General features: G+C 41.0%; 7 protein-coding genes across 11 annotated transcripts; 2 read left to right on the plus strand and 5 right to left on the minus strand.

Annotated features, from left to right (window-relative positions):
* The first annotated feature begins 14992 nt into the window (after positions 1–14992).
* CHRNB4 (cholinergic receptor nicotinic beta 4 subunit) lies at positions 14993–28444 on the plus strand. 2 transcript variants are annotated; one of them, XM_042021818.1, is made up of 7 exons: positions 14993–15160; positions 15262–15314; positions 19941–20086; positions 21848–21892; positions 22018–22127; positions 24621–25593; positions 27632–28444. In XM_042021818.1, the coding sequence occupies exons 2-7, from the start codon at positions 15269–15271 to the stop codon at positions 27770–27772; spliced, it is 1461 nt and encodes a 486-aa protein (XP_041877752.1). In that variant the 5' UTR covers positions 14993–15160; positions 15262–15268; the 3' UTR covers positions 27773–28444. The 2 variants fall into 2 exon arrangements, with proteins under 2 accessions (XP_041877752.1, XP_041877753.1); XM_042021819.1 differs by lacking the exon at positions 19941–20086 and having other exon boundaries at positions 14994–15314.
* Positions 28445–32905: 4461 nt separating this feature from the next.
* CHRNA3 (cholinergic receptor nicotinic alpha 3 subunit) lies at positions 32906–41456 on the plus strand. The gene is made up of 6 exons (XM_042021820.1): positions 32906–33318; positions 35204–35343; positions 35411–35455; positions 36610–36719; positions 37790–38801; positions 40271–41456. Exons 1-6 carry the CDS (start codon positions 33264–33266, stop codon positions 40397–40399), a joined length of 1491 nt encoding a protein of 496 aa, XP_041877754.1. The 5' UTR covers positions 32906–33263; the 3' UTR covers positions 40400–41456.
* Positions 38897–58149, minus strand: CHRNA5 (cholinergic receptor nicotinic alpha 5 subunit). Of its 3 annotated transcripts, XM_042021822.1 has the most exons (7): positions 57971–58148; positions 49399–49550; positions 49068–49112; positions 47712–47821; positions 45928–46759; positions 43908–43937; positions 38897–39319 (listed from the first exon to the last, which is right to left on the minus strand). In XM_042021822.1, exons 1-7 carry the CDS (start codon positions 58074–58076, stop codon positions 39266–39268), a joined length of 1329 nt encoding a protein of 442 aa, XP_041877756.1. In that variant the 5' UTR covers positions 58077–58148; the 3' UTR covers positions 38897–39265. The 3 variants fall into 3 exon arrangements, with proteins under 3 accessions (XP_041877756.1, XP_041877755.1, XP_041877757.1); XM_042021821.1 differs by lacking the exon at positions 38897–39319 and having other exon boundaries at positions 41457–43937; positions 57971–58147; XM_042021823.1 differs by lacking the exons at positions 38897–39319; positions 43908–43937 and having other exon boundaries at positions 45977–46086; positions 46466–46759; positions 57971–58149.
* Positions 58150–63868: 5719 nt separating this feature from the next.
* PSMA4 (proteasome 20S subunit alpha 4) lies at positions 63869–69230 on the minus strand. The gene is made up of 8 exons (XM_042021826.1): positions 69154–69230; positions 68897–68939; positions 67976–68138; positions 66581–66658; positions 66263–66351; positions 65286–65416; positions 64947–65070; positions 63869–64514 (listed from the first exon to the last, which is right to left on the minus strand). The coding sequence occupies exons 1-8, from the start codon at positions 69154–69156 to the stop codon at positions 64360–64362; spliced, it is 786 nt and encodes a 261-aa protein (XP_041877760.1). The 5' UTR covers positions 69157–69230; the 3' UTR covers positions 63869–64359.
* Positions 69154–75406, minus strand: HYKK (hydroxylysine kinase). 2 transcript variants are annotated; one of them, XM_042021825.1, is made up of 7 exons: positions 75063–75406; positions 74875–74954; positions 74240–74577; positions 73329–73471; positions 71285–71468; positions 70162–70625; positions 69154–69236 (listed from the first exon to the last, which is right to left on the minus strand). In XM_042021825.1, the coding sequence occupies exons 3-6, from the start codon at positions 74568–74570 to the stop codon at positions 70162–70164; spliced, it is 1122 nt and encodes a 373-aa protein (XP_041877759.1). In that variant the 5' UTR covers positions 74571–74577; positions 74875–74954; positions 75063–75406; the 3' UTR covers positions 69154–69236. The 2 variants fall into 2 exon arrangements, with proteins under 2 accessions (XP_041877759.1, XP_041877758.1); XM_042021824.1 differs by lacking the exon at positions 69154–69236 and having other exon boundaries at positions 70087–70625.
* A 1508-nt stretch (positions 75407–76914) lies between these two features.
* On the minus strand, positions 76915–100268 carry IREB2 (iron responsive element binding protein 2). Its single transcript, XM_042021827.1, has 22 exons — positions 100162–100268; positions 99467–99556; positions 96140–96305; positions 94879–95016; positions 92656–92877; positions 90995–91064; positions 89783–89966; positions 89068–89207; positions 88511–88682; positions 87307–87407; positions 86761–86877; positions 85897–86056; positions 84918–85053; positions 84250–84334; positions 83498–83654; positions 83096–83220; positions 82688–82792; positions 82266–82408; positions 81658–81805; positions 81446–81568; positions 80741–80926; positions 76915–80130 (listed from the first exon to the last, which is right to left on the minus strand). The coding sequence occupies exons 1-22, from the start codon at positions 100178–100180 to the stop codon at positions 80020–80022; spliced, it is 2898 nt and encodes a 965-aa protein (XP_041877761.1). The 5' UTR covers positions 100181–100268; the 3' UTR covers positions 76915–80019.
* Positions 100269–120234: 19966 nt separating this feature from the next.
* Positions 120235–133468, minus strand: CRABP1 (cellular retinoic acid binding protein 1). The gene is made up of 4 exons (XM_042021828.1): positions 133233–133468; positions 132583–132761; positions 129782–129895; positions 120235–120565 (listed from the first exon to the last, which is right to left on the minus strand). The coding sequence occupies exons 1-4, from the start codon at positions 133300–133302 to the stop codon at positions 120515–120517; spliced, it is 414 nt and encodes a 137-aa protein (XP_041877762.1). The 5' UTR covers positions 133303–133468; the 3' UTR covers positions 120235–120514.
* Positions 133469–143727: the final 10259 nt, after the last annotated feature.

The raw sequence follows: 143727 nt of genomic DNA on the forward strand, positions 1-143727 counted from the left end.
GGGTGTGATGACAAACCCAGCAAGGGAGGCTTCAAAACATCATTCCAGTGACCTGGATAAACCAAATGATGGTCTTGTCCAGACTTCCTACGCAGCTCTACCTCCAAAGGAGACAGCCTGGGACTTAAGGCACTGAATGCTCCTCCTCAGACTTTGAGGAGGTCTCAGTAGGAGCCGTCCTTGCTGTACCCACCTACACAAGGCTTTCAAGCATCAAAGAAAGGAGTGGAGTCTAAAATGTCCTCTTTTCCTAAGTCTGAAATCAATAACTATTTGCCAAAATGTTTGTGTCAAGTACTACTCAGAGGTCATGATGTTCAGTGTGAGCTCTACTGCCTTATTACGCGCTGGTAATGAACTCATAAATGTCTGAAGGGGACATGAAGTGAATGTCACCTTGAATTTCTGTAGAGGCCAGTTGATTATTATGGCCCACATAGAGTAAGGTGCTACTTGATCTACTAAGAGGCTGACTGCATGAAGATTCAGGCTCAGGAGCTTCTATGCCTAGATGCACTTTTCATGCTCTGTATACTGTAATTTACTGGGTATTTTTGCCTTACTAGAATTAATTATCTCTCTTTTCTGTCAGTTTAGTTCAATCTCATAGAGCAAAATAATTGGCCTTTCCCAAAGCAGGCATCCAAAAATACAATTGAAAGGCATACAGTCCAGCGTTCAGACTTTAGACTTTTTTTTCCATTCCTCTGCCTTTATTTGTGAATTTTTCTGTTAAAAAACAATCACACTCCGACAGAACAGTTTGAAAAAGGATGGCAAAACCTGTCAATAAACGCAGTGGGACTGGGAGCTGGAATGCTTGCTCTACTCAAATACAAAACATCTTAGTTTTTACCCCATTGGTTTGATATTCAAGCTGCTGCAAACAGCTCTTTTTGGTCTTAAGAAAGTGTTCTTTGCATAAACCTAGCCTATGGCAGACACCATAAAGCAATTTTTAGAAACACTTCTAAAGCAACTGAATATCCTGGATGAAGTGAAGCTCGACTGGCACATGAATCAAGCTGAATAGGTAAAATTCACATGAACACATTGTATAGTGCACAGATGTGATCCCTGTTAACATAGGATTTAACAGCCTCCAGCTTTGTAAGTCGGTTATCCTCTCAGCTTCCCAGTGAGGAAGCAGAGAGAAGCTAAGGGACTTGTTCAAGCGCACAGAGAAATCGTGGAGAATGAGGAAAAGATCCGACCTAGACAAACCAGGTACAGAGCTCTGTGTGCAGAGCCTGCTCTGCTTGTGCCACAGAGCCAATCCACCTGCTGAACCCCCAATACAGAAAGACAAGTCATGAGGGGAATCATAGGAAACATCACACAAGAACCTACATCTTGGGCAGAAGCAAGATTTCTTTCCACGGCTCTCCTCCCTGACTGCTGGTTGCCTGCTAACAAGCTCCAGTGGTTTCAGCAAGGCTCAGGCTTACTCCAAATGCTCTTAATTAAAGACCAAGGAACCAGCTGAACTCTATTCTCTGTTGTCTTCAGTTATAAAGAATTTTCCTGCTTCTAGGACAAAACTCCTGGATATAGAGGAAAATAATTAAGAACTGTCTCACATTTTGGTTGCTACCATCTTTCTGCTAATTAGATGACTTATTAAGTAAATTATCAGAAATAAAACCCAGCCAATTAATCATCCTTTATAATGGCAGATTACTTTGATTTTTTAATTGCTGCAAGATTTAAAAAAATCCCCAAATTAATGTGCACACTCACGAGCCAAACAGGAGAAGCTCATGATACGACTGCCCCAGAAGCACATAACCCAAGGAGTCAGTTGTGATGCAAATACCAGAAACCAGCACAATGTTGTGTCCCCTGTGAGCTGCACAGTAACAGCAATCTCTCTAGAAGAATACACAGCTGGCCTGGGCTCAGGAACTGGGCTATTTGTCATTTGCCTGACAAAAGTAATCAACTATTGCTATGCTGCAGTCATCAGAAAATTCCCGCTGCAGCAACCTGGTGCTGGACCCAAATGGTTTTCCAAGTGGTGAGAGAAGTAAAAATAAAACACATGACTTTTCTTAATTATTTAAACCAATAATCCTTGCAATAAATACTGAGCCAGTAACCAGGAGTTCTAATATTTTATTGCCAGACTTAGAGCACACATTTTTCATCCCACCTGATTAAGGTGACACTGATTGTACACAGGGTAGGATCTGGGTCTGCAGAAATGGCATAACTGACCTCAGAGGGGGAAGAAATCACTGACAGCTAAGCAAAAGTAAAATTCAGCCTTCCTCGTGTGGAAAGCTACCAGTTTCTGCACCTGCTACTTTCTGAACCCAGCCTGTCTCCTCCTTTACAAGAGCACTTGTAAATCTACAGGTGAGTAATAAAAGAGGAAAGCTCCCACAGAGCATTTCCCTTTAATTCTGCACCAGCAGAATATGATATCTGATCACCCTTAACTCCCCTACCCCTCTTGTCTACCCAGTGTGCACAAAACCAACTCAAGTGCTGCTCTCAAAGTCATAACAGAAACGAACCAGCTGATGCACAGAAAGCAGTGGGTGGTTTGGATCTCATAGTAATATGAAGTTCAATGAAACTAGACTGTATCTGGATTACCAGCATTTAGTTCTCCAGCTGGGTACTGGCAAACATAGCAAGAACCATCAGTGAAGTGGTTTCATGCATTTGCCAACTTCCTGGTCCCCCAGTGGTGTAATAAAATTGGAAGAAGAACCAGCTGAGGTGTTAAGCAAAAGAGGAGGAGGTGGGTAAAGGCAAGGAAGGAGTAAGGGGGTGCAAAGAGTAAAGTTAGAGAAGGGAAAGATGTCTCTAGAAACTCAACAGTAAAAGGGGTCTTGTGCATAGTTAATTCACAAAAACATTGGGATTAACAAACTGTGAGAGATTTAAAGGAGCAAAACCAGAGGGGTTGGGAAAATAAGGTTCAATGTAAGCACCATTTTAATATTAAAAACCATACCGTATGAGCAAAAAGCAAATAAAACAAGGAAAAGCTCATCTCCATAACTCCTGTGGGTAGTGACTTTATGCTTTATATTCCTAGCCTTGTTTCCTGGTAAAACAGGAGTTCTTATTTATGTCACATTCCTGCCCAGTTGGCCCCCAGTCGCTTTGGAATTTCACAGCTGATTGAAGCTGTGCTCACCAGAAGGGCAAGGCTTCGAACCACTTCAATACCTCTGCAGACAGGCAACCAGCAGCAGAGAGAAATCCCAATATGCTCATCTTGATTAATCAGGGGACCTGTACTAGAAACAGCCTTGCAAACCAGACTCCATTTTCAGCCAGTTCTGAAATTCCTGGGTCTGAGCTACTCATAACCTACTCTTGAATGACCCAAGCAACTACAGAGAATAAGACTGGGTACCAGAGTTTCTGGGGTTTTTTGGTGTTTTTTAGGCAGCAGAAGCTGCTTAAATTATGGCACAACATAACATTGTATGTAGTTGGGTACTAGCCCCAAATAAAATACTTTGGCTTACTCTGTATTAAAAAAACCCCACCACCTACCATGGGGGATGAGAGCCTTAATTCATTGCATGGTCTCAGGCAAAGCAGTGTGTAAGTTTTCAGATACTTTGAAGAGTTGACAGACAGTAGACAAAAGATTCTCCCATCGGTACACACAGACATCCCCCCAGGCATTCTGGTATTCAGTTCAGTGCTTCCAGCTCTCACCTACAGAAGTGTCCTTCTTGTCTTGGCAAGCTGGCTGCCTGCAGTTTTGTGGAACCTGTCTCCTTAGACACCTCTCTGACTGGTGGCATTGAAGGGCTGAAAAGCACAAGCTCCAGATCATCTGTACTTCTGGTTTAGATCCCCATCTCTCAAACTGCTCCTGATGGCAGCATGGCCACGAGCAGGCGGCCCTTCAGATGCATTTAAAAGCACTGCATCGTTTCCAGCACTTATCGAACATTCACACAGATTCACTCCAGAGTATTTCTAGTTTTAGGTTGTGGTTCCTAATTAGTTCAAAGCTTTTTTTTGTGAAGACTGCAATACAAAGTGAAGTATCGGGCATACCCTTTCCAGCTGGGAGTGGTTTATCCTCTGTACTGCCTTCTACAAGATTCCATCTCTTTTTATTGTAGCTGCCTGAAAACAGCCTGGACACAAATCATATTAATAAAATACTAATCTGCTTTAATTGAAGTATTTTCCAAGTGTACACAATAAGGTAGTATGAAATACCCTGAAGATAATTGCTTTAAAAAGCACTGAAGCCAACATAAACCTCAATAATTGCTTGGCAAAGCATAAGGAAGAAAAAGACCTGTGGGATCTGCAGTTTCCTACAGGCTCACATCCATGCTACCCTCTGCTCAAATACAATAAAAGGGCCAGGACAAATGGGTTACACAGACATTTCCAGTTCAGCTGTGCTCTGGAGAGTACAACTGGAATATAAACAGCATGGATCTTGGTTTAAAGGAAACAGCACTTCATGCTAATGGTGTGCGTGCTCAGATCAATTCTGTTGCTGGAGCTTTGGAGGTGTCCCTGGCAAGTGAACCCATGCAGACATGGAATGGGTAGTGGGAAGTAAGACATCAGGCAGGAGAGTCCTTTGAGCACAAGCTGGCAGAGGCAGAACTTGTGAAAGCTGGGGGATGTGATATTTCCTCCTACCCACCACACAGCAGTTGACTTCAGTCAGAGAGAGAGGAATGTAAGGGGGAAAAAAAAGCTAATGCATGACATGCAAATATTCTGTGCTCCCTCGTGACCACCTTTCTCTGAAACTTTTTACCAAGAGACCCAGCTGGTCACAGAAAGTCTGGAACAATTCCTCTGATTCCTCTGTTAGAAGAGAGCTGTTCCATACAACATGAGTTTCCCAAAGCCACCTCTTGAAAGCCTTGTGCATTAATGAACAGTGCCTCTCTCTCTCCTCCTTCTCTCTCTCCTCCTCAGGTCCGGCTAATAAGCCCCTACAGATCTGCTTTGAGAGCAGTGGGGAAATTCTGTTAGCTTGAAAATCCAATTTCATTCCCAGCACAGATATTTGTATCTTCACAATCCACTCATTTCTGCTCTCCTGTGACAGTCACTCACTTTCTGCAGTCTCCCTGATCCCAGTGGCCCAAAGCCAGAAAGAACCACTAGGCTCAGAGAAACACAAGACAGTTTGATGATAAGTGGATTCTTGTGAGAATTAGGCAAAACCCAAGGGATTCATCTGAAAGAGAAGTTTTTGAATCGTGGAGTGATACACTTTATCAAGGTTAGCTTGCCTTGAGGTTGCTAAAGACACTATGAAAGGCCTTTGGCCTCTTTATTAGCCATTCCCATATACTAAGGGATGATGATAAATCTTTAACAAACAGCACTTTAAAATTCTTTGTTCCAACACATTTAGCCTTTATAAAGAAATCAAGCATTATAAGCTCTCTGAGCAGTTTGTCCCCCTTTCTCAGCCAGTGTAACTGATCTCTGAAGAAGCTGTTTTCCAACACCTTGATTTCCAACCCCGTTCATGTCACAGTCTAAGACTGCTTTATCTCTGTCTTTCAATGACAGCAGCATCAGGGACATCATCTTCTCAAAGTGCAGGGTTAAAGGAACTCAGGTCACCAGGAAGGCTGGGAAGAGGAGTATCCTCCTTTGGACAAATCTCACAGCTCCAATGACAAAGGATTCACCTTTCTCTCAGATGCTCACATTCAGCAGTTCTCTTCAAGTGAAAAATAACTCCTCACTGACAGCTGTTACAAAAATTAATTGCTCTTAGAACTAATTGGAACCTCAACAAAATAGTATTTAGGCAGAAAAGAGTGAGATAAATCATAAGAAGTCAAGACACATCTGTCAGAGACAAGGTAGGGACAGGCAGAAATATCCAGCCTAGCTCTGAGTTTCAAATGAGGGCACATGCTTCAAACCAAGCATCTTCCTGCTCCACTGGTAAGTGGCCACTTAAACCAAAAGAATTTTAAAAAGAGGAATGTGATTATTTTTAAAACTCTGGGAAAGGAAATCAGTGGCAATCAGAGACTAGAAGCAGTTCACCTCAGGGTATCTCCAGTTCAGTGCCTGTAATATTTACAACTTACTCAAAATCAGGCATTTTGATTGGAATTATGACAACACAAAATATTTATTAAAACATCTTCAGCAAGAAAAATCCTTACACAATTAGTTTAGTGTTTATCTGACCTGATCTGTCTGGTTTTGTGCCAGTCCCACTAAATCAATTACTCCTACTGCCTCAAATGGGACTGTAACAAGAATATCACAGACACAGTTCTTAGCCTAGTCAAAACAGGATGGCTTTTGTTCCCTTGCATGCTGGCATGCTTCAGACTGCCATAAATAAGGAGCAGATGGAGTACAGATTGCACTGGGTAGAACTCAAAATAGGTTTTTGGCTATGGAAGACACAGTAGTCTCTGAAGCTTCTCAATAACATATAAGAAATTGTAAGGTTCCAGTTGAATTCTAAAAATACACCACCTTTACTGACAAGCAAATGTATCCCATGTTTATATTTAGCTCATGGCCACATTCAGAGTGACTGCTGTTGAGTTTTATGTGACAACAAGGCCATTATTGTTTTTGACCACACACTGGCATAAACATATCACAAACCCAGTTTGACAGAGATTTTATGGACTGCTAGAGAGGAATCACACAGACATACATAAGTTAATTATACAGGATAAAAAAAAAAAAGCAAACCAGAACATGTAGTAAGCCAGATGCTTTGTTAATCACTTTATGTGTACTACTTAGGAAACAAATAAACGACCCTGTGAGTCAGATCTATTACCTGCTGAATCAAATATTTTGCTACTCAATCAGATACCTCATCTCTTAAAACAGAAACATAGTTTCTTAAACTATAGGCAATATACTGCCTTGTATGTCATATAACATGGTGTCCATCCACTGGGAAAAAACACAGAAGCAATGAGGTGCACATGGAGGGTAAAGATCAGGTCACAGATGCTGCTGGGTAGAGCTCCCCCGGTGAGCTCTGGGTGGCTCAGGGGCACCACGGGCTGGAAATAGAGAGTAGGTGTGCCCCCTTTGGGCACTGCAGCTGCCTGCATGGCATGTTGTGTGCTGAAGGCAGGGCCATGAGCTCAGCCCTGGCAGGTTAAGAACTACAAATAACCACCAAATGTCCATCCATCAGTCTGGGCTGTCACAGGAGTTTGCTGCTGGGGAGGAGGACCCAGCCTGTTATTCAGCATCAGCACCTCACTACCACCAACCCCCAAAATATCAAGCATTTGTGGGGGTTTCCTTGCTTGGAAAAATAAACATTTCCTGAGTTCTCATAAGCACAACTGCCACAAAGGATAATAAACCCCATAAGTGGTTAGAAAACTGAGGCCCTATTAATGATTTCCTTTCAGTCATAACTGATTAAATCCACACAACAGAATCCCAAGACGTTGCTAATGATAGTAGAATCTGTCAGTGTGTGAGACACTATAAGACTTTGTGAATTAAAACCCATTATTGCCCTAAATTATATATAAATTTCTCCCTTTCCTTGGTGATATGCAACATATTTTTTCTTCAGGGCAGTTAGATGATGTCAGCACAAATTACTGCTTTCACACAGTGCAGATGATAGAACCAGAGGCATTAGAGAAACTTACAAAAGCCAAATCTGAGGAGACAGAAAGAAGTGCTTCCTTTGACTTGGAAATAACAAATTCTGCTGTGGTATGATGGGCAAGGCAAAAAAAAAAACAACTTAATTTGGGACATTGATGGAGCTTCAAAAGTTTCACATACTTAAAAATCTAAATTCAATTTGGATTCTTGCTCTAAGTTACCAAAACCCCTCATCAAATAGAAGTGCCTGTCTTTAGATACTCATATCTCTCCATTAAATGTATATTGATGTGTAATTGGATTGTTATCTAGCAAACTAAGGAACTCTATTTTCAGCTTGGAAAAACAATGAATATACAATTAGAGTGTTTTTCTAAATGGTTTCCTATTCCTTTAATTTTTCTTAGTATATCAAAGTTGAAGGAAGGGCAGAGGAAATGCTAGAGGTTACATGACAGGTTCACAAGTTCTATACATGGCAAAGTTTGCAGGCAGTAAAACCCCAACAGGTTGTCAGACATATGACTCTATAAAATTTTTTTGTTACTTGAGATAGAAATACTGAACTTTCAAATTCAAGACCTGGGAATTGCTTTATTACCCTGCATAATATCCCTTTATTACGCTTCCATTACTGCCGTGTGTGCACCAGCAGCCAAGCTCTTGGTTGCCATCTGCTGTTCCTGCTTCTACACGTCTAGCACGGCCAGGCCATGACAAGGAGACTCCCAAGCATTGTTAGGAACAGGCACAGCTGCTGCTTTCACACACAGCCTGGGGCCCGGCTGGTCACATGGAGAGTAATCAATGCCCTCTCAAACCCAAATGCTGAGCACGAGTAGAGAGCCCAGGTTCAGTAGCAGCAGATCCAGTAGACTGGCTATGGATCATTTGGTGACCATGCATTGGTACGAAAGCCTTCCTTCCCAGGGCTGCCGTCCTTTTGCCAGCTCTGTGCTCGCCATCAAGGTGACTGGCAGCACTCCCTGCTGCCATTCGCCCCCGTCCTGTACCTGGCTGTGGACAGAACTAAGAAAGATCCCGCTTAGACTTCCACTTCAGCCCTGCCCCCTGCATCCAACCTGGAGCTCCGTCTCCCAGCTATCTGCTCTGGTATCAGACCTCTGGGTTCCAAGACTCCCAGTGCCTGCTACTTCCCAAGCTAAGACGGTATAAAAGCCCTAAATTTAAAGTATTAATTTTGGAGCCTCTCTCTAGGCAAGAATTAAGGCTGTACCTGCCCCTCCACCTGTGAGACCTTTTCCACCTGTGTTTTCAGTTCCATCCCTCTCTGCAGTGCAGCAGGAACAATCTGACTTGTACCCAAACACTTGTAAATGACCTTGAGGAAAGTCCCTCATATTGAAGATTTTATGCATAGTGCCTTCCCATATTTACAGAATCACATGCCCTGCTAATCTGTCCTGGCCACATTTCTTTACATTTAACATGTTTAATTAATCAGTTTAGAGAGATCAAATTCACTTCATGACAGACAAGCCCAGGATCCATTTCATTTGCTTGTTAAGGAAGCAAAAGCCTCTTTGGTAGTAGAAGTGTGAAAGCCAAAATACTAAATGGCTTCCTTGTGTTTTCATGATTCTTTTTCATTCCCTGCCATCCAAGCCCTCTACAAACATTAGTTAATTCTTTGCAAATCCTTATCTTTGTTTTACACCTGGGGAAAATGAGCAAGGATGGTACTTATCTAAATACAGCCCCAGAGATTCACCGGTAGAGCTGAGAACAAAGCCCATGTATTTGGGCTCTCAGTCTTGTATCCTAAAGCCCTCTTTTTTCAGTGCACTTTTTCATTTTTCTCATTTTGAAAAGTAGCAGTTCCAAATAAAAAGGTTAACCTCAAACAGTACAGTTGTCCTTCACTCTTCTCCTGCTTCTCCATTTGAAGGGATGTGCAGATACAGAAGTTACAATTCCCTCCATCTTGGGTGCAAGAGAAAAACCTTTGGACTGTGCCACAAACAGTTGTGAGTTTATTTATTTTTCTGGCACACAAGTGATCTTAGTAACAGGAGATTAATCCACAAATGCCAATGTCTCATCCTAAAAGCCCAGTGTACAAAAGAACCATTACTACCCTGGCATGGGCCCAACACAGTGAAAGCAAGGAAGGAGGTAGCAGTGGCCAGGTCGGTCTCACTGAAGAGCAATGGTTAGAATTCAAGTAAAACTTTTCACAATTTTGCAGTGAATGTGTTCTGCACCACAGCACTGCTGGGTTTTCCAGATGACCAGGTATGTACTTATCTATTGCTATTAGCATCCTGTAGTATAGAGAGGCATCTTGAGAAGCAAAATCATTTTACTGCCAAAAAAGTGACCCTTCTAATACCAGTCTGTCCAGTACAAAGTTTGCCAACCTCATGGATAAAACTCACATCACCCTACAGTCTGAGCAGGATCTGCAGGTCTGGCCCTGCAACATTAAATTCCAAAAAAGCTTGAAAAGATCACGTTTGATTTATTCATAGCATCTACTTTTGGTAGACAGTAGAGCTTTTCTCATTAGCTTACCAATTACTGCAGAAAACACGGTAGTAAATGGTATTAAAATTTCAATCTGCATAGTTGACTGTGCATTTGCCTTAGCACAGGCTGCTTATTCTTTACTCTTGGGATAATGATGTTTTATTTCACAGCAACGTTATTATATACATTAAAATTTTTGACACCCATGGTAAAAAGCTTTTTGCTGTAGGTTTTCACTACAGGACTTTTCACGTATTTCAGTAGAAAGGTGTAAATACTGAAAAATGCTGGAAATAAATCCTTAGTAACTGACTCTTAGGCTCTGTTTGATAATAAAGAAAGTGATGAGGATTAAAAGGGGAAATTCTACTGGATCTAGAAAACACTGTGAATACTAAAAATTTACAAATAGACCTTTACTTTCCACCAAAACTGGAAACTGCACAACAATTACAGCGATTCGGCAAGTAAAGAAGCACAGTTTCTTAGTCAGAATAATGTAGCAAGACACATAAACTTAAGAAATTGTTTCCTACTCCTGGAATCTACATTTAGAGTTTTTACTTCAGAAAGTAAGAGCACACAAAAATGCTTATGCTGCATATAGAACACACTGGTATTGCCAAGGATGTGCATATACTTAGCCCCTTATTATTAACTTCATACAAAATACAGGCATTGCAAGAAAGGCTACAGCTTCATTTACAATGTTTTCAAAGAATGCATGACTGTTTGCCAGTCATATATTGGGCACTCAACAGGTTTTTGTGCAACAAATCTCAAAGCACATAAGAGGAAGCAAAAGAGACTAATAAAAATATCAGCTCCAAAACAGCATCAGCATGTCCAGCTGCTGCTTCTGCACTGCTTTAGAGAGCTCTCTGGACTCATTACACTTGTGCACTTTGAAGGTTAAAGATGTTGAAGGTAATCACTGACTGTTAGAGGCTTTAATATTATTGTGTAAGTACTCTACAAACACAACACACCTGTAACTCACAAAGCACATGGTGACAACTTCCAAAATTAACCAGAAAACAAAAGCACTGTTTTTCCAGGAGTGATTTGGTCTGCCATCAGGCATATTCCAGAGCAGAAAGGTGGCTTTTCATTTATCCATAGTAATTCATATTTTAACAATGAAAGCTCTCATCCATTGCTACAGAGTCATTACTGTTATTAACATTGTCCCAGTGCTATGAGTGGCAATTCTCTGGAACATTTTGGGGGTTTGGAGCAGATTCTGATGGGATAACATACAGTATCATCATTTGAAACCCTAAAGGAGTGTTATTTACCTGATTTGGTAGCATCCACAGCTGTTTTGCACTGCCATTTGCAAAAGCTTGATGGTGTTTTGCCTTGCCTGAAGACTTATTACAAATTACTTATTACAAAGCTTATTACAAATACCTGTACAAATTGGTTAGAACCCATCTGGGAAGGCGAATCATCTACAGAAATGCTGGAGGAAACAGACTTTATGATATGATTACCCACATAGACACAGTCCATCCCTGTAGAGTAAGCCTCTGGATGAAAACTAGTTCTCCTGTATAAAGCATCTACTAATCCAAAAAAAGCTTACTAAATTCCAAAGCTTTAGATTACAACAGACTAGATGTTCCACATACCCCTGCCCTTCCCATTAATTTCTACTAACAGTTGTGAGCTCATCCAGCTGACAGTTATTGGAACTACAGTGCCACAGTTTTGTTTTGCCTTGCAGATTTTAAATCGGGCTACACTACAGCACTGTAGTGTGAAATGTGAAACTGTGAAATGAAGCTGCAGCAATACAATTTAACCCAGAAACATTAGCACCAGAATGACTGAGGCATCACATGTCTCTAATAGGACTGTTAGTGCACTTGTAAGAAAAAAAATTCCAAGAATGCAAGACGTTAGCTCCAGCACTGCTGTTCTAATGAGCTCATCTAGGTAGTGGTCAGTAGGGAAAACCAGGATTTTACCTGCAGGGCCCTCTGGGTATTTGCAGAAGTTACCTGTAAGAAGTTCCATTTTCAACCAATCAGAAAGCAATGTAAGCCTTGCTGCTGATGACACGAGCCAGGACTTTGGTAGATGTCATTAACTTCATGTCTATAAGGGGCTAGGAAAAAGAAATTGCCATTAGTTGACATTTTCTGTAGCAATTTTCAATCAGAAAGGGACAGCTGTTCTGTTAGTGCAACAGTAAGTCAGTCCTATGTGTTCAGAAACATCATTTCAGCATCACAACTACTGGAAACTAACTGTGCCCTTCCACCCAGAAGCGTTTACTTTTGCAGCAAACTCCCTGTACCAGTACTTGTGTCATTAAGGAAGCTGGCTATACCCCAGGTTACTTCCACTTTGAAAGCTCCAGCATTTCTGACTGGTTCTTTCCTAATGCAGACAGGAGATGGAAATCACCATAATAAATCCACAGAAGGGGACTGCCAGTTTCCCTGGACACTTGAACATCTTGCATTCCTCATGCATCTGAGAGCTCTAATACCCTAAGGCATGCAAAGCATGATAGTACCAGTAACAACCCCCAGCCAGTTCAGTGAATGGCTCTCTGCCATGACATTCCCACGCTTTCACAGTGCATTAACATGCAAATCCACAATATCACATATGCTAATGTCTGCTAAAAAGGCTTTTCATTTCGGGACCTCAGCTTAAAGAACAAATGAAATCCTGCAGCATCACTGTGGGGAAAACAGTTGCAGTGCACAAGTGATGAAGGAAGACCTTGAGTGCTGTGTCACAATGAATGAACACAAGTGGATAGCAAAGGAAGGAATATGAAAACCAGCTGTGGTAATTCCTCCCTCCCACCTCAGCTTCAGCAGGATAACCAGAGCAATCAGTGCATGGTCTGTGACCCTTTGGCTCTGTGAGGGGCCACTGCTTTGATGAAGCAATCCCAGCCTGTTTTGTTATACCCTGAGCTGCTACTCAGCTCTCAAGCACCAAGTAGCACAGATGATACAAGCACAGTGACTTCAGGGGCCATACATCTGTTCCTTCTACAACCACCACAAAAGCACAGAGCCTGAGTTGGCAGATGGAAGATTTGCCTTTGGGGAGAAATAGGTCACATATCAGAAAGTATCAACTGAGAAACAGATGCAGTCTTTCTTCCCCAGCACACTGGTACTTTGCTCAAACACATCCTTATTAACTGAAGGCTCAGCTCTGCGAGAGCAATTCCTTGTACATTATGAGAGACAATCTTGCCCAGCAGGCTCAAGAGTGTAGCAAGGTCTCTGATGTACAAGCCTCTGACAAGGTACACGACAAGCACACTGTCGTGAGAAGCACAAAGTGGAAGGCTCGGAATAAAGACTTTACTTGGGACACACCACCTAGGATTTCTGACCGTTGCAAGGGAACAATTTTCCAAGGTCTCTTTTCTACATGCTGTCGATTAAACATGAGAAAACCAGAGAAATGGTGTTATGTTTTCATGCAGTTGGGCTATTTACAGGTATTCACTAGGACTGCACTGGTATTTTAAGTCAAGTAGATTTCCCCACCGTGACCGGTCTGTTTGTCTTACTGAAACCATTCACAATGCCCCTCAGGTCCCACACTATTTAGAATCATAGAATAATTTCAGTTGGAAGGGACCTTTAAAGGTCATCTAGTCCAACTCAACCCTGCAATGAGCAGGGACATCTTCAACTAGACCAAGTTGCTCAGAGCCCCATCCAATCTGACTGTTTCCTTGGATGGGGCCTCTACCATCTACCACTTCTCTGGGCAACCAGTGTTTCAACATCCTCATTATAAAAATGTTATTCCTTATATCTAGACTGAATCCACCTCTTTTAGTTTGAAAACATTTCCCCTTGTCCTATTAAAACAGCTGTCCTTATCTTTCTTATAAGCCCCTTTAAGTACTCAAAGGCCACAGTAAGGTCTCCCCAGAGCCTTCTCCAGGCTAAACAGTCCCAATTTAAACCAATTCTAGCTAATGGATAGTGAATAAGGGAGAAAAAGGAGTGATGAAAGTGGAAAAAAAGACTGAAAATAACAGGCAGTAACTTGCACAGGTGACCTCTGATACCAGGCTCAACTTACCAATTACAATCTGCAGCAAACCCAGCACATTCATGTTGGTATGTTTAACAGTAAGGCAACAGTGTGCTGCAAAATTTTTTTGAGTACACAGAAGTCATCAACTATCAATTCCACTACACAGTCCACAGAACTTTTTATCATCTGAGACATTTGCATAGCACTAAATACAATAAATGCAGCTCTAAACAAAATTGATTACATGCATATGTAGAAAAGTTTAGAAGTTACAGGGGATCAAAGTTGGTTTGGTTTTTTTTCTATCCATGGACTTCAGCCTGTCCTACAGTGCTTGCAAAGGGCACATAAGATCTTCCCCCTTCCTTCTACACAAATCTTCCCATGGCAAGTCCCAAAACACACGACACTCCACACTCTGCTAAACCCTTCAGCACTAAAAGATGAATTCCATAGAATTTCTCTAATGCTCCTCTGGAGTGTCTTTATCCATCTGCTACTTCACCACAGATTGCTTTAGCTTTCTTTAAAAAATCCTGTCAGATGCTAATGACAACAAATTTTCTGTTCCTCTCTTGGTGCTCCCAAAAATTTTTTGGAGCTCTAGTTTAAAGAGATCACATGTGTGGGCCTTGGAGTGCAAAAGGGTTGGCAGTAGGTAATAAACTTTCTCTCTTGACACAGAAAATAACCCTCTGCTGGGGCTATAATTTACTGACACTAAGAGGTTTTATGGCACAAAGTTATAACCAGCTCTTCCCACACAGCTATTCCCACCCATTGCACTCATTAATCAGAAAGCTTTTTAAATGTTATCTAGTAGCAAGAATTAAGCAGTTGTCTCTCGCACATCATGTCCCTTAGCTTGCTCTTTCATTTCCTCTTTTTCAACATTATCACATTATGTTCCCTCTTCTTATTTGCTTTTCCTCTTTGCAAAGCTCTTTAAACAGCTGCAAAGGGGGAGGGACCACTATGCTCACGAAAATTCCACTTTGCAGAACGCTTCTGTCAGGTCCTACTGTCTGTCTCTTTCCAGGCATTTCATACCTCCAAGATTCAGGTTTGCTTTTACATCTCTTCCCTGTGCATCCCTGAAAACAGAGCCTATTGCCAGCTGTCTAAGCTGAAGAACAGTAATCCACCTCTCCTTGTTACTGCCAGGAGGAAAATGTACTCCCTCGTTCTCTTTGTAGTGGGCTCCTTTTGTCTGAACGGTAAGTGACCTTTTCTTTCACATACAGTTTCAGAACAGTGAGAGCTTTTGGGGGTAGGAGGTAGGACAGTGACATGAGCTCGCAGACAATTTGTAACCATCACCTCAGGAGGTTGCTGACTTTAAGAGGATGTATAAAATTGATTATTTTAGTGTTGTTTTGAGCTTGTTTGATATCAGCAAATGCACTACGATGGATAGGGACAGACAGTTAAGTTGGATATAAAATTACATAACTGTAGGAGATGACAGTGATAATCACTAAATAATATCCCTTTAGATGCTCCCAGGATCATCTGTGATAGGAAAAGCGGATATTGTGCTGAAGGTGAAAAAATGAACCATGACGTGATCCATAAAATAAGACAGATCTCATCCCTCCACCATTATTTGCTCAAGTTCCTATATTTTGCAAAGTTCATACTTCCCAATTTTTTAAATTAGAATGTAAACAGTTTAAATTAAGTTGTCATATGTAAATATATGCTACAAAAAGCAAACGTACTTCAGGAACATTTCCTTCAGTCTGTCAGGATTTCTTGGATATGTTTTAGCCAACATGAACAGCCTGACAGCAGCATGAAATAGTGCATTTACCATGGGAGCTTCTTCCCATGGAGAGGCTCCACTGAAGTGTTCTGAGAGAAACTGGCTGAAATTGAACCAAGACAAGATCACACATTTCCCATTATCACATATTTCCCATTATTATCTCACATTTGTTTTGTTTCTTCAGTCTCTGAAAGGGAACTTTAAAAAACATCTGCTTTGTATCAAAAGAAGAGTGAAGGCCCACTTTAGATTTTTAAATTATACACTTCTAAACTCCTGAGTATTTCCTTTTTTATTTGCATTAATTGCAATGTAAAAATTAAAAGTCTTTAAAATACAATAAATTCACTGCTAGTTCCATTGGAAAAATAAGCATTCCAAATCAGCATGTGTTGTTCTAAAAGGTTATGAAAATCTTTTTGCTTGAGAGTATGTTGAGAATTAACAACATCATGAAGTAAATTCAGAGAAGATAACGGGACTGTTTCATTGCTGCTTCTCATTTGCTCTTTACTAATTACAGATGGGAATTTGGTATGTCACTTATTTGTGAGAGAGTAAAGAACTAAAATGATAACACATGCTCCAATGTTACTTCTAAACAAATACTATTTCAATGCTTATCACAATAACTAAATTAAGGGAAACACAGAAAATATGCCTTATGTTAAATTTTGAAATGTAGACAGTGATAACAGTGGACTTGCCTGTATCTCTCAGCATTGCTCCTTATTCTTTTCTGTGGAAATCACTCTTAACAAATTTGTCATTACACTGAAAACAAACAGCATAAGGCAGCATGTCTAGTTATTTCATTTTATGTATTTAAATTAGACTATGTAAAAAGGAAAGTCTCCACAGGGGAGTGAATGAAATCTGTGGTTTAGTTTCTTCTGCTGTGGAATTGGAAGCATCTTGGTGCAATTTTTTTTTAATGCTTATACTCCCACAGAGAAAACAAACTTACTGAGGAATGTGTACTGCAAGTTATGTGGCAATTGCTCTCTTTTTCAAGGAGCAGATGTGTAGCATGTTCAGTGAAGCTAAAATAATTCCCCCAGCTCAGGATCCACCCCGATGGGCTTTATTTATTACTGCTTTCCATACACAAAAATACTCCACCCCCAAATTAGGACTGCTTGATCATTGTTGTAAAAATCATTTGTCTAAAAGCATCAGTCTACCCTCTGCAACATCTCTGCTATTACTGATTACTGCTATTTGATAAAAAAACAGTTTGTGGGGGAAACTGCTCTTCATTTCTTCCAACTCTGAGAGGAAAAAGAGAAGTTTCAAAGGCCTGGCAACTGACACACAGTGCATGTAAAGATGAAACTGGATGCCTGGTAATTTTGTTCTCATTAGGTGCCATCTGATTTATATGCAGATTGTTAATGGAAAGTAGACTATAAAAATCATACAAGAATCACTCATTTTTCCCCAGTATTTACAGAGATTGGTTTTAACAAGTTTTAAGGCAGTGCAGGGCTGACATCTAGTGGTGTAAGATACAGGCTTCTGAGTGAGGTGACAGAGTGGCCCCTTTGAGCTTTATTTCTGATTATTAAGTTACGAAGGCTGGGATGGAATGGCAGTTTTTTAAAGGATCATCCCTAGTGAAGGAATGCCTTCACTAAGAACAGGTAATAATTTCTCAAAGCGATTCATTGTTGAATAAATACTTTTTATAATTAAAGTCATGGCTTGTCATTAATCTGCATAAAGTTTATAAAAGCACTTGGAACTCTGAGCTGTTCTCATCAGACATGCAGACCCCACAGTATGTTTCGATTTGCAGACCAGACGACTGTGATTGCTAAACATGGGTTTCAGAGTAAAAACTAATTACAAATCCAGAATTAGCTTTCTGCAAATATTCTGCAGTTCCAACTTCTTACTCCCTGTTTAGCAAATACTCTCTGTGCTGGAATATTCACAGACAAAGGTAGCAGCGCAGTGAAAATATAGTTAACAATTCAAACAAGAACTTACCATCTTTGCTAACAGCATTCAGTGACCACTAAATGAAACAAACCAACTGACAATTTATTTATATTAGAATTATAGCCATCTTATATATGCAACAGTGGGAATGTCTACTAAAAAAATACTACAAACAAACCCAACAGAAAACTCCACCAAACCACATAATAAAATAACTTCAACCAGGGTTCTCTCTTTAACTACCACAGGACTTCTAACCTATCCTTATAACCACAAAAAGATTCATTCCTAGAATGTGGCCCACTTCACAGTATCAAATTTAGCTTTTCCTTGATTGCTATACACAAAAAACCACCCCAGAATCTGAAGCTTAGCAAGACTCAGCACAGCTCTGGCTTGATAAGCTTTTGATTAGGCACCTTGCATTGAGAACAATAAATATCACACGGTATAGGGCTTTTATAATGACTTGCAGGGAGGTATAAAGCAAGTGTGAATCTAAAAACACACTGACCCAACAAACACAGATACATTCATCCTAATTTGTTTTCCCAAATGCCTTGGAAAGTATTTGAAAAGCCTATTCTGAAGAACAATGTTATATTCAGTAATTGTGAAAAAAATTGGGCTACCAGGCCACAGCACATCCTGGTCTTACAAGAATTAAATCAGGCCTGGTGTTTACCTCAACCTTTCCACAGAGCTTGAGTAAAAGTTGTTCTTAGATGTGAAATCTCTGTTTGATAATCTTTCCTCTTACCTCACTCCACTTTCTCACTGGATCAGAAACAAGAAGGTCTTAGGGTAATTTTTTAACCTGAGCTGGATTCAGAAGAATTTCAGGTTTCAAGAGAGACTTGTTCAGCCTAGCAGCTTACAGCCCAGTTCACAAGGAAACTTGGCACCTTCCACAAACTTTGGCTGCTTATTTGATCCTGGCCTTTTGATGTCTGCCTTTCCCCAGATTTCATACATATGCTACAACATAAAAAAACCCCAGAATAAATTAATGCACCACAAATTTAAAATACTTGCATGGCCAATGTTTTTTTACTGTGTGGAACTGCTCTGGGAAGTAATGAAGCAAGTATGCTGTAAGGACACTACCCTCATTTCTGCAATATCTAGAGTTGAATTAGGTGAGCTGAATTAGGTGACCTTTTCTACAGAAGAATCATTCTATCAATTGCATTGGAACCTGCTTTCACTAACACTGTAATTTCATCAGCATCACAACACAGAACTGCCCGACACACAGCACAATGTCTCTGGGTCAGTTCTGTTGGCAGGATGTTACCGGGACCTTGCTCATCAGTATTATCAGGTGGTCAATAGTGGTTTGAAAAGTCCACTGGGATGACTTTAAAAAGCACACAAAGAACATGAGAACAGAATGAACTACCCTGGGGTTGTGCCAGAAGCTGTTCTGCTCCATGGGGAACGATCAGGCTTGTTTGATAGTAACCTGTAGATACTATATTTTGTAGTCACTGGACTCCAGCTTTGGCAATCAAAGATTTACAGTATTTGTGCTAGGCCACAAATCAGGTTTTACTTCCACATAAAATAAGGCTAACATACTGCCTTAGGTTTTCAAATTTTGAAACAGAAACATCACTAGCTACCAGAGAGTCCTCAGTCATTAAAAAATCCTTTATGACTCCTACAGCTTATCCCCTGGTTTTCTCTACGTAAATCAGAGTCTTTAAAGTTGTATGTGTACCTGCAACTCTTTCTCCTACGGCACTAAAGAGAGAAGTCACAGCTGGACCCCCTGCCTTTGGATCATAGAATAATTCTTCGCTTGCTATTAAGAGGGTGGTTTGCTCCCATTTTCTGAGTGTAATCCCAAAAGTATCTATAAATTTTAGTTTCACATTTTATTGCAAAAAACCCCCAAAGGGTTCTGATTGATCTGCTTTCATCTGTGCTCTGTGAAAGACAGTCAACTTCAGCAGAGCAGATATTGGTGCAAGCAGCATATCCTCCTGTTCACACAAGCCTACAGTCTTTAGAAAATCAAAAGCTGTCATTATTTCCCAAAGATGATCTGATGCACAGATATTCTGTGATCCCTACACCATGTCACTTTAGTCTCCCTTCCATAATCCTGTTTTGTGATGCTTTACAGGAAGCATGGCAGCAGATGCTGAAGAAAAACTAATGAACCACCTACTGAGTCCTGACAGATATAATAAGTTAATTCGACCAGCTGTCAACTCCTCCCAGCTGGTATCTATAGAACTGCAGGTTTCCCTGGCACAGCTCATCAGTGTGGTAAGTTAAAATTAGGCTATGCCTTTAAATTCAATACTACCTGCACAGCACTCTAAGTAAAAGTGATATTAGTATTGCTACATCTCTGTTCGTTTCTCATTTGTGTAATACTATTAATAGGCAGAGCCCATACATGCAATTTACTGGTTTTATACCTCACAATGGAGCTACAACAGGGAAATCAGTCTATGCCTAAGCATTGAAGGACAGGACCATATCTTCATCCGTTAAAATTCCATCTAGCTAAAATTCAAAATCATTCCACTGATTTCAGTACAGCTACTCTAACTTACCCCAGGTCAGGACCTATCCTGGACTGTGCAGACCAGCAATGTGCACTCCATCCACCATCAGTGGAATGCTAATCCATTTTCTTCTGACGTGGTTCAATGGCCTGAAAATAAGCTACAAAGCCAGATTCAAATCACATGAAATATCAGGCATATCAACAAAGAACAGTGGAATGTTGTAAATTAGTTCTGGCTGGAATAGGTTAACATGGTTAAAACAATCCTCATGTAAGCAACTCCTCATATTCAATAAAATTATTTCAATGGGTCTGAAAGACATTTTCACCCACAAGATTAGCATATGTTTGACAGTTATTCCAAGGTATAAACACATCATTGCTAGGAGAGGTTAACAACGGCAATGGGAACGAGAGCCAGCACGTAAGCAGGAATAATTTTCTCCACTGGGGCTTTCAAGTCTCTCCCTGGATGACAAAGAAGATACAGATGACTGCCTCCCTGTCAGATTTTGTGTAAGGGCTAGTGACTGGACTGCTGCAAACTTTTAGAGACATAAAGAATTTATGTTCTGAAATTCAAGAGGAAATGAGAGAGACTCTGATGGAATGAAAGGGAAACTGTACAAACAGTTGAGGTTTCATACACACATGCAGACTGGATATAATATATATAGATACACATGGATGTATATACATATACATACAGGATTTAATGCCATGTATACCAGATGACTCGAGTTCAAGTGCTCTCTCTCTCCTGGGGAACTCCACCTGGACACAGACATGCCTCCCTACGTCCTGCACTACCACCACGAGCACAGTGTCCCCCCCAGACTGCAGATTCTGGGCATAAAAAGGGAGACGTCTTGCCCTAGAGGCCCCAGTGATCAACAACCTAGAAAAGGTAGATGAATGGGCAGGGATTGAGAATAGCACAGCTCAGCCCCTATCCCTCTATAGCCTCACTCTTCAAGCAGAACACAAAATTAGGCCTCTTGTAGGCTCTAACAATCTTAAGCATCTTCAGGATCAGAGAATTAACTCATTTTCCCGCAGAAATAATACTGACAGATCTTCTGCAGGGAGGTTTCTCTTCTGGACTGCTGTCCAGAGACAGTAGTTCATGAAGCAGAGCCTGCCAGCTGAAAGATTACATGGCAAACCTTACACCAACCTGACACAACCTCCTCTAGGCCTCCTTAATGGTCAAATGTCCCTTCTGTTTCAAATCAAAGGTGGAGAAGTGGGGTGGGGGGAGGAAATCAAGCTTGGCAAGAATCATACTCACTCTTCCCATAACTGTTCTTATTAAAAGGCATTAGGAATTCTACATTTATGGGATTACTATTTATCATCAGTATGTGTACAAGACTGGCCATCTTCCTCAGAGAAATGTCTGTCTTGAACTACACTAGACAAAATCATGTTCAAAAACCCACTGAATAAGTCTTATTACTGCAATAAAGTAAAACATTTTAGAGGCCAATTTTTGTCTCTGTTTTTCCCTGCAGAATGAACGGGAGCAGATCATGACTACAAACGTCTGGCTGAACCAGGTAACAAACCCACAGAGAAACGGCTCTCGCAAACCACAAATGCGACTGCTTTCACTCCATCAAATGATTGTTTTGTTAGTGCTGGTCAGGACACTCCCATCACTACTGTACAATTCTTCTCTTAGGAGTGGATTGATTATCGGCTGGCTTGGAAGCCCTCTGACTATGAAGGAATAAATAAGCTGAGAATACCTGCAAAACACATCTGGTTGCCAGACATTGTGCTTTACAATAAGTAAGTAAAATGGGTATAGTTTATGCAGACAATGAACAAAATTTTAACCAAGGTACAAGCATCAGAAACAATGAAGTAGGTCTGGTAAAATTTTAAAACTGAATTTTGTATCTTTTAGATAGTTTCAAGTGTATCTGACTGGGCTACTGGGCTCAAAGATAGTTTTAGTAAAATCAGTGCTCTGGTTAAAGAAATTCTGGTAGAGCTGGAAGATGTCTGCAGTGTGAATGGTTACAGCAGAGGATCCATGACAAGGCTCACAACTGAGACAGATTTATATGAAAATAGACTGTATGGAAAGAATGGATTGTAGGTATAACTGCAGTTGCAAGAAGACATCTGGAATCCTATCAGACATCTTAGGGTCTGAGATAAGAGTTTTGTCTCCTTCTTTCCCCACTCCTTTTTCTACCACAGACCCCAGGACATAAATCTGTTACAAAGTTCACACATACCATAACTCCAAGAGTTCATGTTCATGCAGAAAGCCAAATTATATTCTATTTTCATAAAGCATTGAAAAAATCCATTATATGAATACATAATAAATCTGTCAACACTTGACCACGTTGCTTTATAGTACTGAGAAAAATAAACTTGACGACAGATCACACCTCAGTTCCTCTTTCAAACAAATAAATGCTAACTGACAATTTTGTTTCGCTTTGGTTTAAGTCTCTGGCAAAACCTTGAAGTGGATGATAAACAGGGTTCTTTTGAAAAATTATCAAAATTTATACTTTTATGATACTTTGAAAACCAATGAATTCATGAACACATGATGATTTATGAACATACACAGATGGGAAGCTCAGGAAGTTTATATATAACTGAGTTAAGTCCTTGGAATCATACTACTGGAAATCAGATTTGATGCACCTTTAAAACTAGTGTATTAGTCACAAAATAATTCAGTCAGTGGATTAGGATGTACTCTGCCTGCTCTAAGCTTGTTCTGGTAAATTGTGCCTCTGCCCTCTGCTTCTTTTTGCTACTGGCCAAGTAATACCATTTAATGGTTTGTAAGAACAGAAATAGTTTCAAAAGGTTTCTTAAATGCACAGGAACAAGCCCCACTGTGTTGATTTCTATGTTAGTACAAAGCTTCAATTAAATTTTAGCTAAAGGACAGCTCCATGTAATTTACTGCTGCTGGAGCAGAGTTTCACAGGCATCAGTCAGTTCAAGCTGCTCAGGAAAACACAAAGCAGATCCCCACGTGCACAGCTCTGTCTGTGGTCTGTGCAGAGGGCTCTGAGACTGCAGCCCAGCCTTTTCCCACAACTGAGACAGGGCAGCCAGCACTAGAACCCACATATTCCCAGCCCAGGAGTCTGCCCAGCACATGGTATTGCACGATGGCAAAGCTAACTCAGGGAGCACAGATATGTGAGAACTAAGATACAATTAATTTCTAAAAAAAATAGCTGTTTTATTGACAATGAACTAACAACCCCTATTAGTGGATGTAGCCACTCACTTCTCCATCTGGTTGTTTCACTGTCTGCATGAATTAGCTCCAAAGATCTCATCTCAGTGCCAGGGACTCATTGCTTCACCCAGGTGAGCCCTTTCTAGAGCCAAACCTAACTGATTCAGGCACATGTGCCAAGCTTTAGATATTTGTAGCATTTCCCTGCTTAGAAAACAAAAATCACCCTTAGCACTGAAATAACTATTTTCCACTACGTCTTGTCAACAAACAAGAATACTACCTCAGGATACTTACTGGCTTAAACAGCCCCACCTTGTTTGACCAGAATATTGAGCAGGAGAAGATACTATTGACTGATAATGATCTTCTCCCTGAGTTAAAGGGCCCATCACAATGTAGAAGACTCTCTTGGTGGAAGCTCAGCAGTTGGAAGAGATACAAAGCCAAGATTATTTGTGGGCACTAAGAATGCTGTGGCTTGTCTGTTCTGGTTTTGTAATAAGTAAACATTAACTGGAGTGATGCAATAAATTATAACCAATATAATTACATTTCCTCTGCCTACACTCTCCCTGCATTTCTAACTAATGCTGCTCATCCTTATTTCCTTGTCCAAGTCATCTAGGAGTGTTGCTCTGTGCTCTTAGCAGTGGCTGTGTTCCAGATCAAAGGTACCTCCATTTTCACATGGGATGATCTCACTCTTGCTCAGCCTTCAGAGATGTAGTAAGCTTTAATTACTTGAGCAAACAGTTACAAAACACATTGATGAAACAGAGGTGTGTATTTGGTTTTTAATAATAATTTTATAAATTTTTTTCTCTAAGTATTGGACCAAAAATCAACTCTCTGACTGGGAGAAATGCATACATTGATCTCCCTATCAAGTCATAGTTCTCTACAACATGGATTTCAAAACAAAAATATTACTAAACTTTGATTCTTGGACCAACTGAGGCCCACAAGACCAAGAATATCAAACCTTTTCTGTTTTCAACTGTATTTTTCCTCCTAATATTTTATCACCTTCTCTCCCTTCTCTTCTCTCCTCTCCTTAGTGCGGATGGCACATACGAAGTCTCACTGTACACAAATGCCATTGTAAAGAACAATGGAAGCATTCGCTGGTTGCCACCAGCCATTTACAAGAGTGCCTGCAAGATTGAGGTGAAGCATTTCCCATTTGACCAACAAAACTGCACACTGAAGTTCCGATCCTGGACATATGACCACACAGAAATTGATATGGTGCTTAAGACTTCCATGGCAAGCATGGACGACTTCACGCCAAGTGGAGAGTGGGACATTGTAGCACTCCCAGGAAGAAGGACTGTAAATCCTCTGGACCCCAATTATGTTGATGTGACATACGATTTCATTATTAAAAGGAAACCACTTTTTTATACCATTAATCTTATCATTCCCTGTGTGCTAATTACATCCTTAGCCATCCTGGTATTCTACTTGCCTTCAGACTGTGGTGAAAAAATGACCTTATGCATATCTGTGTTGCTTGCCTTGACTGTGTTCTTGCTGCTGATCTCCAAAATTGTCCCTCCAACATCTCTAGATGTTCCACTGATTGGGAAGTATCTCATGTTTACAATGGTGCTGGTGACCTTCTCAATAGTTACCAGTGTCTGTGTGCTCAATGTCCACCACAGATCTCCAAGTACTCACACTATGCCCCCCTGGGTAAAGCTGGTTTTCCTTGAAAGACTCCCAGCCTATCTGTTCATGAAGCGCCCAGAAAATAATTCTCCCCGGCAGAAGCCGTGCAACTGCAAAAAGACAAAAGCAGAGAATCCTTGTATGGAGCCCTCTGACTTCTACAAGAACTCTACCTATTTTTTGAATACAGCCTCTGCCAAAAGATATGATATGAAAGTCTCTGAGACACTTGACAATGTCAGCAGTCATCGAGATTTTAGGTTAAGAACAGGTGCGAAATTTTCTCCGGAAGTGCAAGAAGCAATTGATGGAGTCAGTTTTATAGCAGAGCACATGAAAAGCGATGACAACGACCAGAGTGTAAGTAAAACTGAGAAATCCCTGTCCTTCCAAACTTCATCTCCTGCCCTCCTCTGTAACATGCTATTCCTCAGAAAGCATATTTGACCTATTGTCAAATTTTAGAGAGATTCTAGGTATAGCTCATAAGAGGAAATAATTTATGCCATTAAAAGAACTTAATGAACAGCAATTTGGTAACTGCAAACACTCACCTGATAAATAACATGGCTATTTCTACAAAAGGAGTTTGCTGATTGTCCAGTAAGTCATGAAACACTCTAAAAAGCTTTGTTGTCACATTCAAGTGGTGATTGCCAGGGGAAGAAAACAATATTCAGTTCCAGGTTAGAAATAGAATATTTTTCACCACTGTGAATCAGTAAGACTGTGATTCGACCCATGGCCAGGCCAAGTTAACCAGAAACAATGTACCTGCAGCTCAAGCATTTATTTACCTAACTGAGCACAACAGAAGAATTTAGTAAAATTGGTAGAAGGCCTTTGCAGACAGCCTTTCTGGGCTAAGACAACTGTCTGTATATGGCAAACACGATGGGTAGGATTAAAAACCTCAGCAGAGCTGACACTTCTTTCATTTGAGTTAAACCAGATTAATTACTGGTTAGGAGAAGTACTTTATTTAAGCAGTGCTGCTGCTGCTCTATTCCCCCACCCTACTCACAGGCCACTAGCTAGCACAATTGAGCTGATATAAACACTCTGTGAATAATGCTTGGAAAACTCAGGGGTTTTTTTTAGACAAGCACTCACGGTTGGGAAAAATCATCCTCATACCTACCATTGTCCCCTCTCTAACCCACACCCCAGTGAGACTCCAGGTTCTCAATTCCTGTTGTGCTTCCCCTCCCTCAGCCAAGCAGATTAAATAAAGTCTGGTTTCTGATCTTGCAGAAGTCCCTAGAGGAGCATGCTGCTGAGTAGTTCATGTTTTCTATTAACTGAAATTACTGTCAATATAAATAAAGAAGTTCAGCTATTAACATTAGACATGAGCTTGTAAACACTGAAGCTGACTGAACAGAAGCCGACTTCATAGTGTAGGAAAAGGTCTTCTAATAGCTCAGAAATTCTTGCAGGAATGTGTTGCACACTAAATGATCTACAAAGCTTTAACTTGATAGTAAGAACAACTTTCAAGAGCATTTTATATATTTAAAATCCACTTAATGCTTTTCACATAGGGTCCTCTGATATTTTACATAATTTTTCTAGATTCATAACTTTATTCTCTGCTTCCTTCCCTCATCACAATGGTCTGATAACAACTGCTCATGTACATTTATATGGTCTGGCTGCAGAAGTATTCAATTCCCATTAGCAGTGGTGGGAATTAAAAGTGTGCACTGAAGGAAAAATATGTAATATTCTAATATCAGACATGATTCAACTGACAAGGATGATAAAGTCACTGATGTGAGGACATCCCATCTGTAACTAGAATCAATGAGAGAGGAAAAATTATTCCTGAGATGCAAATGAAAATTGATATATTTCCCCTTTACAATAATAGCCCAATTAGTCACTTCAGTCTGAGACAGAATCTAAGGCCATGACTTTTACAGACAACATATGCAAGGCAAAAAGGGATTTTAATAAAAGCAATAGTATTAATATGCATTAAACCCCATGAATAAGATGACTGCTGATAAGAAAAGAACTCTGAAGATAACCTTAACAGCAGTAAACACCATCTATTTTTGCTCACTGAGATTAATAGCATTTACAAACTAAAATTAAAGAAAAATAATTCCCTAATTGGATTATACTGTGGGTCCTTTGGGGCTGGCACCACACCAGGCAGCCACACTCAGTATCTGATGTATCCAAGAATGCTAAAAAAGATTTACTGTATTTTTCTCCACTGCTCAGAAGGGTTGTAGGAAAAAAATCCCTTACCAAGCCTAAAGTCAGTTTATTCCCTGAACCTTGAGATTTGTTTCCTTTTATTTCCATAAACAGAAACTCAGCACTAGCATGAGGAAGACCAAAAGAATATGACAAATTGCTAATATCTTTAATTGGCTTTTTCTTCCAGGTCATTGAAGATTGGAAGTATGTTGCCATGGTAGTGGACAGGCTGTTTCTCTGGATATTTGTCCTTGTTTGTGTCCTGGGGACTGTTGGATTATTTCTGCAACCACTTTTTCAAAACCATACTGCTGCCATAAACCCTTAGTTGTTATTTAAAACTGTCAATACTTACACAGATATTTGGTCTCATTCTGCTCTCAGTTCCCCTCTGTTAAATCCACAGAGGTGCCAAGTGAGTTGCACTTACATCCCTTAGAGTACAGAAAAGGAAAATAGAACTTGACCTACTGGGATAGGAAAAAAAAGCAAAACAAACACAAAACTATTTTTTTTCCAGTGAGTCTAGTACTTCTGGTGATATCTTGCCCTTTTTTCAATTATTTGAAGTCTGAACACTACAGTGAAAGATTTTTACTGTACAAGGTGTCATCCTGGCATAATCATCATCCTATTATTATTATTATTATTATTATTATTATTATTAATTTTACATATATTGCCTTAGGAAGAATATTTTCTTTCCTTAGAATACTACAATTTCCCTATTACACAGTAAGTACTGCTGTGAAATTTATTTCCTTCAAATGCATCAAAACTATTTGTGTCTGATTTATAAAGAGCTTTGCAAGTGGGTTTGATACTTAAATCCAAACTGAGAAACAGAAACACTTCTGAGGTAACCTCTGAAAGGTTTGTCACCTCACCATCTCTGGTAGCTGATGGATCAACAAAGGCCAAATTAATGTATGATAACCAAACATGTATATAATACTCTGTTTGATGATGAAATATAAATAAAACATTAAATTTTCCTTTATATAGATTTAGTCCTCACATTTCCTGCAAGTTTAACAGCTCATGTAGTTGGGGCACAAACACACTTTAATGAGTCTAAGGCTAAGAGTACAGGAAAGCAGTGGGAGAAGACAACGGTGAAAGGCAGCAAGAATGAGAAGACACCTGAGAACACACAGATCTGCATGTTTTTCTGGGGAGATTTTAATGTGGATTTAAGTATAACCCACAACAAATCAGCTAGGGAAGCACTTAGAGTCTTAAAGTCTTTGGCAAAGGACAGATTGAGGCCCTAGACCTCTGTCACAGGACAATCCCACCACAGTTTGTTCCACATAACCTGCAAAAAGAGAAGTGGGCCCCTGGCACTTTTCGAGTTAAACCAGTCTCAGTTTTTCCTTAGGGTGCTGTCAGGACATACAACAATTGTACCACCATTAGTAAGTACAACTAATGTTGGTGAACAAACTGTTAAAATCCACTGCTACTTGCGAAAGGGATTTGAGGCTCACCTGTCCCTGGGGGATTAGTTGACACCTAAATCTGTGTTCTTCAACAAGCCACAGCTGAAGACAGTTCCAGCTCTAGTTACCTTCATCAAGACCAAGCTACATTTCCACCTAGATTGCCATTCCCCAGGCAGGCCCAGGTAAATACATAGATTTAGATGTGCCAAAACATCTGCATCCACACCTTTTCAGTTGTTCAGAGTAGCTACAGGACTGCATTCACTCCCTCCCAGCCTGTGGCTGAACTCCCCTGCACCAGTGGCACACACACCCATCCCTGAGTCATGGGAGGGCTCCCTGAGGGCCTGAGCACTTCAGCAGGGCCTGGTGCCCAGCAGTGTGGGAAGGAGATGGGGGAAAAGTATCACAAATGGGGTAGGTGAGGCTGTCTTCAGCCCCATGTTAGAAGAAGGAAGGGTTGCGACACTGTCATCCCCCCTTCCATTCCCCTTCCTCTAAGCACTGTAACTGTGTCCCTCAGAAAGGGCAGGGAGGTGATGGATACCTGTAGGACTGGTCCACTGATGCAGGTACACCCTGGGATCACCATATCCTCCTTTCACAGAGAGGGCAGCCCCCTGGCCATCTCCCCAAATATTAACTACTCTGGACACTCCCATAGTGACCAGTGGGTGGTGTAAAGTTTAGGTGGGTCAAACGGGCTTTCCCCACCTTAAATGTTTCCTTCTCCCTTTCAGACCCAGAGAGCAGAGCTACTCTGCAGGCAACTGAAACAACAGCTGTGAGGTGAGATGGGGGCACAGACAGGCCCTGGCAGCAGAGGAGTGCCTTCCCCATGCAGGGAGATGCTGCTGTATGTTAGGTTCTATCCCAACCACAGGTGCACACACTGCCCCAGCTGCTGAACAGCTCTTTCTGCTTACAGAGAAGGCACAGGGAAACCAGAGCAGCTGCCAGCGCTGCGCAGGCAGTGTAAAAGTGAAGCCCCTTTAAATATCAAAATAACCCTGAACAGGGAATCTGAAAGAGGCAATGCAGACTTAAAAACTGTGAGAGCTGCTGCACACTCCTTCAGGGCAGGAGGGACAGGGACTCACTCAGCCAAGGATGCAGCAAGGCAGCTGCAGTCCCCGTGACTGACACGGGCCTGTGCAGAGCAGAGACCCCTCTTTACTGTTTTCGCCCAACATCAACAGGACTTAGGGCTCTGTCCCTCTCTTACCCTCATTACTCTTCCACCCTTCTCCTTCTTATCCTTCCCCTCACTGCCTGAATGCAACCGTAATGAGGCCTCAGGTGCTCCCGTCTCAGAATTGGCCTTATCTTTATGAGCAGTAAAGACTGATAATGCTTGGCTCTGTAACTGCAGCCTTCAGCTGAATTATCCTCAGCATGGACAAAAGTTTTAGAAAGGATTTGGCAGCTCAGCTAGCAGCTAACACAGAGTGCAGGCAGATGAAGGCCTCAGACTTGACAAACCCAGAAAAAGCTTTCAAGAGGCACATCACTGGCCCCAGGGAGATCCCTGCAGAACCAGAGCTCCTCATCCAGGAAACGGTGGGTTCTGGTGCTTTCCATACAGTGTGGCGGCCTTATTCCTTTTTTAATCTTGAGTGAAACAATATACTCTTTCCTTGTTATGTTCTTGGAAACTACCACTGTATCTTTAACATTTCCAGAAATAATTTAATCCATAGCAAACTTCAGAATGAAAAATTTCACCCAAAGTCCTAAAATTCTGAAAAATCTGACCTCCTAAAACTGCACTTTCCAAGTGGCAAATGCTATTTTTGCCTAACCCTCAGCAGCTCCACCTATGTAATACATAGAACTGCTCCCAGTTTCACCTGTCAAAGAATTACAAGGTTTTCTGCTTTGATTTTTTGGGCAAATTTTTAAAACTAAAAGACTAGAGAAAAGGAATTATCAAAAATGTCGTCTTCCAGGCAAACATGAATATGACAATGTCCCAGCTCATTGAACAAAATAAACTTCAACATTTCTACTTTTCAGGGGTTTTACCATAATGCTTTCCATTAAAACAAAAAAGTGGATATTCAAAATGTATTTTACACTAAAATTGTTTTTCAGTGGTAGCATGCAACCAGTCTTTGCTTCCCTACCAGTGAGGAAAAGCCTCTGTTTGGTCTCTCTCCATTCCGTACCATTACAAAACTCTTTAATCCGGACCCATCTTGCCTTCCATCAGAACACATAGAAATGCCAACACCACCACTCACATGCACCACCTGCACCCAGCTGAGTTTACTGGGGACTGTTTCTGCACCCCTGCAGCCACAGCAAATTGGGAACAACTGGGAGCATCAATACCCCAGACAAAGATGGGAAAATTTTCTTTTCTTCATCTCCTGAGTTGATTAAGATTTGATCTTAACAAATCTTAACAAAGTGAAACCCCCCTAATAGCAGCGTGTTTATTAAAGAACAAAGGCTGCATATTTTGTTACTGCAGATCTTCTTGGGTAGATCAGCTTCTCCCTACCCATACAAATTCTTCTTCTGTGTAGTTCTGCAGTGCAGTCATGGTGACGTGTTCTCATCACATCACCCTCTCTAGCCATAAAAATAATCCTACCACAATTCTGAGCTGATTTCACCAGGAGATCCAGTATGGGATATTAGAAACAAAATATCTGTGCTATACAAACACGACTTAAAATTTCAGTAACCAAGCAAATTAAGCTAAAATACCTATATCTCTTGATGCTATGGCTCTCTGCTTCCTCTGCAGATCAGATGTTTCCAAATTATTCAGGTTAAGCATTGACTTCTGGGGAACACAGATTATGATCTGATCTTTGAAGCTTGAACTCATTTCTAGTTGGGATTAAAAAGAAAAAACAAAATTCTCAGTTATAATGCTGCTTATAGCAAGGAGACAGAAAGGGAAAACATTTAGTCTCAATGCCCTGGAAATGCAAAACCAAAAGTATCCACAAAGGGTTAAGCTAAAAGACCAAGCAGCCAAGTTCTCTGGAAAAAGAAGAAATAAAATCAAATGGACAGTAAAGCCTATTTCCTCCAAGCTAATAGAATTACAGAAATTATCATAAGAGCATGTGTCTGGGGACAAAGTGAATGATGCTCTGAGAAACAGGGCTAACAGGATAAACAAGCTCTGTGCCAAGAACTGAACCCAGTCTGATGCTCTTTCTCCCACTGCTACCTCTTAACACAGTACCATAGGGGGTCAGTGCTTATCCTTCCCTAAGGGCAGGCAATGAAGCACCTATTGGTGCTGTCCTACAGGGCTTCCTTCTCATCTGTTCTAAAAATGAGGGTAGATTCCCATATTTTTCTCTCCCTCCTTCCTCCTTTTACACAGATGTGTGCAACGACCACTGCATGAGCTTGCAACACCCGGTCATTCCAGATGGGGAGGGGAGTGCAAAAGGTGACATGTAAGTTAACAAGGAAGCCTGGGACATGCCTCACTTTGCAAATCATGATTTTATGGTTGAATTTCAAACAACTCTTCCTTCTTTCCAGTGTCCTTCCCCATGAACAATTAGGTTTTGTGGGATCATGTTGGGATCCTGTGCTCATATTCCCCTTCTCAAATGTCACCTTTCTAATCTACAAAAGTAGGAATGGTCCAAAGACAGTTATTCTCAAGGGTTTGGTCAAGTTTGATTACCATTCAAAGCCCCAGATTCTTGCCAGATCCCAGCTGCTATGTTTACCACTCTGGGCTCAGATCCCACCAACAGTTGTACATGCCTTTAATTACTCCTTGGGAATAGCACATCCTTTTTACATGGTCAAGCACCCAGCACACGCTCTTGCAAGATGAGACACAAGCAGGAAAAAAGCCTCAACATTAACAGCATAATTGGAAATTCAGGTCCCATGATCTCAGTTCACTGCTAAATCAAGCATCCCTAATGTCAGTAGTCATTTCAGTACAATTCAATTACAAGATTTGTATTAATTAAACTTCCCCTAGTAGATTGGCATGAGCTTCTGATAGATAAGAATTCTGTATAGCAGCTGGCTGGAAAACTCTTCAGCATTGTCAGATTACCAGGCTCATTTATGCACCATTTTAAGGAATCTTGCCTACTATCTGTGCCAGAAGACTGCTCTTTGCCTACAATAACATCTGTTTTTCCTGCACTTTATTTGCCATTTCCAAAGCTCTGACAGCCTGGGTAGCTTGAAAGGGGGCAGCACAGCAAACCTAATGGGATCTCAGTGCGCAGAGCTGTGCTCAGGGTCCTGCCGGCTGCTGCTTGCAGGCATTTCACGCATCGGAGGAGCACAGCTCGCCCCGCTCCCTGTGTTCGTACAGTCCTGGCAGTGAAGCTCATCCTCAACAGCCCCTGTCCACAGGCAGTAATTCATAAGACCATGGAGAGCCTGAACACTCTCCTTCTAACTGCTGCTGTTTGCTTTCTCTGTCAAGGTGAGTGATCCTTAATTTGTTATTCTTTGATGGTGAAGGGAGGGTTGAAAAGGGGAGCAGATTATTTTTAAGAAGTGCAGAAGCACTCTCCAGCCTAAGGGGCAAATGGACAGAATCGTGGTACAGCTCTTTCTGTTACATAGTTTGTTGTTCAGTGGGGTTTTTTTTAAGTTTATCCTTGCAAAGTAGTTAGGTAGTCCTGATTAAAGATACCAAACAGGACACATAAAGCCATTTTAACATGAAGAAAAAGCACCTTATACATAAAGGTGTGGTTTCATATATTGCAGAGAAGACAAGAAAGTGACAACATTAAAGAGCTTTAAGTATGTGCTGCAAACAGCATGTCTTCTCTCTGCAGATATGGAAAGCACGAGATATTTAAATGAAAAACCACATAAATGCACTTCTCTAGAGACAGTGGATGCTAGATTTAATTAGAGTGCTGGTGACATGTAAAAAGGCTAGCAATTTGGGATTGACTATAATAGTGTTAACATCTAGATTTAAAATTATTTATCTAAAAGATTGAAGGGTATTTATTCCAGGAAATCTCAATCTATGAGGTAGAAGATATCAACAAATAGTACAAGCAAGACTGGCAGTTAAAAATGTTCATTTTTTAGTTAGCAAGCCAGCTTGAATGATTTCACTAATCTGAAAACAAAATTGCACTCCAAGGGAACAAGAGAAGGCACAAGGGGTAAAAACCAATCAGACAACACCAAACCAAAGACCTTTTAGCTGAACAGTTTCACATGAGGGGAACCCTCTTGTCTTAGGGAGAGGTGAGGTCTCACAGATTCGAAAGCAACACCTGCCTGGTGCAATCTGTCACCTGCAGATACTTCTGCCTCCCCCCTCTTTCTCTACTAAAAAACAACTGGCAAAAAATAAACATGTCCTTGCAAATATTCATATTTCCATTTCAAAGGAACTGTAGAATATGTTCAACAGAATTCAGTTTGTGACTTTGCCAAATTTGCATAGTGCTATCCATTAATGACAAAACCTTTTTTGGTTTTTCAGTTGGAATTCATGAGGATGTGTAGTTCAGAAGAGAGTTTGAGATAGCTCTCTAAAAATAAAAAGGCCACTGGCTTCTAATAGTGTCAGGATGGTTATTGCCTAGTTTGATAGTAAAATAGTAGTGTAAAATACAAGCTCTCACAGCTCATCCTGAAACAGGTGAAGTACCTTGTTAAGAATTTCAGCTTGCAGCTTTTTTGTTGGCCACAGAGTACGATGAACTGCACTTATGACTGGCAAAAGGACAATAGGAATCTACTATAAATAAAAACTACTTAGAATAATAAAGGGGTAGTTAGCACATTTCTTTGAGTGTGCTGAAAAGTCTGTGAATGTAACAGTTAATCAAATTTTAATCTTTTTTCTTTTTTTATATTTTAAGAAGCAGGCTGTTATCCTCACCGTAATCATGCAGTCATGACTCAGACTAGAAAGCAGACTTCTCATTTCCTGGGACTCTTCCTAATGCGAGGCGTTCTGACCCCTTACCAGAGGCCTGGTCTGTTGGGTTATACTTTCCCTTTCCTCTGTTCCACAGCCCTGTGGCCTTGCCAGGTCTGGGGGATTGGGACTGTGAGGGAAAACGGTTTTTGCAGCCCTAGTTCTTCAGTAATTCCCCAAAACTATTTTTTTAACTCACTTTGCAGACGTGTGTTAGGAAACCTCTGTCATAGCATTACCTTTCACTGCTTTTCTTCTCGCAGCCCAAGCGAATGTCCCCCATGGCACACTACTCCCCGCTTAGGTGAGGCTGGGGCTCTGCCCAGCGCACAGGGATGCTGGGCAGTCAGTTCAGTAGCGGGGCGGCCCTGCTCCTCACGGGGCTGGCCCGGCGCTCACCCCGTGCCCTCCGCAGGCTGCGGCGGCTCCGAGGCTGAGCACCGGCTCTACGCGGCCCTCTTCGAGAGCTACAACCAGTTCGTGCGCCCCGTCAAGAACGTCTCGGACCCCGTCATCATCCAGTTCGAGGTGTCCATGTCGCAGCTGGTGAAGGTGGTGAGTACAGCCCCGCCGGCCGCCGCGGCAGGGCCGGCACATCTCCCGACACACCTCTCTTTTCCAGGACGAAGTCAACCAGATAATGGAAACCAACTTGTGGCTGAAGCACGTAAGTAGCGCTCAGTGACAGCGCAGACGGCACCGACTCACTTCCCCTCCAGCGCGGGAGTGTTCCCCGCTCCACCGGGGCGACCCGGGGCGGGAGGACCCGCCTGCCCAGCGAGGCGTCTGCGGGCTCCAGGGTCGCGGGGGCGGCGCCAGGCTCGGGTCCCTCGGGGCACAGACGCATCCCGGGACAATATCCCTGGACAGCATCCCGGGAGAGAATCCCAGGAGAGCATCCCTGGCTCTCCGCTCCGTGCCGGCGGCGCCGCCCGAGCCCTTCCCCGGCGCGCTGCTGCCCCCCAGCGGCCGCCGCACCGCCGGCGAAAAGGGACGGGAAGGGACGGGACAGGAGCGGAGGAAGGGACGGGACAGGAGCGGAGGAAGGCTGCTACACTTACTGCAGTCGCTAAATACTAGATTTTTTCTCTGGAGACTCCCAAACGCGCTGCCTTGGCAGACACCAACGCAAGGGAAGCAGCTCGGCATGGAGGTCCCGCACAGCGCCACTTGGTGCTGGTTAGCTCCCGTAAAGTGAGAACGAACCAAAAATGTGTACTTCACGTTAAAATGGCTTTTAAAAATGCAGTTAATAACTTTTGCAGTCAGCTTAGTAACCAACTTAGTTCCCACCTTCACCTTGATATTCAACCTCGTTAAAATGGGGTTTAACAAGTCCTAGCGACAAAGGCTGTTACCTGAGCCGTAACACCCTGGAGCTCTCTCTGACCCATCTACCCAAGGTCCCTCGACTGATGCTCACAAATTGCTCCACAGCCTCCAGGAATCTCTTTTCATTGTCCCACAGATACCTGCTTTTTTGAGATCAAAGTTATTATTACTCTCTTTTCAGAGAGTGTGGGACTGTATCTTAGTCCCTCTTTCACCTTGTTCCAGCTATTGAGTAGACATTCCTGGGACAGTCACATATATTTAAGTCATATATGCATATGACCAACAAGGTCTAGCTATCTAGGCCCACCTAAAATCTGCATATGAAAAAACACCACACATATGTGTTTGTTAAAGAAACATCTAAACACTGTAGTATCCAAAATAAATCAACCATGGAAGTGATATGACAGCACTCAGTTCAGATCTAGTCCACTGAATTTCAGTTTCTTCACAAACCTAACATAGACTCATTTCTACCATAATTAGATCTGGAATGATTACAAGCTTCGGTGGAATCCAGCAGACTATGGAGGTGCTGAATTCATCCGAGTTCCATCTGGCCAGATCTGGAAACCAGATATTGTTTTATATAACAAGTAAGGCTCTTGCATATTTAACTTCTTAGTTCAGGGAGAGGGGTTGATGTTACCAGTTCTAAAAAAAATCAGCAGCAAGTTCACAGAATGCACTGAAAAGCTGCTTTTCAACACACCTGTGTCCTGCATCCCCCCACTGCTGTTCTCACCCTCATGCCAGCCACATCAGCATCACTGGGCAGGAATCAGCTCTAACCTGGAGCTGCAAGTGAGCAGGCCAAAGTGAACTTGGCTTTTCCCCTTCACAAGCCCCTGTGAATCACAACTTTAACTGAATGAAATGCAAATTCTAGCTTTTTAGCAGTTAAATTCACAATTTGACACCTTTTACTTTAGATGTCAGTTTCTGAGACTGTGAAGAGCCAAACTATAACTTAAATGGATCTGTAAGAAAGCAATTCTCAATGAAATGGACTCAGCTACAAGATCCAAAACTCAGGTCTATGGATCAACAGTGATGACACTCCTTTTCTAACTGGGGCCTTAACATTTCAAATTACCCTTTAATTTTACTTTTTCATTTACTCAAGTGGATCATATAAGATAGCAAAGTGGGACTTAAAAAAACCTCTTAGAAAATACACTCATTATGCAAAGATAGACCCCAAACCTAATCCCTCTTTCCACAGTTACTACCTGCACTGTCCACAGAAGAGGTGGAAGTATCAGTAAAATTCTTACCACCCCTTGAGTTCTGATGGGCTTGATCAATCTAGATATAGAATAGAATGAAATAGTTCAGTTGGCAGGGGCCTACAACACTCATCTAGTCAGACTGCCATTTGCAATCTGTTATTTGCCATTTTGAATACTGATTGCACCAAGCCATGCTATTAATAAGAGAGTATTTCCTTCCAACTCCTCCCTGGTGAGTTTATAGAGCTTTTGTTTCAGTTTAACTGTGCAAATTTATGACGGTCACTGACTCAGTCTTGCATAAGCAACTGAGCTCCAAGTAAACAAGTAATTGCTGACTTCCCCAAAATAAAGAGTTCATGTATATGATCTGAATGTATGGAACTACCTGGAGTAGATCATTCTAATTTTTGTTATTTTTACTTGCTTTACAGTGCAGTTGGGGATTTCCAGGTTGATGACAAGACAAAGGCCCTTTTAAAATACACGGGTGATGTGACCTGGATACCTCCAGCTATATTTAAAAGTTCATGTAAAATAGATGTAACCTACTTCCCATTTGATTATCAGAACTGCACCATGAAGTTTGGTTCCTGGTCTTATGACAAAGCCAAAATTGACTTAGTTTTAATTGGCTCTACAATGAACCTGAAAGATTACTGGGAGAGTGGAGAATGGGCTATAATTAAAGCTCCAGGGTATAAACACGACATCAAATACAATTGTTGCGAAGAGATATATCCAGACATCACATACTCTCTTTACATTAGGCGTTTACCTTTATTTTACACTATCAATATGATTATTCCCTGCCTGCTGATTTCTTTCCTGACTGTATTAGTTTTTTATTTGCCCTCAGACTGTGGTGAGAAGGTGACACTCTGCATATCAGTTCTTCTCTCTTTAACAGTGTTCCTTCTTGTTATCACAGAAACCATACCTTCTACTTCCCTGGTAATTCCCCTTATTGGGGAATACCTCCTTTTCACCATGATATTTGTAACTCTATCAATTGTCATAACAGTATTTGTACTAAATGTGCACTACAGAACACCCAAGACACACACAATGCCCGTGTGGGTGAGAACCATTTTCTTGAACTTACTTCCCCGGATCATGTTCATGACAAGGCCTGCCAGTGATGAAGAGAATAATCAGAAGCCAAAACCATTATTCACTTCTGAGTTTTCAAACTTAAATTGCATCAACGGTTCTGAAACCAAATGCTGTAAAGATGGCTTTGTATGTCAAGATACGGCATGTAGCTGCTGTCAGTACCAGCGCACGAAGTTCTCGGATTTCAGTGGCAATCTCACTAGAAGTTCAAGCTCTGAGTCTGTAGATCCTATGCTTTCATTCTCAGTTCTGTCACCAGAAATGAGAGATGCTATTGAAAGTGTGAAATACATTGCAGAAAATATGAAAATGCAGAATGAAGCAAAAGAGGTAAGAACATATTTTACTGTTACTCAAACTGCAGATACCTTTTGCCATTAGTGTGTTTGGTAAGAAAAAGATCTCAAACAAACAGACAAAAAAGATAACAGAGACCATTATTTTATGCAAGTAAATTACACAAGCTGTATTACAAGTATGTGCAGTTTTGAACTTACATAATTGAGAAGCAGCTCTGCTGCACAATGATCTCTTTTATTCACAATGTGTACTGAGTGAGGCATGTTAAGGCAACCACTGCTAGGGGAACATACGAGACCACCCATCCCACAAGAGTTGAAGTTAGGATTTTCCAAGTTATAATCTTAATAGTGGAATTTGCTGACCCTATGGCCTTTAGAAAGTTACATTCTTCCTCCCACAGCTTACCATCAACAACAGAAATGTAAGAGTGAATGTCCCTCACAGTGATGATGGTGCTCATTCTGTTGCTGCTGCAGAGTAAAGTGCTGTAGCTAAATGAGGCAACTACTGCGAGACAGGGACCGGCATCTTTCACAAAGCTGCATCTTAACACAATAAAGGAGAAAAAAAAATTAAATTTTTTTTTCTATTATATTCCTCAAACATACTATGAGCAGTAGCCACACCATCACAATTATCACAGAATTTAAATCCCCACACTCTGGCACTTCATTCTAACTTCACTTTGTTTATACTGAAATCAGAACTCTATTTAGTTTAGTTGGTACAGAAAATACAGGGTTGCTTTGGGTTTTTAAGTTTCCCTTAACAAACAAGTTCTAAGCTAAAAAGAACAAATTTTAAAAACAACAAATGCATTATTCATTTCTTATCATTCTTGAAGAAAACAAAAAAAAATTGAATTGTAATCTCAATAGTAACTAAAATGATCACCAAGTTACTATTAATATATAACATATAGAATACTTCAGTGTCACTCTTGCTAGAACATTCACTGTAAAAAAAAGAAAATTAGAAAAATCTGTTGTTTTTTGAAACTTGGTTCCCTTTTTACATGAAAGGGACAGAGATGAATTTTGCATTATGCATGAAAACAGTCAAATTTCAGTACTATGTAATTAACATACCAAATAATTATATACCAATTAATTTTTGCTTTTTACATACTACCTAAAGACCAGCAGGAGCAGTCTGTTTCAGTAACGTTTTCTGGACAAACCTGTTCATCTAAGAATCTAAAGCTTTACACTTTCATCTTTGGAATAGAGAAGTTGTATCTCCTCAAGTCCAGTGTCTTGGTGATCAACCTTTTGGATTTGAAGCAGCAGCTTTTGGCTTTGCTCCAAAGAGCATATGCAAATAAAGCTTCTTCAAAATGAATTAATTTGTCAGTGAAAACAGATGTGTAAGTTGTGTATACATAAAGATATCTACATACAGAAGAAAGTGCACTTCCTATATGAAATGGTATTATTGCTAATGCAACTTATTCACCTAATAAACATGCCAACTTGCTATTTTTTTTTTTTTTCCAGATTCAGGATGATTGGAAATATGTTGCCATGGTAATTGATCGTATTTTTCTATGGGTTTTCATCCTGGTATGTATTCTAGGAACAGCAGGATTGTTTTTACAACCTTTGATGGCTGGAGATGAAATGTAAAGATTAAATAAAACATTGTGAAATCAAATAAAACTGCCAACCAACTCTGCATCCCCCTCCCAGCACCTCATGTCTCTTCCATGTGTAGTAGAACAAGGATCTCTCTTGGCTTAAACTTTGCTTGACCAAGGCGGCTTTGTTCAGAATGCGGAAAAAGAAATTATTCTGAACCTTTATGACAGCGAATCTCAAAGTAATACGAGCTATGCTTTACAGCTACTTCTCTCAATAACTGGAAAAGATGGAAGCAGTGTGTTAAACTTCATAGCAATTATTTAAGAAGGGGTTAATAAAGAAATGGAAAATTACATGAATATTTGGAAAGTCAAGATGGGTTGAATGCTTTGGCCTACTAGGTTTGTTTCCTAGTCTGGTGCCAAGCCTCTTCAGACCATGACAGGATCTTCTGGAAGGAGTTCATAGTGAGTTCCATGAATACCCTCATGAGGATGGAATGGTGGGAAGCACAAGTACCAAACTGCTGGAATGCAGACATTGCCACCTGCTGTACAAACTGACCCACACAGTGTCAAGAAAGGACCGAGAAGTTTATCACAAAAGGAAAACAAATAGGTAAATAATAGATGATGGTTATAAAGCAGTCATAAAGTAAACTCTCTGTATCCCCAGAATGCAATGTATGTGAAGGCCATCAGAAAAAAAAGCTGCTCAAACCTAATGATGTTTAGAATTGTGTACAAGTGAAACACACACTAAGACAGTCTGCAAGTGATGCAAAGGATCACAATGCTCTGATTGGATAGTTTGGATACAGAGGCATCCTGCTATAGCAAAGTGTTTCATGCCAAGGGAAGGCAGGTAGACAAAATAGTCCTGTAAAGTGTGCTAAAATTGTTGCTTAGGCATACATATTTTTTTTTTTTCATCAGTAACTGCAGATTATTTAAGAGCATGAATAAAGAATGCAACAAAACACTGTACATATTTTGTAAAAATATGAACTGTTCTCTCTGTACCAAACTGAAAACTTTCTGGAAATACAGTGTATCATGTGATATAACATTTATGAAAATAAAGAGAATTAAACTGTTGAAAATTGTGCCTTATTTTCATTTATTTTGAGCAAGTGACAGTAATCTATGTAAGGTACCATTACCTACAGTTCAATACATTCAGCAATAAGTTACAGAAGTAAAAGTCCATGCTTCTGAGTATATTAACATTCTTTTGTTTCAGACACACCTGATAAGCAGAAGACCCCAAGGATTCCAATGTCAGCTGTTACCTGAATCTACCATGATCAGACTAGAAGTCACTAAAAAAAATTCATGCATTTGCAAAAATTGTGAGTTACTGTAACAAAGAGAGTGACTCCACTGGGCAATGTGCTGCCCATCATGATATAACTGGGCAGCCTGGAGTCATCACTTAACAAGGGGAAAGAGATGAAATGGAGAGTTAAAAAAATAAAGATATATATCTGATCTACAGTTTTACTCACTTTGCTTTCTCTTCAGGTAAATTTCAGTAATTCAAACCTATGGAAGACTTTAAAAAGAAATGTTGTATTTGAAGAGGAAACAAGCTATCTGAAGTATTTCTGCAACTTGCACACAGAGAAAGTCACTGATGCACTGTTTAACCTCAGTAAAACTGAGAAAGTCAAAGCTCTTATATCTGAATTAAATCAGATAATCTTGAAAATTCACCTTTAAAGTTATGATGGGAATAGAGGAAACATGGATATCCAATGTCAGATGTAACTGAATTGTAACTGAAGAAGAGTGACTCCCTAACTGCTATTAAAAAAACAAACAAAACAAAAAAGGCCTGCCTGACATCATTTTCCTACTTGTGAGCCTTTAAAAGCTACACAAAACCAAGAATATCCTGCAAATTAAAACATTTTGAAATAAATATTTAATTATATATGTTATGACATAAGTAATAACTATTATAATCAGTACAGGGCTATTATAAAGGAGATCTGGGAGGGGGTATGGGAGAAACAAGTATCTGTTGTTCAAATTTATAATCACTATAAAAATGTAAAATTATTGAAGATACCAGAGTTTACATTAAAACTTCTCACCTAAACATGTTATTATTAATGTAGTAATTTAAACAAACAAAAACTTCCTAAGACTTGCTCTAGCCTGGCATTCCTGTATTAGCCCTACAGGATGCAACTATATTATGAACAACACTAAAACAACTTTGGTGTAGGAAAATACCCAACTATTTTAGAGTCTTTTCCAGAAATAAAGCTATTAAGAAAGGAAGAAAGGTGGCATTGGAATCAATGTAAAGAATGTATTTAAATGGAATAATTGAAAAGTTGCAAGTTCGTTTTCAACAATCTTAGGAAAAAGGAAATATGGAAAACTCTAAGTCCTTGCTGCTTAGAGTTACATATGGTTTTGTAAGTGAAAGAAATAATTTAAGGTAGCTCTCAAGTTCAGTTTAATAAATGTGAAAATCATTAATCATCTGTATTTGGTTCTACAGCATGATAATTCGTTACCCACTTCCTTCAGAAAGATGCTCCACAAATTCCTTCTGCCTGTGCTTAAATAATTCTGAGAAACACCCAAAGACAGGAAATAATTAATGTGTCTGCAAACTCACATACTGTATCAAATTCTTCATCAAGAGTAAAGAAATCTGAATGTTCCAGCCCCTTAGAATACAACTTGGGAACTCAGTTAACTGCCTTTGCCTTCCTTTCCAAAGCTGATGGAGACATCAATATACACATATGCTTTAGGCATTTTAAGGCTTGTTAAATGCTCCTGTTGGTATCACAGAATTAACAAGCTTTAAAATTTAGCAGCAAATTCCACTGAAAAGTTATAAAGGCCAATCATGGTCAAACTGCTGTTCTTAGTTGTGTATTAGATATACAGGAAGTTTAACTTGTATTTTTATTATATTTTAATTTACTCTGGCGAAATTTCATACTTCTACAACACACTGAAGAGAGCTGATAAAAATTCTCCTTTGTATACTAAATTGAAATAAGCAACTCTACTGTGTAACTGCAAATATTTAATATTCAGTGTAGCAATTTATATAGTAATTTAATAATTGGACTACAGTGATTATCATTAAAAAAATTTAAATCCTTCTATTTCACAGTAGGTGTCAGTGTATGCTTTTTTGATAAATCATACATGCAATGGCTTGAGAAGGTTCTTTTAATTCTGACCTGGCTTAGCAGTAACTCAGTAGACTGGCAATAAGCAAATTGACTTCTATGTGTCCTGGGAATGCCATGCTTTAAGATAAACCTAATTTTCTAGTTTTGGATTTTTCTTTTTTACTCTAGCAGAAACATGACTACAAAGAACATGCATGGAAACAGAGCTACTGCAAAACTCAGAGACATATCAGTAGGACATGGCTCCGAAAATATTTATGCATTGGTACTGCCTATATGGGTAGGTACTATTATACTTGCCCATTTATGAATAACAGGAATAAATAACACAAGTGATCCAATTATTGAAACCAGAAGAAAAGCCCATAAGAACATTCGATCAAGCACCTGAGCAATGTATTTCCAGTCTTCAACAACCTAAAAGAGAAAGAGCACAAGAGTTGGTCAGTGTGTGCAAGAACAGGTAAAAACACAGTACCAAATCCTGCAATTCTTAGTTATTTCAAAGTACACTTTTTTCAACCATGTCCATATGATAACCCTCTTGAACAACATTTTACAATTACGTTGTGAGTTAGAACAGAAGCAAACTTCCCTCTGTGAAGATCGATAAGCTATGTAGATTTTGATGCAGAAATTGACCCTGACAAGCACCAAACATCCTCATCTACAGAGAGATGAGACTGGTCTGCCATCTTCTAACATACTGCAGGATTCATGGCCTGTGACGTCATAAAGCAGAATTCCCAAGCAGGAGTTGGAAGCAAAAGTTGTAAAGAAAACCCAAACAACCAACAACACCAGCCCACAACAAAAAACTAACCAGAAAACCAAAACCAAACCTCCCCAAACAGTAATAATAAAAAATTTTTTTTTAAATCGTTAGTACAGAGCAGCTGTTGTGTTACAAACAAGAGCTGAAAGCTGCAAAGTTACTGCTCCACAGAATTATACACTGGGCAGAATACTCACAGTAGTTTCAAGACTACTTTCCTTTTTGATAAAATTATTCATATCTATACACAGCTTTGCAAGTATTGCAGATATAATTGTGCAAGCAACTTAAAACCTTCCCAAACAATTGTCTTGGATTTGAACTGGAGCTATCTACATTTCCCAAGCCTAATGCTTCCTAAGATGTAAGGCTCCAATAGCCAGACACTAGGTGTCCAGCATTTATTAACAACTTTTGTAATTAAAGCTTGCATTCTCTGGAGCCCAGTAATAATAAAACAAGTGAGTCCCCAGTCAGCTGTATGTTAATTTCCAAGGTTTACAGTCACAACAACATTACATTTGTAAAACAAAATACTTATCACTTGTCACTCACAATCAACCTTTAATTTACAGGAAATTATGTATTTAATAGCAAACTATTCTATTTCTGTTGTTCATACAATGCAGGGCTATTAGATGCTGCTTTAACAGTACAGCAGATATATTTCTTAAAAATCTAGGCTGCATCCCTTGTGACAATGTCAGAATCAAGTCCTGAGAAGGCACATCAGAGGAGGCACATTACTCCTAGTCTAGTATGGGAGAACACACTCTCAGCAACCAGAGACAGCAATTCCCATATAAACTGAAAGAACCTCAGGCTCTGCCATCAGAAACAGACAGTACACAATAAACTTCTATATTTCTACAAACTTCTACACTAGACTGGAAATAGCATTTAAGTCTCTGATGTACCTATGGTGCTAGCGTAAAAAGCATGTAAAGAAAAGAGATTTTAATGCTCTTACACAAAAGTTGTAAACATTTATTAAGGACAATTCAGAGTGCAAATGCACAGACTGAAAAAAGCCTCTGACATCTTTTGGTATGACTTAGAGACAAATAATAGTAAGGGTAGAAGAGAACAGTTATGAAGTCATTGAGTCCATATTTGATCTCAGCACAAAATGACCAACATATGGCTATAGCTTGTATTTAAACTAATACATGTGAGTTAGAGCCCTTATTTGGAATTGAAAACTGCAAGGTAAGTCTTGCCAGTATTTATTTGGAAAATATAAGGCAACTGCATTTTTCAAGATAGTCTTCAGGTACAACATTAAAGTGAAAAATAGCTCCTTCTCTCATCATCTCAGCAGTGCTGTAGGGAACAGTTACAGTACATGCTCTTGTAATAGACGAGTGTCTCACAATGTGTAACTAATGACAAGAACTTACTTCTAGAAGAAAGCAAAAGACTTCTAAAGAACCCAAAGACTGTACTGTATCAGCCAAATATTCTCAGTATTGTACCATAGTTGCACATCTTTTCAGTGGAAACAACTACACAGCTTTCAGTGAAGTACAAAAGCTGTAGCACATCTTTAATATGCAACTGCACAGTAAACCACTACTTGGTTTTCTAATTTCCACTCGTACAAAATCAGTGCAGCAGGACTAGCATACCCACCTCGCGAACTTCATTCTCCTTCATAACGTGTCGTGTAATATAGCGGATAGAATCCAGAGCTGCTTCCAAGGTGTTCCTAGATGATTCTGATCCATTCATATTTGCTGTTTCCTCCTTCTGAGCAAAGTATCTATCGACATGGCTTCTCATGCAAAGCAGCTTGGGCAGTTTGTGAAGAAATATCTTGCGAACCCAGGGTGCCATCGCATTGTGTGTGGACGAGGAGCGGTGGTGGATATTGATAGCAAAGACAGTTATCACAATGGACAAGGTCACAAATATCATAGTAAACACCAAGTACTCTCCTATGAGTGGAATAACTTTAGAAGATGATGGAATAATTTCTTCAATAACAAGAAGAAAGACAGTCAAAGATACCAGTACTGAAGTGCAAAGTGAAATTTTTTCACCTTCATTTGAAGGAAGATAGAAGACAAGGACAGTTAGAAATGAAAGCCCAATACAAGGAATAATGAGAAACAAAGTGTAAAAAAGTGGCAAACGTCTAATTATAAATGAATATGTAACAAAAGGATACCAGCAGCATCCATCAGTCCTGTTTCCTTTGCTCCCTGTTGCAGTGACTATTTCCCATTCTCCATTATCAAAAAAATCTCTTTTGTCAACATCATAATCTTCAAGAATTAGATCAACCTGTGAGCCATCGTAAGTCCAGGAACCAAATTTCATGGAGCAATTTTGAAGGTCAAAGGGGAAGAATGTTACATCAATAGTACAAGAACTTTTGTAGTTTGCTGGTGGAGTCCAAGCAATGGTGCCATCATATTTTACCACAGTTTTTGTAGATGTTCCCTCAAAACGTCCATCTGCACTGAAAGAAGAGAGATAATGCATGTAATTACAATGGAGTGTGGGAGTGCATTTAAATACGAAATTATGCTTTGTTATTGTCATTTCTATTATTTATGCCTGGATAGACAAAATTTTGTATTGTCTTCATAGTCAACATTTTTCCTCAAATTTGAATCCCACATAGGTAAACAGCTTTGGAAGATAGAAGAATATTTTCCAATCCTGAAAAGATCTGTGCAACTTTCTATGGTCCCAATGACTTATGAAAAGATTGGAAAAATCCTGATCTTTAATAGCATGACCCAGCTCTGGTGTTTCTATTAGTAATACAGAATAAGTACTTTTAAATTTGGCCAAATCATAATTATTGAAGAAAAAGAGTCATGAAACAGGTAAAGTAATACTTGTGTCGAAACTTGAATTTACAGTCACCGCAACAGCCTTTTATCCTGACTCAACAAGTCAGGAAATGTAAAAGCATTGTAAATGCACACAAATTGTGCAGAAGGGTTAATTCAAAAGTTACTGTGTCTGAGATCTGTTAATTTTCAAAAGAAAAAACCAAGAACAACCCAAAACCAAGGCAACCCCCCCTTACAGTTAAATGTACCTGACTTTAACTCCATTAATATGACCTACAACAGCATAAATTAGTTGCTTCCCTCCCATCACTCTACGCTATTTGTACCCAGCACTTTGCAAGACATTTTTTTCTAATTAAGAAAAAAGTTTACACAACAAAATGGAAATAACCTTTTCAAAGGGACTAGAAATTCCATTCAGAAGTAAAGCAAAACATTGGAGCATTTAACATGGCAGCAAAGTCCATTTGGATTCAGAGGCAAATTCTTCCACAGATTCTTAGCCCACTAAACGTACACATTATGTCTATCCAACAAGCCTCCTAGAAGCAGTTTGGCCAGTGAAGTTATAACATAAATGCATTTTGTATGAGAAGATTCAAATCTTACTTGTCATACAGCACGATATCTGGAATCCAAATAGAATCTGATGGGACACGAATAGATGTTATCCCAGCATAGTCTTCAGGATTCCACCTTAATTTTACATCTACCCATTCCTGTGGATATGAGAGACGTAAAAATCATTATTATTGGGAAGTGGATTTAAGCAGGGTGATACTACATGAAAATAGATAATGAGGCAATTAACAACAAACTGGCTTCTTAAATTTGCATAAAACAATGAATTTGCTGAACGGACATGTAGTTACCTCACTTAATATTTGTTTTCTGTTATAAGAGCTACTTGACAGAACTTAAGATAAGATGTTCCTTTTTCAGAGCATGTATTTATAAGTAAGAGCTATTATAATGTAATTTAATTGTATAAATTAAATTTGAAAAAAGCTTGTTCTGGATGAATACCAATGACTGGAAGCTAATCAGAAGCAATTTAGACATTTTCATTATACAAAAAACCCCATCATGGCTCCAACTCTTGAAACTGGTTCAACTTCAAGAAGATCTGCAGAAACTATTAAAGAGGGCACAAAGTATCATCAACCCACACGGCCATCTCATTTTTGCTGACTAGTCTCAAAGTTTTCCTAAAAATAAAAACTTGGCCTAAAATTACAGTTACTGGAAAAGAAGGGAATGGGAAGCAAAAGGAAAAAAAATCAAATAAACAGAAAGGAATTAGCCCAAACAAAAATAATTCCATAAGCTATTAACTATAACCAGCATCTGCAAAGATTCTTCTCAGTTACATCAAGAATGATCTGTGAGCAGCATTACCCAAGTAAATAGTGGCAATTAAGTTTAGTACCGGACCCTTACAATTACAAAGCTTGAGGATTTTTCCTGCCCAAACCCAAATATTCTTCAGAGGAAAAAGTACTTCCTTCTAGCAAGCATATTTAATTGAAACTGGAATTCTTCAATAATGTATATCCAATAGTTTCAAACATCCCACAGGAAAAAGACCTCAAAACTATTATACAGAAGAATACACCAACCATACTTTTCTTAATAAAGCTTTTGAATGAAAACTTTTGTACTGAAGCAGCAATTTATGGTTGGAAATACACTCCTTGATGTATTAAATGGTCATGCAATACCATAACAGATTTCTTTTAATTTGGTGAATTTTTACTTACCTTGTTGCTATGGGTTTTTTTAAGAGGTTTGTCACAATTAATCCTTTAAAGCATTTCCAGGGACATTTTATAACGATACTGTGTGAAATAAAATTTCGTGCAAGAACTAAGTTTTTTGAATATACAGTTAACTAGAAAAGTTTCTCCCAAATTTTGATTTGCAGTTACGAAGCTTCAGAATTTTTTATCAGTATTTTACACATACCTGTTTCAACCATACATTTGTTGTCATCAGTTGATTTTTCTCATCCTGTAAAATAAAGCATATATCACAAAAAAAATCTATCCATAGGAAACAGTTGCTTCAGTTCACAGAGGTCTGTAACTTGAAATACAAAATACACTGCCGAAAGCATTCCAATCACTAAGTATGTTTATATGAGAACATCATATATCCATCTACAGTGCATTTTTATTACAACTGATAATAATTTTAGACACTTAATCTATTGTGTTTAAGCTAAAACAGCCACAATTATTTCACATGAAATTCTTCTAAAGTTAATGGAAAAATACAACTTATTTCCTGTACATACCACATCTACTAGCTGAGAGATTGCAAGGCCAAACTTGATTTTTATTGTGTCATTCAAGTGTTCCACTGGACGAACCCATCTTTGATAGTCTTCAAATAAATGCTTAAACAAACGATCTTCACTTTTAGCAATAAAAGAAGGTTCAGATACAGCTATATTAAAAAAAAAAGAATGTATTAACATTGATTCAAATGAGCAGTGTACATCTGCATTCTTGTGTCCAAAGAGCTACAGCTGTGCAGAGTTCTTTCTCATCTCATCCCCTTCTCTCTAGAAGCATGGCCAAGGTCCTGGAAGTATACTTTTATAAAGTTACCTGGTTTGATTAGCATCCTCATACCATTGTCACACTCCTGAAATGGATGACTCAAGAACATTAAGATAATCTCAGTAGGCAAAAAGCTCTTATATCATTTACCCAATGCCATGCAATTATGGAACTTCTCTAAAACTGAAAGCTGATCTATGAGGGACTGAAGTTCTGTCAGTCTCAAACAGGGTGGTACTTTTTAAAAACCTACATCCACATTATACATGTCTGTAGTATATTGCATAACTTGCAATCCAGTTTGAAACTTCAGTCTCCTCATGTTTTAATGTACTTCTTCTAACGTTTGGGAACATTTATCATGTATAAATTTTGCTGCACTTGTAGAGCACTTTCCCTCACACTGTTTTGCATCTTAGATGCATATGCCAAACTATTTACCAGTTGACTCTACCTATTCTAATGTTACACTGACTGGAATGCACCTTTCTAGTTCTTTTTCATAGTTCTCAAGGAGTCATTCTGGGTAAGATAGAGGGGAGGAAAAAAGGCAAGATCAGTGTCTAGATAAGTAATTCAAGTAAGAATAGCTTTCAAAGATGGTGTGAAATACCTGAAGATGGCCACTGCCTCGAGAAGCACAAACTACACACACCACCTTGCACAAAAGGGTCTCCAATTCTCAGACATGTTAGGGTGACCACCAGAAAACACAGACATATGTTCTAGATAAAGATTTTTACTACTTACCAATGAGATTTAAAAGGAAACTACTGCCAAAAAAAGACATAGCAACTATTATCATCAGTTTAAGGGACAGCATAAGCAAAAGAACAGACCTCACCACCATCTCTTTTTAATGCAGACTTAAAATATTATGCCATTACATAAATCTATGGCATGACCTCTCTAGAAATCATGTGCTCACTAACAGCATCCATCTAAAAAAACATGTATCAGAAGCAGAAAAGCACCAGAGAATGTCATAAACAGATTAAAACCAGAGACAGTCATCCATACAAGGAGAGATTGAGAAGATTAACATTACTTTGTTTGGAGAGGAGGTGAATTTAGTCAACACAACAGAAGTAGATCAACTAGGAATGATACAAGCAGAAAAAACATTGGTGGTATTTAATCTTTCTCATAAAAGAAGCTAAAGGAAACAAAGTATCAATTAAAGGCAGCACAAACAATGTCTACTTGAAGTTCATTACCATCAACACTCAGTAAATCAGCGATTCATAGATACTGAAGAGGACTAGAATTTTAGAATTGCCTGGGATGACTACATTGTATGTCAGGCAGTGTCACACCTGCATAGAGTATCAGTTCTCATTCCCACAAAACTCGCAAAAGCTACCTCAGAGTTTGACCAACAGTTCCATGAATTGGCATTTGTGGCAGAGGCTTGGCTAACACCATTTAAGCCATTAATTTGAACTGACCTAACCCAGTTCCATGTGACTGCAGCCTAGACAAATTAAGATGGGCAGCCTAAGTTTTAAGTTCCCTCGCATCCATCAAAGTGTGACAGCAGTGGATTTCTGCTGTGCTGCAAAAGGCTTCATGTCCAGGTCCTTTGGATGAAACACCCAAAGCACTGCAGAGCCCAACAAGGCAGTTCCCCTCCTTTGGCACTGCAGTTGTGGGGCAGTCCAGCAGAACTATTATTTTAAATACTAACCAGATTTCTCTGAAGTGTCATAGTAGCAGCAAAAGCAAAACGTAGCTTAAGAAATTGGACCCGCAAAATGGGAGCAGCAGGACTCCTTCCTCCTACAAATATTACCCTCACTAATGTGCTGCTGAACAGTTCTTGCTGCGGGTCAAATCAACATTTGGGGTTTAAGACAGGTCACCCTTCGGTTCCAAAATACAAATTATCTGTTTAGAGTGTATTTCATTTGCTCACAAACCTACTGTTCTTTGAGATACATTATTTGTACATGTTCTACAGTTTGACACATCTCCATTTCAAGATTGTTGACTTGTGGGATGTGCAAAGATCTGATGGGCACTTGACACTGTACCACTGAGATACCTCAGGTGCATACAGGAAAACTCACAGGACATAAGAATTGCTGCCAAAAAGGATCCAGCAACAGAATGTTGCACATGTACAAGTTACCTTGTAAATGTACAAGTGCCAAAAATATATTTAAGTGGTTCGGTATATCCTCATTAGCCAAGGATTTTTTCTCATTTATAACTGTATCAAGATTTGCCAAGCCTACATTTTACAGACACCGAAAAGAGTGCTTCCTGAAGACACAACTTAATTTCTCTATTTCTATATCCCTATTTCCTGAATTATTAATGGTTCTGAGTATATTTCAGTCTAATATTTCATAAATACTTGATTTTTATATTAGCATTAATTACATTTTCCGCCTCCAGTTAAAACTCTCAACTGAATTTTTCGTACAATTCAAGACTGACTACGCAGCTGGATATTATCTCTCCATTAATTGACCTTGAAGCAATGCAGAGGCAAAGTTGCACTTTCACCATTTCTGTGTTCCTGTAAGATGACCTCCTGAGCATCTTCAGGGTACATGTTGTTTCCAGATTAAGCTTCTCTTAAAAAACAGCATCTCCTCTGCTATGCTAAAAGGGGACATGTTCCTTTACTGCCTTTATATACTAACAGGTTATTTTTCAAATATTTTATACTCAGACCTATAGTATACTCACTGACCTATTACAATGACCATTATTTACTAACAATATAGTTCAATTATTTCTTTCTTTTTTTTCTGATCATGGATGTATCCACACTTTTCAGTATTTCTAGTTTATTCTGTTTATTAATATGCTGGGGCAAACTGGTCTATAAAAGACATCTTAAACAAAGGAGAGCTCCATGAGGAGGCTGGGAATGGTAACAGTATATTAAGAGTTGGCAAAAATAAAATAAGTAATCACCCCTACCCTGTACATTTTATTTAATAGGGCCATTGAAATAATTTGTTACACAGACTGCATGTGTTTAATATCTCTTTTCCACATATCTGTATGATTTTAAGATTATAACAAGGGTGGTGATTCTTAGTAACTCCTTGTACTAACATCAATTAAAAAAATTGTGAAGAGCTGGTGACAAGTGGAAAAAATGTAAAGAGAAGAGAACAGGTAAAACAGTTTTAGTGGCTTAAGGCAGCAGACTAGCTATGATGGTTGGAGAAAAACAGAAAGAGGTTAAAACCTATGACTAGCAAGATTAGCAAACAAACAACTCAGAGCACAATCTCATACTAAATCAGATGGCAAGAGATTATGGAAACACTCACCCCTGCCACTAGCTCAGTGTACTAAAAAATACTTAGAAGATCTGCACCCTTTGAAGGGCAGTTCTAAGCTTGCCTGTATTTGTACGTCTTCATTTTTATTGAGGCCGGATAACCTCTGCAGTTTAAATCAAAGGCAGCTCTCTGCACTGTTCAGTGGTAACTCCCAATGACAATGTTTATTATTTGCACCTTAAACTCTTCTCATAGCCCCTCAGTATGAGTTCATATTGAGCAACAAAAAAAAACCCCAAAAAACCCCACCTAAGTCACATATGATGTTGGATGGCCTAAATTTTAATTCTGCACAAAGGAGACAAATGTTTATGCACAAAGCAGACCAATAATTCAAAATTTTTTAAACTCTGAAGTAGTTGGAGGACACTTTTTACAAAAGACTAGGTAAAAATTCTAATTAAACACTTAACCTTGGAAACATTGTACTTAAAAATTAGTTTCTACCATTTCCTCCATAAGTATTTAACAAACTTTTTTATTAAAGTACTTTGGAAGAACTATTTAGAAAATAGGATGAAGCATTACATGGGCCTCAGATGCATGAATAGCATAATGAAACGCACACGTCTATTCATCTTGTTAACATTCTCAAGTCAAAATTTCACATGAGCTGCTAATGACAGACTTTTAAAATGTTGTAGATAAGAAACAAAAGATGGGTTTCACAAAAGAATAACACTTTCGTAATTTACTGTACCATTATGGGATTAAATTTCCTAGCATCTTAAAATGATTTAGCAACATTATTCCCTTTGTAAGAATTACCAGTAAAATACTTAGTGCTACAGCTTGATCTCAGATGTATTTTTATAAATCTTTGGTTTGAAATAGGAGAACATCAGAGGCCATGTTTCTCCAAATAACAAGCTTTCTTTGAACTGTATTCCTCTGCATTTCCTTAGATAAAGTGTCTAAGAGCCAGATTGGGACTGCAGGTGTAACGCTGCTCCTTACACATTAAACAGTGTAGTTCAAAGCATTTTCTAACTGACAGAATCGAGTGTTAATGATTTCAGGCTTTCTTTGCATCACTACTGGGTGCAGTTTCGAAGGGAAAAGGGTCACTTTTTAGAAGTGTAATGTTAAGATGTAGATTCAGAAGTAATATATATTACTAATGCATGTTTATAATCATATACCATTATAATGAAAAAAACCCCTACTACTGAGGACAATAAACATTGTAAAATACCCATACTTTGTGGTTAACATTATATTATTTAACTCTAGGCTATCATAACACAGACTATTGTCCACAGATCTAACTACTACATACTAAAACTAATAATTTGCTTAAAAATGGAGAAGGTGAATGAATATATACACTACACCTGCCTCCAGTACTCTAGTATATTTATTAAGACTATCTCCCACCATTACTTCATTAGGTAGAAAAGACAGGTAATGTATTATATGGAAATTTTATTTTTGTACTGATTCCCCTGCCTCTTTGAAAAGCATCATGAGTCATACTTCCAGCATGGTCTTTAATTTTTTGGCCTACTTTTCCTTCTATGCATTAGCAATTGCCAAGAATCCAATCACAGTCAAGCGCTTAATTAACAGCAAGCATTTAGAAAGATCACAATCATCTTAACTAGGATTTCTGTAAGTCAAAGCAGCAATACTAACACTATTCCATTTACTGAACAAAAGTCAGAAAAGCTAACAATTACATTCTGAACTTCCCAGAACTATCTTTTCCTCCCCTGTTTAAAAAATAAAGGCAGACCCCATCACCACAACTACAAGCATGGAAGAGGTGGCTTCAAAGTTACTGGGAGGACTTGTGCCTTCTCTCTTACCTAGACATCAACATCTGGCCAACCAGCAGCAAAATAAAATGACACATATTGGACAGGAAACTATGAGGAATTTGGAACTGCAATACTGCTTAGTAATTACCAATATACACAGAGGTACAACAGTTGCTCACAGAAAGAAGGGAAGGTGCTTCTTACGTTCAGCTCAAATTTGAAAGGTTAAAGTTACAACTTGATAGTTGTAAAGTAGAATGAAGCTATCCCCTAACAGCTTAGCAACAAGGTATAATTATGGCACATATTTCTAAATACATTTACAAGTTTGATTAGTAACCATAATAGACTGCCATGTAGTTTGTAAACTAACCAAGAAATAGATGTGAACTGACAGTCTTTAGATTAAGAGCTAGTTGCACCACAAACCGTTCCTTTCTGCATACTTGTGCTATGGATTCTCGGGTAAGTACACACCATGTGCCAAACAGCTTCCTGACCTCTCTAGTGACACGACTGCCAGCAGCAGTGACAGCCACCTGGAGCTGTAACTGCAGGTCTGTGCCGTGCCACAGCACCTTCTCCCGAGCTCACTGACACACTAACGTGCTCCACTCGGCTTCCCACAGACAGAACTGGGATCCTTCTCCCTGCCCAACAGCCAGGCCATGAAAAGGCTGCCTCTCGTCAGCCTCCCGTGAGGAAAAATTCTGTCACGCTGAAGTCAGGAGAACTTCTCTGTAACCAGTCCAGGATTTTGTCATCTCTCTTTTGTACCACTTTTAATCACGGCATCATTTTCACTGACTGCTGACCTGTCAGTAAACACTGAAGATGGACTGTGAAGTCAGCACCGAGGAATGCTGAAAGAGAGCAGCAAAAGGGTGTATAGAAGTGCAGATAGCACAAGGAGCAAAAGGAAGAACAAGTATGCAGAATCTTGTCAGAAGAACCATTTATAAATTTAGAGGCTATCTGTCACAGAATTAAACACAAATCCAAAACATACATAAATAAGACCTTACGGAAATAAGAAACAGGCCTGGGCTTCTCACAGGTTGTTGCCAGTGCAGGGCTGGGTGCTGCAGACACTGGGCACTGGACTTACCTTCTGCCTCAGTAGCATTTTGCCCACTCAGCTTCATTCCAGTCTTGGATACACTGGAACATACAACCCTACAGCTCACAGAAATGAGCTACATTGCTCAAAACCAGATAAAAGAGTAGGAGATTTCAAAACCTATAACATCACACAAACCCCAGGTTTTACCATTCTAAAAAGCAGAAAACTATGCAGGTACTGCCTTCCACAGCTCCTTCTACAAACCAATACAGACATTTCTCCACAAATCAATGCTCACGTTTATCCCCCTAAGAATCTCTAAAGAAAGCACAAAATATTTTAAGAGAAAAATCACAAGAAACCCATACAAGCAGGAAGGTTTGCAGCTTCCTCTTGGGTAGGGAGAAGGATTTGATTCATTAAACTGAGTGGAAAACGCTTGGGTGCATGAACTGCCAAGGAACACTATCACAGGTCTGCAGCACAGCACAGCAGTGCTAGAGGTTGCTGTTAACCTCACCTCCGTTTGGGTGTTCAAGTCTCACCTGTTAGTTTAAAATTCAGAGCAAGAACAAAACTTATACTTTGACTATATTTTAAATCAGCAACTATTTTCTCCTGACAATTCAGAGTTATCCAAGCACTATTAACTGAAGGAAACACCAAATTAATTTACAAGCACTCTTACAGCAAATTTAATTTTATTTTAGAAAAAACAAGTTGTGAAAAGAAAATTTTAGCCTCACTATGTACGATCAGTTGTCTTTTAAGTCAAAACTGCTGGCTTGTGCCAAAAGGAAAAATTTGGCTTAACCTGACTGCAGGTAATTCCATGCAGTCATATAAATCATAAAATGTAACATAATGATTTTGCATCTTCTGTCATGACGAACGTGAAAAGCACTACTTTTCCAAATGTTGAAACAAAGAATAATCTTTTAAATCACATTCAGCAATAAGACTGAGTATTTGTAGGCTGAATTAAAACCAAGACGTTGATACAATCAACCTTCCATAAACCATATTTACAACCACTTTTTCAATTTTCAGTTAATATTAAAAAAAGGTCAAATTTATCTTTCATTAGTTTTCTTTCTGCCTGTAATTATTGCAGCTATCGTTTCAAGACATTCTGCAAAACTCTTGGCAATGTACTTACAAATTATGTAAGTGCAGCGTTTTGAAACAACTGTTTCTAAATAAATCTATGGAAGAGCAGTGATTTTGCTCCTTTAATCTTTGTGTAAGTCTATGACCACTCCAGCTTCACATGCTATTTTACATCCTTCAACTCGGGAAGTTAAATCCTGATTGAATTACGAGACTGACTCTTTTGAAGTCAAAGAAATAACGCATGACCAAACTAAAGAGAGCTCTGTTATAAATTCTTAAGAGGGTTGTTTTCATGTGCAGTCATATTCACATGCGAATTACAGTTATTAAAATATATTCTACAAGTTTACCTCTGTACCAGCTGCAGATGCAGAGCACACACTACAACTGCACCTCCGCTCAAAAAGTGAGTGGAGCAAAAATTGAAAGCTATGGCAGCTGAGATCTTTAAAGCATGATATATACTACATTTAGAAAGTGTACCCACTGCGTAATGAAATGTGAAGCACTCAAGACTGCTAACGCACCTGAAAAGCCGTAGTTTGGCAAAGACATTTTCCCCCTTTTCTGTGAGGGGGCAGCCCTGGTGAGCCTGTTCGACCGCGGTCTCCGGAGGTCCCGCTCGTTTTCTTAAAGCCAGCGGAGCTCTACGATCCTCCTTCAGCAGCCACCGCCGGACCCGGCACTAGCCTTACTTTAACCTCGTCCGGGAAAAGCTGATGGCGCGGCAAACGATGCTGGTGCGCAGAGACCCCATTGCCGGCAGCGTTTACCCCCCACACGCAAAATCCCGCCTCATTTCCCCTCAGGAACCGCTCCCGCTGCCTACGCTCCCAGCCGGGCCACAGCCGGGAGGGGCAGCGGCGCACCCCGGGCCGCGGTACCACCCGCTCCATCCCCGGCGTCCTTGCACAGCGCCAGGAGGGCTCGGAACCCCCGGCCGGCCGTGCCCTCCCCTCCGACACCCCCCTGGCTCCTCATCGGAGCGCCTTTTACCCTTCATTCTTCTTCCAAGTGGCCCCGCCGACCCTCACCCCCCCGGGGCCGCCCCGAGCCACCTTACCCGCGTGCGAGGCTCCGGGCTGGCCGAGCAGTGGCGCGCAGAGCCAGGTGAGGAGGAGCAAGGAGGGGGGGCGACCGCAGCGCAGCCGCGCTCCGCGCCCGGCCATAGCTGGGGCACGGCCCCCGCTGCCTCCGAGCCCCGCGGCGCGGACGGGGCGCGGCGGCGAGAGCTGGGAGCCGCTGGGGCCGGGCGGCGTTGGCCCCGCCCTTCGGGGGCCGTGAGGGGGCGCGAGGGGCGGGAACCTCGGACAGCGCCGTCCCGGCACCCACTGCTGGCCTCCCCCGCGCCGCCCCTCCGGGCCGTGAGGCGCGGTGCGGGAGCCGGTGTGCCGAAGGAGCTCCCCGGCAGGTACCGCGGGGAAAAGGCGGCAGCGCTGCACCCACAGGCTCGGCCCCCCGTGCCCGTCCCGCAGCCCGGGAGCGGTTCCTGCCGAGGCCGAGCAGGTGCCCGCTGAGCGGGGCCGGGGCCGCTGTCCCGCGCGGCGGCAGCTGCAGTGCCAGCACTAAATAACTCCGGCACATCCACCCGGCCAACGCCTGCTGCTTCTGCACCGTGGTTTTGGGAGGGTACAAGTGTAAGTGACTTCTAGCGAAAAAAATAACTTTTAATTTCCATTCCATATGAAACACTCAGTAGGGTTGGGGTTTTAAAAAAGTTTTTAAATCAGTACGATTTTAAAAGTTTCTAAAGCAGAATATTTCGGAACTTTTAATCTAAAATAGATAAACTGATGCAAGCTAAAAAGACCTAGGATATTTCCACATCTTTAGGTATATTACAGATATACAACATATATAATAAATACTCTGTACAAAATACCACTTTTTTCTATATCAGGTAAACAAAATCTGTTACAAAAGACAACTTTCAACACACAAACTGTGAAATTTAATCAGTGATTTTTCCTAAATCATCCTAATGGAAATGTACAGTGTACACGTTGCCACAAAAAAAAATAGAAGCAGCTGGCATTAATGCATTTTTTACATCTAAGATAGTGTTTAATATTTTATAGAGAGAAAAGACGTGGAAAGAAGGGCTAAATGACTTTACCGTGTTAATAATCTTCTACATGAAAAATGCAAGATACTGGATTCCTCAGGAAAATGGTCCTTACTTAACTCAAATAATTTTATCAACTTTATACCTTTCTAAAATGAGCATTACCCGAACAGCAATTTCATTAATCATGTTGTCAATTGTCAAAATTCTTTCATACCAGTTGTTCATTTTACAGAAAAACAGTGCATCTCTCAGTGCAAATGGTGATTCTTTTCAATGACTAAAACAGGATACTGGAGCATTTCAACTCCTTTCTTAATTTTTAAACTCATGTTTTTCTGTATTTTTCTGCAGCCATGTTTGGGTTATGCATGTCTGTGCAAGACATAATGCAGTCTGTACAAGCACACAAAAAAAGGGTGCTTACACAGGAGTTTCTTCCAGCATACTTGTAGTGACAGGATGTATTGATTTGAATGCTCTGCAGTAAATATGGTCATTTTATATATTGAGAATCCACTTGTATATGCCGTATCTTCCACAATCAAAATATTTGTGTAAAGGATGCAGCATGACTCTTATTTTGAAATGCTCAGTGTACATGCAGTGGTCAACCTAAGATTGTGTAGTAAATGAAAGATATATTTTAGCCTAAAACAGGGCATAAAGCCCCAGGTTTTTGGTTTTTTTTCTTTATGTGAACAGCAGTTCTGATGTTTTCTGAGTGCTTCAAGAATTACTGGGCAATATTTGTACTGAAATTGCAACTCTGTAGTTTTTGATGGAAGCTGGTTCACTGCTGCGCTGCACCTGGTGTTCCTAACATGAGGTTATCAGGTAAGATCTGTATTTCTGAGCACTGCAGTAGATGCATTTTAGAGCCATAATGTGCCACTACCAATGTTGAACATAGCTGCCACTAGAACGTGCAGGACATAGGAAACTGGTTTTATTACATAACTGTGGATTTGTGTGCAGCTGGGTCCTAACTAGGCAAAACAGATGCTGTAAGATATAAAAGGATTAAACTGTCTGGGTTACATGCCTAACATTTTGCTAAATATTTTATGTAGCATCATCTGGCACACATTAATTATGTTGTATTACTAGTGTTTTAGAAAACAGTAGTTATAAATAAGTAGCTTTTTTTCCTGCTGCTTTGAACTTGGAGCAAAATGTTAATAATATCAGCAGCATGTTAAGTTTAATATTTATCATTAAGCGAAAGCCTAAACAATTACATGAGTAATGCTGTCTTTCAAAGGGCCCTTGTCAGCAGGAGGTGACATCTGAAGGTCCCCACTAAAGTATGCTCTGAGAATCTCCAATAAATTGGCTGATGGCAGCTTTTACTGTGCACTGAAGAGTATTTTAACCGGAAAGCCAAATGCCAAATTAAACACAGATAAAAATAGCCAGCTGCTCAGTTCTATTTGTAAAATAAGAAGGATTCTAAAAACTTTGTGAAGCTGAATTTTCTCCAGATTAAAGCCAGTGAAGGGTACTCTTAGATCCAGTAACTTTAGTGGGTTTTCATATTGTAGTAGAAATAACTGCAATTAAAACTTGAAAATGAGGACAATTTTTACTACAGAAGAACTGTAATGGAAACTACTTTAAAGAAAATGAAAGACATTTAAATAAGTCTTAGAATCTCATCCAGTCTGAAACGAGGTGATTTCTCTCATGTATGAAGTATTTGAGTGCACCAACTTCTTGCCTTACATGTCTTGTATACTTATCTGTGTTACCTATGTATCACATACAGTCCTGTGGCTTCTAAAACCATTGACATCTTTCAATCATTATATTCATTTTCACAACACAGTGGAGAAGTATCATCCCTAATTTTAAGGTTATGAACAGAAAGAATAAATAATTACCTTGGAAATCCATTAAAAAACAGAAGTAGCTGTCAAATTTAACATTGGTAGTCTTTTGTTTTTCATCTTAGTTTGGGTGCTTTTGTATCTGAAAAGTAAAATATTTGGATGAAGAGGAAAGCATACCTAAAAGAGGTCATATAACAAGCAGTCTTGGAAGTTAATTTGACTTTATTTGAACAGAATACAGTCACCTAGAAAATAAGCTAACTATTTTTAAACACTGACAGATGCAAGAGACAGCACAGGTAATTACTGGAGAAGCGGTAGTTTCATTATCTCTAAACTACTTAGAATAACAAACCACATTACAATTCCTTAGGACAATCTATTTGTGAATATTTGCATACTTGCCCTAACAAGTTCTATCATGCACTCAAGTGAGATATAAGCTATCCAGTTTTTTAAGCTTACAAACATCATATTATGCAAACAATTTTAAGTAAATACTTTTTACCTAATTTGAAAAATCTGTCACCTTCCACAGCACCACATGAAGTTCTTGTTTTAAAATAACATTAAATCCACAGCAATAGCTAAATATTTTAAATACTTATGTAATACACTGTAAACTCTACGTAAACACTACGTACACCAAAAAAACATACAAAGAACAGGAAGATCATTTTGATTAGCAAAGATACCTCAAATGTATCGCCAGAATCATTTTTTCTGTTCTTACGACTTATCCCCAAACCACTCCCAGAAAAGGCACAGTTGGTGGTGATTTTTTTTTTTTTTTTTTTTTAAACACACAAAGCCAGAATCAACACAGTAGGCCAATGCAGTCAAATACTGCTCTTATTTCCAGGAGGAACAGGTAAGGAACTTGCATTAGTGTCCGGATGGCTCAGGAAGATTCTAATCATGAAAGATCTCCAGCATCTGCTTACTGCCCTAGGCTCAAATGCAGAAAAGAATCACAAATTAAATTTAGGTTCGGAGAACTTGGCTGTACATCTTGGACATGACTGCCAGCTAGAGTTACTTGCCTATTCCAAGGCAGTACTGAGGCTCAGCTCACAATCAGCTATTAATGGCACTCAGGAGAGATGATAGTTTTTAAAATTAAATTGGTAATTACTGTTCAAAGATTATACTCATAAAGTATTAGACAATACTTCCACTTTATGCAAACAAAACCTTTAAATAAATAATCTTTTAAAATTTATCACAATGCTTCAATACATTATGCAGTACAGTTCAGAATATTAAAGTCATTCCAACTTTTTATTATGACAGTATCTAAAAAAGTTCTCCTTTACCAGCAAATGGTGCCATATTTGGCAAAGAAATGGTATTGTTAATTCTTTAAACCAAGATATGCATATATGAGTTATCCCCATTTTGTTAGAAAAAGATGCATTTAAGAAAAATATTTTAGTAAGTCTATATTCTAAGCTATCTGATAATACTTACACTACTACACTAAACGAACTGCCTTTTATGGACTATATACATTGATGAACACAAGTTCAGATGCTCTTAAGTTTCCTAGAAGACAGAAAGCATTGCTGGAATCTATCACTTATTGTTGCAAGTAATCTTTGAAAAGTGAGAAAAAACTCCATTTTGGGATTGCTGCTTTTAGAGCATATTCCAAATACCTGTATAACCATCATCCAGAAATCTGCAAAAGATGCTGATATATTGCATTCATGGTATCAAAAAATAGAAAGATTGAGCACTGGATTTCTACATAAAAATGGAGCTTGAGGTATTTATACAATCCTTTATAATGGAGATTAAATATTACCCATTGCATGTTGTCTGCAACTATTCAGGACTTGTTACACAAAATACCATTCCTATGTTGTTATTTGGAAGACCTACTGTTGCACAAGGTGTAAGTTAATTAAAGTCAGTTGAACTTTCATTAGCTATAAAATTTGAGTATTAACAAAGTGCTGTCTAAGTTCAGTGCAAAAGACTAAAGCAATTGGTCTGCACCAAGACTTAGATAATGACCAAGCAGGTCCTGCAAAGAACCCACAGCCTCCCTCTCTGTACAGAGGCTGCCAGAGTGAGTGCAGGACAACTACACAAGCTGCAGCACAGACATCTCCAGTCAGATTCCTTCCCTCTGTTCTCAACAGTGACTCTTCAGCAGTGAACTCAAAAATGGGTTTAGTCAAGAGAAAGGGTCATTTCTGGCCATGTTGACAAAGTACATTTTAGTCAAAAATGTCTGAGATGGATTAAAACCAACAAAACACTGTTTAGAGTCACTCAGTTTCTTTAAATAGTCATATTAAATCCTGTATACATCAGGTATCCTTTGGGGCAAGAAAACCAAACCAAACCAACCAACCTACAAGATCAATACAATCCAGGGTGGGCACAAATGGGCTGGATCACCACTGTCATAGTTTGAAATTCAGCAAGACCTCACATTTAAGCATGTCACTCAGGCTTTTCACTTTGCTTTTGGTATCTGCATGGGTGCACAGTAATTTTCAGTAACTTGTTTTCATTTCTTTTGTTCACTCCAGATGATTTTTTTTTCAGAAAGAGATTTTTGCTAATCTGACAATCATACTGTTTTGCATTCAGTATAGGGGCAAGCTGGACAAAAACTACTATAATTTCCAATTCATACACAATTATGATTTCTTGGTGGTTAACTGATTAGTTTTCTTGACTGGTGCGTCAGAGAAAGGAACCAGATTCACTGGGGAAGTATCAGCAACACTACACTAAATATAAAACATCTCAATTTCCTTTCAGGATAAAACGTGAAATAGTCAACATGGTCTAAAATCATGCACTATTTTACTTACCTATTTGTATTTTGACAAGATAAAACATTTTCACGTGGCCTTTGTAAAATGTCTTTCTAGTTTGTGTGAATATAACTAGTGTTGTATGATTAATTCCTTAGAAAACACATGCACTTGTGAAGGCTATGATAAACTGAACACATTTGCTACAGGGCATTTTTAAAACACTACTGCTTGCAAGACCATCAGTTTGACAGAGCCTGCTATAGAACAAAATAGGCCAAAACTAAAACTTGGCATGCCAGCACACTTTAATTCCGTATTTGTGAAATGACTTTTCAAACTTAGGAGCTCTTTTCACTACCTTAAAAGGAAAACCCACACATACACATGAAATTCTAACAATTCTAACACCATATTTGTTCTTTACCAACTAGCATATACCTTGTTTTAATGGTTTAAAGCAATTAAATTCCTCAAGATTGTGCATATCCAGGCATTACTGAGGAAATAAAGACACTCATCACTATTCTTCTTAAATTTTATTCCATAATAAAAAATAGAAGATGAAAGAAAGAGTGTTCAAGAATTAAAGCAATTATTGGTCAATGTAAGGAGCAGTAAACTAATTATCTAAATGATGACTAAGGACCTGGTTCATCAAAACTAATTCTGGGTCCTCCATGGCATAGTTGTAGGTTGTAGGCTTCTACAGAACAGAAATCCAGATTATCTTTTGCTGAAGCAGGTCCTTTATTATCTAGAGAACACTTGATTTCATATACTATTTATCCTTCTCTTTTTGTTCTTTCTCCTTCTTTTCACGTTCAGCTTTTGCTTCCTCCTCCTCATGTTGTTTTATCAATTGTTCCACCTCCTTTTGCTTCAGAACCCTTATTACTGTCTTTCCGTTCTCTCTTGTCAGTGTTGCAATTTCAACTGAAACACATGGAACAGACAGCAGCATTTAGGCAGAGCAATCATCAGCAGGGCAAGGTTTGAGATTATAAGTGACAGTGAGGCAGAAGGCTCCAATCCTCCCTCTGCCAAGCAGCCTGGCTGGAGGCAGCCACCCGCAGTCCCCTCCTGCAGCAGAACACAGCAGCAGGGTAGCTCCTCTCAGGGGTTCTGCTCCCAGACACACAGGCATTTCAATCCCCAAACTGCAGCCTCACCTCTGCAGCTGGCCAACAGGGATCATCCTGGACTAAGCTATCTGAATGCCTCTTAGGCTAAGGCTGAGAACTGCTGCATCTTCTAAAAATGGGTTTTTTTGTGACAACTAAAACTCCAGGAGCCACATCTGGAATATGTGCACTCACTGTTCCCTTTGTTTAAGCAGAGGGTGCCGTCCCATCAGCGAACGCTCACCTTTCTCAGCAGAGAGCTTGCTGACATCCATGGTTTTGTTTAGAACCTTAATGGCCAATGCCAGGGCAGTCTTTAAGGTCATTTCCCCTTCTTTGTAGTCTTGCTTCAGCATTGACACAGCTGCCTGTAAATGTCACAGAAATTAAAATGGTGTCTTTGGGCAATCAACCAAACAGTTGGGGTTCTGCCAGATAATACTAACACATGAGTTAACAGCAGCATTTCTACAATTACCTATAAATCTCTCCTGCACTAATAATCAACAATTCAGCTTAATTAATACAGTACAATTTACACTTTTTAACTTGTCTTTTTGAGAAGAAAACACCCAGAACTTACAGCACTGTTATTCCCAATGCATGTGGCTTTCCACCCTCCATAATTTCCACTAGGATCACTTTGATACAGCTGAAATCCATAATGCTTATCCCAGCCAATGTAGAGCAATGAAACACCAAAAGGACGTTTTCCTGTTGAAAAGAAGGCTATTAGCAACCTAAATTTAGTAACAAGATTGGTCGTGACAATTACTTTCTTTGATTTCGTTTTTCAATCTATTCCTGTGAACTAGGATTTAACAGAGAGTTCTGCACTTCTGTTGCTTGAGATAAGCACGCCAGCATTTCTTTCTAAGTCACGGGGTGGGAGGCAGCGGAGGTTTATTCCATTTAACCTTAAGAGCAGCTCATTTGTGTCTCCACAAATTGTAATTTATCATCTCAGGACTTCAAATCACAATTTAGTATTTCAAGTATGTAGCTTAGCTGTTAAAGCATTTAACTTAGCAGTGTCAAAAGCCAGGTAGTTAAAATTCTCTCCCACTACATATATGTAAAACAACAGAATCATCAGTTCACATACTAAGGAACACTACTTACAATATCATTTTCTAATATGTTGCTTGAGCCACAGAAATAATATTTTTTTTTAAGTGTACAATATTGATATCACTACATACAGCCTTGCTTTTGATTCATTGTGCCATTACGCTGGATAGGCCCAAAATGTTGAAAGGTTGCCTAAACAATTCTCTGCTGGTCTTTTGAAGGTATTCATTAAATGGAAGAGCAGTCAAAGCATTCTATGCAATGGCCCAGCATCTCAGCCATCAATTTCCCGAGCAATAAAAAGTAGAAGCCTCAGCAGCAAAAAACAGTAACCATGACTACCCATTCCCCTCTTAAATTATTTTTTTCTAAGCATAACTTTTTAAACAGAATTCACTAGGACTGTCCGCAGACTTAGATCCTTCATATTATGTAAGAGAATTGTTCTTGAGACATTTAGTAACACAATGATTCATCACACTTCATTACCTCCAAACTGTGTATAAGCCTGCTTGATATCACACAGTGCTGTTACTAGTTGTTCACAAGGAATGGGCTCTTGATACTGTAACAAATACCTAATATCAAAGAAGAAAAATACCAGGTTTCAAAACTTGTTTTGCTGACCATATCCTGTATCACATTTAAGAGGAAACAAGTTCCTAAGTTAAAGCCTCTTTGATCTAGCTGTTCTATTTCAATCTACTTCTGATCTACTAATGCATGTTCATTCTGATCAAATGCATAAAGAGAGCTGAATGTGACAGCACAGGCAAGTGAAACCATGTTAGCTGTCAGCAGACCTACCTCTGTGCAATCAGTCTCAGCTCATTTGTTAGAACATTGGCATCTGAAGTTATTCCTGCAACACTGCAAGCCATATCCCTGCAAGAAAAGCATACAAATTAACTGAATTCCTGTCAATCTCCAACCAACAGTCAGGTCTTTATACAGGGATTCAAGCAGAGCACCTACTGTCGGGCTTTTCTGATAAAACTACACAGCTGCCATACAAAACAGGTTAATCAGCTCCTGCCTTTAGGGTACACCAGAAATATCCGTAACCTTTTGCTAAAAGCAAAGGTGGACAGCAAAAGTCAGCGAGTCAGTATATTAGTTATACATACAGTTCTGAGAAGAGGGTTGTGCCAAGGATGATTAAATTCTGAGTGGCTTTACAAGAGCCATTAGGCACATACAGGTGCCTCTCAGGAGGCCACCTGACACAGCACACCACAACACCAAAGGAGCCACACAGATGTGACAGGCCTTCAGTGGGAGTTGCTGGCTGACACATGGCATCTGTGTAACTGAAACTTAGTGGTCTTGATAGGACCCTAAGAAAAATAAGCACTTCAATGCTTGATTGTTTTGTTAGCTCTTAATTTAGAATCTCTTTAGCTCAATCTGATATGCTACAAAGCTTTCACTACACAAAAAGGATTCGTGAAATTACGAATTTTCCAAAAGATGGAAGGGCTGTTTTAGGTGACTACTCCAGTGTGCTATTACACTGCCTCCTTGAAAATCCAGCACTTCTTCCTGCCATTCTAGATGCTTTCAAGATCAGTGTGGAATAGGAAGCTGACAGGATGGAAAACTATTTGTGTTTCATGTGCAGCTTTTGTCAAGGATGAAGCTCTACCTCCCTTGCTACAAGAAAGCACAATCCATAAAACTCCTTGCTCTGACATCACAAATTTAACTTCCAGGAGCTAGAAAGGAAATGGTAATAGAAAGACATTTTATCTCTGCAACAATTATGGCAAAGAAGCCTAAGGCATGTTTTACCCAGTTATCTTGTTCTTTTTGAGTCACCAAAGAAAAACAGAGACATAGAAGGTGAGCTGAAATAGCATGGTAATTTTTGTGGGCATTCTTTATTCTGCCTCCCAATGGCATTTTGTAAAACTGGTATTTCCCAGTTTTTTTAAATGCTAAAATACCATTACTTTGTATCGTGTAGTACCAACAAACAAGCTATTCCACCTAGAAAATTCTCCTAGAGATAAAAATACAAACCAGCAATACTTCTACTTTAGAAGAACTACTGAAGTGAACAATGACGAAATAGTCCTACTTGTCTAAAACGCCAAACAAAAAGATTATTAACAGTTCAAATAAAATAAGACCAGGTTATGTGCTAATCAGTGCTTTGTGGCTAATAACATCACTGGACATTTAACCATCATTTCAACTTACTCATTAAGTTTGTATATTTTCTCTGAGAAAAACACTTCATCAAGAAGCTTGTGAATGTTGCGCCTCTCTGCTGCCAGCAGAACTCCATCATTTGCTAGAATTCCCAGGCAAGTGCCTGCATGCCCGATGGCTTCCATTGCATATTCAACCTGGTACAGGCGACCTGGGAAAGGATTGAAATTCCTATCATCAAAAAATGACACTGAACAAGACCAACTACACAAGGTGACTTAAAATTACAAGAATCTGACAAGTGCTCATTGTACCATCTACTCTTACTTCTTCAGTGTGTTACCAGTCAATAGAAAATTAACTGGCTGAAAAGGAGGGAGTCAGAGAAGGAAAATAAGGTAATACTGGACATGGCCACTGGGGAGAAAAACCCTTTCTATTAAAAAAAAAAGAAAAAAGAAAAAATTTAAAGAGCTCTCCGCTGCAGTAAAATGAGCCAAGACAAATTTTCAATAAACAAAGAAAATATTTAATATTGGACTTCTTGAGTTTATCCCATCTAAGTAGTAAGAAAACATGGTTTGTACGTACTTGTTTCAGCATGTGCAAGAGTAACAAGGAGAGGTGTGATTGCACCAGCAGGTTATTATCCATTCTCAGGGGACCATACTCATAACCCATACTCATAACCATACTCAAACAAAAGATAAATGGTTATTTCAAAAACATGGCAGGTGATATTATTAATGGTACAAGGTCTCATTATTGCTTCAATTAGAACGAATTTGAAAGTGCCCACTTTGGACCCTTGTTGTTCCTACAGAACTGGGTGTGGGTAAATATGATTTCTGTAACTTATATTCAGACAGAAACATGCTTCAAACCACCCTTTGTGCAAGTGTTTTGATAGTTTTGAGAAGATGGATAGAACAGTCAGAATTTACTGAAAAGTGTCGGGTTAAAAAATACCTTCCGGAGAAAATATGGTAGTTCTGGAGTCGTATCTTCGAGACTGTAAAAGGAATAGCTCAGTAAGTATCACCAGTCTCCTGTCACCAACGCTCTAAAGCCCCTGTATAACAGACCCACCCACTCGGTGACCAGGCTGGTCACTGATGCCCGCAGCCCAGCCCCTGCAGTGTGACCGCCGCCCGCCGCCCCCGCCCGGGCCGTGACTCGGCAGGACCCGCGGCTCAGCAAAGCCCCTGGGAAGGCGGGTCACTCACCATGGTGCCGGGGACGCCCCGCGGGCAGAGAGCAGCGGGCCGGCAGGAGGGCACGGGAACCGGCACGGGAACCGGCACTGGGTCTGCAAGAGAGCACAGGGCACGTGAACCGGGAACCCCGGGAGCCGGCACCGAGCGCACCCCGGCACAGCCCCAGGGGGCGCTGCCGCCCGCCTCCCGCGCCCGCACTGCACAGTCATCCTCAGCGCGGCGGAGTGCGAGGGCCGCGCCGCCTTCCGCACCGCGCAGAGACACGTCCGCGCCCCATCGCCCACCCGCCGCCCGTCCTCACTCACGGCGGGCCGGAAGGAACCGATAGGCCGGGCGGGGGAGGGGCCGAGGCCCGGCCGGCGGGCAAGAACCGGGCGCTGCGGCCGCGCCCGAATCTTCACCGCCGCGCCGGAAATGGCCGCCTCGCCTGCGCGGTGCTGCGTGCCGGCCTGGGGCGGGGCTTGCGCCCGTCCCTCTCGCCGCGGGGCGGGGCTGGCGCGCATCGTCCGCTGCGTGACGTGCGCGTGCCCGCGCTCCCCCGAAAGGAGCGGGAAACGGCTCCCCCGGACCTGTGAGGGCAGGTAGTGGTCACACCACACCCCCGGTGTGAGGGCAGGTAGTGGTCACACCACACCCCCGGTGTGAGGGCGAGTAACAGCCCTGCTCCCGCCCTGTGAGGGCAGGTAGTGGTCACACCACACCCCCGGTGTGAGGGCAGGTAGTGGTCACACCACACCCCCGGTGTGAGGGCGAGTAACAGCCCTGCTCCCGCCCTGTGAGGGCAGGTAAGGGTCACACCACACCCCCGGCGTGAGGGCGGGTAACGGCCACGCCCCAGTGCCCGCCGTGAGGGCGGTAATGGCTTCCTCTCCCGCTTCTCTGCCAGGGGGACGAGCCTGGCCCGGCCCCTGCCCGCAGAAACAGCGCGGGGGACGCGCCCCATTCAGCCCGGGCAGCGCTGCCTTTATTGCCTTTATTCAGTCCAGTGTCACCCTCAGCACCTCAGCGGCCACGGACCTACGGGGCAGGTGCGTGGTGCATGTACGCCTGGGCAGTCTCAAACCACGTCTTCTCCACAGCTTCCTGGCCCACTTCGAACATTGTCATCAAATGTTTCCAACCAGTTTTGGCTGTGATTGTGAGGTACTCCTTGTTTTCCGGGTACAGCAGAGCCGTGTGGGCAGCAATGACGAGGGACTGTGCAAACCTCCCACTCACCAGGAGGAAGAGGGCACCTCTCTCCTCGACGGTGAGTGGCACAACACTCTCAAACCCTGCGAGAACATGTCCCCCAACGCTCAGAGGGTCTGGGCTCTCAATCATCATGTACATGATGGCTATCGCAACCTCAAACACGTAATACCCATAACTCATGTCGCTGAAGTCCAGGATGCCAGACACTCTGTACTGGGGGTTCTCCAGGGAAGCAGAACTAGAGTCTACTAGAATGTTGTGGTCATTAAGGTCGCCGTGATTGATACCTAAACACAGAAGAAATAGAAAAAGTATTTAATAATTATTAAACAGCTGAAACAGCTTTGAGAAGATGCACATCAAACTAACACTCGAGTACAAAACCACACTAGTCCCTTGCAGCATCAAGTGCTGCCTTTCACACCTTTACTGCTTCCCATGAACCTCCACTGCACTGCCAGATGACTGACAGCAATGGGTAAGAGGGAGTGTTACAAGATCTCACTCCAGGCTGGTGTGACCTGCAATACACTACGTGTTTGCAAATGCACAATAGTACTTTCCAACTGTAGAACTGTCACATCATCATCATCAGTATCAATGTCAATTGAATTCCAAAAATATGATTAAGTACTTATATGGGCCTTTTTTACAGTAGTACTGTATTCCATATATATTTAGAAAGCTGATATAACAGCATGAAAATCATAGCCTTAAGTGGGAGCAAACTCATCAGAAACAAAGAATTGATCCTGACTAGACGGAACATTCCTCTTGGCTTACTCTGTGCTGTGCACATTCAGCACAATATTTGTCCAAGTCTAAGCTAGGGAAAAGAGATATACTTTGTTTGCCATTTTTGTTTTCCTTTTCCACAGACCTAAAGTCCTGTAAGAAATTTCTGTGTCTCAGTTCAACATAATTACAATAAGAATAAAATACTCACAGGCTCGGAAACTGCTTAGCTTGGGTATTACTTTGCCTTTAAACTGCTCAATAACTTGCTCCACCACTGCACGGTATTTGTTCTGGCCCAAGGCATAAATGTACTGATCTAGAAGAGGAACATTTGCCAGGTTCCAAATGAACTGACCTCGATGCAGACTTTTGACTGATGGGTGCTGGAATTTCTTTGGAAAAAGCACACAATAATGTAGGCCATAAGAAAAAAATGCTGACTTCATGATTAAAGGGCTTGATTCAAAACCCCTATTAATTATAACAGGTTTCTAATAAGACTGAGAAACACTATGACTTGGACTATTGCTTTAATAGTAAAGAGTAAAAAATAACCTGAAGAATGATTAAGGCAAGCATCTTAGTATCTACATACAGCCTGAATGGCTTTTTCCCCATGTTTTAGGTACAAAGGTTATCTTAAGTAATTTGTCATTTTAATAATCTAAAATTGCTGTTGACTGTCCATAGGGTGACATTATGTGGCAACTTTGAGCCTCTGCCAAGGTCAGAGTCCCCCTCTGGCAGAGCTCAGCCTGCACAGCTGGTGCTGCAGAAAGCTGTGGGAGCACCAGAGACAGAAAACCTGCCAGTGTGCTGGGAACAGGCATACTCTGTGCTTTTAAAGGTGAGACCTTTGGGGGACAAGCCTTAGGAACAGCTGGTGTGTGAAAAATCCTGAGCACAGTAGTTTATGGAGACACTGACCATGGCTTTGTTCTTATGGAAATTTGCCTTTGTACATCCAGGTCTCGCTACTTTAAACAAACAAGGTCCTTGACCTTTCTCTCACTAGCAAATGGAAGAGATGGTTTGGAAAGTGACATTCAGAGGGGAAAAGCATCTCTCCCACTGCACATCCCATGCTTATCTTGGACTCCTCAGATGCTTATTAAGGTTACCTCTGGGCCAGATTTGATCAGTGCATAGGGCAAATAAAAAAAAGCTTCCCACAAGAGTAGCTGGCTTCCTTTTAAGAAAAAACCCAAAAACTATGCTTGTAATTAAGGCTCTTAAAGATCACTAAATGGTAGTCAAAAGTGGACAGCGTATGAACAGGTGAAGAACAAGATTGAGCCTAAACCACCTTGGTGGATGATAATCCATATGTTAAGGGAATAAAGAGCCTTTTCCATCAGAATTGCTTCTCATTAACTACTTCCTCCTTGGCAGGACGAGTCACAGGCATATTTTGAGACTTATTTTAATTATAAGAGTGTGACCAGTGTGTAAGAAGGCAACAGTAAGTTATCTTCCCCAACTGAAAAATGCTCCTGTAATTTAAGAATATGGTTAGTAAAACTGGCAATTCACATTTCATAACTGTCTGAAGCTGGTAGCCAGAACATGAGAAGAAAAGGTTAATGAAAGGTTAATAAATAATGTGAGTTCTTTCATGCATCAAACTTAATTACTGGCTGATTGATCAGCCTTATTGTCCCGTATAACTACAGAGTAAAGACAGAACTTATTCTGCACTAAAACTATTTAAGTGGAAGCAATGCAAATGAGAAGTGTCACAGATCCCTGTTTGTTGGCACAGCTGGCACTGTAGGGAGGGTACCAGCTGCTACCAATGTGAAATGGTCACATTGCTAATGATGAGGAGAAAGTCAACAAGTCAAAAGGAATTCAAAGTAATAGATCAGCCAGCTGTGCACTATGCAAAAATCCTTTAAAACAAGCTTGGCATTCTTCTAATACAAGATCCCTAGGGTTCATTCTCCTCTATTTGCCAGGTTTGAAACACTAACAGGTGAGCTTTGCATAAGTAAAAAGAACTCCTTATCTCTCTGTGGTACAAAAATGCATTGCAGAAGGATCATCAGTACCAAGTCACTTGCCATGTACTTGGAGAAAGGCTTTAAGTAGCAGCCAGCTCGGAGGCTGGCACCTGAGCCATGAATCAAACTGACATCTGCAGTCACCAACTTGCATTGTGCAGGTCAGAAAAGCAGGCAGCAAGCACGTGAGCGAATACTGAAGAGACATTGATTAAGAGAGAAGTCTGAGGCTGAAGCATGAGAACTCACCTCTGAGAGCACTTTATCCACCCTGGCAGCGAACTTCCCGATCTCATACAGAATCTGAGCATTGGTAGCAATTTTTGCTACTGGTGTACCTGGCAGGTAAGTCAGCAGTCTGACCACGTACTTCTTGCTCCCAGGTCTAGTATCTGACAAGGACACATGCAGTCAGTCACTCCGATATGTGCTATTGAGTATTAATTAATGCAAGAGGCAAAAAACGTTTATCCCAGTATAGAAGTTGTCAGATGTAGCTCATAAAACAGATTTCATGCAAAGATTTGATTTACCAGAATGTTGTATAATAATGTACAAATCTTAACACACTTACAAAATCTATGCTGGATCTTTAGTTCTCGTGCTTGGACCCAACTCAGCACTAGGCAGGGTTCCTACAGTGCCCGCGCACACCCACGTAAAGTTTTGCAGCAGAACAGGTCTCAGGAATCCCAAATGTTGTATGGAAGTTACAGTGACAGTAAAAGCTAAATGCCAACACAATTTTTCTTCCAAACACTTAAAGCAATTTACTCTGGCTTCAGAGATGGGCTAGAACTGTATTTTACACCACTCTGCAGGCAAATAATTTCGAGCACCATGTAGTCAATGAAGCGTTTTTTAACATTTCTTGTGCATGAACACAGACATCAGATAAATGTTTTCTCCAATTTGTTAAACTGAAGTGTTTTCCTAGTTAATTATTACTCTGAGTTGCTTTGCTTCTGGTATTTTAAGTTTGGACTATTATGGCTGGAACACAGGTCACCTGATATATATCCCTACTATTGAAACACAAGCCTAGAGTTTCCCTTTAGCACATACATGGTGTGCCATATAGCAAGCTACTGCCGAGCTAAGGGTGAGAGTGGGCACCTGCTCTCAGGTGCCCACTCTCAAAGGTGCCCACAATGGCTCACCTCCCGACTCCAGAGACAGTATGTTACCATCTTTTGTGAGATAAGGAGTAGGTGAAGGGAAGCCTTCAGCACTGAGAAACATCATGGCCTGGGTCTGCGCTTCAATGAGGTCAGGCTCCTGGCTGTCTTCTGAATTGGTGATTTTGAGGACATACTCATCAGCACCTTCAGCTGAGACACGCACATGGAAGTTCTGATCATCATAGCTGGGGAGTGGCCTGACCCAAGATACCTTCAATCCAAACACCCTGTCAACCAATTCAGCTGCCTCTTTCTCACCAAGTGTTGGTTTGGTCAAGGTCTGGAGTTGACAATCATTTCCAGAAGACATTGTGTCTCTAGGAGAAAAAGAAAAGCTGGATGATCTGATCTGTAATCTGACATCAGAAGCAGTAATCACTGCAAAAAAATACATTCAGCTACTGGAGAAGAGTTTCCCACATTTATTAAACAAGTAAAGAAAACCAACCCCCCTTGCCAGCTCGGGTTTCTTACATCGTAGCTTATGAACTACTTAGGCTGCAGCCACTCCAAAGAAAGACTGTTAGAGAGATGCACTCAGTCTGTTCAGAAGAGCAGGCATGAAAAGCTTATTAACCAAGCTTTTATTATCTCATTTCTAGCAGCAGCCTAACCTGGTATTGTTGATAGGTAGGAATGACTCCCTAAGGAACAGAGTTGCTGAATCCCTGATCAGGAAGTCTTCAATTCGTGCCTGCAAAAGGCAAAAAGTACTTTAGTAAATCATAACGCTAAAGCAGATTAAATCTTTCCGCTTGGTCACGGCCTTCCACATTCCTATGCTAAGAAAGGCAGCACAAACCTGCAGACGCTCGCTCGTCTCCCGCCCGCCCAGCTGCAGGAATCTCGAGCCTCCCCAGACGAGCAACCCTTGGACTCGGCGGGAGCCGCACCAACCTTTGCCCAGCCCGGGGAGGCCGAGGAGCTGCAGAAGCTGCCGTCAGCCGGGGGCCCAGCCAGCCCAGCCCCCACCAGCCCGGTTCTCGGCCGGAGCGCCTTGTGTTCAGCGGAAGGCGGGGCTGCGCCCGCCCTTCCCACCCCGAGCGCGGGCAGGGAGGGCCCAGCGCTGCAGCCGAGCCCGGCCGGAGCCTCCCCGCGGCGCGGGAGCGCTACCCCATGGCACGGGCTTTGTTTTAAAACAGCACGAGAGGGAAGGAAAGCTACGACTTCCTGTCACAAAGGCAGAAGAACACTTAAAAAACCCTGCGCCCACAGCGAGCAGGAGGGAAGACATCCGTTTTATTCTTTTGTTTAAACCCTTTTATCAACACACCAGATAAAAATCTCTGCCAAATGCTTAGCCTGAAGACCACATCTATAAATATATGTAACAAACCTGAAACATCTTGCTCAGGACGTCCTTTAGACTGTCTCAGAGATCAGACTGGGACAATGGATCCAGTCCTAGAAAACTTTACACTTAATGAAAATAATGACAAACTTCAAGATTAATATAGAAATCTCTTCTGAAACTCCGAATGAAAAAAAGAAGTAATCTGTCATAGTTGACGTTCTGCTATGACAGAATTAGGAACCTGAACAAAAAGGAATTTAGGAAAGGCATGCTGAAAAAAACCCAAAACCCTCTCCACACGGCCCGCCCCCCCCCCCCCCAACCGCACTCTAAAGCATCTTGGGTTTAGGTAAATCAGTTAAGAATCTTCTATAACAAAATTTTAGTATTGTTTGTAATATTATGGACACAAAATTAAAAACATTATTTTAAGCAAGTAGGGAATTTAGAAAAGAGAAACTATTTCCCCAAGGAACATTTTTTTCCCTCCAATTTCAGAACAGATATTACTAAAAGTAATCAACCAACTCTTCTCTCTAGAAATCACAAAATTAAGGTTTTTTCAAAAAGAAAAGAGCTCTGTAGAATATTTAGGGTTCCCTCTCTTGGTTTCTGAGGCCCTGAAGCTTTAGCTCATTGGAACAAAATTGATTCAGTGGGGAAGCATTCTTGCTGTGCTTTAACATAGTTGGTTACAGAAATGTACTCCTGCTCTCTGCAAACAAAATTACAATGCACTTTGCAGACCTCTTTACTCTTGCTTCAGTTGGCAGACTAGAGTGCCAAAACTGAAGACCTATCTCTGCTTCTCCTGTCTGCCTGCTACGCTGGGGGAAGCCCACTGTGGTTATGAGCCAAGGCAGAGGTTGAAGGTTGTACTTTGGCCTGTCTTATTATCTGTAGAAAGATAGACTTGAATAATTTAGCATCCATGAGATGAACTCCAGTCTAATGCCTGTGCTGAAAGTGAGGGTTGAAGTAGGTTAGTGTTGGACATCCCCAAATCTGAGGATCTTGTCACAGCTGTAACCTTGGCCAACAGCTTGCTTTAATACAGGATTTCATCTAGATTCTAAATTAGACATTTTTCAGAAGGGAAAGAAAAAGTTATTCAAAAAGCATTTGATATAACTTCCAGACTGGTGTCTGGAGCACAGCTAATCCAGAGAACATCCTTCTACATCAGCTAAGCATGCTTTGCGAGCCCACCTCAAATACTCCTAACAAGAAAATGAAACAGGCATAATTATATGATATATAATATTACCCCTTTCTTTAGTCACCCCGCCCCTTCACACACAGTACCATTTAAAGTGTATTCCATACTATCTATTCAAAATAGACAGTAACATATAAGAACTGTGATACAATTTTCTTTATTAAAAATAATTTACAGCATTGGTAACATTTTATGCACAATTTTCATCAATTGAACTTAAGATATATCTATACAATACTTACTGAACTTAAAACTTACACTATTCTGTTGGCTTTAAACATCAGACAATGATTTGCAGTTGCTTAAATATGATTAATATACATAGCTTCTTGTCCTTATATTTAGGTGTAAAATGTATAAACATCAACACTATCCCAAAGCTTTGTAGTTTGGGATGGGGAGGAAGAGGGAAGCAAGAAGAGAAAACATTTACAAAAATTTCAACATGATTCTCCCCCCAAATCCAAATCAAGAGAGGTCTAGGTTAAATACATTTAACACACTGAGTCACTTCTCAAACAAGGACATGTCCTCCTATGTTTTAGGATACTGAAGAGAGGTCCAACTGAACAGCGTTCGGTGTGTGAGCACAGCAATCCTGACTGTCCCCTGCCCTGCCCCTGCCAGAGGGCTCCTGTCACTCCTGCCCACCTAAGGCTCTCAGAGTCCTAGCAGTGTGTCCAAAGTTAAATGTCTTCCCTTTGCCGCTGGGCTCTTGAGGTGCACTTTGTACAGGGGAGAGGGAACAGGGCTGTTCCCATGGATCACAAGCCAGTGCAGTTCCCCACCACTGAGCAGATGGTATGTGGGCAGTGCTATCCCACACAGCACCCCCACACCACAAGGTAGGGTAGGAGTCAGCCTGCGCACCTCGGAGATGCCACTGACTTGGGCTTGTTTAGAGCTGGACCTGCTGCAGCAACAATAGGAACCTCCAGCTGAGCAGCCCCCGTGCCCAAGCACTGCTCAGAACTGCTCTCTCATGGACATAAGACTCCATAGAGCAGCAGAATTAAAGTAGCTGCTAAGGTAATGAAGCCCCCTGTGTCTCTAAAAAGAGCTGACTTGCTTTACTGGTGACAACTTGCAGGTAAGTCGCATGCCTTGAAATTGCACTTCACCTCATCAGTCTGCCTTGACATGGCTTGGATCCCTGTCTCCTGAAACATGGAGAGAGGGCAGGGGGCTGTGTTCCCTTCAAGCATTAGTAGTTACACAGTTATAAATAGCCATGGAGTTGCAGTTTTATTATCTGCACGAGGCATCATTATGTACTAGCGCTAAATTCCCTTTTTTTCCCCAAACACTTGTTTTCTTGAACTAAATCAAGAATATACCTTCAAGCTGGGATAAAATAGCAATCAGACACTGTTGTACAAGAAGTAAGATCTGCTCAGTCAGTCTGGATAGAATTAATGGAAGTGTACCACCGAACAGGAACTCATTCAGCATTCAGTTGAATATAATATTCAAAACCGCATTGACTTATCCCCCTTAGAAGTGGTAGGAGTCACCGGAATGGTTTTCATCTCACCTAAAATAAAACCACATCAAACTAGTGAAATATAAAAACGGATTATACAGAAGTTAAAACTTTAGTGAACTTTGTCTAACGAAACAGAAAAATATGTATCAAACTTATGTCAATCAAATTAGTTTGGCCTTTGAACTGTCAAAAATACATTGTATTGATATAATTATGCAAGAGGTTTTGGGGCTTTTTTTTAAGGAATGTCAAACATACTATTTAAAGATTTGAACAGTGCATCTGTTAGTTTACAAGTCAGCTATCTTAGTGTCTGGTTATAAATGAAAAGCACATGTAAATAAAGCTAATATAGTCCTCTTGAATGTTTTGATATTTAAGACAACATTTATCAAGAACAAAAAATCTTAAAGCAAAATCTTGACAATTTATAGGCAAGTATTGCAGTTTTGTTCTCCAGCAGAAATTAATCTCTACACAAACTGTAAGTGGAGTTATGAAGCTTTTCAAGACACAGGAGCACAGGAAGAGCCTGCTGGAGCTGCAGACTCACTTGCACAGCTCAGACACCACCAGAGCTCAGTGCAGTGGGAACACAAGCCATTCTGCAGGAACTCTGCATCTCCTGCCAATAGGAACTACGGAACAGGGGCTTTACCCTCAGTGTGCTGACAATTCCATCCACAGCTACTGCAGTGCCATAAGAGAAAGGTTTGTTCAGTACTCTGGGCTATTCCTCAGAATGGGACACTTTGTAAGAGCTGGGAACTGCCAGCACATGAGGAAGCATTAAAAGGCAGTATGGCGGCCTGGCTGGCTCTTGAACATCTGACAAGTGTAACATTAGACATAGGTTGTATTTAAAGCAGAGGAATTTAAACAACCCTAGTAAATGTTTTAAAAGGTTTTTAAAGGTTAAAACATTATGGGGAGGTACTTTGTCTAACGATATTGCAGAGAGCACAATAAAAATAGATGTCATAAATGAGAAAGTGCACCCTTTGAAGCAGATGTGACAAACTTCAGTTGAAGAGCATGAAGAAACATGGCTTAACCTGCATGAATGAAACAACTGTGAGATTTTTTTTTAATGCAGAAATGTTTCCCATATTTCTAGGCACACAGTGTTTCATATGTTTCATAGCTTGAGGAGTTTAAATCTGGATCCAGATGAAATATAATCCCGTAACAAAGGTAAGGAAGTCATCATCTGTGATACAGGATACCATGGGCCTCATGGGGACTGCTTTTGTTCAGCCCATAACCTAAAGAATTTGAAAACTCAGTATCTTTTCTAAGTTCTGGATGAGGAAAAAAAAATTAATGTTTGGCCTTTAAGATTCTATGCCATCTGCTACTCTTAAACCAACAAACAGCAGTACGCAGATTTACAGGTGCAAAAACTGAGTGGAAACAACTGCAGAAAATCTTCTTACATAATAATCTTCAGCACAATCAGTTTCAATTTCGCATAGTTTATTTACAAAATGGTCTGATAAAACATCCCCTCCATACTTACAGCTCTCTTGTCACAATACACATGTTGATTTTAGCAATGTTTAATAGCACCATTAGAATATTATTTAAAATCAGAAAGGATCTCGTTGCAGTTACAATGATTCACAATCTTTTACATCCATGGACGAAGTAACTTTGAGCACACTAGGACTGTTTGCAGTTCCACGGTACAGATTCCTGGGTTCACACAAGGCATTTGCTGAGTTACCAGTTATGCAGGGTACCCAGAGAGTCAGTAGCTACTATAAGAATCTTCGAGCCACAAAGTTTAGACTTCCACCATTCTTGTATAAAGTTATCTCCATATTGTTTTCAAACAAGGCAATCACGCTGAATACTTTTCCAGTGCTTGTCTTCAAAAGAAAAGCAAAAAAGAGAAACCAATTAAGCTTTGCTTTCACTTCCCCTTGCTTATTCTCAGTCAACATTCTAACCCCAAGTTTTGTTGAACACAAGCAAATTCAACCCTCTGACATGCCTCTACAGCCCCAAGCCTGCTGGGGCTGGATGGAAGGAAGGCTTGTTTTAGGGCACAGTTTAGATGCAGCTGTGAGCAGGCCAGGGGCCTGTTGGTAACCAAAAACCACCATGTCCCTAAGATGGCACCAATTGTGTTACGGGCTTGTTTACAGAAAATGGAGAGCTGAAGCCTCTCTCAAATCATCACACCTATGAGAGACAAACTCAATTCCACCCTAATACTGAGCCCATGAGGGGCAAAATACCACTCTGATCAAAAATATTAGGCTGCATACAAAGTTGTGTACGAAGAACATGTGTACATGTACTTTGGGAAACTCCAACTGCCATGACAAACTTCAGGTAGGACTATAAGCTTACCTTCCAAGAGAATTAAATTTTGTTTTTTCCTGCTTTGCTTCCTATCATCAGAATTAACTTCTCTTTCTCTGTTTTCAATCATCAGAACATTCAATAGAGAAGTTAAAAATATTGCAAAGATACCTTAATATCCAAAGTCATTCTGGGCAACAGCTCTGGAGGGAACAATATAGAAAATTGCTCTCTTCCAGTGAGTCCCAAAGTACTTGGATTTTCCCCAGGATGAAACTGAAGTGGAGCGATGCCAATTCCAATCAGCTGACTCCTATGAACCTTCTCATAGCTCTCAGCTAGGACAGCTTTAACACCCTGTGAAAATGCAAGCAGAGTGAAACACAGAAGTAACCTTTGAACAGAGATTATGTCCAACATCTTGCAATTCAAACTCAAGAGTAAAGAGAGTGCTTTGCACAGAGTCCTTTAAGTACCCTGGTAACATCTTTTTAGCTTTCCAGGTAGATGGAAGCAAACAAGCCAGAGCAGGCCCATGCAGTGTGAAACAGTTTGTTACAGACAGTGGCCATGCTGGAGTTAACAGGACATGAATCAATGGCTGACTCGGAATACATTCTCAATATAAGTGGAAATTAGTCTCCAACAGTGAGATACTGATCACCCCATGGAGACCAACAGAGGCCAGCATAGACAAATGCCTGATTTGTCTCAGTCTGGTATTCAAGACAGTAAATTACATAATGAGGAAATTCAGATTTATCCTGACTAGTGATTCTCCCCCATGAAGATTCTAACAAAGAAATTATACAATGTGTTTTTAGGTATTTCTAGAAGAAACAAAATCACCCCCAAACCCAAACAAACCAGCAGTACCAGTAAAAAAGGCCCTTTTGCAGCCCAGTCTCTTGAGCTACCCAGTCCATACTTCTTTCCTGCTAGAATAATTACAGGAATGCCTTCCTTCTGGTACAGCTCTGCTGCTTCAAACACATCTAGCTGTGGAATGACAAAGTGACACATTTTGAGTGAGTTCTAAACCTGCAATCCCCATTCCAGAGCAGCTGTACAAACAAATATATTCCTACCGTTTGTCCTGATGGAAAATGAATTGTTTTAGGAGCTGGTTTTCCTATGAACTTATTCAGAAGCTTGATATTTGCAAAGGTACCTCTTGTCATCACAGCATCATTACCTCTTCGAGCCCCGTAAGAGTTGAATTCACGAGGTGTGAGTCTGGAATAAAAAGCAAATTGAAAGAAATCAGTTAAAGATTATCTGATTTAAAAGGATATCATGATTTTTTTACAATTATTGCAGCATATCTTCAGTGGAAGATGTAAACAACTAGACCTCCAACAAATGTAATTATTATAAATCATGAACAACATGGGTAAATCACTGCTAGGTTATTCATGAGGAAAACTGCAATTTTAAATTAATTTTCTACAACTTCGTTATGAAGTGCTACAAGCAGTGTGGTACTTACAGAAGACTTATGGGGAGATTGCTCTAGGAAACAACCCACCTTACTAATCCTCTTGCCATTACCAGCATATTTATTAACACTGATTAATTATTTTGCTTTTCCACATATAGTCTCCCCTTTCTGCAGACAGGCATTTCTAGAGGAAGGTGACAGTGCGAATCAATTATCCAGCACGTGCAGCAGTCCTGTGCTGCAGCAAGTGCTCACCCTTTGCTGGTCAGGTACTTGGCAGCAGCACTGCTCCTTGCGATGCTCCCAGCAGGGGAAATGTGATCTGTGGTGACAGAGTCCCCCAGGTACAGCAACACATGGGCATTTTCAATTGCCTGCGGTGAAACTGGTTCTTTGGCCTAACAGGGAAGGGTGGGGGGAAAGAACAACAGAAGGGAAGAAAAGGAACATTAAACATTTTCTTCCAAGAAACAGACATATAAACTGTATCTGCAGTATAGGAAGGCCCCTTGATGTACAGGCTCCACTCACTCCAGAGACATAAACAGTATTTAAAAGACTGAGAAATATTAGTGATAATTAAATTTGTTAGTTCAACATTGAAGCTTTACTGGAATAGCTATTCCTTTACTTAAAAGTAATCCATATAATCTGGTGGATAGATCCACTGTACTTACAAGTTTATCAAAAAAGGAAGGACATCTAATATAAGTAGATTTTAAATCCCAGGGAAATAAAGTTGACTCTGGTGCTTCCAGTAAATTCCATCGTTTGTTTCCTTTCTACAAGAAAGAAAATTAATTGAAAAGAACGGAAGTTAGTTTATTGTATTTTTATACTCAAAAACTAAAGTTGTACTGGTGATTTTATTAATTACTATTATTTAGTAATAATTTTCTATTACATATTCCAAGTTACCTCACTGGGTATTACTTGGGAATTGCTTTTAAATACAAGTACCCCTCAGTTAAGCCCTCCATTACCATAACAGAAATAAATGGCAAAACAATCACATTCAACTGCAAGATATTATAAAGCTACAATGAAACGCAACCTTTAAATTAGGTAGAACAGACCATTCTTACCTCCATCTTTTCTTTCAATTCCTTAAACATGGATGATATCACACACTCTTCTTCCACTGTATGAAGTTCTTGTCGGGTGGGCCAAATATCTCGTAAGTAAATACTTTTGCCGTTAAAACCAGTGCCTAAGATTTTAAACACAACAGTAGTTTTGAAGAATAAAATACTAGACTTGAGATTTGTATTAGAACATAGATGTGTATATATTCAGGCCTGCAAAGATGGTACCAGATAGGCAAAGAATTTGATCAGTTAAGTGAATGCTTTGCTTTAGCCATGAGCAAAGCAAATATGGCTGTGCTTCCTCTTTGAATATATTGGCTCTGGGTGTTGAAATCATGTGCAGGAATCTCTGCCCATGTGCACCAGCTGCAGAAACAGAAGCTGTAGGAAAACACTCACCCAGAGGCTCTGTGTCAAAGTCTATTCTGACGGTGCCCGCAATGGCGTAGGCCACGACCAGCGGAGGGGATGCCAGGTAGTTGGCACGGACACAGTCACACAGGCGGCCCTCAAAGTTCTTTGTGCCAGACAGTACCCCACAGGCAATGATATCACCCTGAAAGGCAGACCCAGACATAGTGTTGCAGCAGTTTGGGGTACTTAAACAGCTTATGCTATTTTTGTTGACTAAGTCAGATGTGCTTTTAGCATTCCCCTTCAAAAATTAACACTACAACTGAAAGGCATTTTGCTCTCTCCCACTGCCCTTCTCATTTTCCCTTTTGACCCTCTGATATGCTCTCCTGTCAATTCAGTCAACTCCTCTCCTGCCTTTTATTTCTCTTCTGCTTCAGAAGAGAAAAAAGTTGTAGCTTTTAGACACTGCTGGTTAAAATGACTTGAGCCCATAGCTCTTTAAAACCCTCCTCTTCACTTATGATACAAAATCTACACATTACATCCTCTGCAAGATTAGATCATATGTATTTATCTTGTCATTTATAACTGTATTCTAAAAATACTACTTATTACATTTATTTTACATAGCAATGAATTGGCATGGTCTCCTTCTAACAAGCAAATATGCCAACAACATCATGCGAAGTCCAAACCAAAAAGGAAGTGTATTTTGCATGAATTACTGTATTTCTTGATTGCTTAACTGGGTGAGAAATACATTTCTGTGTTCAACAAGCCAGACAGAGCTTTACCTGTTTTATTGCATTCCTGATGGCTTCTGGCAAAGGGGCCGTGTTCCCAATACAGGTGGAACACCCATAACCAACAATCTCAAACCTACGTGGGAAAAACCAATCAAGTCACACATTACATGGTCACGAGCAATTTGTTAACAACTGCATTTTCTTTTATTAACAATCCCCAATAATTTTTTGTCCTTCGACAGTTCTTTTTAGAGAATGCACAGCAGACACTACATGTCACTGATGCAAACCACAGCTGAGTACCGTTACAGAATATTGAACATAATCCCACTGTTACTGCTACAGAGCAACCAGAAACCAACTAAACAACCCTTGACAGCAGCAATGATAAGAAAAGACTAATACAGACTGTCCTGATAAATTTGCATCCAGCTTCCACTTTTAAAATACATTATCAAGTACATCCTGTCCTGCAAGTCACTTAAAATGAAGTAATTTGTGACTGGAAAAACAGAGCTCTGATATATTAGAGCTACACATCATAAATTTTAAAGAGGGAATACAATGAAGCAAAATAATTTTAAGTCAGTAAGTAAGATGGCAATCTACTAAGTTAGGAATTAGCCAACCCAAAATGAACAGCAATCCTATTTATCAGCCTGTACAACCCCGCTATGTACTACTTGCCCAAACTCACCAACAGAAACAGGCCTTACCCAAGCTTGCTGAGGTATGGCAATACTCCACTGGAACTGAGGTAATGTGTAACCATTCCACTCCCTGGTGATAAACTTGTTCTGATGTAGGGCTTCACCACTAGGCCAGCCTCAACAGCTTTTTTGGCCAGGAGTCCTACCAAACAAAAAGGAAAAAACGACACAGATTATGATTTGTATATCCCTTAATAGGACATCTGTATGCTTCTGCCTTAGTTAAAGCAAGCATAAAAAATTCCAGAGGATTAAACAACTTTCAGTTTATTAAACTATTACAGCTATTACTGGCCTGAATAAAGTTTCTTAACTCATAACAACACCATGCATGGTTTTATTCCCATTCCTGGAAGGTAGACACCCATTTTACTTTCTCTAAGACAAATCTCTGCCATGTTCTAGATGACAGTGCCAATCCGTTCAGTCTCTAGAGACAGGCCACACAGCCCTAAGGGGAAGCTCACCCTGGCCACAGAGGATCTTAAAAAGAGAGCAAGGTCTGACAGATGAGCTGTTCCAACAAAATCATCTGCAGCTTGTGAAGGTGTGGCAGATACTCCTGAACCAGTGACAGAATAACTGCTCAGCAATACAGAGTTTCTGTCCTGGCTGTGGCAGCACAGCTCATCATCCAGGACAGGCTGGAAGCTAAAGCTCACCTCCTGCATCAGCAGTGCCACTGTGTGCATCCACCTGACAGGAGCCCTAGAACTGCTTACCTGCTGTAATACTACCAAGTGTAAATATTTTATAATTACTCTCCTTAATACTTGCTTTTATGGGACAAACTAAGATTGTATTATGGAAAAGCAACTTTCCCTATATAACCTCCAGAGCCTACAAGCTAAGGCTACAAGTCTGCAGTTTCAAACCTGTAAAGTTGCAGTTTCAAACCTGTAAAGAGAACCTACAAAATTGAAGGTGAGGGCTGTGCAAACATGAGTGCACCATTAAGACCCTGAGCTGTCTGGTCCCAACATACCTGCAGCAAGCATGACAGATGGATTGCAATTGTTTGTACAGCTGATGACCGCAGCAATGACAACACAGCCGTGGGACAGCTTGTATTCATTTCCTTCATACTGAACAGGCACAATGTCATTCTGCTTCTCAGCTGCAATCTGAAACCCTTTAACACCAGACTGGATGACAAAAATACATGTTACCAGTTGTTACAGAACAGAAAGGATGACATTACATCAAGACCAAGTGAACACTGGTTTTGAAATAACACTCAGCTGTGCCACTAGGAACCGTTATAGATCTAAAAGCAGCCCTCAGTTCAGGTCCCTCTGTCTGTACACTGGTCTCGGCCTTCTTCCTTCACAACTGCTTTAACTTTGCAACAGTTGTGAACAAATGCCAGTCTATGTGTGGCTGTTCCACAATTCACTTCCTTCTGTATATGGAAGAACATCCCTTTAAGAGTACATGTCTAATCTACACAATACTGGTTCCTGAATTAGAAGCATGTCCAAGATTTTAATTGCAAGAGGGTGGTAACTAAACCAGAGTAGGTCAATTAGCATTTTACACCCTCACCTGAGTGCTCTTCAGCACTCAAACATCCTCCAGAGGTCCCTACCTAAAGTTCTTTCTCCCTAGCAATCTAAATTAGGACTAATTAATAAATCCCTAAATTAAGGATTTTTGGAAGGTCATGTTCCTGCCAAACACATCAATGATTTACCCTTGGGATGCCTGTCAAGCGAGAACAGAACACCCTGGATAAGCAGCTGTGTAGCAATAAGGAGGGCTCAGCAGGTACACAAGGAATAGGTAATATAACATTTATTCATGTGAATTACAGGAAATACCTTTTGAAGAGAGCATCAGCAATACAAACCTTTTCACTTAAGCAGGCTTGGAAGTCACTTTTCATGTTATTAACAGCCACTCTATCTTGGGATCTCTTGGGGCCACTGACATATGGAATTATAGAACTTAGACTAACTTGCACTACCTAAGAAAGCAACAAACAGAAAGTGCAGGCATTACCAACCCCGGACCAGTGGTACATGGAATATACTCCTGAGACACCCAGGAACTCTTGTTTCAAATTTGAATGTTCTCAGACATTTAGAACTCTGGGATTCCATTTTCAACACCACTGACTGTAAGAGGCTATTCCTCTTATTTCAAGCATTTTTTAACATTATCCATAACTTTTCTACCATTCACAATCCTTGGGATGACTGGAATTCAGTATAATGTTACCATACTCCCTTCTTTTCCCCATCCCCTCCATGTTTTACAGAAAAGCTCTGCTTCTCGAAACTGTGAGTTAATAAATACAACTTTGCTGAAAGCAATGAAAATTACAGTGGGAGACGAGACTGTGAAATCATCAGTAGTTATTTATGAGAATCAAACAAACAACTTTCAAGCATACCTGGGAATACTCGGGCTCTCCAGAAGAACTCGCATCATTTCTAAATAACTTCACAGCTTTAAGATACGCTTCCATGACTTCAAGCTTGGCCTTATCAAAACCTAAGGAAGGTTATTTCAAACATGAGAAAAGTCACATTAAAATACATAAATAAAACAAATCACACAACTTTCAGACACTCAGATTGTTTTAAATGTAACATTCAAAGTACTTTTTTTTTCTCCAAGTATACCACTTCCATATCCCAAATTCTATTCAGGAATGATACACAAATGAAAACATTTATAAATTATTACATTTTTTTCTAAATTAGCTTAACTTGTCTTTCTATGTCAAGAAACAAAATAAGCTATTCCAGCTCTAGCAGTGGTAACTCTAACTAAATTGACAGTTGTGTCCCTGAAGTCCATAAGGCTTTTCTGTGTTAGGACTTCCTTGTTTAATACAGACCCTGTGCTTAGCTGACAATAGGCAGTACTGCTGGCTACTCTTCCAAACCCATTCATTTACTCTGCACCGATCAGACAAACATGTTTGCTATTGAAAGCATTTAACTCTCATTTGAAAGTGACAGATTTCAGTCTCAAAGTCTCACTCATGAATGAGATTTTTTTGGCATCTGTCACCCTGTGGTTCTCTGTTTGCAGTAGCTTGATAAGGAATTGATATCCTCCTTGCTTAGCTTGAGATGCCAGTGAAATCACACACTTCAAAGGGAAACAAACCACTGGGAAAAATCAGAGACATGTTCAGATTTATTCTGCAGTTTCACTTATTTCTAGTAATCATTTTAAATTTCGATTTTGTAGGGAATCTCCAGGTGGTTATGGGATTCATTTCAAATCAAGAAGACTTACATTCCATACATATTTCAAAATGTAAGTGAGAATTTCTTTAATAGTTTTCTTTTATAGGCTTACGTATGCTTCCAAAAACTAGGATTCTGGATGTTGAAAAGTAGTATCGTGTTCGTAAATCGGGCATTAGACAAATGGACCAGACTGGACACAAACCTCAAGCAAAAGCCTAATTACATGTTAAATCCATATCAGAACTCCGCAGAAAAGCGCCACGTAGGAATTGAGGAGTTTTAAGCAAAAACTCTATAGTTCTTATACTGGGTTTTTCTGCAGAGCAAAAAACATGTTTTACCACAACTGAAAAACACAATTACAATAAATCATTGCTTTAGTTTAATCTTTACCTGCATGCTTTAAGTGCTTCAATGTCACATTATCAACAGGGAAAAAACTCAGAATAGCACCATATTCAGGACACATATTTGCTATTGTGGTTCGGTCTGCTACGGACAGTTGGGAAACACCACTCCCAAAAAACTCAACAAATTTTCCAGCGACATCAGCTTGTCTAAGATGCTGTTGGAAAGAACACACAATACCTGTTATGTGAAGAGGTACAGTGCAAGTTGTGTTTGTCACAATTCACAAGTCATGAACATTTAAAACAAGAAGTTGAAACCCTAAGGCCTATGTTTGCAAAAAAAAAAAATTATAAAATTATTATGAATTATTTTTAGTTAAAGAGGGTCTGTAAGTAAACCACTATAGAGGAGAAAGAAAAAAACCCCCGTTACTTCAAAGGGCTTGCAAATATAAATGGGTAGAGATTATTCGTACCTTTCTGCACTGCCATGATTAAAGGTATACTAAAAACATTTCCTGCATTTAGTTCATTTCTCAAACACCACCGGCAGTACTTGCAACAAACTCTCTTTTGTCTGAAAAGGCATTGAACTCTTACCTTTGTAATGCTTAGAACAATATCTATGGATGTGGCAAACGGGCTGACTGTGCCTGTCAGCTCACAGCCCACAACCTCAGGCAGAGTGAGAGTGACTGGCATTCCCAGCATCACCGCTTCCGTCTCAATGCCCCCGACGCCTGCAAGGAGAGTGGGACATGGCTTTTCAGCACCTTAACTAACCTACACTCATTACATTAAGGTACTAAAACATAATAAAACCCTTTATATTGAGCCTAAAGACCTATGACAATAAACATACTTCTGCTTTTTCTCTCACAAGTGGAGCGCATCACTCCATTCCCCAAAAGGACACAGCAAGAAATGTAGAAGTTCCGTTAAATATTTGCACATTAAAAATAAAAATCAAGCAAGACTTATTACTCAAGTTAGACATAACAGTCAACCGGAAAATATTTTATATCTGAAACTAATTTTCTGAGAGAAAAGAAACCTTCACGCAAATTTCTGCTGTACAAACGGCACTTATTTGAGTATCAGCTAGTTTTTGGCTGTTTTCTCTTTAAATTACAAAGAGTCGTTTCTCAATGGAAAGAAATCTTCATCAAGATTACTTGTAGACAAAAAACATTCAGAACAATAATTCAAGACAGTCTCTTATGCCTGAGATACAAACATCCAGTGGGAAGAAATATTTTTTAGTCAACTTTAGTTGCCTTTCTAAGAGCAATGAAGTTCTGGTGAGCATACTTACCCCAGCCCAAGATACCCAAGCCATTTACCATGGTTGTGTGCGAGTCTGTGCCAACCACGCTATCGGGATGCAGGAAATCTTTAATGTCAAAAACCACTCGGGACAAATATTCCAAGTTCACTTGGTGTGCCGTTCCAGTCTCGGGTGGAATTATGGATATATTCTCGAAAACTTTTGAACTCCACTGTAATTTTCCCAAAATGAAAATAAGAGTTGTATTTTTTTCAAAGGTATATTCAATTCTTAGAACATTACTAAAAAGACAAAACAAGACACAATAAGAGTTTTTGCTATTCACCCCAAGTGGCTTTTGCCCCTTTGTCAAACAAAGGTGTGTGATCTCCTTGGATACACTCTTAATCATCAACAAAAGCTTTCACTCAATTCCTCTGAAGGCTGAATCAGTAATTCATGCCTACCTTTCAAAAGCAGGGCTGCAGAAATCTCTTACCTTCCAGTTCACACAACTGATTACAAGCTCACCTAAGACTGGTATTCAGACAACAGAACCTAAGCACTTGTATTTATAGCAGAATTTATATTTATAGTAAAACTGAGTTTGACACTCCAGGGTGAGACTGCTTGCAAACTCAGGACGGGACATTTAATAGAGCAGACATGGAAACTTGTAACAAGATCCAGCCTGGCCATTTTCCTTCCTTAATAATGGAAAAGCTAATTTACAACTTTCAGAAAGAAACGTCTAGTCTACATCCATGAAAAGAGCTTTAGACCATTGCAGTGAATTCCTAAACCATGTCAAATTAGTGCATGAGGATCAAATAGCAATGTTGCAGAGCCCTGCCCAGGAGCAGAGAAACTGATGTTCACCACAGGACTTCTGCTGCCCAGTTTGAGAGCAGCCATGTCTGAACACTGGTCTCTACTCAACACTTCCAACTTCAGCATCTTTTGTAACAGAGGTATGGATAAATGACCCTTTCAGCCAGAAACTCACTGTGACCTAAAGCACTGAGTTCATGAAAGGCATTAAAAAAACTAATGCTTCATAAATCCCCACTGACAAGAATCAAATCAGAGCAAACTTTTTCAAGTTAGAAAGCAAATTTTCTGTTCTTGTAATTAATTCAGATTTGAGAACCTGGCATTTCCAAATAATTTCATTTAATTTATAATTACACCTGAATACTGGTAGACAAATGACTCTTTAATAAAACCCAAACCACAAAGCCTGCAGGTACACAGACATACCTTAAAAAATTGAAGCCTCTCTCTATTTCTGCCAAATTCCATCTCTTGATTTCTCAATACTGTCTCAGGCCTAGGAAGAAAACAAGTTTACAAGTACTGTCATAATTTATTTCAAATTATAGAATAACAAGTTGTAGTTTTAGTTTGTTTGATGAAAGACTTATTTAAGCCTGCAGGACTCTTTGAAGTGGTTTATTAGAACAAAGATAACTGCTTCCCTGCAGCAAGCTTTCTGTAAACAGTGAAAAATAGCTGATTTCATATGTGCTGTGTCCGAGAACCTGTTTATTCTAGGTATGGTTTGCCTGAAGTGTGCGATCTTGAAAATACTAAGAGATCTATTCCAAGCATGTGCTACAATACACAGAAGCTTTTTTACCCCCCTATCAGTTGTCTCACAAGCTGCACATCTCAAAACTCCATACATTAAAGAACCACAATGTTCACTAGTTCAACTGTAACTATCCTCCATTTTTCCCTCCAAGCCACAAGATTTTGTCACAAGTACTCATCAGTATAGTCCCATAAAATGAACTATTTTTTCTTACTAGGTGTAATTTATTAAGACGCTGATACTTGTTGTAACAGAGTAATCCATAATTTAAGAAGAATAATCTCTGCTTTGGGCAGCTGAACAAGGAAGGGGACACACTTGCTTTGTACAAGGAAGGAAGTCCTCAATTTTTAGAAGTGTATTTTACAGTCATGACCCTTTCCTTTCTTCTCTGCAGCAGCAGCAGGTCAGCAGCTCTCCTGCTTCACCAAGTCCCGAGGGACAGTCAGTGTTCACACTGCAGCTTCATAAATACCACTGTTGGTGTGCTGCCAGAACACCAATATTGCTGAAAACATCACTCCTTCTGCATTCCTACACCTGTACTGAGCAGGAATATTTCCACATCTATTACCGTTACCACAGCATTCAGCACAATATCACTGTGGGATACAGATTTGATCAGCTTTCTAATTGTACACCTGTCCAGCACAGGCAGATAGGGATCTGAACAGTCCATCAGGCAAAGAGGCAGCAGCTGAAGGAGGAGGATTACACATAATTGGCATAGATGGAACGGTGCACAAAGACCTGTTAATAACACAGAAGTCTGGGAGAGGCACAGACATGAGGCTCCCCATGGCTACAACACAGGCAGGATATTTACTGAATTTCAACTCAGTGACAGATGGACTGTGAGATCCTGTACAGGCTGGGGGATGATGTATAGGCTAGTTCTTAGTTCTTTAAGAGGCAGAGGCTTCTGAAAAGTTATTACACAAAAGCTGTGAATTACTTCTAGAAATAAATTAATGCTTCATTGAGTTACTCACTCAGGCTTGCTCTGGAGCAGAGAATGACTCCAATTTGTTGTTGTGAAGAAATGAGAGAAGTACTAATATTTAATTTAAAAGTCACAGCCATGAGCCAATAGGTGGCCATCTTCAGGGTGTTCAGTAAGGCTCTTCTTGTAAAAAGAAAAATTTATTGTAGACCAATTCGTATCTGCTACATCCGACCTACTTCTAGATACTGATACAACTTTTCTAGGCATGGGTGAAAACTACAAAGGATGTTTAAAAAAAACCCAACCCCGTTTCCCTGAGCTGTCACAGGCAGTGCTCAACACACAAAAGTAAAAAACAATTTAGCACAGGAGCTTTCATACTCAGGCACGGGTTGAAGGTGGAAGGGGCAGAGGATGGGGGTGTTCTCAATCTGCGCAGAGAAGGGTCCCGAGCTGCGGCTGGACTCCCCTGTGCTGCACGAGCCCCTGCAGCCGCTGTGGCCCCGGCACGGGGGCAGCTTCCGAGGCTGCGCCTTCATCGGGGACAGCTTGGCTGGAGGCTTCTGCTCACCCCCACCGGGGTTGGGAGCATTCTGTATTGCACTGCAACATTAAACACAACATGCATTGAGACATTGGGAATCTGGTTACACATACAGACACACACCCCCTTGTTTTTGAGCAATTCCTTCAACAGATTATAAAATAGTATCTGAAAAAATAGAGTTATTTTATTACAACCCTGTTGCAAAGTAAACTACCACCGGATGAGCTTAGTTAAGTAATGTGGTGTGGTAAGAAGTGAGCAAAACTGGATTGTCTGAAAGATTAGCACCAAACAACTCCTTCCATTCGTTCACAATAGACCAGAAATCTATAAACAGCATTGCAAAGGCTGAACTCAAGAGTTTTAAACTTGGAAGGTGTGGGTAGAGTCTCATCCAAATGGTAGACTGAACTTGTTTCTTTTTTTAATACAGTGCTGTACATGTTCTGTTAAAACCACTGCTTTCTCAAGGAAAGAAACATAACTTGATCCTTTAATTAGGCTTTTTATACAAATTCTCAAAGGCTCAGATAAATTGGCTACTCAAGCCAGTCAGAAGTAAGAGAGAAAAGCCAGAGTTTTCTTAAAAGAAAAGTCCATATAGCACACTACCCTCTATTTGTGCAAGATTCAGTATCTGCAGGACAGCAAAGAAAGCTTATTGTGAAAAACTAATGACTTTTACCTCCCTCAGTAATAATTAAATCACAAAATTGCATTAAAGCCACTGCTTTCTTCTGCCTCAGTAACACAGCCAGATACTTAGTTATCAAATTGCAAGGTATTGCCTGGCCTCAGAGGATACCTTGTCTAAATCCCACCCCAGCCCACCAGGCTGTGGCCCACAGATGGGAGCTCTCTATAAAAGCAGCACAAATCACCCTGCAGCTAAGGGCTTCTTATCACAGGCCAGCAGCTGCTGAGCCCCCACAGCTTTCCAAAGTGATGCTCCAGAGGCTGGATTTATCATTGCAAAGCAGTATGTTGAGACCTCTAGCCAACACTTGGTCTGCCTGATAATTTTAGGCTGGCCTAATTGCAAAGGAATCAGCTGTCCCTCCGGACATAGGCATGGACAGAGCACAGAACTGACAACACATACGCAGCACAACAGATAATCTGTAGCTTCTTGCTCTTCTAACACTCAGCAAACTGAAATTCTGTGAGCATTTGGAAGGTTGACAGAAATGACTCACACATCTGTGTCCTATGACCACAGGCTTTTTCCCCATGAACTTTTAAGATTTCCAAAGAACCTGCTCAGTTTATGCAATTCTCCATGGATTTTGGAAGGCTCCACAATCAAGAGGCAGGGGAGAAGGTGAAGGGAAACTGCACTATTTAGTATTGACTTCAGCAAACACTAAACAAAAGCTCCAAGTTTTTCCTCTGGGGCAGTATTTATGTTTCTAGCACAGGCAGCCCCAGGCTGTGTTCATCACATAACTGCCTGTCAGACAAGGAAAACCACGCTGGTAGCTTTCCAGTCCCTTTACTTTTCCAGACTTCTCCAAGCACACTTCTCTCTTTGAAAATATCCACAGCCTCATTTATCTGGTGTTAAATCAAAGGCCATAAAAAACCCAAACCAGTCACAAGCAATGGACTGCAATGACAGTCTGTTAATATGCCCAGTAGAATTGCAGGCCCCTTCTCTGGAGCTGTGACGAGGCAGCCTGTATGGAAAAAACAGCTCTGTTAAACTTGAACAATAAAATCAGAGCAAAGCAAAATAACAAACGCCCTCTGCCTCATTCTCTTGAGACACATTATTTTCTGGAAACCATGCCAGATCCCGTTATTTCAGCCCAGAATTTGGATTATCAGTCAGCTTCACCCATAAGGCCTCACAAGTATTCTTCCTCTCCTTCAGGAGTTCTTATCCATTTTTATCCAGCCCTTTTTCAGATACCACAAGGTCTTGTTTCAGGGATCCACGCATGGCAAACGATTAATGGGATAGTAACAAGACGTGAATGAATCCACATTTCAGTGTCAAGACAAAAATGTTTGGCTTGTTAAAAAAAAAAAAAAAAAAAGGTATGTTGGTATGTTACCATTTGCTGAAATCAATCTGCAGAGAATGGTCAACAGTGAGATCAGTTGGGCAGGCAGGATTGACTTTCACCGGATCTCCTCCAGCATTTCTCACAGCTTCCCTCATGGCAGCAAAATCGACCATTGCTGGTATTCCACTAACAGATGGAAAAACAGAATAGTAAAACAACCTGAGACATTAACTGACTGAAATGCACAAACTTATTTTTAATTTTATTCAAGTCTAGAACTAGCTACATCCATATTTCAAAAAATATACCTGTTATTCTCTAATTTTTAAAGGACTGGAACCATTCTGAAAGTCACTGGAGTAGGTACACCCTCTCAAGCAACAGCATGTTTGAAGACAATAATGGGCCCATCTCAAAGATGACCACATTTGTCTCATGTCTTGTTTTGCTTCTCAAGTGTGATGGTACTTCAGCACAGAAAGGATCTTTAGATACTCCTTACCTTTACAACAGAACCTTGCTATGCAAGTGAAGCTTGTGCTATACATTTAACACCTCAACATGTATTATTTGTCTAACAGAGCCATTTCTAAGCTCATAGCATTTCACAAGTATATTCATGTTGCTGTACAAAACAGAGAGGGGCAAGGTTTATATAACACAGTACTACATAAATCTTACTGGCTTTGCCTGCTAAGCAGATGTTACCTCATTTTTATTATCATCATAATTCCTTTTTTTAATTACCTGACTGCTTAATAAATATACAGAGTCAGCAAGACAGATTAAATTTAATATTTGCAAATTGCTGAAGGACTGCCCTTTTAGCTATGCCATAGTCAAATCACAAAGGAAGTTAATATCCTAAGAGGCTGCTTTTTCAATATATGTATTATTCATGGTTTCGACTGGATTACTTATTGTGGAGTAAGCAATATTTAATCTTCAATTATCTCAAGGAAGAACTGTCAGTGACAGTATGAACTGTCAACCATCTGGCTACAGCCAAAACATCACCACTTCCATTTGTGTTCTGGCTCTTATCTTATCTTATCCTGTGAAGTGTTCCTTGCAGGCCAGCAGTTTCAGCCTTGCCAACCTGTCCCAAAGCCAAAGTACCCTACGGAACAGCTTCTACCCTTGCATCATATGGAATTATCATGAGGAATCTACTGAACAGCAGAGGCAGTGCACAGGTTTCCACCTGGGTATCAAGAGGGAGGTGTGATTTATTCTCAAGCCAAAGAATTGAACACAAACTCAGTGAGTTTGCACAGGTTCTTTTGGGGGTTTTGGCACACACACTCACGTGAAGTCTTGAAGAACAACTCTGGCAGGACAGAAGGGCACTTCAACATGGTTCTGTTTTGTTTTCCAGTCCAAGATGTTCATAGCATCCGTTTCTTTCACTAAGAAGCCATCGCAGTTACGGACACTGGACTCAAACAGCACTCGGATGGAGTAAGGCAGAGTACCTAGGGTGAGGCAAGGGACAGACCCCATGAGTGCAGCACTTGCAGCTTACACAGTTTTTTTAAAATTACAATCTCCCATTTCTAAGGAATTCCACTTTTCTACGGTTTGGAAGGGTGAGAGCTTCAGGAGCCTGCTTTTCCAGTTGCCTTTGGGTTTGATCTTCCTTACACAATATGGAATGGTGAGTTGCGCAATGTACGAATTGATGGGTTATCCTATGGGATTTTAATGGGAGATACCAATGGCTTGACCACACTGTTCAGACAGTGACATTTAATAAGGTACCTTATGCTGGCAGGGGAGAGATGCAAGGAATATAGACCTGGGATTATTGATCAGAGCAGGTCAAAAGCAACTACTACTGGAATACTCAAAGTCATTTTAACTGTAAATTTCACCATTCCGTTACTCAAGATACCAAGCCAAAAGCAACCAATGCCAGAATATTATTTTCAATTAACAGTGATACAAAGACCAGAAACTATTCTGCCATGTGCCCTTTTAAAATTATCACATTTCATAAAATATAAAGAAGAACATGTCATTAAATACAACTTGAGTTAGTTTGCTACTGATACGAATTAAGGTACTGAAAACCAGCTGTTTTCTGCACAGAAAAAAAAAAGGGAAATGGAAATGAGAATGAATAAAGAGGGAAGAGAAAAAAAAACCCCAACATAATTATTCACTGCAAACAAAACAAAACAAATAACCACTAAAGAAAAAACATCAAGATTTATTGACATTCCTTCCCCAAATCCCACTGTGTTCAGCATCATTCAAGCAGGCAAACAGCTTCATAAGAACAGTGAGAAATACAAAAAAAGTTACCTGGAGGAAGGTGAAACAATTAAGTTCAGGCCTCAATTAAAAAAAAAAAAAGGTTTGGTGGTCTCAACCTAATACAGTGGTTTGTTCACAAACTATTGACATAGAATTTGCTGACTCTGTTCTCACTGTGTCTTTCACAGATAATATCCACTGTTTTCTAGTTAGACAAGTCACTATTTTGAGTTTAAGATTTGAGTAAACTTGAGTATAAAGATGTCATCAAAAAGGACTAACAAACCATGCCACCACTCACTCAATTAAAAAGCCAGGCTCCCAGAGGAGAACTGGTTTGCTTTCTTGTGGGTTACAAACCCCACTGCCCCAGGGGCTGCTCAGCACCAGCTCTGGAGAAGCAACTGCTTCCAGCAAGGCACCAGCAAGCTCCTGTCTGCAACACCATGTGCAGTTCGGGGCTTCCCAGGGTACAGGATAGCTTCAGAAATGAGATCACATCCAGCACAGGCCCCTCTAGGAGGCTCTGTACCATGCCTGACACACAGTAGCTGCAGGGAGAGCGGGGCTGGCTCACCCCCAGGGGAGATGGTGACCTGATTGTAGTGCCCAGCACCTCCTGGGGACTGCAGCCAAGGGGAGGCCTGACTTAGCAGAAGTGCCCAGTGAAAGCACAGAAGTCCCAGGGTGCAGGGAAGGACACTGGGAATGGGTACAAGGGAAAAGCAGCTCACAGGGGGCACGGTTAAGCACAGGACCATGGGAGGCAGTGGAATATCTGTCCTCCCAGACTGGCACAGCTTAATCACGAAAGGCTCCCCGCATCAGCTCCAGCCCCTGCAAGAGCCTGGTCTAGATCTCCACATGTCCTCTCTGCCCTAAATCCTTCTGAGCTCTTCTCATTTTTCCCGTAAGTCTTAAACACTAGAAAATTTGCAACTAAATCAATTAACATTTACATTAGTAATATGATTAATATCAGCTAGCAATTAATGTCAAATTACAGTCAGAAGCCCCAAGGCAGAGGGCAAACAGGTAAAACTCAAAACTATTCCAGCAACAAATGCAGTGAGCAATTCCAGATGCTGGATTTGCTACCAGTGTTGTCCCACACTGTGTCTAGACATTATTTAGTATTTTGCCATCTTGAAGTTAACATGAGGCTTCCAGCTTCTGCACAGAAGTTTCTGTTGGAAGAGAAAGACCCTCTTAGTGCAGTCTGTTTAGACTCCTGAGAATATCTTCAGGAATACCAATTACTGCAACAACCTTTATGGCACATTTTAGCAGAAAGTTGTATATTGTTGTTTTATTTCCACTGCTGTCATAAGGCTTTTCAAAAAACTGCCGTGGAACCGCCTGGTTTTGTTACTACCACAGCACTGCTTCTCCCTGGACCAAGCCACAAACTGAAGCAGTTTCCTCCATGTGTGCTTATCTGAAAGACTGACTTTGTTACTACATGCAGGGGAAATTTGCAAGAGCACACAGCTGTTGCACAAAGTTTCAGCAGACACTGTGCCCTCCTCTCTCTTCTCTTTAAACAACAGGGCATTAATAACTGTGGCCAAATATAGATTTAAAGTGAAATATCCACTGGTATTTTTTTCATTCAAGAAACGTATCACAAATTCCATGAATAAAGAAGAATTCAGACCTTGCAAAACTGAAAAATATCCCAAATGCCTTTACTAAGTACCCCATGTAAGTATTTCAGTTTAACATGAAAACAAAGGGAGAGACTATTGCCAGTATGCTTTGATTACCTGCAAGACTAAAGCCTGTTCCAGCTCGCACAGAGCAAAGCACCCTCCCCTGCATGGACTTCCCTCCCACCACATGTGCAACACTGTGAGTTTTTAAAAGGCACTTGGACACAGAGACCCAATAAAGGTCTTTTTGGCACAGACAGCTATTGCATACTAATGACAAGCTGAGATTAAGCAACAGCATGAGCACCACAAAACCTCACCCTGCAGCAGGAGCCATGTTCCAGCAAACAGGGACCCACTATGTGAGGCTGCTGGGGAGATGAAACCAGGACACCTCGAAGATGTACAAAACTACACTAAAAGCGGTATTTATTTTTGAAGTATTAAATAGGAGTTCTTTGTCACTTCATTTTTTTTCAAAAGTGTAATTCTTCTGATTTGGAATACTGTTGAAAACTGCAGAAACACCTGTATTTTCTTCCTTACTAAAAAAACGCTACAAGTATTGCCCCTGCCAACTCCATAAAGTACTAAGAAATTGGGAAATGATCAGCTTCCAAACACACCCATTAAGAATTCCCAACTGCGTCTCCTGCCACCGCAGGGCAGCCAGTGGTGCAGTCTGCTGCTGGTACCACCCCAATTACACCCAGAGATCATCGTACCATACTTGGCGCCTCCGAGCTTCGACACATTGTAAAACTTTTTCTCGGGGTGGCTTTCCAAAGCTTCAACGGTGGGCTGGTAAGGGCTTCCTGGGAGACGAAACAAACAAAGTTACAGCCACGAACGAACCGGATATTTCAGGACTGACTGAGGACTCCCAAAAAGAGATCGTATTTCTGATTCTGCCCAAAAAACCGTTCCTCTAGACTGTAAGTAAATGCAATATGGAAAGGTTTCTAAATGGATTGAGACACCTCGTGATGTAGATGTGTGACTAAGGTGAGTTTTAAAAGCATCAGTAAGAGTAGGTACATACAGGTCAATGCAGGTCACTAGCACAGCCTGAACACACCTGACCTTTGTTGTCTCAGTTTGCCATCTACACACAAGATAAGACACCTCACCAGAGCAGATAAGAGACATGGGTTTTAATACAGCAAGAAGCGTAGCGCGCTGACTGCCAAGGCAACGTCAAGGGAACAAGGGACAAAAATAAACCTCGTAGCAGCCATTAGGTGCCCGGAATAAATAACCCACGGGAGGGAACAGACAGAGGGGCGGGGACGGGGCCGCTCCCCCCCGGCGGGACCCCTGAGGCCCGGGACACGGCCGTTCGGCGGCGCAGAAGGCGACCTGATGGCCACGGCCACGGTGTCCTGGCGGACGGGGCGGCCCCGTCCCCGCAGTGACCGACCTGTCCTGGGAGGGTCCATCGCCGGCGACCATGTCAGCGTGAGGGAGCGGGCCGGGGGGCGCCGGCGGGCCGGCAGCTCTCGCGAGACTGCGCCCCACGCCCCGCCCCTCCTTAGCGGGAGGTGCCGCTCTCGCGAGACTGCGCACCCTGCCGGGGAGGAAAGGGCACGAGATCGCGCGAGGCTTCGCCGAGAGGGCGGAAGTAGCTGGGAGAGGGCAGCCGCCTGCTCTCGCGATAGCAATAACGAGAGCGTGGGCGGAGCTGCCCGGTCAGGCCGCGCTGGGGGCGGGGCCGCGCCGGGAGCGGGGCCGCGCCGGGAGCGGAGCCGCGCCGGGAGCGGGGCGGTGGCTTCTCCTGGTGGTGCGGCGCGGTACCGCAGGCGGGCGGGGCGGCGCCGGCCGGGCCGGGCGGTGCCCCTTGGGCCGGGCTTGCCCCACCCCTGGGCGCGGCCCCGCCCTACAGCGCATCATGCGACGCTGAGGGGGTGGAAGGGGCCCCAAAGATCATACGCTCCCGCTTCAAGCCCCATCCCACCTGACGTTGAACTCTTCCAGGGATGGGGCGTACACAACCTCCCTGGACAGTCTGTTCTAGTGCCTCACCACCCTCACAGTAAAGAATTTCTTCCTAATATCTAATCAAAATTTTCCCCTTTCAATTTGTACCCATTCCCCCTTGTCCTATCACTATAGTTCCTGCCCACCTTCCCTGTAGGACCCCTTCAGGTACTGGAATGCGCTGTGAGGTCTCCACACAACTTTCTCTTCCCCGGCCTGAACAGCGCCAACTTTCTCAGCCTGTCTTCATAGGGGAGGTGCTCCAGCCCTCGTGGCTTCCTCAGGAGTTGCTCCAACAGTTCCAGCGTCGTCCAGCGGGGTGGCACTAAGGACAGCCGGTGCTGTGGGTAGCGCTCGCCGGAGCCCTGCGGGCACACGGGCACAGCAGCAGCGCTCGGAACACAACAAAATTCATGGTGGCCCCACCTCCCACTGCTCAGATGACAAAGAATGACCCTTAAGGAAATAAATGCTAGCAAATCTCTCCCAGGGCAGGCCATTAGAAGTCTCCATGAGCTGAGTCCCAGTGCAGGGCATGGACATTACCACAGCCCACAGTGAGAGTGGAAAGGGGTGTACTCAGTGTTCTGTCCCACAGCTGGGCCTGACCTGGCTCTTGCTCTTAGTCTCTGATGCTAGATTTCTTCTGAAGGCTTTTTCCGTTTCATATCTTTCTTCTTTTCTTCCTCTTAAATAAGAGGTTTTTTTCTTAGCTGGATGGTGGAATTTTATTTTTATCTTAATCTTTAGTGCAACAGTAGCAGTACATGAGGCCACACTCACAGTGGTGAACAAGTCAAGCAATAGTCGTTTTTCCAGGCTATAAGACAGAGATAATACCTAGGGTTTAGACACTAATGCAGCCAGAACGCACCACCAGGCTCAGGCAGAAAAGAAGATTACCAAAAAGATATCTGCATCTCAGCCTCTAATCAATCAGTTTTCCCTTTTGCCTGCATCTCTTTTGACCTAAACTGCCATTGCCTTCCTGAACAGTGACAGAGGGACTTGACACACATTGCAATTATTGTACTCAAAACTGCATGAGCAAGCCTAATTCTGGCCTCTTTTTCCCTGTTCTAGGTTACAGTGATGTCTGGCGTATCTCTGATAGACTGCGGGCAGAGGGAACGGGATGGGTGGAAAGGTGGTGGAGAATGTGGCCAAGATGTGTCTAGAGTGGCTCCCCAAATTCTGCTGTGTAAAGCATGTTCAGGGTCTTTGAAGAAATCAGTCACGTGTGACATCTCAGGTACAGCTCTTACCCTTGTTGGATCAGTGCAGTCCTTTCCTATGCTAGAGCCCTGACAAGCAGTGAGGGCTGCAGCCCAGCCCAGTCCCTTTGCCCCAGCACATGTGGCTGCCTCTCATGCTGGCCACGCACAAGCTCCCACAGGAATTGGGCAGGAGTGTCTGGGTCAGTGCTGGGTGACAAGCAAATGAAGTGTTGGCAGACAAATGCTGGAGCTCTGTCACTTGACAAATTCAGATAAGAAGCGTCTCCAGGGATGTGCTGCACCATCCCTCACTGGTTGTTTTCCTTCGCCAAAGATGCTCCAGTCCCACAGGGCTCAGTACTCAGGATGCCAGTGACAAAACAGCTGCTGGTTATCTCCCACTGTTGGCTGAAGGCTGACTTTGGTGTGTCAGGTACCTCCAGGGAAAGGAATTTTAGGCAGCATGGAGTATTTCTTGTTCACATGAGAAATCCTTTAGCCGCAAATGTTTAGGGGTTTGTGCCCTTCTTACATACCAGACAGATTCTTGGAAAGCAAATTCCATATATATTTGGTTTTAACACAACGTTTGGCTTCCAATTTATGCTGAAAATTCTCTTTCTTTTCTCTTATTACCACCTGAGCTACTGCACTGTTCTGCTTACTATTTTTTTGTATGATTATTTTAGAATTAAGTCCCTTAGGGAAATGTGTGACCGTCTAGGAAGAAAGATGGTTTTGCAGCTTCCAGAATGTATTTTCCATTTCCCAGCTGGCATCCAACATCCTGAAATAAGTCAAATTCAAGGGAGAGCTTATCCAGAAGAAAGTGGGGATGAGCATTGCTGGTTTGTAATTAGAGCTGACAGAAGCAGGCTAAGCAGAATCTTAGTGAAGATGAGAATGTGAGTAGAGGGAATTACGTTGTGGTACTTGTGTGAAAGGCAGTCACTCCACAGAGAGAATTTCAATATTGCTGTTCACCATATTTCAGCCTTCAAACAGAGAAAGCAGTTTTGCTGTGGAGAAAGCTGAACTAAATATTGCTCTCAGGTCTGTGTTCCACAGCACTATCATAGAAGAGAGACCACAGCAAGATAGAGAGAACCCAGTGCAATGCAAGACACTTCTTTCGTTGTGCCCTTTTTTGTCTTCCTCCCTTTTCCCTTTAAAGACAGATGAAAGGCCATAGCAGTGACAACCAGGCAGCACCCACACCATACAGCCCTCTGCAGGAGAAGCAGGTTGACCCAGGAGTTTGAAGTACAATCCTTTGAATCAAATCGCTTCTAATCCTGGCTTCCACATGACTGCTGTATTTAAAGCTCAGATGCACTAAATCTTATGCTGTTCTTGTAAGGCAGTGAGAGATCTTTAGAGGAAGGGAGGGAAACTGTTTATAACTACCTATAGATGTAAAAAATAACACAGCAACCTGGTTTTATTCTAACCGAATGAATACATGAGATTTAGAAAGAAAATTTGGGAAACCTTTTTATAACATTTACTTAGGAAATTTAGGTCAGTCCAAATAATTGAGTCTAAAATCCACAAGTGAATGTACAGAGTGGGTAAGTCACAGTAATTATGCATAGTGAAAGTTGGGGCTAATTGGGGCAGCTGAATAAAAAATCACAAAGACATTTTGACATTGTCACATTTCAGTAACAAACTGAAAAAAGGGTTTGTAAAATTCAGGTTGGACAATTTGTAAGAAGAAAATCAAACGGTCACATTCTTCTATGTCTTGTGCCACAGCAGCAAAGCCCCAGGAATTAGGTGAGCTGTAAACTGAGAACATGGCAGGCTGGATACTTCAGTAAGAGCATGACTGAATATTTTTTTTGACACCGCATGGTCTGAGATACAATCTTTACTTCTTTAAATTTTTTTTTTTTTGTAATACAGTATCCTCAGTGCTACCACATCATCTTCAAGAATATGAATGTAAGTTTTGCTTTTTATTGTATATTGCTTATAATCACTATACAAAATCACTTATGTCAAAGTAAGTAGATTAATAACTGCCAGAGGAAAAAGCATTTCTTCTTGACACAAGGTTATGGCAACACGTCTGTGCTGAGTGAGCCTGTGTCACAAAAGACACTGAAAGTCAAGTTCCTTACCCATGCTAAGGCTCCACTAAGAAATAACACTCCCTAGATTTCTCATACCTGGAATATTTGTTACTTCAGACTGGTGTTTATTAATTGATTCACTGCTGGCAATTCAAGTTGCTGTCATAATTTTTCCTCTAAAATGCTGGCACTCAGGAAATAAAAAATTCAGTTTCAAGCTCTTCTTACAAGAGCAGCCATTTAGACAGACGTACACATCTCTAACATCCCTCTAAAAGTCCCTCCCTAGCATTCAGCAGACTGTTAATAAATCAGGTGACAATGCTGTCTTGTGAATATCTAGAGATAGCACATGAACTGTTCTAAGGTTCAGGTTGGGTATACGAAGAGGCTCAAGTACCATGGAAGCTGGTTTTCAAAACTTATTTCTTGGGCTCAGTACATTTGATTGTCCAGACGAAAGAAAAGAGGTGTTTAAGATGATTTTCACTTGTGAAAGAAGTGCTTGTATACAGGATCCTGCAGAAATTGTGTTTGGGAGAACAGCCTTGCTGTGAAGAGTTTATTAGAACCAAAAGGGAAATTCAGTAAACATGCTTACTTCCAAAGACATCATCTAATAGAGGAACAGGATGGTAAACTTTTGCTAATCTGAAACCAGGCACCTATTTTCAGGTTGCAGCACTGTTGGGCCTCCTGTGTCATTAGAGAGCTTGAACAATTGCCTTTTCTAGTTACTCAACAGAGTCTAAGTGTGTGCAAAGTCTTTTCCCAGAGATGTCAAGAAGAAGAAGGACTCTTTTGTGCTGATGGCAGATTAACTGAACTCTGAGTTGTGAGCCTGAGGTCTTCATTTCAGGAAGTGCAACAAGCAACTGGGGAACCTCAAGCTACACTGCCCAGCTCTTCTGTCTGTGAATTATCAGGCTTAACAGCCCTAGAGATCACATCTGGTTTGGTTCAGGCTGTGGTTGTTACTGACATGCTTGTTTTAAATGGATGGCATCTGTTGCCTTCTTTCCTCAATGCTGCTGGAAAGAGAGAGGGGAGGCACAGTTCAGCTTTCTTACCTCAGAATTTTTTGCAAGCTCAGGCACTGCTGGCCTCTGGGAACAAGTGTTTTCCTTCTCAGGAAGGCAGTGCTCACCTGGAGAGCCAAATTGCTTTCTTTCCTGACTCACTGCAGGAGAAAGCTTAATTTGGCAAGTACCACTATGGGCATTTCTCACACCTGCAGGGAAGAAGGTGACAGGAGGGTTGGCAAAAACAGTCATTAAGTAACACCCTTCAGCACTAGGCACTGCAATTCCCTAGTGCATAAGGGCAGTGTGGATGGTGTTAAAGCTCTTCTTAACTGCTGATTGCTATTAGATGCTTCTAATCTGATGACAGCTCATCCACACCTGACAGTCCTTAGTCATCCACAGAAACCTCCCCAGCGGGACAAGCCACTTGCTGTTTTTGTTTTTTGGAGAGTTAGGATGTGGCTCACAAGTTGTTGTGAGTTATTGCTCAAAGCAAGTTGTGCTTTGAGCTCAGTCACTGTGACCCAAACGACAGAGAGATGTTGGGGGTATACTCAGGACTTTTTAATATATTGCACTGTTTGAGGCTTTTAGTAAGATAACCCCCAACTCCTAAAGTTAATGACCACTCAAAACCATATCTGTCCTTCCTACAAACTGTTAACAGTCTGAGCTAGGAACATTGTATCATCTATCTTAGAAAATGGTCCTCAAGTCAGCACAGGGTAAGAGTCCCACAGACCTGTGTATGAGGCTTACTGGGAGAGAAATCTGCTGTGGGAGCAGACAACTCCAATCTTTCTGTCTAAATACTAAAACACACTTTTATTGGAGGTGGAAAGCCCCTCGCTCTACAATGAGAGGAATCTACAACTTAAAATAGGAGGGATGCCTGAGCAAACCAATCTCCTCCACCCCCGGACCCTGGCTGAGAGAGGCAGTTTTTCTGCCACGCATCATTGCAGCTCTCTCCACAAAAAAGGCTTGTGCTTCCTTCCTGGGGTGCAGGCAGGGAGGCAGACGGAGTCTCTCTTCTGACACTTCTTTGACTACTAGAATTAGATCTTCCCTTCACAGCTATTGTAGCTTGCAGGAGACTGGATCCAGTGGCTCCTGCAGATGGCATCTGCATCCTAGGGATGGAGTGAAATCTAGGCTAGAGCACGGCAGTGCATTAGAGAGATATCAAAGGAGCTTAGGCAATTCTGAACCCTACTTCTGTCACTCTATTGTTCAGCATCCCACTGGGGTCACCCATCTGCAGCTCTTTAACATAAGAGGAGCTGTTCCAGTCCTGCTGTCCTGGCTTCTTCTGCACAGACACTCTGAACTATTTTCTCTTAAATTTACACTCTCTGTTACTCACTTCCAAGTGCAGTTTGAGTCTTCCAGCCCCTCTTCATCCCTGCATTGCTACTAGAGATTTCTGCACCCCTTTATCCACAGCAGAGACAGAAACACTTGTTATTGCTGGTTTTACAGTCCTCACCATCTGAAAGTTCCACCTTCATGTGGCCTGTCCAAGGAAATAGCTGTCCTGCCTCTGCCGAGCAGCCCCCTGGCAGACAGGGGGTTGGCTGGCCACAGCAGAGCTCACCTATCTATCAGTGCAGAAGAGCCAGCTAGAGCATCCAGTCCTGGTGCCCAAGCCCAGTGTAGAGGGGAGAGCAGAGCAGGAGTAACCTGGCATCTCCCATGCTCACAGCCTCACTTGTCCATGTAGGCAATTTAATTTCCTTACTAGTAACCCCCACCATCCCACTCATCAATGTTGTGCTGAAGGTTGTTCCTGGGAAGTGCACAGGATATAGAGATGGAGACTGTTATGTCTAAAGCAGACACACAGCACAGGGAAGGAGGAGGAAGAGGAGGAAGAAGAGGGAGTAGAAGAGCAAGTCTTTGAGCTAAGCTGAGCAGGATGATGCAGCTTCCAGAAGGAGGGACAGCAACAGCAGGAAGTGGCATTTACTGGAAGCGTTTTTGAAGTCAGTTGGGGAACAGCTGTGCTGATTTTAATCCAACTGGACTGAAGTGGCTCCAGAAGAGCCAAAAAGCCCTTTGATACCCACCACCCAGGCAATAAAATGTTAATCACAGTTGAAAGTCTTTGTTCTCCTAGTAGCAGTATTTTTCTGCTTAGCAGAAATGTACTGCTGCCTTCAGTCCCAGACCCCACTGGGATATGGACCATGCACATGTAACAGAGACTGCTCCCGCTGCAATGGCTTCAGCATCTGAGAGCTGGCAGGGAGCTCAGAGTACCAGTGACCATCAGGAATAGTGGCATGGCCCTTCCGCTCCCACAGCACTGCCCTGTGTGTCAGACACTGCTTGGGACAGGCAGGTTTTCTAAAGAAGGGTGATATTATGGCTCTGGGGGTTTTTGCAAATGTGTGAAAGTCCAAGAGAGCTAGCAGGGCAAGTTTAAAAAGGCATAGGCTGAGGTTTCAAGGGCAGGTGTGAAATAGATTGTCAAAAGTATTTGAAATGATAAATTAGTAGAGGAGAGGCCTTGAAGGGCCTCATTTCTAACCCATCCTAGTGAAGTTAGCAGTCAGTCTCCCTCTAGGTCACAGACTCCCATGATATATGTGCTGTTCTGCCTGGGTAACAGATAAGACCTTATTAATATAGGCTGCCAGCTGTTCTTTCAGCACTGATCTTTAAGTACAGCTATTCCAGTGGTGCATGTCCCTTACACCTACAGCCTTGTTCTTACCAGACCTTAGTGACAACTTTGTATTTTTTGTACATAGAACAGGCCTACCCGGCTGCTCAGGGCTCACGAGGGCTCAGGCAGTGCCTGCGTTATCATCCAGGAATGCTGTGAGGAGTTTGACAGAAATGAACCAGGCTTCCTACTTCCCCATATGGTTCACCCCATCCTTGAATTTTCTCTGTTCCCGCTCTTGCTCAAAATATGTTTTTTTTTTTTTAAATTCAATTTCATTTAAATTATGCCCCAAATTTTCTTAAAAATCAGAGGAAGTAACACAAAAAGACACTCCAGCCTTGCTGCATTATCAGATAGCATTAAGTGTGAACTGATAAGGTGACCAGTATTCTGTTTTAGAAGTGCATATAGTTTAGTTTTCTTTCTCTCAGATATTTTCATCACTTTCAGGGATTAGGAGAATCTCCAGGCATGCCAAAAAGCTCATACCAAAAGCAGGCATCTTCTATATCATCTGGCTGAAGCTAATGGCATCATCTAAACAGGAAGAGGAACCTGGAATAAATTTTCCCGTGTCTCTTTTAATACTGTTGAGTGCCAAAATTACTGGGATGTTTTATATAAGTGGCTGCTTTTTCAGTAGAAATCCTACCCTAAACCTACAGAGTTTTCATAGTTTATCTTCCATCCCTAACAGGAGAGGTTTGGGGCCTGACTGACATTTCTTGACAAAAAGAAGTGTATTTCTGAAAACATTCTGACTGGTTTCCACTTAATACTGTTTGCTGAGATATCTCATTTTGCAGAGGGCACTAGAGATGCTACTCCTGCTATCTGCAAATAAAGGTATAGAGGCCAAAATATACTTCTGATATTCATCATGTCTGTTCATGCTTTCATGATCTCAGTGATGATTTCCTGCCTCAGAGTCTTTGGTACACATCCCTTGGAGATTTTAAGTAACCCTTCATCCTTGTAGGTTTTGTCTATTGCTGCCTCTTACTACATTAATAGGCTCCATTATGCTGTTACCTTTATTGCCATCAGAATCTAAAGCTGAGGTAAATTCTAGGCATAGCCTGTTTCCATTATTACCTTTATTTTGAAGGAATCATTTGTTTTCATTATCTGCAGCTGCACCCTGAAGGATTTTAAAAAGGTACATATGGTATTTTCCTCCTATGAGAGCTTGGGTTTTACGCAGGGCTTTCTCCCCTCCTCCTGCCTGCTAAAAAAAAAAAGTTTCCACTCCACTGCTGGCGTGACAGTGTAGAAAGAGTCTCACAGACAGACTGTCTCTCAAAGAAGCAAGAATCCTAAAATCCAGCAGATCCTAGTCTAAACCCCATTCTTTCCCTGCTGCATTATGAATCAGTGTACCCTGCTGCAGTTTCTTTCCCTCTGCAGTTTTCAGCTTACTCTACCCTTTTAATTTCCTGTGTAGCTCTGCCTACAGCTGGCAAACTAATCAGTGCCTGAGCAGAGCACCTCAAAATATTTGTTTATGCTGAATGTGTCTAGCTGCATTTTCTGTTTCCCATCATCTGCTGGTCATCTTAATCTCTTTCAATGTTTGGTTCATGTACTGAGCTCAAAGAACAATAGTTTTATTCAGGGCAAGGAAGTGAGGCAGTAGAAAAAAACATAGTATGAGCAAGCTGTGAAAATGAGTGTTTGGCACACTTGTAGCATGAAGAGAAGCAGAGACTTTTAGCAATCGCACAGGTAGGAGAGTTAGTTGTGTGGACTTACAGAAATGTACAATTCAATTTCTTCCCACTACAGGGTCTACGTGGCTACAGACCTCTGCTGCCACAGAATATTTAATGTTGCAAACATCTGGCTTAGACTTAGACAGCTGTTGAACTTAGGTAATTTCAGCTTCGCTCCTTTTGCCTTCAGTCAATCCCTCCCATAGCCTTTGTTGCTGTGACCTACATTGTGAGCAAATGCTTTCTGATGGCATTTCAAAGGAAACTAATCTTGCACTCAGACTGAGTCATGGCTGGATTCATCTGTACTCCATACTCTGTGCATATGTAAGTTTATTTCTGCCTCCATCCTGGAGCAGCAAATCCTTAATGATCTGTCCTTACACACAGGCTCACCTGCAAGGCACAACTGCCTGGAAGGAAGACTTCCAGGGCTTTCCTTTCTCCAAAAGCTAAGCTGCTGCTGGCTACAGGGACTAGAGATTTATTAATGCTATTCAATGTTTTTCAAAATTCTAATGTGCAAAGGAAGATAAAAGCTTCAATTAATAACTCCAAAAACATGCCATAAGACTAATAATGATGCTCCAGTAATTGCCACATACCCTGGTTACACTGTGCTAACCAAATTCCCTATCTAATTGTACTGTCAATAATACACCATGTGGAGAGCAGGATACTCTCAGTGTTATCCTTGGAGTGAGGCATTCTCACAGCCTCCAGAGCTCTGGGACAAATAATGAGAAAGAGTGAAAGAAAAATACAAGAAAGGCAGCTACTCAGAGAGCTCTTTTAAGTTAAAGTATGTACTGTTAGATTTCTGCATGAAAATGGTGACATTGAAATGCCCCTTTGAGAATGACATATCAATATTAGTCTCCTGTGTCATGTACCTATACCCTATGAGGCAATTTTTTCTTTATTTCTCCAAAGTACCCTGCCCATTCCCTTCTTGTTAAAAGTGCTGAAGCATCTACTGTTGCAAACCATAAACTTGTCCTTACTGTTTTCACACAGACAGTGCAATTGTCCTGTTCATGCATTATTAAAGCCTTGCTATTAAAGGGGACAGTCTGATTCAGGCCTTGCTGGGACTATTACAGTTACACAAGCACTCACTCCATAAGAGGGACTGCTCCAGAGAAAGTGCTACATTTATGGACTTGAAACATGCACTCTCACACTCCCAGGTGTGGAACAGTTTGAGTTTGCATCCCTCTGAAGCATCCTCATAGACTAAGTGCAATAGAATAGAATAGCACCTTTCCAGTCTCTTTCCAGTCCCCTCCCAGGACATCACTGGGATTATCCCTGCACCCATAGACTCCTTTACCTAAGTGAAATGCTTCGTGCTGCCACTGAAGCTACAACACAGATGCAAAGGGGAATGAAATCAGCTGCAGTAATTTCTGGCACTGAGGCCCAGGGCTGATGGGCTTCCTTCCAGGGACATCTGGTCATTAACCCTCACAAAATAAGGGCTTTTAGGTCCTTTCAGTCAGGACAATGGGCTATATGCTAGGAAACGCTAACTTCGTGCAGCAGAGACTTAATCACACCTTTTGGGACTTTAAAAGCTGGTAGCTATTGATTGAGGCAAGGGTGATGAAGCGAGGTCACAGCTGCCCTCATCTTTCATATGGGGTCCATGGAGACCACACGTAGTAGCATGCAGAGTTCCCTATTGATTCAAGTGGCTTGGCAATTAAAATCCCTGTTTTCATCTTTTCAGTCATTTACCTTTCACCAGATGAAGCCAAGAGGCTCAGCCAGTTATCATGGCTGCCCAACCAATCTGGATGCACTCAACTGTAACTCTAGATAAAGCTGAGCACAGTTCCATTTCATGCAAGTTAGAGTTGCCTGAGACACAGACACCCCCAACAGATGGGGCAATGTTTCCCAGACACTGGCTGAGGCCAAAAACCCAGTGAAGTGAAAATGGTGTGGCTCTGGAGAAAGGCCTTGCTGTGGAGAGAGTTGAGAGGGGAGGCACTGAAGCAAGGCTGTGTGAATGATTTATTTTCTATGCTGCTTTAATCCGCCTCCTGTCCCTCCATCTCACCACTGAAATTTAAGAGATGACAACCTCTGCGTAGATCATTTGAACCTCATGAAGAAGAGGAGTGTGCCTTTCTGTCCCCAGGACTATTGTCCCAGGGCATTTACAAAGGCTGAAGCTTGGGAGGGCCTCAAACCATCCTAGTTCAGCACATAGCACAGTAGAGTTGGGGGCAGTGGAGGGGCTCAGTCCTCCTGTGCACTCCAATAATACCAATGGTAACAACTATGGCAGAGGCACAGTCTCAGCCCACAGTCTGCTCTGGGCCTTAAAGCACACACGGACTTCCCGTCAGGGAAGTGGATGCGTCTTTTCATAAATCACTTTGTTGCCTAAATAAAATAAAAGGGCATTTAATTTTCTTAGCCACAGTTTTATAAAACAATAGTCAAGAGTGCCCAGTTTATTGTGCACATGGATGACAAGCAGAATAATGCATTCAAGCTACAAAGATTCCCAGAAACAATGGAGGACTTTGCCACGTGTTGTGGAGAAAACATCTCTCATGAAGGCTCATGCAGGCTGACTGCCTTCTGGCTATTCTTGCAACACTAAGCATGAGAAGACAGTAGTTATTATACCAATATAAGACAAATTATGCCCTTAAAGTCACATATACAAAAGACACTGTTGCTATTTTTATAGTTAAAAATGCAGCTGGCGCTCTCCAAACGAACTCTGAAAGAAATCCCTTATGCCTACACCAGTAGTTCCCCTGAGCAGCCTTGCACGAAGATCTCCCAGCGCCGAAGTGTGTTTGTGCTTGGACAGCACATCCTAAGCAGCTTCGAGCAAGGAACCATCTTGCTGTCAGGTGAGCAGCACTGAACACAGCTTGCAGGACTGAAACCTTAGCTAGTGGAAAAGACATGTAATACATCCTTAAATATAAGGACACCCTTGCATCCATTTTCAAGGGATAGAAGTGTGTCCTGAACAAACACCTTCTGTTCATGGCTGCAGTTCCTGACCATTCACCTTCCTGTCATTTCCTCCATTCCTGAGCCTTATTCCTAGACTCAGCCAGAAAGGATGACTCTGTTCAGGCAGGGGCAGAGGAGGAGCGAGAGCTGCTTCCTTGGCCAAAGCCAAGTTTTGGGCTGCTGATTGGCGCTGGCTCTGTGTATTGCATCCTCTACCCGGTTGCTCCATGAGGTCTTCTCACATTTTATTGCCATGGATAACCCTCCAAAGTCAGTTAGTTCCTTCTATCTTCTGTGCAGCAATATTAAACCCTGGACAGTGCAGAAAGTCAGTGGACTCCGCTGGGAACATCTGTCCAAACTACAGAAAGAAGACTTTATTTTAAGGGCCTTTACATATATGTGGGTAGCTATGGCAGTAAATCCTTGCAAAGCAACAATGCAATTTCATAGGAATAAGTTTAAAATTGCTGCCCAGAGTGCAGTATACCAGGGTGATTATGTGCCTCCAGCACTGGTTAACTGAGAGGGAGATTCATGCCGTTCTCAGCCAGTGAACATCGTGATGTTTGTAGGTTCTCATAATTTCCTTGAGTCTGATCTCATCTGATTACGACCAGCTATGTGAACTGTTCTCTTTACCAGCTGGATGTTACTGGGCTGCCATCAGATGCTTGTGCTGTGCCCAAGACAAAGAGTGGTGGGCCCCCGCCATCCCCACGGGCTGCCTCTGCCTCCAGCCACCCAGCTGTGATGGCTGCTGCCTGCGAGAGGAATGCTGGGACTGTGGCACTGTTGAATTGGCTCCAGAAACTTAACAGTTAACTCCTGCCTTGCTTATAGAGAAATGAATTTTAAATTCTTATGCCAATGTCGTCTTCTTCAAAATACCAACCTTTTCTCCTCAATTTCCCTCTGTATTTACTTAGCGTTATTAGACGATGAAATTTGGCTATTGGGTACCCTAATTATTGCAGCATCCAAATGACGGGCTTCAGGCAAAATTATAATTACTTATTCAAAAGTATTCACAAAACAAACATATCCTGAATAAATTCAGGCTTAATTTAACAGGCCACTGCACTTATTACAAGCATTTAGCACATGCAATTGTTTAAACTTAGCACAGAGCAACTGACTCTTTTAAAAAATATCCGGGTCAGAAGTAGAAGTAATCATAATTTGCCCTAACAAGAACAAATGTCAAACAGTTTAAGGAGCTATACAGCAATTTGTTCAAATACATGTAAGTTATAAAAGCCTACAAAGAAGCTCTTCCCAGGCTTTTAATTATGACAAAGTATCCAAACCCTTCCTTAAATTTTGTTTCTCAGCCAAAATCAAGAAGGAAAAAAGTGATAGAAAAAGGTATACATTTCCTTTCTCTCCTTCTCCTCCCTACCTTGGAACAGATTCAGGGCTTTATGCTGAGATCCCTCTACACTTCCAAGTATTATATTTGAGACTTTAAAGACTTTCATATACAATGCAGAGTGTTCCCCACTGACATACTAACACACTAAGTACTATCTATGGCGAGAGGGGAAAGAGCTATTTGTGTTCATATTAAAAACCTCATGTGCTACAATGTCAATGCCTACAGTAAAATCAAAAAGCTTTGGGAAAATAATGGAATGGTTCATTTCATAGAACATTCACCCTACCTGCAGGAGAGTACTGTATTCCTTCTGTCACTAAAACTGTGTCACCCGTACATCTTTCATTGTATTTCATCCCGGTTTCCCAAGACTGGGGGGAGGTCTTTCAGTCATGCCATATCTCTATCTTTCAGTCAGGTAGAAGTGAATAACTTTTGAACAAAATGGGTCACTTTTTAATAAACTGAAAGAAAAGCAAGAGAGCATTGTGTTCATCTTTATCTAGGGCTGCTAGAGCTGTGTGAAAACCAGGTCCTGTGACATGATGGCTATTTCACACACAGACAAACATACGTTACACCTCTCTTGCCTCCTTCTTCCCTTTCTTGAAAACACAGTTTTGTGTCCATACTGCTTGGGACCCTGACTATGACGTCAGGAGAAACATTGCAAGGTGTCCCCCATCCCAAATCCTGGAGTATATTCTTAGGTATTTTTCCAGCAGGATGAAATGTTTGCAGTAAATCAGTGAATTAACTAATTCTCCTGTTACTTTAACAATAGCAAGGAAGACCTGAAAATGGTCCTTTTACAGGACTCTGACCATTCCCATAACTGCCCTGTGACCTGTTTTGAAGATTTCTTTTGTTGCTGCAACAAAATCAACAACAGCAACATTTCTGTATAACTTGTACTAATGGAAAGCATTACAGATCCTTACTGTTTATTCTTCCTATTCATCAGGTAGTATTGATAACAAGTTCATTAAAGGAATTATGAAATAAATCACACTTGAGAGAACATGATGCCAGTCAGGCCCAGATGCTTCCAATTTACTTCACTAAAATACTTCTGATTAAAACATATTACTGGTGACGTGCCTTAAAAGGAACTTGGACTTCAGGCTCCATAATAACTGCAATATGTTCGCAGTCTCTAGCCTTGCCACATGCCTAAGCTCAGTGTTAAAAACTCCTGCAAAAAGAGTTATTAGGTGCTTACTTCAGAGATGGACTTTCTCACTACAGTCATTGCTGATGTCCTGGCACACCCTATGGAGGATCATGCAAATTAATATCATTATTTAGATATTCCAGACTGACTACGCATCATTATGGCATAGTGTCAATTCTACATAAACTTCCACACATGGAACATTTTAAAAATCTCCCAACTGCAGCAAGAGAAATAGAAAGCAATAGCTTCAGCAATCATCAACCTCTTAAAAGCAGCAGAATCTCAGCACTGACATGGACTATATATTAGTGCTCAAAAGATCTTTCCAAGTAACTTTGATATGCAGGCTCCCAAGAGTCTCAGGGAAGAGTCTTAGGCACTGAATTCTGGAGGAGAGCAGACCTTTACACTGACCCACTATAGCTATTCCTGTCTGCAATTCTGTAAGATCACTGCAACTCCAATTGCACCTTTATCTCCCAGTAGCAGCAGCTACTTAGACATGAAAGCTTCAGCCCTTTGAAAACTTTCTGTGAACTCATCAGACTTATGATGAAATCAGTCCCCCAGTTCCACAGGAATATCCTGTGAAGATTAATGTTGAGATACATATCTGCAGGGCTTTTAAGAAATCCGTAGTTCAGACACTCACCTAGGCTGTCACATCCTTTCTGCTTGAGCAACTGAGCTGCCTCTCCTTGTGAGCAGCTGGTTTGTGCAGGAGAGAGCAGTGTCTGGTAGAAGGCTGTGGTATTGTCTGCTGCAGAAACCATTTCAAGCCTCACCACCTTCTTCTCTGGTTGCAGGAGTTGACCATACAGCAAATTCTAACAGAAATCTTAATCAAGCCTGTAAAAGAGTTTAGCTGCCATGTTCCTCTTTGTTCTGAGAACATGGCAAAAGAACTGTGTGCCTGCCACATGTTGGTGGAGCATCAGGTTGTTCCACTTCTGGCATGGAAGTGCTCAGAGAGCATGTATTTTAAAAAGATTCAAAGACTCTGGATTCTGCAGCCATGTGGGGTTTGGGGCTTTCTGTCAGCAGAAATAGTTCTCTTTGCTCTCAGTGTGCAAGAAGTGATCACTTGAGCTAAAGCAGCACTAGGTCTGCAGAGCACACAGCATGCAATGGGACAGCTCTGATCCACACAAAAAGAGCTTGTGGGACAGATATGTATGAACTGAACTGTTCAATGCAGTATCATATTTCTGGCTGAGAATTTTTTTCATATTTTGAGTTTCCCACAGTGGATTATTTTGAATCCTACTTCACTGTCTGATCTGTTTACTGGTTCAGATGTTTATTTTTTCTGAAGAAAAACAATAAATGTTTTATGAAAGCAGCTTAAGAATAAAGTATGGAAAATCAAAGGAAAATCCTAAAATGAACCCTTCTTGCCTTCGGGCAGAGAATATGGCCGCTGGATCCTAGTGTTCCACTCATGTGGGCAAGTCTTGTTGTTGTGAAATGTTACCCGAGTGCCAAGTTGCTGCAGATATCTGTATAACCCTTTCTTTGTCTCGCTGTAGCAGTTGGTTATTGCAGCCACAGCATGGCCTGTGCAGTGTTCAGTCCCAAGCCTGCAGGCACAGAGGCTGGCAGTCACTTGCCCAGTCAGATCCACCTCAGTTATGATGCCCTCAGGCTTTGTCCCGGGTTTACTGCTGCCTTTCCAAAAAAAGGCACAGCTCTCCTGAAGACCCAGTTTCGTGTAGATATCTTGGTTACATAGGATATCTAAAGTAGCTGTAGAAAGTTGTGTTCAGGCATAATACTGAATACTCACTTGTACTTATCCATTCAAGGACTGTTCAGGCAACAGCAAGACAAAGCCTTTATACTTCAAGGAGGAAGACTTCTCACCTTCTTAGCTGGCTGTATTCTGCTGTCTTTGTGTGGAGAAATGCTCTCAAACATAAACAGTAGCACGTTATAAACTCACAAGGAAGGTTCCCTCATGCATTCATTTATATTGTCAGAAAGTCCTTTGGCCATGAGCATTGAGCACTGCAGAGCTCAGGAGTCTGGCTTATAGGGCACAGGGACATGCAAAACTGCAGATGGGGGAGATGCTTATGCATACAGTGGTCAGTCAGCAGCCATCCAGACAGAGGTGGGCCATGTTTGTCACCAGTCAGTGCTTGGAACCACAGAGGGTTTCCAGCCCAAGTGACAAAGCGTTAGAACATAGCAGCATGAGGGGAAGCTTCTGCTTCCTCACTGATACACATAACTGTGAGCCAGGTTCTGTCCTTGGCTGATTATCTAGAGTTCCAGACAGTGTCTCTTTGACTTGAATCTGGAAGACAATATCTGTGAAATCCCTGGGACCCTTTTCACACATCCACATGCTATCAAATAATCAACAAACCACTTACGTAATCCTAATTTCGTGCTCCATTGTTCTGGCACCTCTGCTGAGAGAAGTCCCTCCCTCCTGTGAGCAGAGAGCAGCCACCTGAAGCTTTCAGGACCCTATTCTGCTAAGCAATGATTTAACCCTCAGACACCATGAGACTTAATTTTTGTGGATGCAAACTACAGTAATTCTACTCTGCTTCCACCACCTCATCTGGAGGAGGGGGTAGGTGTGAATTCATGACTTTTTACACAAAAAGTCGATAAAACGGTCTCTGTTGGCCACCACAGCATTATTCAACTTCCACGTTCCCAAAGGATCTTAATATCAGCAATGAAAAGAAAAGGCAGGAGACAATTGCAAGGCTTTTGGCCAGTAAATTCACTCCAAATCCTTGAGTGCCTAGGTTTGAAGGCTTTTAAATCCAAGAGGACTCACAAAATGCAATTTGGCCTTTGCACTTTCAACAATGAGCCATGAAACTAACACCCTGGACCAGTTCTAGTCTCTGTTCATAGGAATTTACCCATGCACCAGTAACTTTATTATAACTTCACAAATGTCAATCAAGTGGTGAAGCTTCCACACTGAAATTATTAAAGAAAAGAACTTCTGTCATGCCAGACTGCAAATGAAGCATTGGGGAACAGCTTCAAGCCTGGAAGAAGAAAGTTCCCACTTATTCAGGGTAGCTCATATCTCCAGAGCCTGTTTTTAATCATAACTCCTACAAGCTCGTTACATAGCTCATGCTTTACTACTTGGATAGTAGTTGCCAACTGGATGGAAACCTGACTTGGTATTTTCCAGCTGATGGGAAAGTTTTCTGAAGGGTATTTGCTTGAGCAGCACAACACATTAGCTTGAGCCTTCCTAGAAATGAAACACAGAAGTTGTTGCTTCCATTAAATGCACTCACTCTCTTTAGACAGTGTGAGGTTCATGCCAATACCTTGCTGAACCCTCACAAACTGTGTATCAGGGCTATTTTAGACACAGGTGGAAAAGGTAATTGCTAAGAGTGGCATATTTTCTTGGAATGGCAAAACAGCCCTGCTACTCACTGGCTTTGTCTCTACTACTTGCCTCCTCAACTTGTACCAGCCCCCACATCCACCACGCGCTTCTTGGAGGTGGAGGCAAAGTCTCTGTGGTGTTGATGGGCTCTTGGTGCTCTGGAACCTGACTTGTGCCAACATGCCCTGCAATACAGTGCTATTTACTGCTCAGCCTTGATGTGGCAGGACAGTTTTGTGTGCACCCCTGAGCAGCTTTGAGCTAGCTCAAAGCCTGGCACTTTTTTGTGGAGTCCCTTTGGCACAGCTGATAGCACAAGCAGATCCAGATACTCCTGAAGAGGAACTTGTTTATAACAAAACACCCAACTATTTTAATTTGAATCTTAAAAGATAGAAAATAAATATAGATCCCTGTCATTCCCTCTCATGGTTTCATTCTTACTTCATTCTTCAGCTCTATCTGAACCTCAATGAACTAATTTCGGTCCCTGCTTCAATGTGGGCCAACATGCACTGTATTTGATTGATACCAATAGAACTGAGGTCTCAGAAATAGGATTTGGCTTACAGTTAGAGTGTGGAAGAACCCTCTTTTCAGCTGCAATATGGTATCTTGAGTGCTGATGGCAGAGAGAGCAAGCATGACCTGTCAGAGCAGAGGAGACAGAAAACATTGTATGTTTCTCTCCTCTTGTGCTTCTGTAGCCACACTGCAATAAATAGAACAGCTGGCTGATTTCTCCATGGCAGTTTGACAATCCTGTCAAAGGGGATTTCTCTGCATAGCTGTGTGAGGGCTGAAGAGACAGAGTAATTTGTCATGGATGTCCCAAGACGAGTAAGTTTTGGTCCTATTTTCCTGTTCTGAATAGTGAGCACAATCCAGTGAACAGGGCATATATTCTGCTAACACTGAACCTCTTAAAAATCTTATATGATTGTGTGACATGAAGCAGAAAAATTATTCTTGCAAAGATAAAAGCTGGTCACATAAGCTTGTGTATTGCACTAAAATAAGTAGTGCTTCTAGTCTCAATCTCCAGATACTTCGAAGGCTGAAGAACTGAAGACTATCTGGTTCATTAGTGGAATGTCTGTTCAGCTTGATTCTAATACTTGATAGTGCTGGGGCCAGAACTCTGAGCCAGAATAAATACATTAAACTTGGTGTTTCTTTCATTCTTGAACTATGGCCCTGGTTTGTGAAACACTTAGTTGCTCAAAGAATGAAACGTTGAATCACCAAAAGTGAGAGTTGTAACATGGAGGGGGAGTGAAGCCTCTTTGTCACCGGTGAGAAAGTAGAAGAAAAGCAGCATACCTCAGCTATATTTTTTTATGGCCAAAACAAGTAAAGTCTGTCAGATTCTTCTGGCTCTCTGATCATGCCTGAGGGTGCTTGGATGTGATGACAAAAAGTATTAATCATGATCACAATGTTATTTGTCCTGTAGTTACAGCTGGGTTTTGTACTTGGATAATGCATGTCTCAACAGGGAAGTTTGGGCATTCTTCAGAGACGCTGCAGGAAAGAGGAGAAAGATCTCGTCTTGTCATATCTGGTTCAGCTGAATCACAGTCCCAGCAATCACAGGATACACAAATTTTTCCTCAACAGGGAGGAAGAGAGGACAAGAGAGGGGAGAAAGGAGGAGAGAAGACAGAAAGAAGGAAAGAAGCAGAGCTCTGGGTTCGAGAGAACAGCTCTGTGAAAGGCCTTGCCATCCACTTGCTCTCCATCCCTTTGTGTTGCCCTAGGAGGTGTTCCCTGACAGCACAGGACCTGCCAATGGCAGGGAAACTACACACTGACTTCAGCAGAGGGTAAAAAGTGTTTCAGTCCTAACCAAAGCACTGCTGGGTTTTCAATTAAAAACACCCCCAAACGGCTGTGAGTTATGCCCAATAAGTTTAATAACTGAGGAGAACATAGCAAGTGACAACTACAAAATACAAAGCAGACATGAAAATTGATGGCATAAAAAAGTGGAAAGGAATAGTGTCTGAAATGAAAAATGAAAGCAAAATACACTTAACAGAGGATCTGGGTTCAGATATAACACACACAGTCACATACAACACCGCGTTAGTAACAGCACACACAGATACTCGTTATACTGGGGGTTTTCACAGTTCTCCGCTTCATCCCAGATGACAAGTAAATCGATGTTTTTACTCTCTTACATAAATTCTTGTGCACACAACATCATCAGCACCAAAGGTCTGGAAAAGAAATAAAAATCAATCAGAAGAGGTAGAACCAGCAAACATTTAACACCACTTCAAAGTGTTATTTTTACTAAAGTAATTGGTTCTACAGCAGAAATATTTTTTCTTCTGTCTTTTGACAGATGAGAGTAAAGAAAGAAGACATTTAGAAAGAGGACTGCAATGTAAATGACCTGTTTCTCAAGGCAGGATGGATTTTGTCAGAATGATAAATGATGCATAGATTCTCTTTTTCTGTAGTTTCTTGGCATGAATTGATAAATAAACATGAGAAAAGAAAGTGAATTTGGAATGTACTGTTGTTATATTTAGAAAGAGTCGCAGCACTTTGAACTAGAAATGCTGAGGGTGGAATTCTGATGGCATGTTCCAAAGGTATTCTTTGATATTTGCAGATATAAATCCAAGCAGGCAAATGAAGTCAGTGGAGGAAAGAGGAAGACCAGGAGAATGTATGCCTATAAACAAAATGCTGCTGCAAGCTGCTGACACCCCATGCTGGCATACCAAATCCTCTCTTCTGGGCTGGGCTGTGAGCAGTGTCAATGACAACCTTCCTTCAGGACACTGTGACCTTAACCAGTGAGTTTGTTAACGATGATAAGGATCTGTAATGCCGTACAGATTATCAGGACATGTAGGCAGGACAATGGTTGTGGCAGCTGTCTGAGAAAGCCAAAGGGTTTGCATGTAATTTCAGGTCTGGCAGGCTAAAATTTAAGCAATTAAACAGGAAGGAAACAATGGGGGCAAGAGTGAGGAAATAGAGACTGCAAAAAACTTCATGTTCAGCTATCCCGACAGACGGTTTTGCGCTCAGCACTAACAAGCTCTGAGGTGGGATGTCTGGTTGTGGTCACTGCCAAGGTCTCACTGAAAAGCACACATTAAGAGCTACCCCAGTGTGTTATGAAAATTCAGCTGGGCTATTTGTTTTAATGCTTTCTACACCTGTTTTGGCCGACACTTTGGAAGGACTTGGCTTTAAAACTGACTGGCTTAAATTTTGGATATACAGACTTTGGTTTTATGCATATCAATATCACATCAGTGCTTAATACATATTTTTAGCTTATACATTAATACATCTGAAAATTAACATTAAAGGACGTGGATAGTTCTCTACTGTCCATAGCACCAGCTGTAAATACCCTTATTATGGCTTCCTTCAACATTTCCAAAGTATCCACAAAGGCAAAATTATGTCAGCAGGAGCTTTGCCAGAGAAAGGAAGTAAGAGTCAAGACATCCAGGGCTCAAGGTTGTCTGTGGAGACTGTAAGGTCCCTGCGAGAGTGATTGTCTTTCACATTCAGGCACTGCTAAGCACAGTGAGGTTTGGGTCCCCTGTTGCTATTTCAGCACAAATCATAAACAGTAGTAAAACAGTCCCTGTATAGTGTTCTTCCAGAGCTGGCACAGCCCCAGTCTGACAGTTGGAGCTGCACAGCCATGCAGCCACATCTTGTGATGTGAGTGGGTGCCACATCAGCCAATTCTAATGAGAAAGACTGCAGCAGCTGTTTGCCAAAACTCATGCAACCTCCCTGATAAATTTAGGCAAATTGAGAGAGAAACTCCTTCCCCTAAAGCTGTGCAACAGCAGTTATTCTCAAAACAGATGAGCAGTTGTATTGAGAAGGAACACTACAGGGAAGAATAGATTGAAATAGATGTGATTCATACTTCAAGGGAGCCACTGTAGATCTGAACGTCTAAAATTGCTGTGTCCAGTTCTAAGACAGTGCTCCTGGGCAGAGCTTGCTCCTAAGACATCAGTGTAGTCTGACTGGCAGCTTCCTTGGAAGATTCATAGGTGGGAGTGTGGAAATAAAGATAAAAATTTGTGGAGGAAGAAAAAAGACATAGGACTTTCTGGGAAAGCTCAGTAGTATGGGTGAGTACCAGCACCGGAGACTGACCGCTGTGCACTCAGAGAGTCACAGCTCAGCCTGCTTGTGACACAGGTCACAGGCTCCTCATTTTGTACTTCCAACATCCAGCTCCAGATAGACTTCTGGACTTTTGAAAATTTCAGGCAAAGGACTGCATTCAAGTTACTCTAGACAAAAATCAAGTGCAGAAAACATGGACATAGTCAGGGAACCCAAAAAAAAAAAACCCAAAACAAAACAAAAAATCAATTGCTACACACAAGGACTCTGCAACACACCAGTCCCACAGTCTGGAAAACCACTATAATTTAACACAATAATGTCTTTAAATCTAGATTGTAAAGAGATAGAAATCATGCAAAGCACAATTACAGTTATTCTGGAGCACCATGTAACCACTGGGCACTTCTCAAACAACCAAGACATCCTTTCCTTGAAGACCCAGCTTAGGTTATGTGGCCTCTGACCTGTTTCAGGAATAAGCTGCATTTTTTAGCACTTAGATTTCATACCTTATACACATTCAGATGATTAACAATATAATTGAAGCACATAAATAGAGAGCTTTATTGTCACAGTTATGCACATGACTTACACAAAAGGTGTTTCCCTATCTTATTGCAACTTACTATCATTGTTGATAAAACTCCAGTCAGTGTTGCTAAAGAAAGCAAAGAGGAACATGTTCAAACTTGTTGCATTCTTTTTCTTGTGGTAACTCACAGAAATGTCTAATGTACAGCTGGGCCCAGGGTCAGGAGAGGATCCAAGTTAAAAGGCTGTTATTCCCCTCTCCTTCACACTTAAATCCTTGTATTCGCTGGTAGGATAAAGCAGTTTAGCATCTATGGTTCTAATTCTAGACTCAAAAGAAGTGATAGTTCCTGTTACAATAAGCAGACTTTAAAGATTTCCATGACCCAAAGCAGTCAAACTTCCAAATGAAAGACGGTGGGCAAACCTGGCTATTTGGTGGTGAAGTTCCATCAGAGCAACTAAAAAAAAGAGCAATGCTACCAAACTGTAATTCAGATGTAATGAGAAGATGCAGGATTTTCAAACACCACCTTCTCATCAGCTTGGCAAGGTTCCACTTATCTGACAAAATGTTACAAGGCAAGGCTGCTATCTAAATCTAAAATAGGATTTTAAATGTGCAATGACTGCAAATTACAGAATTGTTGTCTTCACTTAGCTTGTCACAATCTGTAGCTAAGAGTCCAAAAGCACACTGCAAACAAAGCCCTGTGCAGGGGGATAATCCAATAAAATGACCTCTCTCAGTTCACTCAAAATCTGATGACCACTGACATCATGAGAGATTAAAAGAGAATTACAGGGCAGTAATATATTCCTGTAGAAGCAAATCTGCTTTTTGAAGGTCTTCTTTATAAACATTTGCTGAGGAGCCTTTGTGGTAAGTGGAGCACACAGTATAATTAAGAAGAGTGTCTTTGAAACAATCACCTGGAAAAGATCACTTCTGTCAGTGTGTGCAAAAATCCCTTTATCTGCTCATGACTGTTCAAAATGCAGAGGCAACTTACAAAAGGAAGACAGAATCCATCAGCAAACTGATGGAGAGAAGAAGGTATTACTTAAATGAATCCTCAGAAAAGGCTTTGTCCATGAGCAAACTTCCATGTTATCTAGAATAAAGCTATAAATCTTCACAACAAAGACATGTTGCCTATTTCCATTCTCCTCCTGACTCCCATAATATTTTAGGAAAGAGGTTGATCCTTATGAGGCCATAGTCACTGAACGTGCAGCCCCCACTTTATAATAGCAAATAACCCAATACACAACCTCACTTTCCTCAGGATATCAATTGACAGGACCATGCAAAATTAGGTTATTTCTCAAGGAGCCTAAATGTCAGTATTTGTGGTTGAGCACTGCTGTATTATACAGTTTCCTCAAAGTCATGCAGCAAATGAATGACAGAGATCTGAGACAATGGTATCTCCCAGTTATAGTTGAAAGCCAGTGCACAGAGGACATCTAAGATACAAGTGATATTACAAAAGGCTATGTTCAGGATTGGGTGCAGCCAAAATGCAAATGGCTTTGGCTTCTTTCTCTGTTTGGGATGTAATCCAGACTAGGCTGTAGTAGTGAGCAAGGGCTGTAGATCCCTAAGCCCCCTTGTAAATCCGCTCATGGCAAAGAATAAATTAAAGCATTAGGCCCATGCAACACACACACATACATTATTACAGGCTCCTGAACTTCTATCAAGGCTGCTCTAATGATGATAGCGCAACCCCCTCATTCTGAGCTTGATATGAGTAGACCCTCCTTTTGATAACTGATTTAATATAAGACCACTCTCCAAAAGTTAAAGAGAAGTTAAACACTTAGGTAGTTTAACACTGTTCAATAAAAGGCTTAGGCACGTAGGCGCATCACACATTTCAGCATTCCACTGCAAAATCTCTTTCCAAATCTGCATTGACCCTTCTCATCTACTATGTTTAATTTTAGGAGTCAGCAAAATCATTTAAAAAATGTTCACTCGCTCATCTAGGCACCATAGTTCACCAGTTTTAATCAACTACAGCATGATTTTTCTGAGGAGGGAATGAAGAATAGAAACCATGCTTGAACCCTCACCAATGTTCTGATCTTTGACCCTTGCTACGATTGATTCTGAGAACCCCTGTGTGATACATGAACTGTGTAAAATGTGGTCAGAGGCTGTTTTTAAAGCCCCTCTTTAGTAATCATCCACATTAACGTTTGTGTGTTATAGATTAAACTTAAATCTATAGAGGCATGAGCAGTCGTGAAAGCAGCAATGTGCCCAAAGTTTGCATATAAATGTGTCTCATTTGAATAGCCAATATTTGTAAGCAGCATTCTTTAACTTTGCAAAGAGCAGACCTTTTGTTCTTTTGACTTACATAAGTGACTGATAGCTCATTAATGTCCCTGACAAAAACACACAGCAACAACAAAAACATTATGAGTAGAATAAAGGGAAGAAAAGCCACTTAATGCCAGATCATAATTTCCAGACAAGCAAAGGAAATTCATATTTTTGTGTTATATTCTGATCTTGATTGCTCAAATGCTAACCCAAGTATAGTTATGAATGTAGAGTTGTAAATATAGATATTCTGACTCTCTGTATGCATTACAATCCTAAAGTACAATATAAAGATACAGTCAAGACAAATAAATGTGGACTTTAGTGGGGAACTACCCTTTCCACCCTCTCTTGCTTGCACATTCCATGTAATTTTCATCTACATTGTTCAGTAATTCTAAAAATGCAGCACTCAAATCCCAGCAAGTGCATCAGATGAGATTAAACAGCTCTGATGAAAGAAGTTCCAATGCTCTAGTTTTAGATCAAAGATCTAGTTTTCAGACCATCTTTTTTCCAAAGCAGAACTTGATCCTCCTTCCCTTCCTTAGCTGAAAGAACTCTTTTTCTAACAGGATTTAGACCTACATCTGTCATTGTATGAGCCAAATATTTATTTACTAATAAGAGCAATTTCATTCTCCATGCTGCAAGGAGCTAAGGAGAACTGAAGGCAACTGAAGGTAAAGAAAACCTTTGGTAACTAAATAGTGTGTTCTCAGCATCTGTGTACCAGAGGACATGATTGGAAGACCATCATTTTACTCCAAGGAAATATCTTTGAAGAACATAAGGAATTCTTCTGCCAGGATGCAAGAAAGATTGATAATTAAACAGTAATATGGTTTCTATTTTAGCTCTGTGGTAGTCATGGCAATTAAACACTGATTTTTTTTTATTATATGGCATAATAAATGCATTTTATTTAATATGCTGTGTTGGAGAGAAAAATATATCCTTACACTAGGAAAATATCATAAACAAATGGGTCCCCGAAGTAATGCAGCATATTAGATCAAAATTATGTGGCAAAGCTCCAACATTTATGCAGCCAGTACTAACAGAGTAAAATTAATTCCTTACCCCCTGCCTGTTACCCCAAGCCTTTCTTCAATTCATGCCTCAGTCTAACACAGTTTAGATTCTTTCTTGCAACTTCTTTCAAACAGGGTATGACTTTTCTTGATTTCTTCTGCAAATGCTTGTAATAGCAAATAAGGAGTCTCAAGACTTCTTGAAAGATCTTTGGATAGAGAAACAGAAGCAGAGCCTTACTGAAGCACATCAGAGAGAGCAAAGGAACAGAAAACATTTCTTAGGTAGGTAGGGAGATTTGAGAAGTGTGAAGATGGGAATTTTGAAATATTTGAAGCAATATGGGCAGCAAAACTGAATGAGAATGAATTTCAGGTCCTAAAGATCCCTAAGAAAGCTCTGAGGGTGGAAGAAGAAAGAAAGGAGAAGATAAACATCTCTTTTTCTTTTCTTCATTGTGATCTTGGTTTTGAAGAAGTAAGATGTAAGTGGGGGTTTGCACACTCAGATCCAAGGAAATTTGCCAAGCATAAAATAAAATAATCTAAGTTGAATCTTTGTTCACTGGAGTGATGAAAAACTCAAACACAGTGGAGAGGCAAGAGATCAAAAGAGTCTTCTCACTAAGGGATCTTATTCCTACCTTGTTCCCTTTTATAGCTGCTGAGCACACCTCAGCCAATCCCTTCAAATAGTTTAGCTTCTAAAGACCACTTGTCTGCAGGAATGTTCCAGGGCTTTAAAATTAGGGACCACAGACAAGAAAATGTAGCTTATCCCCTTCTGTCTCTCTCCAAACTGTAGAACCTTTCGTTGCCTCCCAGAAGGGTTAATTTTGGCCATATCAGCTTCTACAAAGGACCAGAGATCTCACACCACCATTACTCCCAGAAATACCTCATTGCTGAGATTTTGGCTGTCAGATAGTGAACCCATGTATTTCAAAGATCTGTACATTCAGTCTCATCAAATGTCATGGTGGCTTGAAAATACTTGTCCTGAGGACCAGCTATTGTCATAATACTTAATAAAGCAAAAGAGGCCACTATGCTCAAAAAAAGAGGTAGGAGAATGAAACTGTATATCATATTGAATAGTAAAAAACCCAGAGAGAATGATCCCAATGGATCACTCAGAAACAAATACCATATTTTCATAATGGCCACAGTAAAATCACACATTGCAACCAATGAATGTAATTCCAGCTTGCCAGAGACGGGAAGGGGATCAGTGTGGGGAAATGGAAACCAGAAGAGAATTAACAAGGCCTTTGCATATAAGTCAGGATCATTTGAGATAAGAGTAGGGAGATGAGATCATTGTAACATCAGGTGCTGGATTGCTAGCAAAACAGTACATGCCATGCTGGTTTTCTTAGTTTAGGAGGAAAATTGATAAATTGGACAGGGTTAAAAAAGCACTCAAATAATGGTTCAGTGAAAGCTTTCTTTACATTGAAAGGCTCAAGGTCTTCCAGTGGTTTAGCTTAACAACCAGAAAGTTCTTCTAAGAGGTGGCTTGATCAGTGGTGTTAAGAGAAGTATTTGCAATAACAAATTTTAGACATATTATTTAGGTTCTTTTATACACAATATGTAATGACTGGAAGTCGAATCTACACATACAATTAAAAGTAATGTGTGTATTTTAATGGCAAGGAAATTAACCACTAAATCGACTTACCAAAAGTTCTGAGTTCCTACAAATGGAAATATTTTAATAAGAAGCGAGTTGTTCTAATTTATATCCTAATTGGAAAAATAATTAATCCAGAAAAGTTCAACAGATTGTATTAAACAAGAAAAAAGGTTAGATGGCTTTAAATCTTTGAATCACTCTGGTTTCTTATCCAGCTTCATTATTCTTCCCCAGCAGGGCAAGTTCACATTGCTGCTTGCAGGAGGCAATTGTATTATGAGCAGCTTTCTTGCTTTGCTCGGAGCAGTGCACTTTATTTAACAGCTGCCTCATTAGCTTGTTGCTTAAATAATAAACTACAGAAATGTATTGTTAGAAAGCTGGAAAAGTTATAGTTGAGAATACATTTTGTACACTGCATTACATATAAAGATCCAAAGCATAGATCAAAGTACTTTGCCTCCTATAGTTTTGTGATAATATAAAGAATTCCAGTGGTTGAGTCAAAAGAAATTATGCAGCAGTGGAGTATTCATTCATTAGAAACCAGTGTGATTTCACTAACAGCATACATGTCCTCATAAGGGGTGGGTGAACAGTTCCAAGATGTCTGGAATAACATTAACACTTTAAAAGCTTTTTGTTTATACTTGGTTAGGTTTGGGTCCTGTTTCTGTTTCAGATGCAATCTTAAAAACAGAACTCCATCTGCTTTAGAGAAACACTGGGGACACTGTTAGATTTTTAAAGTGCAGAGGTTTAGTTAGTGTGACAGTTCGAAATAAAACCTCCCTGCTTTGATGTTTTCTTACCCACCACTCCAGGAGCCTGTCTTCCATGCCCAAACTGATGAGGCATAACAGTCTAATCAACTATTTATCCGGAATTCACTAGTAAGAACATGTGCAATGAAATGACTCTGAACTTGAGCTGAACTGTGCTACTGCGTCTTTACTCAGGTCTGGATACTGGTAAATTAATGTGGAGTGACTACTGAGGAAAGATTCAGTGAAGAGAACTCTAACAGAAGTAAATACAATCTAAATAAATAAGCTGTGCATGACTGATGGCGGGCACGGCGAGGCAGTTGCAGAGGTGCTGCTCAGAATGCCCACAGTTACCCTGCTGCCAGCTGGAAGGTCACACACAACTGGGGGGATGTTGGCTGACAGCAAATGTGCAAATCTCTGTATTTCTAAGAAACTCATGAAGACAATTCTGAATCTGACTCGGAGATGATCAGGGAATTGGGGAAGGTGGCAGAGATAGGGGAGGAAATTACATCTTTTTCATAAACAGGAGAGATTAAAGCATATCTTTTAGGAGAGATTAATGCATATCTTTCCTGCTATATACCATGTGACCATGGATAAGAAACAATATTATGCACATTCCTAAAAAACAAGATTCTCCAGAAATGAGATGCCTTAATCTCACTTTCACCAGAGAAAATCTGCAATAAATCAAGCAAATTCTTTCATGATGTTGTGAATTTCCAGAGTAGAAGTGGCCCATTTGTGATTATTCTACCATACACGTATGGTAAAAGTTTTAACAATCAAATGCAAGTCAGAATGTGCATACATCTCCATTTATTCTTAAAATAATAACAAGAATGGAAAAAAGCAATGTATTAAATGTAAGGTAGAGGATTATGAAAATGGTAGTCTTCCAGATGAATTTAAGTAAGGAAAAATAATAACTCATGCTACATGGTAACAAAGAAACCTGTTAATATGGTGCATGTATTGAGTGGGTTCAAAGTTCTTACCAAAATCAGCTCATCATTAGCTAGTTCTCGAGTCCAGTATGTTTTGGGACCATCTCCCTCAATAAGAGTTTGTTTGCAATAGATCTTGTTTTCATTCTCCCAAGTGGCCAAACTCTGCAGGCAAGAAAACCATTAGGAAATACATTAATTATAGTCCCCAGCAGCATGAGACAGAGACAACAATGAGCAATAGTGAGAATAATTGCTCCACTACAGGAGCAACACAGGGATAGATAAAGGCAAAGGAAAAAAGTCATCAATGGAAAGTGGTGAAATAAAAATTAAGGTGTGATGGGGCATTTTGGAAAGAGGTATATATTAATAACAAAGTAATTGCAAATGTTTTAGTCTCCATCAAATGCTTGATGTTGAAGAGTGTAATTTAGGAACATGCTAATGTAGTGCTTACATTCCCAAGCATCTTTGTACACATATGATTTGTTCTGACATGTTATTTATCACTACAAAGTCCCCTTAGAGTAAGAGCATAAACAATTCTATATATCATGTTGTGGTCATAAATAATGCAGTATTTGTCACTTACAATCTTTCCTGCTCTATGGCACCATGCCAAGTTAACTGTGTATTAAACATATTGAGCTAACAAACTAGAATAAATCACAGCCAAATTAAAGAAATGTTGTCAGAATTCAAGTGTTTGTGGCATTACTTTTTAAAGGTTGTGAGTCTGGAAATTGAAATACCCTTGGACATTTTTCAAAGTGTTTGAATAATGAATATGAAACCACTGAAAAGTAAAAGAACCCAAAACTACAGGATTTTGTTTAACTTTCACAAACAGGCAAGCCCTGACTCTGTTGCTTTTCACTCTAGCACTGAACTATTACTCCACAGTGCAATGGAACAGCTGTGCAGAAGGATGCCCTGTAATGAATGTTCAAGTAATTGCTTTATAATGACACAAGGGAGACATTTATTAGTCTGTGATTATATACATATACATATACATATACATATACATATACATATACATATGCATGCATGTGTATGCATATGTATGTCTAAATTCAAGTTAACACTTCCCAGACTTTCCAAGGGAAAAAACCCCTTTACTTTGATTTAAAATTAGCTGTTTACTTTTAAAATATTTTTCAAAACAATAGATAAGCCAACAAGCCAGCTCAAATGGCAGTTGTAGAAGCTGTGTCTTGAAGTACAACGACATATGATTCCATCTTTGTCTGCATGAACAACGGATCAAATTAGTTGGCAGTACAAAACCCTCCACCCCATAAAGTATATCAAAATCTATCACCAGTCAGCAGTTTTGCCAGATACTGAAAATTACATTCTGGAGTATTATTTTATTATCTGTCAGTTTCTGCTCTGTGGCCACATCTTGGTTATATACACACAGCAGTACAACTTATTCCTGAGAGTGGACTATAAATAATTTCACAACATATGGAAAAAATTTACTACTTCACAAAACCCATTTCTTTCAGGTTTTTCCAACTTTCATAGCTTACAGCCATAATTATTGTTTTTCCATCTGCAGCAATAAATCCTTCTCTAGAAAGCGGGTCACATTTATTGTATATGCATTATGTATGAAGACACTACAGTACTACTTTTGCAGAACAGGATAAATTAACAAAGCCAGCAGCATTTCCTGAACAAACTGTTAAATATATGATAACTCATCCTAGAGAGCAAGTGGATGTTCTAAATATTCACTGACTCCCAGAATCTGCTTCCTTTTACATAAATTTATGTTGACAGCAATTGCACTGAAGACAGTAAGTTCTGAATTTTTAGTGATGCAAACAGTCTCAAAAGCTGACCCAAGAATTAGGAGAGATTATATTTTGGAAAGTAGATTATTTCATCAGCATTGGATACTTTTAAAACGTGATCCTCATTTGAGACTACATTCTGATACTCTTTCTTTGTACTTCTTTTATTAGAATTTTATATATACTCATATGTTTTTAAAATAAGCGTGAGAGTAATGTGCTCAAAGAAAGCATAACTAACCCATGCCTTCAATAATGCTTTTCAAAAGGCAGCTATGACCACAGCCCAGTTCCCCAAACCTCAGATCCCACATATCTACACCAGCAAGAACCTGGTGTCAGAGGCTGCCGAGTTACATCCCCCTCCATGGCCACAGAAGTGGTTACAAAGGTAGAGGAGCAGGGTCTCACATGCAGAATCAAGCCCAAAACACTCCAGTGAATGCCCTCTAATGCACTTCTGCTCAAGGAGATGGTATAATACCAGCTGAAAGCCTGCCTTATACTGTTAAAGAGCTATCTGATCAGTGAACTGGACTCATGCACTTGCAAGGGTGTGAAAGAGGATTTCAGCCCCAAGCTGCCAACTGTCTGTGGTCCTGCTTGAGAACTCATCTGATTCAATCTAGGACAAAAGCTATGTCAGGTTTGTGCACTAAATCCTGACTCTTGAGGTCTCTCTCGCTCCACCATTTCCCGTGTTTCTGTCAGGGACAGAGGCTGGGGAGAGTTTTCACTGCAGCTGAGGTCTTCAGGGGAGAGAAAAGCAAAAAGAGCAGAACTAAACCCTGCCAAGCTGGCAACCAGGTATTTGAACTCCGCCTTTGGGACCTGTCATGTGCTGTTGCCTTCGGATTTCAGTTTTATCCCGCAAGAGGGACAAGAAAAGTGGTGACCATCAAGAACCCCCTTCTTCTGGCAAGAAGAGGGTGGAGGGCAGCAATGCCACTGTCTGGGGACACGAGCAGCAGATGTGTCTGTCCAGTCTAAAAAGAACTTGGTCACGCACACACACACACACACACGCCCCAGCTCTCCTCCTACCCTGCACTTTCGTCCATCCACCGTCTCCTCCTCAAAGCTCTCCCCGATTTTGAAGTTGATCTCAGTGGTACGGACAGTGGTGGAAGTTTTGATGTAGAACTGGTCCCCGTCCTGGCGGATCTCCACATGGGGTTTGGAGGCAGCTGCCACCGCCACTTTCCTGAGCATGGCATTGACACCTGGGCGAAGCGGGGAGGAAACAGAGCTTGAAGTCGCCAGAGGTACCCTGGGCTGACCTCGTCCAGCATCACGCAGATCGGGGAGCGGGGCGAGAGGCCGGGGCACCGCGCGTAGCCCTACTGCACAGCTGCGGCGCTCGGGAGCTGCGGCGCTCCGGCAGGCTCCGCACGGCCGGCACACGCGGGCTCTCTCAGAGATCCCCGCGGGAGAGCGCCGGGCCAGCCGCAGCCCGGCTCCCCGGAGCAGGACTGCCGGCGCTCGCAGGTGAGGCGGGGACCGTGCCGTGCCTTGACCGCCCCTCCCCGGTTACGGCTCTCAGCCATCGCCCGCACCGGCAGGAGCTTCTCCTGCCCGCGGCTGACGCACGGAGCTCTCCCGGGAGACACCGGGCACCGGAGCGCGGCTGCAGCTGCCACTCCGTGTCCCCTCCCGCGGGACACAGCCCGTTGCCCGGCTCCCCCGCGCCTCACCCAGCGCCTTGAGTAGCTCGTCGAAATTCTCGCTGCTCCTCATCTTCCAAGTGCCGGCGAAGTTGGGCATGGCGAGGCGGGCGCTGCGGAGGGCGGCGGGGACGCGGCGCTGCTGCTCGCTCTCCGGCTCAGGCACCTTGTGAGTGGGGCGGACCGCGGCGGCAGCGCCAGGGAGAGCGGGGCACACCCACCCGGCCCCCCACCCCTTCCCCCGGGCCAGCACCACGCCGCTAGACAGCCGGCCCCCTCCCAGTCATGGCCATCCATCCATCCATCCATCCTGCCCTCTCCATCTATCACTTCTTGCCACCTGCCTTGCAGCCTCCACAGCTGCCTTCTGGGGCTGCCCAAGAATGAGAGCCCGATTGTCACTTGTCCCACAAATGAGGCAGACAGTGAGGACTTGATGAAAAGCCCCAGAGGCAGGCAGAGAAGGCAGAGGGCAATCCAACCAGACGCACTCTCTCCAGGCTCACTCCGCGTTGATCCCACCACGGCAGGGCCGAGGCACAGCAGCCCATTACAGCTCAGCCCCGGTCTCCTCGCAGGCACGGCTCTCCCAGCTGCCAACCTACCCCCAACACGGCTCACTGGGACAGCTAGCAGGTCTAAGGGGTGCCAGGGAGCACAGCCCTTTCTGGGATAGGGAACTGTTGTGAGGAAGTTGTCACTGCCCCTGAGCCGAGTCTCCCCTTTGAGAAGGGTGAAGGACAAAGGGATGCACGATGCCTACAGCATTCGCCGGCCACAGCCACGCATTCCCTCAGTGCTCTGTGGCACTGTTGGCAGCAGGAGGATGTAGGTGCAGAACTGGCATCAGAAAGAGCAGTGCCAATGGCGGTCACAAGCTTTTATGGAGAAACACAGAAAGCTATTTCACACTCACTTAAATTAACACCAGTGTGCTAAAGATTTGAGTGCTGTTCTGAGCCTCTCATAATTTCCTGACCATTTTCATTGTCTTTGCTTTGAATCCCTCAGTTTCAGGTCAAAGATGCCAGATTAAAGTTCCTTATTGCAGCTGATTTATCCACATGATAAAGTGGAACAGAATTTGACAGGTTAAGGTGTATGGAGTTTTTCTGCTGCTGTTGTGCATAAGGAAATACTCAAAACATTCAGAGGCCTGTGATTTCCCACTCAGAACAGAGCCAGATGTACTTTAATTATAGGAAAACCTTTGCTGAGACAACTTCATGGAACATTCGCAACCATTCTTCACTTGTTAGACTCTGTAAAATGAACACATAAGTTACTTGAGGTATGTATAAAATGTGTTTACTCCTAGAAAATGAATAGAACTGGGAGTTACTTTAGTATGTTAGGCAGGATTCTATTTATGCTGAAATTTGCTCTCATTTTTTATTCCAGGAAGAATTTCACCTGAGTAAGAACCATAGAGCAGAACCAAGTACTTGTCTGTTGATTGTCACTCTTTTTCTACTGATTTTTGTTTCTGCCTTTTCAGAACACCCTGGAGACCTGGCATCATTCTTTAACTGAAATATTTTGATGAAAAATCTGGGGTTTTTTCCAGGAAATGAACATTTCATTGAGGAATATCTGTTTTCAATAATAGGGTTTCTCTAAAAAGAGAAACAGAACAATACAAACCAAAAGCAAAAGCCAGAGCACGAAGCATTCTTCAGTTGTTTTAGTAAATGACTATAAATTAGTCCCCATCTGAAAAACTTTCTTTAAAGATTTCAAATTGCCTCAAAGAAAAACACTTGTGAAAAAAAAGACACACAAATAATTTCCTATTGCAACTAGGTTTAAGACTTTCAAATGTAAGGCTGCAGGCCCAACAAACACATACCAAGTCTGTACATTGCTATGAAACACTGAAGAAAAACCCTGCTCAGTCCCTCAGTTTCAGCTTCCCAACTGCATAACTGAAAACATGCTGCCATGGTCCAGCTTTGCTTCCAGAATCCTGCAGAATGTATATACCTGCAGCCCAGTGGAAGTCCCTAGCTACCTATGACAGAGAGTATGAACAGCATAAACCAGTTGGGAACTCCTATCTCTACCTGAGAAAAGAAACTGACTCAAAAGATTTTAGGGAAGGACAATTTATTCTTTAAAGGACCATTTAAGTTCTTTCGTTTGCTGTCCCACTCATACAAACAAGAACTATTCCAGCAGATGTCACCTGAGAGAGTGTTTCTAAGATGGAGGATGCATGTTCTAGGTGTCGGACTGTGGACATTGACCTATTCCATGAAGACCACAAGGAAACATTCAAAATACCCTTCATCTAGAAAGTGCATCAGGCTGGAAAGAAGTGCCTTCAGACAATAAAGGCTCCATTCTGTAATGGCAGCACATTGAGCTATTTACCCTAAATACAGAGATACTGAATTACATTTTTATTTGTGTTATAATCTTACCTAAAGACCATGAGGCACTGTTCCACCTCTACAATACGGCTTCTAACACAAAAACCCAGTTCACTCTAGAGTGTCTAACTGCCTCTCTGTGTCAAAGTGTACAGATTCACACCTCATTTATATAGAGAGGTGGTTTCCTTCCAGCACTGCATGATACAGATTTAGCAAGTATTTAGAATTAGACCTCAAAGATCAACCCCAGAAGGAGTTGCTCCTCTCTGAGAGCGAGGGTCCACTGCTGCCAGCACAGGCGGGACACAGGCATGTGCATTTCCAGAGCCAGTCTTCCCTCTCACCCGCAGTTCTTCATGTATACACAGTAGTTGAACTGATCAGCAACAGTCATTCCCTCTTACCCTTTGAGTTACGCTTCTTTTTGTATTCTTTCTGCATGCTGCTTCTCTTTTCTCTTAAATAATTTATGTTTTTCCTCTTTTTATAAAAAATAAGCCTTCATGTTTCTCTGGCTTTACTAATTAATTTAAAAGTCATCATGAGCTAAACTCCAAACTCAAAAGCAACCTAACTTCACTCCAACAGTTTAAAAGCAAAACATCTCTAGTATTTAACTCAATTAAGACAGCCAAAGCTCAGTGAGAAAAACAGTCTTTTTGGTTTTCCATTTGGTGTTTCATGAAAACATTGTGGATTGTAATTCCATTGCATGGTGGAACACAAATCCCCACTTAGGCTGGTAAGGCAACACAGTGAAACGTAACTTAAATGGAAACAAACTTCACATGGTTATGCACTAGTTACACCAATTAACTATGCATATATTAATGATATAAAAGTCAGTAAGAGCTGAGTTTCTATTTTACAAGCTGTGATTCTATCAGTTAGCTCAATGTTATGAGATTCATTTTCATGCTGAACTGTTTGAAGGAAAGGGAAGGAAAAGATAAGGAAGAAAATATGGAAAGAAGCTTAAAGGGAAGAAAAACAGAGGTGTGGTGCAAGACCCATAAGGTATATAGCAGTGTTATAATAAAAAAAAATAAGACGAAATGTGAATTAGGATCAGTTTACTGCATGTCAGATCACCCAAATGAAGGACAGAAATAATGCCACTCTGGCAGACATGACTCAAGTCTCTACTGTTATAAAGTGAAGATCAGAAAGCTATACTGATTTATATTAGCTGAGAATGTTGTCCATGGACTTTACCTTAGCCCACTTCCTAGATCCTTTTTCCTACCACAGCAGCAATGATGTTTATCAGGTCATGCTGAAACAACCCAGACTAAATGACAGTTTTACTTTTCTTTCAATCTCCTCCTGCATGTAATTTCCCCATTAATGTTATGAAAAACAGTTTGATTTTCAAAACATGCCCCTCAGCACTTCTTCCCCTTGGCATTTATTTTATTTACCTGAATCCCCTAAGGCTGATCCTTTCCTACAGATGGACCTAATTAATCTTTCCAATGGTGCCTCTAAGACAAAAGAAAGTAATATAAGTACAGATGGGACTAGGGCACTCCATCATCTATACAAATAAGTGACCAGTAATGTGACCAAAACTGTCCCCTTGAGGTTATTGACTGACCACTGGGAAGTCACACAGGGCTCAGTGCAAACAATAGATTTTATTTACTAAGGTGGTACCCTAGGGGAAAAAAAAAAAAAAAAAGAAAAGATTGGTTTAAGGGAGAATATAATAAATTATTTCTGACCTGAATAAATTATACAACTGGAAGGTAAATTGCCATTGTAAATTTATCTGCCAAATTAATTTACAGTGGGCCTCTAGCATGACAAGAGGTGAAATGTAATATGAATGTATGCAACATCAACAGCATTTCTGCAGTGTTGCATTGTATCTGCTACCGCACTCTCATTTCAACTCTCAAATTGAAAGAATACTGACTATTCCGAAGCTGAAATGTTAGAGGGATTTCCAATGCCAAGTTATCCTTTTTGTTTCTGAGACTTAACTAATAGGAAAGTAAATGAATTCTTGCATTGTTAGAGGCAAACAGTAAAGTGTTTGCCAGTTTTCTGTTCATTAAAAAAAAATAGATATGATAATCTTAATTCCTTCTCTATAATATTCCCTTTCATGGGGAACTAATTGATCTGTGTTCCACAAACGGGCTTTAAGCTGGCCACCTGCTCTATCTTCTGATCTGCTACAAGGATACAATAAAACTGAGAATTTTTTTCCTTAACCAAGTAAAATTTGCTACTCTGACTCTGAAAACAAAGTGAGTTTGACTGTCTTTTCACTTGGGCATTAATTCTGCAGATTGCTGAGCAATTTGATCCTGATCCAGCAATGCATAGTAGCAATGCTAGTAACACAGTCACCATGAGCTGCGCTTTAGAGGTGCTCATGGGTGTGTTTTCCTGGGCTAGTACCAGAATAAAGCCACAAATATGAGGAAAGAGGAAAATCAAGATCATTCAGTCTCAGACTAATGTTCTGTCTGTAATATAAATTAATTTAGAACACTGTTTTGGAAAAGGACTTAAAAACTGGTAAATAATTTTGTAGAAGGGCCATATTGAATAACCAACATCCAATATAGATTTTTAGTAGCTGGACCTTTTAATGTACATTTAATCATTTGTAACATAATGAATTTGAGCATTGACTGAGAGTGTAAGGAACATAAGTGACATTACCTTCTGTCCAAACTGCCCAGCTGCCTCCTGAAAGTCAGATTCTGCCTGTGGCTTGGCAGCTGAAAGAGAGTCATCAATCCCCAAACCCCTCTGGTTCAGACAAAGCAACATGGCAGAAAGTAACAGCTTAGAAGCAACATTAACAATCTGCCAATTTTAAAATACAGTATTGTATGAACAGGAAGAAAAAATCTATTCACATTATTAAATAGAGCTTTCTGTTTTATTGGGCAAAACAATGTACTTCAGAAAGAAAAAACGAAACAAGGATTTATTGATTTCAGAATCCATGGCCTGGGGTGAAAGTCATCCTCTGTGAAGAGCATTACACAAGTTTTAATGGATTTTTTTTTTGTGGAATTATTTGTCAAGGATGGCTCTCTGAAAGAAGAAGGTCCAGAAAAGTCCCAATAGGTTCTTGACAAACTAGCAAATAAGATATTAGCCTCCTTTTCTATCTCCCCAGCTTTCCTTTCCTTTATCTGAAGGAAGCTATTCATATTGATTTGACTAATTTTGGGGGTGCTTCCCTTCAGCACAATACCTTCACTTCAGACAAGATAATGAACATCTCTTTAAGCAGTCGAGTTACCACACTTGCTCACAGGCAGCCTAAGACAAGGACTAAGCCAGGAGAGTAGAGGATCCGAGACAGGAGCTTCCTAGGCTCCTGAGATTGGGACACACTGGTCGACATAAATCTCTAGGAAGTAAAATCAAGCAAGCTCCAAGCCAAAGAGTCTTTCATAGGTATGTCCAACAGTCAGGAACAAAGTTCCTGTTCCCCTATCGGACACTTTTAAGGAAATACCTCATAGGATGTATTTATTAGATGTCTCCAAATGTGCACTTCAGTCAGGCAAAGGATAGAGGTGTTGATAAAGCAGCTCTTAAAACTCAGCCTTTCCTTTGAGCTATGTCTGGTATGGTAGTTTGTCTGCTATGGTAGTTTACTCATGTGGTCACTACAAAAATCTGAACAAAGCTGGAAAAGTGAGACCAGTGCTCTGGGTGTCACAGCCTTGCTTTGCTACTTCAGGCTGTGACATTGCTGAAGTTTGGTTGCTAAATTGGAAACGCTCCCTATGATCACTAATGCAGAAAAGTTGCTTCTTTTTCATTAAGGGGTTACCATGACGTTTGAAACCAGGGATTTTCATAGAGGCTTTCAGGAAACCAGCAATTCTCCTTTTCTTGAACAAAAGGCATTAATAAAGCTGTAGCTGTCAATAGAAAAGTAATCAAACTGTGTCAGCTCTCTGAAGACAATGCAGGTCTATTAAGATTGACTTACTCAGGCAGATGGGCCGAGCTGATGTGTGGTCATTAGAGATTCTTAAAGGATCTTCGTCTCCAGGGATAGAGGACCATGGTATTTTTTCCAAATGTCCAGAAGAAGAATGAGTGAATTCAAAGGAATATATTCTCATTTAGGTCTGGACTGAACTCCCAACAGGGCCATGTCCTGAAGCTATAGAGGCCATGCCATTTGCACAACCGCAGGTTTTGCTCTGGTGCCCTGACCTTTGTGTATGTGCTAAATTCAAAAGCTTTCCACTACATCTGGCAGACAAAAAGAAGATGAAGAAACTTCATTTTCCCTTTCCTAACAAAATAGAGTATTTAGCATTCCACATAAATTAGAACCAGGAAATAGGGATCCTTTCCATTAATTCAATTTAAAATTCCAAATGTCTTTGAAAGGTTTTCCATCAGCTTGTTTTGAAGCAATAATACATCTAAGCATTTGAGCTAGTTCTTACCAATATAAACAGCTATAACTGTACCAAAGAAGACACAATGATTTATACTATGAGAAGATGAGGTCTAGAAATATGTAAGCCGTAGGTGTTCTAACTCCTATCAGTTCTTCTCCCAGCTTTGTTTTGTCCCGCTAAACTTTGCTCAGAAAATGACCTTGAGTACAACTGCTCCTTCTATTGTTAACCCTCTGACCTTCTAAACTAACATCCTTTGCTCTTTCTAATTCAGAAGGTTTCTGGGGCTTATTAACTGAACAGGCCAAGTGACCGTTCCCAACAGAAACCGAAGTCCCTGACAAGAAGGTCATTGTTTTCCAGGCTTCCTCCCTAGTACTAGATCTGCAGATTTCAGACTGAAAAGGAATAATGCAGACATTCTTTGTCTAAACATTATCTGGAAAGCATCAAGATAACTCAAGCCACTTCCTCGCCAATTAAGATTAGAGGGGTCATCTCTAGGGACCTAAGTGATTATGGCCAGTTTTCAAACTTGGATGATGAAATTTGTAGCAAACTATATCATGAGGCATCTAAATAAAAGAACATCAGTCGTCAGAATTAATAATTATTTGAACTAATGTCAGTCAAAAGAGAGGGTACTCAGCACCCCTATAAAATGAATATTTTTACTTATGTCCCTCACTATATACTTAGATGAATAGCTGAAAGCAATCAAATTTGGAAAGTGTGAACAAATTTCTCAAGAGAAGATGCTGTCATTAGGCTTCTAAGTTTAGAGTTTAAGATCCACGAGGTCCTTGTATAATACATCCTGGAAAAACAGAAATTCTGGCCGAGATATAGGGGCGTACTACTATGGGCTTCAGTCCCTTAGGAACAGCAGATCATGTTCATGCAACCCATTAGTACAAATAAGTAATTTTCTACAGCATTTGTATCACTTTTCCCAAGAGACCCTCCCTTACAAGAGGCCACTAAAAAGCTAAGAATCTAGGAAATCAATTGTCTATGTTTTAAAATATCTTTGAACCTCTCTTATTTTAAAGGTGATGGCAGTAAGTGTACTGGTTCCCTGAGGAGGCTGTAGTTTCTCCCAGCAGCACCACCTAGTGCAGAGCACGCTCCCTGCCACTGCACCCACGGAGCTCCTCCATCTGTATCCCAGATGCATTCAGCCTTGAGCAGTTTCCTGTGAGCATCTTCCATCAATAATGCTAACAGGAAAAACATGGGAGAAGGACAGGATGTTATGTCAAGAAATTTCGAGACATCAACTCACAAAGTAAGGCTAGGTGAAATACTACAGCTGAATTCCAGGAGGGTATTTTTAGAAAAGCTGACAAATAGCTCATTACATAGGTAACACTGTTAAAGGGGAATTGATAAACTTTACACTTGGTTGTGCTGATGCAATCTCTTTACTTTTCAGGAGAGCTGACAGAAAAAAGGACCACAGTGAAGCTGCAGGAACATTAAAATTTTTATTTTAATGTAATACTGGTTTATTTTGCAAAGAACAGCAACATCTTTCCATGTCAGAAACCTAAACAGCAATACCAAACCACAAATTTTTAGAGCAAAAGGTTAAATACTTCCTTTGTACCACTAATTACTGTGGGTCACTGAATAAAGACCACTCTCCTCATCTGAACTCAATTTCTGTCATATGGCTATTGCTTTCCAGGCATACAAGAGATTTTCCCTTTAGAAAAGACAAAAAGAAATGCATTGTTTTTTATAACATTTAGAGTGTTTGCGACAGGACAGATAGTTTATAAAAGCACAAATGCCATTACATGCACATTTTAAAAGCAGTAGTCTACAACCAAAAAAAAATTAATAGTTCCATGTAAACAGCCAGACCTAAATCATAAAAGAGCCGATGACCACAGACAACACTCATCTTTTTCAGCTATGCACTGTTTTGTAACATTGCATTAAAGAGGCCCTCCCAAGATTAAAGTCCCCATTATGTCATATGCTATAGATGTAATTCTGTCTACATTTTCCCATTCATAAATAATGGTGAATGCTATTTTCTTGGTAGAAACAAATCAATGTCCATATCTGAGACCCAGGCTGTTAAATCTCTGCTAAAATGAAGGCTACAGGCCTAAGCAGAATCTCTGAAGAGAAACGGAGCCCATATGTCAGAGACACAGCTTCAGATTATCACAGCTGGAAATGAAGAAATTGTGGTATATTGATTAATTTTGATTTTGATTAATGAGCTATGACAGAAAGCCACTAAGATGAATGCATCTTCCTTTCTGGAACAGGAGGGGTTCTGCTCATAATACCACTGACTTTGAATGGGGTCTCGCTAATTTTTTTTGGATTTGTTTCTGAAATTCCGTGATCTACTGCCAGTAATGAAAAGACAGACTAAGCAACTGAAAGAGTAATGGAGGCTACTTTCATGAACAAAGAGATGTTCCAGTATCAGAAGCAAGCTTACTTAGAGGCCTGTGATCTAAAGCAGCAGGAAAAGGAAATAATATCAAGGCAATTAAACTGTATTCAGGAGCTTGTTGTGCTCCAGGAATCTGAACTCACTGTCTAGTAAGGACTTGAACCACTATAGATTGTGGCATAGGTGTAGCACAGGTGTGGCACAGGTGGCAGAATGCCTAAGCAGTCTATGGGATACCAAATACCTCTGCTTCCAAGTCCCACATATGGGAGATGCACCTGCAAAGCAAGAAACTGAGGAGCAGAAGCCTTGATCAATGGAGGGAACTAAGAACTGGATCGGATTCAGCATCTTGTTTCAGTCGCAATGGACTCACACTCTCCAGACAAGGCACACAAGGACAGATTGTGACACCAGCTACAATTACCTTTGTCCACTGTTACACATGTGACAGGTTTGCTGGTCTACTCAAAAAAACCCAAACCTCCCTGTGAAAGAACAATACCTTGCTGCTTATGATTTTGAGATGTCCCAGTTCTAGAAGCAGTATTTGCCTTTGGGATGTGGGCTAAGTATCATGGACTTAATAATGAAACACTTAACACATTAGAACAATTATAATAATGAAAAAAATGTTTACCATCCCTTTGAAGGTAAACAGCATATAAACTCCGGACTTTGTGCTGTTAAATAGGATTTTCATTCTGATGATTTATTTCTTGCTTCAGAAAGACACTGAAGACACTGCCTGCAGCTGTGATTAGACAGAATATACTTTCAAAACGATCTCTAATGTGCTTCCCATGTTTTTTAGACTAATGACTGTGACAGTGTAGTTTGCTGCTGGCTAAAGGTTTCAAATTCTGTTTTATCTGACAGTTGCAAAGGCTTGGTTGTACCATACTCACATACCGTGAGGGGTATGACACTGGCCATATACAGTGCGCCGCACCACGAGTCACTTTGGGCAGGAAGAAACCCCGCAAATACATGAAATGTATTAGTAGTTTAAGCCATTCTCTCCCACATCTGAAATGACCTCTATTGCCAGTTCAGCTGACACACTTTTCACATGGAGTTCCCAACCTTGGAAAAGGGTAGGCAAAATATAGGTGAAGCATTTGACCAGTCATATTGTATGATCCTGATGAGGGAACCAGTCTGTGCAGTCAGCTCCAAAATGTCTTTCCTTCCTGTAGATGCTGTGACATTAATTACATCTGACAAGAAGAGTAGGTGGGCCACCATGTTAAATACAAAACAGACTCACAATAGCAATAAAAAGTGAGACAGGAACAGGAAGGATAAGTGATATACTGAAAAGACAAACTGACAGC

This window comes from Corvus kubaryi, unplaced genomic scaffold (genome assembly GCF_017639235.1).
Source record: "Corvus kubaryi isolate FWS band 111438036 unplaced genomic scaffold, C.kubaryi_AGA036_p1.0 37172, whole genome shotgun sequence".
Taxonomy (NCBI): Eukaryota; Metazoa; Chordata; class Aves; order Passeriformes; family Corvidae; genus Corvus; species Corvus kubaryi.

Excerpts from the sequence above, each read along its gene's own strand:
- CHRNB4 (XM_042021818.1), top strand. The coding sequence starts at position 15,269 with ATGTACTCCCTCGTTCTCTTTGTAGTGGGCTCCTTTTGTCTGAACG. Across the intron at positions 22,128-24,620 it reads GACATTGTGCTTTACAATAA|TGCGGATGGCACATACGAAG; the intron begins GTAAGTAAAATG and ends TCCTCTCCTTAG. Across the intron at positions 25,594-27,631 it reads GCGATGACAACGACCAGAGT|GTCATTGAAGATTGGAAGTA; the intron begins GTAAGTAAAACT and ends TTTTTCTTCCAG.
- CHRNA3 (XM_042021820.1), top strand. The coding sequence starts at position 33,264 with ATGGAGAGCCTGAACACTCTCCTTCTAACTGCTGCTGTTTGCTTTCTC. Across the intron at positions 35,344-35,410 it reads TGTCGCAGCTGGTGAAGGTG|GACGAAGTCAACCAGATAAT; the intron begins GTGAGTACAGCC and ends TCTCTTTTCCAG. Across the intron at positions 36,720-37,789 it reads GATATTGTTTTATATAACAA|TGCAGTTGGGGATTTCCAGG; the intron begins GTAAGGCTCTTG and ends CTTGCTTTACAG.
- CHRNA5 (XM_042021821.1), bottom strand. The coding sequence starts at position 58,076 with ATGGCCGGGCGCGGAGCGCGGCTGCGCTGCGGTCGCCCCCCCTCCTTG. Across the intron at positions 49,551-57,970 it reads GCCCGGAGCCTCGCACGCGG|CTGTATCTGAACCTTCTTTT; the intron begins GTAAGGTGGCTC and ends TTTTTAATATAG. Across the intron at positions 49,113-49,398 it reads TCTCTCAGCTAGTAGATGTG|GATGAGAAAAATCAACTGAT; the intron begins GTATGTACAGGA and ends TTTATTTTACAG.
- PSMA4 (XM_042021826.1), bottom strand. Across the intron at positions 68,139-68,896 it reads TACCATATTTTCTCCGGAAG|GTCGCCTGTACCAGGTTGAA; the intron begins GTATTTTTTAAC and ends ATCCTTTCCCAG. Across the intron at positions 66,659-67,975 it reads AAAATATACAAACTTAATGA|GGATATGGCTTGCAGTGTTG; the intron begins GTAAGTTGAAAT and ends CTTTTCTTGCAG.
- HYKK (XM_042021825.1), bottom strand. The coding sequence starts at position 74,570 with ATGTCTTCTGGAAATGATTGTCAACTCCAGACCTTGACCAAACCAACA. Across the intron at positions 73,472-74,239 it reads ACTGTCTCTGGAGTCGGGAG|ATACTAGACCTGGGAGCAAG; the intron begins GTGAGCCATTGT and ends TGTCCTTGTCAG. Across the intron at positions 71,469-73,328 it reads TGGATAAAGTGCTCTCAGAG|AAATTCCAGCACCCATCAGT; the intron begins GTGAGTTCTCAT and ends CTTTTTCCAAAG.
- IREB2 (XM_042021827.1), bottom strand. Across the intron at positions 89,208-89,782 it reads CTTGGGTATCTTGGGCTGGG|GCGTCGGGGGCATTGAGACG; the intron begins GTAAGTATGCTC and ends CTCTCCTTGCAG. Across the intron at positions 81,569-81,657 it reads ATTTTCCATCAGGACAAACG|CTAGATGTGTTTGAAGCAGC; the intron begins GTAGGAATATAT and ends GTCATTCCACAG.
- CRABP1 (XM_042021828.1), bottom strand. The coding sequence starts at position 133,302 with ATGCCCAACTTCGCCGGCACTTGGAAGATGAGGAGCAGCGAGAATTTC. Across the intron at positions 132,762-133,232 it reads CGAGCTACTCAAGGCGCTGG|GTGTCAATGCCATGCTCAGG; the intron begins GTGAGGCGCGGG and ends CGCTTCGCCCAG. Across the intron at positions 129,896-132,582 it reads TGGATGGACGAAAGTGCAGG|AGTTTGGCCACTTGGGAGAA; the intron begins GTAGGAGGAGAG and ends TCTTGCCTGCAG.